The sequence below is a fragment of the Pocillopora verrucosa genome, chromosome 8 (genome assembly GCF_036669915.1).
Source record: "Pocillopora verrucosa isolate sample1 chromosome 8, ASM3666991v2, whole genome shotgun sequence".
NCBI lineage: Eukaryota > Metazoa > Cnidaria > Anthozoa > Scleractinia > Pocilloporidae > Pocillopora > Pocillopora verrucosa.
The window spans coordinates 7,692,158-7,835,290 of NC_089319.1; the positions used below are offsets into that span (position 1 = coordinate 7,692,158).

General features: G+C 38.5%; 7 protein-coding genes across 22 annotated transcripts in view; 3 read left to right on the top strand and 4 right to left on the bottom strand.

The window, feature by feature from the left end:
• Nucleotides 1-3,289: 3,289 nt before the first annotated feature.
• Nucleotides 3,290-39,105, top strand: LOC131793237 (atrial natriuretic peptide receptor 1). Of its 8 annotated transcripts, none has more exons than XM_066170913.1 (25): nucleotides 5,532-5,733; nucleotides 14,508-14,661; nucleotides 18,856-18,944; nucleotides 22,127-22,815; nucleotides 24,834-25,140; nucleotides 25,762-26,135; nucleotides 26,869-27,001; nucleotides 27,243-27,329; nucleotides 27,798-28,016; nucleotides 28,680-28,755; nucleotides 29,204-29,339; nucleotides 29,798-29,878; nucleotides 30,217-30,294; nucleotides 30,438-30,542; nucleotides 30,888-30,959; nucleotides 31,881-32,046; nucleotides 32,824-32,973; nucleotides 33,546-33,729; nucleotides 34,116-34,256; nucleotides 34,644-34,767; nucleotides 35,377-35,445; nucleotides 35,577-35,754; nucleotides 35,915-36,013; nucleotides 36,600-36,691; nucleotides 37,494-39,105. In XM_066170913.1, the coding sequence occupies exons 4-25, from the start codon at nucleotides 22,438-22,440 to the stop codon at nucleotides 37,761-37,763; spliced, it is 3,519 nt and encodes a 1,172-aa protein (XP_066027010.1). In that variant the 5' UTR covers nucleotides 5,532-5,733; nucleotides 14,508-14,661; nucleotides 18,856-18,944; nucleotides 22,127-22,437; the 3' UTR covers nucleotides 37,764-39,105. The 8 variants fall into 8 exon arrangements, with proteins under 8 accessions (XP_066027009.1, XP_066027014.1, XP_066027010.1 ...); XM_066170914.1 differs by lacking the exon at nucleotides 14,508-14,661 and adding an exon at nucleotides 17,428-17,487; XM_066170912.1 differs by lacking the exons at nucleotides 5,532-5,733; nucleotides 14,508-14,661 and adding an exon at nucleotides 3,290-3,541.
• On the bottom strand, nucleotides 38,960-56,799 carry LOC131793236 (speract receptor). Of its 3 annotated transcripts, none has more exons than XM_066170908.1 (23): nucleotides 56,621-56,799; nucleotides 52,595-53,062; nucleotides 51,680-52,037; nucleotides 50,801-51,144; nucleotides 50,207-50,351; nucleotides 49,509-49,613; nucleotides 48,792-49,019; nucleotides 48,249-48,318; nucleotides 47,790-47,895; nucleotides 47,436-47,507; nucleotides 47,124-47,201; nucleotides 46,140-46,241; nucleotides 45,659-45,730; nucleotides 44,777-44,933; nucleotides 44,417-44,602; nucleotides 43,981-44,164; nucleotides 43,453-43,593; nucleotides 43,021-43,144; nucleotides 42,160-42,228; nucleotides 41,590-41,767; nucleotides 41,348-41,446; nucleotides 40,605-40,696; nucleotides 38,960-40,147 (listed from the first exon to the last, which is right to left on the bottom strand). In XM_066170908.1, the coding sequence occupies exons 2-23, from the start codon at nucleotides 52,955-52,957 to the stop codon at nucleotides 39,869-39,871; spliced, it is 3,552 nt and encodes a 1,183-aa protein (XP_066027005.1). In that variant the 5' UTR covers nucleotides 52,958-53,062; nucleotides 56,621-56,799; the 3' UTR covers nucleotides 38,960-39,868. The 3 variants fall into 3 exon arrangements, with proteins under 3 accessions (XP_066027005.1, XP_066027006.1, XP_066027007.1); XM_066170909.1 differs by lacking the exon at nucleotides 56,621-56,799 and adding an exon at nucleotides 56,185-56,374; XM_066170910.1 differs by lacking the exon at nucleotides 56,621-56,799 and adding an exon at nucleotides 54,347-54,428.
• A 2,760-nt stretch (nucleotides 56,800-59,559) lies between these two features.
• On the bottom strand, nucleotides 59,560-100,551 carry LOC131793235 (atrial natriuretic peptide receptor 1). Of its 2 annotated transcripts, none has more exons than XM_066170907.1 (29): nucleotides 100,392-100,551; nucleotides 87,373-87,874; nucleotides 81,516-81,822; nucleotides 81,005-81,315; nucleotides 80,432-80,567; nucleotides 79,233-79,319; nucleotides 78,491-78,643; nucleotides 76,179-76,486; nucleotides 75,118-75,427; nucleotides 74,104-74,492; nucleotides 73,566-73,701; nucleotides 72,901-72,984; nucleotides 72,255-72,434; nucleotides 71,082-71,157; nucleotides 70,846-70,945; nucleotides 70,376-70,450; nucleotides 70,160-70,237; nucleotides 69,700-69,804; nucleotides 69,386-69,457; nucleotides 68,990-69,155; nucleotides 68,246-68,404; nucleotides 67,479-67,662; nucleotides 66,811-66,951; nucleotides 65,992-66,115; nucleotides 65,302-65,370; nucleotides 64,721-64,895; nucleotides 63,748-63,846; nucleotides 63,063-63,154; nucleotides 59,560-62,008 (listed from the first exon to the last, which is right to left on the bottom strand). In XM_066170907.1, the coding sequence occupies exons 2-29, from the start codon at nucleotides 87,781-87,783 to the stop codon at nucleotides 61,760-61,762; spliced, it is 4,776 nt and encodes a 1,591-aa protein (XP_066027004.1). In that variant the 5' UTR covers nucleotides 87,784-87,874; nucleotides 100,392-100,551; the 3' UTR covers nucleotides 59,560-61,759. The 2 variants fall into 2 exon arrangements, with proteins under 2 accessions (XP_066027004.1, XP_058966635.2); XM_059110652.2 differs by lacking the exon at nucleotides 100,392-100,551 and adding an exon at nucleotides 92,446-92,673.
• LOC131793184 (atrial natriuretic peptide receptor 1) lies at nucleotides 99,373-116,284 on the top strand. Of its 2 annotated transcripts, none has more exons than XM_066170920.1 (22): nucleotides 99,373-99,805; nucleotides 101,822-102,128; nucleotides 102,783-103,081; nucleotides 103,825-103,960; nucleotides 104,112-104,207; nucleotides 104,741-104,911; nucleotides 105,081-105,180; nucleotides 105,706-105,820; nucleotides 106,460-106,510; nucleotides 107,146-107,223; nucleotides 107,512-107,616; nucleotides 107,813-107,884; nucleotides 108,598-108,772; nucleotides 109,510-109,659; nucleotides 109,866-110,040; nucleotides 110,428-110,565; nucleotides 110,974-111,097; nucleotides 111,757-111,825; nucleotides 112,374-112,548; nucleotides 113,359-113,457; nucleotides 113,981-114,072; nucleotides 114,679-116,284. In XM_066170920.1, exons 1-22 carry the CDS (start codon nucleotides 99,419-99,421, stop codon nucleotides 114,856-114,858), a joined length of 3,294 nt encoding a protein of 1,097 aa, XP_066027017.1. In that variant the 5' UTR covers nucleotides 99,373-99,418; the 3' UTR covers nucleotides 114,859-116,284. The 2 variants fall into 2 exon arrangements, with proteins under 2 accessions (XP_066027017.1, XP_066027016.1); XM_066170919.1 differs by having other exon boundaries at nucleotides 105,703-105,820; nucleotides 114,679-116,282.
• Nucleotides 116,285-116,307: 23 nt separating this feature from the next.
• Nucleotides 116,308-117,783, bottom strand: LOC131793234 (galanin receptor type 1-like). Its single transcript, XM_059110651.2, has one exon. The coding sequence runs from the start codon at nucleotides 117,709-117,711 to the stop codon at nucleotides 116,656-116,658; it is 1,056 nt and encodes a 351-aa protein (XP_058966634.2). The 5' UTR covers nucleotides 117,712-117,783; the 3' UTR covers nucleotides 116,308-116,655.
• Nucleotides 117,784-122,575: 4,792 nt separating this feature from the next.
• On the top strand, nucleotides 122,576-140,474 carry LOC131793209 (netrin-1). 3 transcript variants are annotated; one of them, XM_059110621.2, is made up of 7 exons: nucleotides 122,576-122,694; nucleotides 127,462-128,781; nucleotides 131,589-131,777; nucleotides 137,484-137,633; nucleotides 138,297-138,338; nucleotides 138,748-138,807; nucleotides 139,561-140,474. In XM_059110621.2, the coding sequence occupies exons 2-7, from the start codon at nucleotides 127,809-127,811 to the stop codon at nucleotides 139,887-139,889; spliced, it is 1,743 nt and encodes a 580-aa protein (XP_058966604.1). In that variant the 5' UTR covers nucleotides 122,576-122,694; nucleotides 127,462-127,808; the 3' UTR covers nucleotides 139,890-140,474. The 3 variants fall into 3 exon arrangements, with proteins under 3 accessions (XP_058966604.1, XP_058966603.1, XP_058966605.1); XM_059110620.2 differs by lacking the exon at nucleotides 122,576-122,694 and adding an exon at nucleotides 126,755-127,035; XM_059110622.2 differs by lacking the exon at nucleotides 122,576-122,694 and adding an exon at nucleotides 127,130-127,193.
• A 456-nt stretch (nucleotides 140,475-140,930) lies between these two features.
• The window catches only part of LOC131793202 (syntaxin-8), a 7,421-nt gene continuing 5,218 nt past the window's right edge, over nucleotides 140,931-143,133 (bottom strand). For all 3 annotated transcript variants that reach the window (XM_059110611.2, XM_059110610.2, XM_059110612.2), the window contains exons 8-9: nucleotides 142,452-142,553; nucleotides 140,931-141,943 (exon numbers count right to left, since the gene is read on the bottom strand). In XM_059110611.2, coding sequence (XP_058966594.1) covers nucleotides 141,876-141,943; nucleotides 142,452-142,553 — 170 coding nt within the window. In that variant the 3' untranslated portion in view covers nucleotides 140,931-141,875. The remainder of the gene's footprint in view (nucleotides 141,944-142,451; nucleotides 142,554-143,133) is intronic.

The following is a 143,133-nucleotide window of genomic DNA, read 5'->3' on the forward strand; positions in this document are numbered from 1 at the left end:
TGACTCTAGTCTCAATATCTCAAGAACCCAATTACCCTCTGTGCTATTTCTTATTTGTGCCCACATGTATCAAACATACGGCAAGCACGTGCACGGTCAATGTTATTGACCTCTCTTGGTGAACGCAATTTTAATAATTGAAAACAATTGTTTTACTGCATGACGAAGAAATAACAAGAACTTTTCTTCGCAACAAAAGTGTTCCCGCCTTCCGTAGTCATTTTCTCCTCAAGCTCTTACAACGAGCAAGGGCGAACATTCACTATACGAGCTTATCAGAAGCTAGACTACAAGCAGTCCCTCCTTTTGGGCAAAGTCCGTCGCGCGAATTACTAAAAAAATGTGAAAAAAAATTGATGTTAGATGAGAATTAGATGAGTCGATGTTAAAAATCGATGATCAAACTCGCGTGATGATCTTCGCCGAAAAGGAGGTACTACTCGTAATGTGACGGGTAGCTGTCACCTGGTATTTCTTTGTAATGAGTAGACGAAACATTAGAAACTTCTAATAAAAGTTGCAGTCGTCATATCAAGGAAACAATTCGATGTGTTTTGGATTCTATTGCCTCGTATAATGATTCCTATTTTTTTACAAAATATCGGCTTATAGGTGTTGACCTACGCTGAGATTTGCTGTCTGTTGTTATTACAGATTTATCTCGAATGTTATTAAAAAGGAAAAATTAGATAGCGAGGGGGTCTTATCCCTTAAATTTTTTTTCCCTTTATTTTAACTTTGCCAGTAAGAGCATGGCAAGAGCTCACTTTCGCTTGCAAGACAATGAAATTTAAATTTTAGAATTGCTCCGACAGTGAGAGGCCTTGTTTCATTTTTAAAGTTAAACTGATTTTTGTAGTCCTGATGTGAGAATCGAAGCAAAGCTACTAACAAGTTGGCTCTCCCAGTTTACAATTATTACTTGGCATTCAAGAACCTAAGTTTGAAATTTTGAAAGTGTGATAATATTTTTTTGGATTGAGGATCTACGACTTGTAACATGAAGCCAACTGAACTTGATTCGAGAAGCGCTGTTACGGCGGTGGTAACAACAACTGTTTTAGTTTTCTACTCATTTATGGCCATCGTTGGAAATACATTGGTCTGTTTGGCCGCTTATCGGAAGAGAAGATCACTGGCAGTAACCAACATCTACATAGTCGCTTTGTCACTTTGGGATATTACTGTGTCAGTAACTGTGATTCCTTTTTCTATCGCTGCTTCATGTTTGCGAGAGTGGCCGTTCGGATACAATTTTGCGCAGTTTCAGGGGTTTATCATATATCTTTGGGCCGGTGTATCACTCTACATTTTTTCATTAACAGCCCTCAACCGGTACATCTGTGTTGTGAAACCTCAGCGCTATCCTCAGCTCTATACCAAAAAGAAAGCTGCATTCTCAACTTTGTTCGTACTTGTTTTTACGCTCGTAACAGGCGTCATTTCGATTCCTACAGCCTATGTTGTTTTCATATGGCAGCCTCAGTTTTTGTACTGTATGGCTTTTTGGCCGGATCATTCATCTATTATTTGGTTCTTTCTGTGGAGTCTTTACTTGATGTTACCGATTTTTCTTATCGTATATTGTTACGGAAAAGTTTTCTTAGTTGTAAGGCACCATAATATTGCTGTTATACCCTCATTACGACAGAATAATGCGACCACCACTCGCGCAGAAGAATTCCGCACCTGCAGAATTCTTTTTGCTTCAGTAATTGGCTTTTGCGTGTGCTGGCTTCCCTTAAGTGTCTTTGAAATATTAGTTCGGTGGGTTAATCAGCCGGCTCTGTCTGTGCCTTCGATGTTCGCCTATGCTAGTGCGTGGATTAATCCTTTGATATATGGCGCCATGAATAGATCAATGAGGAAGGAATTTCTGAAAATACTGCGGTGTCGAAAAGCTGATCAGGAATAAACATTATGATATCGCTGGCAGCGCCCGTGGGCAATATATATAGCGAGTCTTGATTGGCTACCCGAGCGGCAAAGATGGACCCATCTTGACAGAACGGAGTTGCCGAGCGGACTTACAAAGTTCATTATTCTCGGACAATGTCGGTGATGAAGACGCCAAAAACGGCAGATGAAAGTCAAAAAAAAAAAAACATGAAAGACATTCGTGATTCTGAATAAAGCTAAATCTTTTGGCTGCATGTATGATAAGTCCCTTATTGACCAGACTTGTTCAGTCAAGATGGCTGGATATTAGCGTTGTTCTCTTTTGCATTTTTATCGACCTCAACTTTGTCTCTGTCCTTAAAAACTTAAAAAGAAGAGAACTTGGCCAATATCCAGCCGTCTTGACCTCACGCTTGGTCAATAACGCATATTTATTAACCAGGCCCTCCCCGCTTAACTCCTCCCCCATCCCCTCCCCCCTTTGTTCTTCACTTAACAAACCCCTGAGTTCCATTTTAGCGGAAAAAAAGGAAATGAAAAAAAAAAAAACTAAGAAAGAAGGAAAAAATCGAAAAGAAAAAAATTAAAGGGGGAAGAAAAAGTAACTGAACAGAAAAAATAAAAGGCGAAGGAAAGAAAGTAGGAGAAAGAAAAGGAAGAGAAAGGAAAGGGAGGAGTGGGAAATAAAGGGAGGAGTGGGAAATAAACGGAAAAAAGGAAGAAAGGAAAGAAACGGCAAAAGAATTATCCGGGCCCCAATCAGTTTGAATAATGTCGCACCGACAAGATGAAAAACAGCTATTTGTTTTCTCCTTGTTGGTTTTACCAGGTATGTGGAGCATGGACTCAACCACTGAATCTTTAAATGAGGAAAGGATTTTTTATCCACTTTCGCTAAAAATTTGAGTTTCCTTTGTCTTAGTAGTGCACAACTACTTCTGCCCTTGAGTTGTCTTGTGATATTCCTCTAGTTCACAGAAACTAAATGAAATTAAACTTGTGTCAACCCAACAACTAAAGATACGTTTTTATCGAAGACGAGGTTCTGGCCGCGCGCTATCGTCTAAGATACCGCAAATCTCGAATGTATAAAACAAAATTTTACACAAACTCGGTCAATATCGTAAATGCCTTTCAAAAGCAAATTCAATGATTACTACTTTGAGCCGGTGAAATGAACAGAAAACCTCTCATAGAATCAAGGTATGAATTTACGCGGTGATCGAACAGTGTAATTGGCACAAAGAATGCGACGCCTTTTTTCACAATCACCTATGTTCACCACGATTGAAACAGACTGGCCTTAACAGGAAAGGGTTACAACAGAGTTTTGTTCCCATGAATCAGTGCAATTTCGGAACACGATTATATTTCATGTTGGACACTTGCTGTTAACAAGAAATTTTGGAAGTCTGCTTGATCTTCTAGCCTAATGTAATCCTCACTTCCCGTTTGTTACTTCAATTGAATAGTAGACTTCGATTTGGTGTGAGTTGATTAGTTCAAACCCATTTTCTTGTCCGAAGATTGTCACTGTTTTGGAGTTCCCACTCTGTTCAGCTTAAGAAGAGTCGTGTACATGTACAGTAATCGAAGATTGTAATTTCATCGCCGCAGATTCGATCAAGAATAGCCGTGTGAGGTAAGTAACCTAACGATAGAAAGTATAATTAGCAAAATCGTTTGTAAAGGTGCAACAAGGGACTTTCACACCAGGCAATAATAATTAAAACTTGTCACATCCGCGCTTTGTCTTTAATTCTAAGTGCAAAACTGTGTATCATCAATATAGCGTGAACCGATAGTATCGAAGATGTCGATGCGATATCAGGAAGATTAATTCCCTTCAGCGAACGGTGGCTTAGTAACAGTAACTCTGATAAATGGACACTCATTCATTATTAATATTATTGTAGTCGGTGTTTTCCGCAGACCGCTCGACTTTTCACGCGTAACATCGCTGCTCCTTCGAGAGTGCGCACAGGTTCAGTAAATTGTGAAATCATTCAATTGACATTACTGTTGTTATGGACTGATTTTATTGTTAAACAAATAGGTGAAGTTCTATTTGTTATGAACTTCGAAATCTTTCATAGTGGTAAGTCCTTTACTGTCTTTCTCTCGTTCATTATCATCTCGCCGTGTTGTTCTTGGCGAGGCTACGGCTAGTGTCTTTTTCTTGTTTATGGATCGTGATGAAAGTTTGTCGTCATTAAGCAAACAGTTTCCACATCAACGATTTTCAAAAGAGAAAGAAACGGAAAAAGTAAAATTTAAAATAACACATTACGTAAATATATAAATATTTTTCCAACATGGCTGCGTCTGTTGTCTGTGAAAAAAATTGTTATGCTTTCCTTGTACGTTTTTTGTCAACGGGAGGTGTGCTGAATTAATATTTTCCAGCTTTGAGCTTTTTATAATGATAAGCTCTTAAAAGCTAAATGCAGCGCCTAAACTAATTAATCGCCAGACACACGAAACCATACTTGCCAGATGTGGAATGACACGGATTTGTTAAAATCCCCTGTCATAATAAAATAAAAAAAGTGTCAAAAAATTCGCCCCTCAGACAATTCGCTCCGGGCAATTAGCCACCAATTTCTAGACAATTCGCCCCTGATGTGAAAACGCCAAAATTATTGTAGAAAACATAGTTTTTGTCACAAAGCAATTATTTCTTGAAAAAAGAAGAAAGCTCGACTACTCGAGTCGACCGAAACAAAATAGTTTATCGATAGTCAATCGCGTAAGCAGCGAAAGCGAAAACCTACAGTCGAGCGGTAATAATTTTTAAACCTCGACTACTGGGTTCAAATACTCACACGTTTCCTGGTTTATTGAAGTGTAAAACACGAAGCCTTTTCAACGTATAAAGGATTGCAGGTCACTGTAGTTAGCTCTTTTATTATAGATACAATTGTTCAGATACAAAATAGATAAATTCGACCGCAGATAATTTTGTGTCATCCACGATAGCTACGATCGACTCGGCTGACTGGCTAGCTAGAGTAGTGGAGCTTTCCTTTCCTTTGGTAAATCAATAACTTCGGTGTTTTCGCATTGGTGGCGATTGTCTACAAATTGGGGGCTAATTGCCCGAGGGGCGAATTGTCCGAATACCAAATGAAAATTGTCTGTAGTTAATTTAGTTAACTTGAATTTGGCAAACTAAAAGCAGAAAGTCTTTGCGGTTTAAGGCGGCTCCGACCAGAATGCCGAGTTGTCAATACATGCAAGAAAATATAGTTTGTGCTTTGATAGATCTGTTGATATTCGGTCTTCGGTCAAATTGATAAAAGGTCAGTCATTTGTCGCTGCAGCAAGAACCATTCTATGTATGCGTATTTAAAGAGAAGCGACAAACATATAAATTTATAATAGGATGTTACGTAGCACAACATAAATTACTTATTCGCATGGAACTTCCTGCCACTTACATCTTGACCTTTTCCCCCCTTCCCCCGCACAAGGAAAAAAGCGAGCAGGAATCTTCTCAGATCAAGGTTATCTCAATTCTTAATCCACGTACGATTGAATTGATTAGAGAACACAAGTCATATTTAAACAGGAATACACGGAGAAAAATGAGTTTAAGTGCGAGTGAAGTCGCTCGAAAAGTAAGCGAATTTTGGTGGATAAAACTGTAAGATATTCTAACATCGTTCCGGTTTGAGCATTCGTGACCAAGTCTCTACCGTGACCAATGCGTGTTCCCTCTTGGGGGTCTTCTACCAGTCGTTTCCGAAACAACGCAACACAGATTACAAAGGTTGCCTCTGTCAGTGCTTGTTGTGTGGATTGGAGACAGTTAAGGGTTTCCTTGCCGCTCAAGTAAGTTGCTACTCATATTCAGATGTGTCGTGTCGGAAGGAAAGAAAAAAATTAATGGAAATTCGGCTTGCGCCACCAGTAATACATTGTTATTGTTGCTGTTTTCTTGCAATTCATTGTGCCATGTGATATTGCTCGTTCACCTCAACAAACTCCATGATGAATTCGCTAGTGATTATATCTTGTGAACGGAAGCAAACAGTTGACGCAATTTTGGTTCTGTTTAAATTTGTGTTTGTCAGCGCCAATGTGACAAAACTGGTTAACGTTCAAGTTCGCTTGAAACCTCGTGTACGGTCCTTGATTCGTTTGAGGTCCATTGAATTCGTCGGCAAACGCCTTTATGTAAGGATTTTTGGTTTTCGATTGCATTTGCTATGTTTCCGCTCCGAAATTTGCCAGAAAATGGAAGATTTACAAAGGATTAAATATTTAAATTCCTACAAATATCAAGATCATCGAGAAAGTACATGTTATCCTAGTGACGGCCAACTGTGTAGCCTTTCAACTAGACCGAACTAAGATAACTGACGCTTGGATGGTTACCAGCCTTCGTTGAAATTCTGATGACGTTGAAGTACTTATGAAATACTTATGACGGCTGATTGTAGAGTCTTCGACTAGACTAGATCCAGATCAAATGAAACTGTGACGGTCGTTAGTATTCGTTCGGCACTGAGTCACCTCCCAGCAGGTGTTTGGTAGTTTTAAATTTTTCAATCTCTTTTTAAAAACAGCAAGATAACAAGACAAAGTATATGCAATTTCTTGCGGTCAAAGTCGATTCCTTCCACAACGCGCAAATTTACTAGTTTGAAACTTCTGCGTCCATATTCTTAAATCAACTCTAATATTTCGTTATATTGCTTTTCTTTGTTTACTTGGCGTTAATTTATAAATTCTTACGATCTGCTAAGTTTTAATCTCCGAATAACGACGTATTATTAGAAAGGAAGTCATTGAAATAATACACCGAAGATGTCCTCTCGTACAGCCAGATTTAGACAGGATAATCGCAAACCGTGAGCAAAACCTGTTTAAAATATCTCGGAAAATTGCCCTTCGGTCCTTAGATACCGCTTTATAACAATTTTTTTTTTTGTTTTTTTTTGGGGGGGGGGGGGGGCCTTCAATAGACCTAAGCAGTTCACGGATTTATAAGAGCAGTTTCGAAAAGAAAAATGATGAAAGTGCGACGTCCGTTTAACACGACCCAGAGAAGCTTTCACTTCGAAGTGAATGGACACTTGAGTAGAGGGAGGAGAATTCTAGTCGAGAGACAATTTACGGCGAAAAAGTCTCGACATACAAGGCTTTAAAAAATCTTAATAATTGAATTAAATAAATAGTAATTATGATTAAGAACTTGCTACATGAAATAAGCCGATGAATTGATCCAATAGTCAGCTAACAAACAATGATAATAGATATTGGTGGATCAGAAACGATTGAGATGGGTTCGATTAATGCAAGCGTAGTTTAAGATCGGTTTGCAGTTCGATCAAAATGATGGTAGAAGATTTGTTGAGTACGTGACAATCATAGACAGCCTAACGGGGTAGTGGGAACTCCAGGCAATTTGATCATCAGCTTAATTAAGAAAGGTGACGTGACGAGCGTTTGAGTCGAGAAGCTTTTAAACCCACAATTTCTTGTGCGAAAGGAAGTACATAACATAACAAAACACAGGCTCTCATTCGTAATGTTAGTTACACAGCGAGACATGTAAAATTTGCACATAACTATAGAAATGTAAGGGAACAAAAAAAAGGCATTTTTAAAGGGAAGATTGTTGTTTATGCCTCGGCGACAGCACTTCATCGAACCATATCACGATTCTTGCAACTTTATACACCAGCAGATTTAAATAACTTTTAGGTTCGTCAAATGCAATATGAGCCAGTCTTTCCTATCTTCAGCCATAGTCGTTTTGTGTCAATCATTCCTCTTATTCAGGTGTCTATCGTTAATATGAAAATGAAATTTTGTGGTTTTCCTCTTGTTGTGACTGAAGCATGGCAACGAGACCACTTTGTTTTGTTGCAACATCAGTTTTCTGTTCCTCCTGCAATACTGAAATTTTGTTTGAACTTCCGTTCAGCATAAGTGTTCCATGTTATCGTTAAAGTTAGTCATCCCTGTTAGCTATGAGTTCCACTACGGCTTTCAATTATTTAAATCACTGCCACTTGAGAAATATTGTCAATCAGGCTTAATGGATCGCATTGTGATCAAAAGTTTAAAATATAAAAGATAAGGTACTTGAGTAAACAACGTCTATTAGACACGAGCTCCAAATGACTGATGATTTGTAAATTAACTCGAAATATTTATCGCATTCCACATTAATCTTTCAAGGTTTTGTTTCATGTTGTGCGAATTCTTTTTGTTTATCCGCTCTTTTAAGCTGTGTTTTTTTTATTCCCATACGAATTTTAATGAATTAAAAATGTGTGTCACACAACATTTTTTTTATGCAGTTGAGAGCGAGTCACGATTTACGTAAGTGATGAAACTGAAGCATACGTTATATAATGTAATAAAAGATAGTTAATTTGTGTTTTTAAAGTGTTGGCGTGTCTTCACCTTTGACGCAATCGAACGTGACCGGATTCGTGAACTTTTGACTTGTACGCCTTCACATGGTGCGTTTTTCGGAAAGTTCGGCCCGAAGGAATAAAAGAAATTCATGTCAATTTGAGTCTTGGCCGCTTGCGCTTGACTAGTTTGACTTTGAATGCGCAAATCGCATTGTATTAACCATCAACAGCCTGAGATTCCCTAAAATTCCCTTCTTTTTACGAAAAAATGTCGTGGATAGTGGTTTCTAGATCTCTTGTTAAGAGAATAAAAACATTTGTGTCGTAACTCGTTGTTGACACAATCCTAATGTAAACAAAGGGGCTAAAACGCCGCCTACTTACGGTCAATTATGTCTGTATTTACTGTCTTTACGTCTCCAATATGACATTTTAAGACTTTCAACACTATAATAAGTAAATCCCATTTCGTTTCGCTCTTTTTCTTCCTCTTACGGTTAATTGTTTTAATAAACTCACTCTCAGGTGTCTGTAAAAATCTCAGACAGTCTTGCAAACAGGAAATGCCTAGCAAGTTTACCTCAGTAAACATTTCCACGGAGTAATTCTGTCTAAGATCGATTATAGACAGCAGAAAAAGCGTCAATTTTTCCTAATTTTCAGTGCTTTAATGAAGTTTGAAAGAAGAAGGCAAATAATTCGGAATGAAGAGAGGTTACAACCACGTTATCATGGATACGACACTGTATGTTGTTTCGTCAAATTTCATCCAAGACTGAGCCGGATAATTCAGTTGATGAACCTCGCACGAAGCCGCTTGAGAAAGTTCTGAACGTGCGATCGATTTACACATCTAAACCTGCTAATAGTAAATTTTGCATTCAATTCTACCAAAAAACTGAGAAATGGCTGCTCTACCATGTGTACAAATTCCTTCAATCATGTTTCAATAATTTTACGCTATTTCGTCAGCGGCTACGGTAGAAAAAGGAGCCGACCAAAGATGGCAGATTAGCCGGCGTTTTCGGTCAGCTAAGCGCAATACACGAGCGAAGGATGACCGAGACCTCGCCTAAAAAAAGAAAAAAAAGAAAATGAGGCCTGTTGTGCAGGCTAGTTCGCTTGTGTACAAGGCGCCGTCATTTCTTCAGACCTCGAACAAATACCAACACTTTGAAAAAAAACTTCCGACAGCTTTTTCTTATTTTTGCATACATTCTTAACATCGTCGTGCTATTAACAGGTAAATGCAGCTCCACTTACGGTCGGGTAACGACGCGTTTTCCAGCACATCAGCAGGTTATTAACTTAACCCGTTGTCAAGGAAACCTTACAACCAAATTTTTGTCGACACAAAAAGGTGATAAGAAGAGGGTGAAATATAAAAGAAGGGATATTGTTTGATCTTAGTTCAAATTTTATGAGGTGATATCAGAACGAGTATCCGGCAGAATCATGTCAGATCTTGGAGGGTTTCACCATATTTAGCCCAGTGAACCGGGATGATTCGGTTTCTTGTGTCCTATCTTACCTTATCCAAAAACAAACAATCGAATAAACAAAAATAATGTGTTCGAAAGAGAGGGCGGTTTGGCGCGACAAGGGTAGAAATTCTCCCAAATCAAGGCATCTAACTAAAAAATTTGGCGCAATTGTTCACTTCTGTGGCAGTGCTGAAATTTCCCATATGTTCCAAAAGAAGGAAAAATAAATACTGTCAAACTGGCAATATTGGTTAACTGTCTCGTATGATTAAGAAACAAGAGCACGCATTGAAAATACATATGCACGAACAGTAAACATTGATTCGTGCTCGCAAAGCATCTGTGTGAGCATCATGTTATAATGCCTTACGGCTTCTATGCAGGTTTTGAGCTCAACTTCCATCTAACTGCAAAATCAACTGGTCATATATCTTGATGGTAAAGCATTTAATCAATCACTCGGCTCCGATGTGTGATGAACAAACTTTTCTCGTGTTCTTCCAGCATCCCACGTGGGTAATTACGCCGGTAAACCAATAAAAAGAGAGGTCTACTGCATTTATAAAATGTGCTGAAAACAAAACACAGTTTCGCGTAGCAGGCGTAATTTTGGCGAGCGAGTGCTTAGGATTTTCTTCGTGAAAATTATGGTCGCCATCTTTTATTTTAAGACAGCGGAAGGCTGGGGAGAGAAAGAAATTTGTACCAAGCGGGGGGGGGGGTCCGACGGTCAAAAATAAGGCCGGTTGAATAAATGATTTGCGAACTCGCCCTTTCAAGACGCCTATGGTCTTACAAGTACAACGAGAGATAGGTTTTTTACCAATCAGAGCGGTCGTAGTATCTCACTTATTTTGTACTGATAGATATATCTCAACTGTTTACCGAGAGTCAGTTCTTTTAGGGTGAACTGGCGGTAATTTTACAGTTGCACAGTACGTTAAAGTTCCAATTAATGTAAGATACTTTTCCATTAAGAAAAAATTTTGAAGGTGAAAGATGACGCTTTCATTGCCGGGTGCATTCTTTTTTTAAAACATAAAAAAAAAAAAAATAGTTTTCTGCCCTGAAGCAATTTGTACTTAACAAGTAATGAGCTCCTGACCTAGATCAATTTAATGGCCCCGCTAGTGTTCACGAATCTTTCATATCTGAATGGGAGGGCATTAAAAGTACACATTGGAAGGTCATTTGTTCGATTTTCCCATCGGAGTTCTCAGAATTTTTTTTTGTTTTCCAGTAATATTTTTTGTCACTTTCATCATATCACTTTCATCATCGGGCTTAAAACTTTCTATCTTCTTTTCCGTCGTTTCAATATGTTTGCATTCGATCACTTAAGGACACTTTTCATAAACTTTTGGCACTTTTATGAAACCTTATACTTGCTTTGAAACCTCTCTGACGCCTTGCTATCACTCATAAATGGTGATTTCAGTTTTTTACAGAATTTATTAGCGCTCCTCACATTTCTTCTGGTCGAATATCTGCCACCTGCACTCAATCATTAATTGACGCTTAAGAAAAGCTTGGGAAAATCTACGATACCCCTTTTAATCTCTGATTTTTACTCCTTTCTCACATGCGTGGAGAATTTTCTTAAACAAAGTGGTAATCACAAAATAACGCGTGAATTCTTTTTTAATGTTTTAATGTTACCGTGTCATTTATTCACCATTGACATCACGTGATTTTTAATTCGAACACAGGTGCAAAGTTATGAATGAGTGGGTTTTACATGAAATCGTGTACATGCAAATTCATTTTACCGCAATTTGATGAGTTTCAAACACTCTTGGTTGAGCATGCACTAGAACCGTTCTAGTGCAATCTCTTGAATGCCAACAACCGCTCAAACTGTCAGGTTACTTGTCGATGAGTTCGTTTGACTAAATAGCTGTTTAAAGGGACTGAAAGAAAATGAGCTTCGCTTTTGCTACATCGACGCCAAGAACGTTGGTTTGGCATGATTTTTTTTACCTTTGGTTGTCAACTTAAAAGGGTAAGATGGTTTTTTTTTCAAGATTTGTAATTATGTGTGTGTGATCAACTAGACCGACGCTAGTGCACTACCGCGATCGGAGCACCTTTGATGTGAAACAAGACCTCTAGAACTCGGCTAGTCTTTCGCGGGATGCTTAAGCTAATTGAAAATAAAGCTATCAAGAAGCTTCACTTCCGAAACATGAGGCGTTTCTCTCTTCATGTTTTCCACGGATACAATTTTTCAGCAAGGAGCTCCATTGACGATAAGAATGATCTTTTACTGAAAGTAGTTAAATACGACCATCTGAGGGCTGTGAATATTTAGTCGTACTAAAGCGCCGAAGGTGACTGAACGACCCGTAGGTTCTTAAATTATGGAAAGTGACGGATTTTCTGTCGCTCTGGGAAACCCTGAAAAAAATAAAAAGTTCTCAAAATTTTTTTGGAGCTGGAGACACTGATGTCTGACAGGGGTCATATTTGCAAGAGTTTTTATTTTCTTCAAAAAGCTGTGATGTATTTTTACGATCGTCTGCGAAGTCTGAGTCAAGAACAAATTTCGTGGAAGTGTTATCTTTCTCATCAATAAATAGTTTACTAAATACGCAGATCTGAGCTTTTTTTTCCAAATTTTGTCCAATCCCAATTGCTATTAATCTTTAGAGGCAACAGACTTACGCGATAGGGTTTAAAACCGACTGTGAAAAAATAACCTGTGTTTGGGTCATTCATTGTTCGTTTTAAATTAATAAAACCTAAATATTGGTCAGATGGTTCGTTACTAAGTAAAAATGGTAATAATTAAATGCGGACAAAAACAAAGAGTCCTTAAGGTTTCATATCATATGTGTACTAAGCTGTTAGACGGGTTTTTGGCGGTCCGCTTTGAGTGTACTCAGCTTACACAAGATAATCGTATGTTTTTTTTAAAAGCAATACTATGCATTTCTATATGGAACATCTTTTACTAAAAAAACGGAAAGAAGTTGTCATATTTTTGGCAGTTTCACGAAACGTATGAAGTATACATTTTCGTTAATGTATTTTAGTCTCTTGATCTGCTGTTGAGAATATCTATACGTCTCGCCGAATCTAGCGACATTTCGGCGGGCGAGCGGGCTGCACTACAAGTTTTGAACCTTGGAAAATTGGAGGCATTTGAATCCCCTTGGATACATTACTGAAACTACAGAGGTCTGAAAACATCTTATTTTAGGTCGTAACTTCATTCAAGCGAAAATTGTGGGAATTTTATTTGCTTCACTGTAGTGGTAATTTGCTTTCAATCTCCTTGCTCTTTTGTGTAACTTTCGTAAGCGGTCTTGGTGAATTAGAAAGTGGAGGATGTAGTTAAGTCTCTTACCTTCCCAAGCAAGAAATCGTTTCCACAGTAAGTTTACATATGAGAGAAGCCAAGATAGATTTTCAATAGTAAGAGCAGGCGATATTACTGTCCGTCAATACGATGTTTATTTTTTTTTCTGTAAAATGATTTTTCTAGCCATTTATGAATTTATTTATTTTTTCAAGCTTCGTTTTAGTCACGCCGCTTAAAAACTGCAAACCATTACCAAGAGAACACGATATTCTCTTGTCGTTACTAGAAAGCTTCATTTCCCATCGTTCGATAGAAACGCCATACTTGCGAACTCTTCTTTACTTCTTTCCAGTTTCCCACGGTTCTACTAGGAAAGTTCAAATCGCTTTGGTTCGACTGACTTTCTAATCCACTCGTAAATTTTCACCGAGCGGCTCTTAGATGTAACTTTACGGTAAGCTTGGTCCATGTCCGGATACGCTGGTAATTGAGAACGAGTATGTAATTTCAGACTTAATTGCATGCTATTTAGCGGTAAGAATTTTAGTTCCGGTCAGGAAACTTGGCCTTTCATTGACACAATCGATAAAGAAGTCGAAATGCTCACGACTAATACTTAGGCTCATCCTTTTTCTAATCACTGCCCTTTTTATAACATCTTTTACCTTTCGATCGATTACTGCTATAATTGATCTATAGGGATGATGAAATAATCGAAGATAATTACTGAAAGGGAAACATATTGCCTGAATGTAAGAAGATGTCCAGGGATGGAAATTACCACAGTGGTGAGAACTAAATCTCGTTAAAATATTTCAACAACAGCATCGGTTTCATTCGTGGCCCTTTGACACCAAGGGGTGACCAAGGGTGAATTTCTCTTTACAAAGTTTATAAAATTTCCAGGCAGAGAAGGAATATCTTCTAATTCAGCGTCAAATTCTCAGAGTTTGAATTCCATAAAAGTACTGCAGAGACAGTGGAAAATTGTTATTTATATCGCAGGAGTGAAATTATTCACAAGTTTTTCACTCTCTCTAATTACACTGTGTACCAACAAAGTGGGATTATTGCATATTTTCGCTTGCACTCATTTATAAGGTTGTTGAATCGAGCCGAAGCTGGGACGTTAATTACTCAGGAGCAGCCTTGTCTTTCATTATACCGGAGACGAGAGAATATTTTAAATTAAAGCATTCCCTCACAATCTGGACAGAAAGTTGTTAAGTGTGGGAAATTATCAGGATTTTATAACCGCTTTTTTTAGTGTGCGTTGAACATGTTTTGCCATTTTCAAATCATTTTGGAAAATATCTCGCTTTCCTTTTCGTGCAAAGGATATCTTATTTATTTACTTTTAATTATTCCGTTCGAGTTCTTTTAATTTGCTTGTGGTTACATTTAGAAAAACCGGTGTTTTTCAACCTTTTTTTTTCGTTACCGCAGTCAGTGAGCCGAGACGAAGTTTTCCCTGTGTGTTTCCCAAGAGTTCGAATGTAAAGTGGATGACTGATTAAATTAGTTTTGTTGCTAAAGAAGAAAAGTGTGCAGTTCGGGAGCGGAAAAAATACTTATATTACCGTGAGTTGCAAATTATCTCGTAAGTATCCAAAAACTCCAAAATTTCTTTGTATTATGTCATGTGTAGTTCACCAGGGGGTATACATATCATTTCGTTATTTCTTACGTGATAATACTTTAAAATGATTTGCAACATTTGCTTGGAAGGTAGAATGTTTGTTAAAAGTTTCTTTTTTTTTCAATCCGCACATTACCAAAAGATGTCATCCATGCCAGATGGTTTTATGTAATAAATAAAGTGATGAGTTCTTGCGATCATACCATTTCACTAAAACAAAAGGGATTTGTTCGAAAATTCGGTAAGCAAGAGGTTTGGATTTGAATTTAGATTCAATCCAAATAATAACAATTATTATAACAATCATAAAATAGATGGTTAGTTTTCGCACCGAATATATTTCTTTTTTTTGCCCCTGCGAAAAGTTTGTTTGCTAGGAAAAAAAACTTAATTAACATGTTTCATATTCATTCAGGTAGAAATAACTCGATGTGCAATAAAATATAATTTCCTATAGACTTAACAAGGTGAAGGTGCGGTCATCACGTATTATATAGCTAACATTATCACCATATTAAAAACTAACGCTTAAAAATCGTCTTAAAACATGTCTGAAGACTGTGAGTACGTAACTGAACCTTTGTGAGTGGCAAACAAACCCTCCGAACACTCCCGATAAAACTTCGGATAAAAAGGGAGGCGGGACTTAAAAAGACAGAATCCTGCAGCGCGTTAACATGGTAATAATGATAAGTAACAATGACGATAATGTTGGTAAAATTCTAACAAGAGCACAAAGCTCCATTTCATTTCTCTTTCAAAACGACTCCTTTTTTTAGTATTATTTTATGTACTATTTCCGTCAAGCCAACACCGACCCGTGAACTAGCTTCATTGAATAAAAAAGTATTCTGATTTAAGCAAAAGAGTACTTTTCCCTTGTTTACATAGCCACGTCTAAACACGTTGAAAGAAATCGAGAAAGTTATGCAAATCTGAGAGGGTAAAGATTGAATTGAAGTTTAATTGAAATTACATTTAAAATTTAAGATAACTGCACGAGTTCATCCACTTGCACATACCTTACTAACAGTAATTGATGCAAGAAAAATAAGCAAAAGGAATAATATAAGCTTGGTTAATTTGAAGTGTTTTAAGAGCTCATTTTGGTGCGAAAAGGACGAAACGAACGAAACGAGAACCTTGATCCCGGAGTCGTGCCAAAAAATTTCTTTTTCCGTTTGAAAGCAGCACTTCGTAGCTCATAACGAGATAGAATCGCTCAATTCATAAGGCGTTTTACGAGAACAATTGATAAAATTGAATTTCCATACCAATAAAATTTTATCGTTCGTTTAAGGCAAGATAAAACAAAATAGATATCCTAACCATCAACACGAACAAATTCCAGGCATAAAGCGTTAGAGATGATGTTAAACATACATCAAATCTCCACCGAAAGACTCGTTGAAGTTCGCAGTAAATTAGTCATGTATTCAGTGAATGTTTGGTACTTTGTTGTAATGTTTGATTATTTTAACGACGTTACATTCAGTGACGTTCGTCTGTCTTTGTTTTGCGAATACTGATTAACGGCCATCTATGCAGATGAAAATTATCTGTGTTGTGTTGTCAGAAAGCTGTTTTACTTTCTGTTCCACCGGCTCAGTTTGTAGCGTTGCGTTATATAAATGTTGGAGGCTTTACATATAGCGGTTAAAGATTAATGGTAAGTCTGTTTATCCAGATCAAGCTTTTTTACGTGGATTATTTCTAATCTTTTTTATAGTAATAATGTGGTCGGTGCAATTCCGTATTCTCGATTTGTATGACATGAACTCTCTTCGCAAATAACCTTTTTAAAGCCGTTATTTGATTGCAATCAGTTGTTTGATAGCACATATAGTTATGTTAAGCCATATATTACCGAATATTACGGTAAAAGCTTCCTACATTTACTGTCTTCGTGAAAAACGACACTTGTTAAAATTTCTGCGTTAAAATGTAAATAGTGCCGAAGCATATTCCCACGGATACCCTTTTTTGTTTTAGTTGATTTTTCCCTCTTCAGGTTGATTAAAACAGATGAAGTAACTTTTGCTCGATTGTTTTCACGTTCTATGGTAGTCAAATATCAAGACCTGTTCGTGTGGAGACAATCTCTTGCTTATTTGCATATCGTTTTGACTTAGTATGGTTACCATGTAAATCATTGATAAATGTTGCCAAAGCGTCTTCCGAACAATCTGCGTACAAAGATCAAATGCTTAACCATAAAGTATTTTATCCTCACGCGTACAAGAGAAATAGATCGAAATCATTTAGAGACCTGACAGCGGTTCAAATCCTAAGTTTTTTTGATAATCTTGTTTTTATCTACCATTAATTAGCAACAGAAGCTAGACCTGTTTATGATATTTTAAGAGGTAATGAGCTTCAACGTGTTTATGATCCTCATTTGCAGAAAAGAGAAAAAAAATAGAAGCGGAGCTCTGTATACAAGAAGATATTCTATCCCAGTAAACCCTGATGGGGTTACCTGCGGAAGTTCCCACGCTAAACTGTTATTCACATTCGCGAAAAGCTGGAACATTTGGGCCTGGGTAAATCGATAAATAATCGAAGCGATAGAAATTTAATTTATATGCCATTGCATTTATTGCATCAGTTGGTAAACAGTCCACTATTAATTCGGAGTCGATAAGTGCAAGGAAATTTTAACTCTCGTAGTCTACAAATCAAACCACGTAAACATACTTGTAACCTTTAGATACGCTCTCTTCCCAGTATTTATGGAGCCTCATCTGAACTCTCGATGAAATGAAAGCACCGTCAACTGCGTCTCAGGTTTGCACAATCGTCTCGAATTCTACCAAATTCCCTGAGTTAAGAAAAATAAATCAATGTCTAATCGCTCTAATGCTGTGTAACAGCTTATATAACTTAAGAATTCCCTTTGTGGCCCCAAGAGATGCTCGCAGCCTTCTCGTGCGTTTTAGAAGAAACTTTTGCATGATTTTGTACAAGGCATATGAAAAGACGATCCGCATTTTAACTTTGATTAAAATGATTAAAGGCGAAATTCAAAGAGAAAGATTTTAAATGTTGCATTATGGGGAAGACACGGACAAGTCGCAATGAAAGTTCACCTCGTTTGTTATGGAAATTTTCCGGATAATCTTTGCCCTCGAGATACAGTTTTGTTACTGAAACAAGTCGCACAAATCTAATTGGTTTGCAAATGTGCAATGACCGCAGAATTAGAAACGGTGTCAGCGTCTTTCTGGCTAGGGTCATAAATTGAAGTTTTTGCCAGCCTGGAGTATTTTTAGTTACGGAAATATTAATTTAAACTCGTATACTTAATTATACAAACCCAACATGATTTCACTTTCAAATGGAAACATTGTATAACTTGAATTAAAAACCAACAATTAAACCCATCTTTTTTTAGTTATTTTGATTTATGGACAGTAAGATCCGCTGGGAGGCTTTAGTTTACTCAATATTCCCTAGGAATCACTTGTTTTTTCCGATGTTACATAAAAACAGTATGAAAATTCCATTTTCGTTGACTTCTAGTTTTCGTGTTGCTGGCTGTTACTGAATTGAATAGGGAGGATAAAAACTTCCAAATTCTCAGCTTGATATTGGTTTTTGGCGCCGACGATTGAAACTGAAAAAGCTGTCAATGATTAGTTGAGCGCTGATTCAATTTTTGCTGGAGCAGCTGTTTTCCAATGATTTGACCAGACTACTGTAAGGTTTTCTTTATCAATTGCAGAATGTCATTATTATTTTTCTCATATTGAAGTTGGTCTGAAGGTTTATAGAACCACGGCTTTCGTGAACTTCTTGTTGCATTAATTCGATGCATGTTAAAATGGATTCAATAGCGAGAAATGCTTTGTTGTATAGATTAAAAAAACCTCCCGGGCTTGGGCTTCTTGGGTTTCTTTAAAAGTTTATTTAAAAGTTTACAAAAAGCTCAAGTTTTCATTCATCTTTAACACAAAATTACCGTTACATAAAAAACCCGTCTAACAAATCCCTGTATGGGTGGTGGGTCGGTGAAAGTCATTTACTTGTAAAATTACCCCGAATGTTTTTATACCGCTCGCTCCTGCATAAATTATTGTAAATCCATTTCCCCAGATCACGCCGGTGCCATTTAACCCTCACGTTCTTTTGACACTTCCTCTTAAAACCTGACAGGTCTTCATCTCGATTTGTCGCAATCACAGGAAGTTGGGCAGGTGTACTTCACAAATCTGTAAAGTTCAAGGCAGAAGACTTCAGACTTGGTTAGTATTTGATGATTCCCTTGTTCAATTCACACAAAAAAAATTCACGACATTTTGATCTTTATGTGTGAGTACTCAGTAAGAGAGGAATGCTCCTCTTGTCAGATGACAGATTTTCAAAGAGACGGGCATGCTTAAAAACAGTCTGAGAAATGTCGTGTCTAGCTTTTATGATAAGCATAACGTGACTTACGCCTAGTGTTTGGTTTGGTTTTTGCTCCGCCAGTATATTGTTCAAGGTTTAGGACTTTAGAGACCGTAACCTTGGAAATTTGTTTCACTTTTGTTCTTCCTCTTGTGTATGTTTTGACTTTATTTACTATGTGTGAGGCGAACAAACATAGAAAGCAAAGGTTTGGTAATATTATCTGCGAATTAACGACAAGTGTTTCCTAGAAACATGAATGGATACGTACATTTTTACCAAAGGATTTTAATTTTATACTTGAACTCTCATCACAGACGTTTTACGGGAGTCATTTTGTTGTTCCGTAAAATTTTCCTTCCAATAATCATCAGTTGGATGATATATATGAATATGCGTTTATTTTCAATACGAAATTTTTTTTTGTTTGATTTGACGACTGGGAATTAATGTCTACAGATAGACTCATTTGCAAATTTTCCGTTTTTCATAGCATGCCTGTGTAAGATTTGAATATTTTAGTTGTAATGTCAAGTGTAGTTACAAAGGAGTGTCGTTTTTAAGATGCAATTTCTTTAACTTTATCACAACAAGGAATCTTTCTTGTATAGAGCCTTTTAGAATTCCTTTCGGTTGTCAAATGCTACTTAAAAACGCCTGCTATATCACACAGAAGCGCGGTCTTTTTAGCTGACGATTATTTTGCTCGTCGCCAAAGTTTCTGCTTCCTTCAAGGGAAGGTCACTTGGGCAATTTTGATGCGCTAGTTTTCATTTAGAGACCTCCATAAACACGAAGACGAGGAAGGTACTAGCCTAGTATATCTTTTCTATCGCGCTTTAAAGGAAGCAAAAACCGTATGAAGGCAAAGGCAAACGTTACCAGCAACGCAGACTTTTTTAATCAACAGCGTAAACAATAAAAGAGCGTTTGGCATAGGAAGCAATTCAAGAATTAAACTTTGGAAGAAGGATAGTAATCGCCGAGATTAGAGTCGAGGTAAGAGTTTTACTTGAGAGTGGAGATAATTTTTCGCTCTGAAATCCACACAACATTTGTCAACGCACTATTCGGTAAAGGATGATTGAGATTGACCGGAACTATCACAGAATTTCAGTCAGTAGCTTTTGCGTTCGAGGAAAATCCTTCTAATAATGGTTTGAAATTTGGTAAGTTTCCCAGGACGCGGGACGGTCCATGAAACTGGCCAATCGCAAGAGCAGTTAAAAAGGTGACGAGAATGAGCACAAATATCTATTAGGAAAGTGTTAAGTCCTGAGTAAAGGAAACGTCTGAAGGAGGAAGGAGGAAGTAGTGCTAGATATTAAGTTTGTTTTTCTTTTCCATCGTTTATTATTGCTTTCGTATTTATTGATATGAAGTTTTCCTGGATGCTATCCTTGAGCCTATCCTTCGACCAAATTCAATTTTCCATGATCTATTTATCTTCGTTTAATGCAAACACGAAGACAGTACTACTTCCTTTAATTACAGTTTTCTAAAGAAATCCCTTTTTGGTTTGTCCTTTTTAGTGTAAAATTTCGATTTGAGAAAGATCCCGTACAATCTTCACCGGTAGGCGGCGTTGTGGGGGTTCCTATCAGTTGGAATCGTTAATTAAAAGGAGGCTTAATCCTCGCAAAGGGCTCTTTATCAATGACAATCAGCTAACAAATTCTTAATGAAATATAAGGATTAAGTTGTCTGCAAACGTTTGCTAAAGGCTACCATACTATTGAAATAATCGAAAGATGTTCAACATTCATTTTGTCTCGAGCGCGAGGAAAAAGATCTTTGAGTCCGTCGCAGGATACGAACCAGGTCTGATTTTGCAGTCGGCTTCTCGTGATTGAGCCACAGGGTTCCTACTAGCGAGCTTGGCTATGCACTACAGCAGATTCACATGTGTAAATTGCTTTCCAGTTTTTGTTTATTTTCTGCGAATGATTCACTTGTATCCAGCATAAAGCAACTGTTGAGGGTGTGAGGTTGTCAATCACCTTGGCAACAGATCTAACTTGGATATCCTGATCTCCCCTCTTTTCGTTTGTTTGATTTTTGCTTTTTGTTTGCGTTTGTTGGACTTATTTCAGTATTTGGTTTCTGTTAGCGTACTTGTTTGTTTTTGTTTTTGTTTCGTTTAATAGATCCTCACAAGGAGATTGTAGTGTAAGTGATTATATGAAGTAAATCTTCAAAAAAAAAATGTAGTCTTCGAAGCGGCTCCTTGACACCTTTAGCAATAGAACCTATCGGAAAAACGATTTCTCTAATATTTTATTTTAAATATACTTTGAGGTTAAGTGCTACATTGAAATAACGAATTTTGTTACAGAAAACTTTTTGGCCCCAACATGTGGCTTTTTAGCTCAGTAAGAAGAAACACCCAAACAATACCTGGCATGAGGCATGGATAAATTCTTTGTGCAAGTTTTACTTCTTAATTGTGGTTTTATTTTCCGCGATTGCATTTTTCAACCTTCTTGTTAGGATAAATTTGTCATTTATCATTCAGAAGTCAAGTAGATGACTTACTTCATATATTATTGATGACGTTTACGTCGATAGAATTACTATGGCTTCTCGGTGACGGTGACTTTATCTCCTTTTGGAAGCAATTGTCTGAAACTGCAATTCGTGTGTTTAATGCAGTCTCATGTGTCATGCATTTGGAGGGTGATATAAAACATCTCCTAATTACGCCTGTGGGAATCAGTTTAACGTGCTCTGTCGGTAAGATAAGTTTAAATAAACCAAATTTTAAAGCTTTCTTTAATTTGTAAGTGCGTATTTTACCGCGTAATTGCATAGCTCTAAAAACCTGAAACGTAACAAATCTCGGAAGAGATTTTGGCTGTATGCATAAACAGGAACACTACATTGTTATTCACTGCGATCATAGTATCTTTTCCTGTCCACGAGGCTGATAAATGCAGTATAATCGATCGTGGTGGAGAATAGGTGTTTCATGATGCAATTAGTGTAATTCAATTTTTTTTTTTAGACTTGTCTCACTGTATTTTTTCTCCCTTTTCAGAAGGTCCTGAAAATTAACGCGTCGCCTGAAGAAATACTCAGCGATGGCCCAAAGAGCGGTAAAATAAACACCGGATGCATTTGATAATTCAAACTGCTTTATTGTAGCAAGAAAACCGGATAACTTGTATTTGCGACCTAGCCTTGTTTTCTGCGGAATTGAAGACGTTTTTGCAAGCATCATCGACAGATACATTAGCAGACACGTTATCATCTCTTGAATGAAGCAAATTTAACCGACGCATATCTAGTAAACCGCACTTGATTCGAAAGCCTGAAACACTTCTGCCTGTCAGAGATACGAGAACAATCATGACACGAAAACGAACTACACTCGCGCATAAGATTTCCCTAGTCTTACTACTGATGCTTGTGTCTAGAGCTGAAGCAAACTATACTCTGGGCTTGCTTATTCCTATGACTGATGCGGATTACCCAGAGAATGGGCAATATTATGCTTCCGCGATGAGTATTGCGGTGGATGCTGTAAACAGACAGCAGAACCTCTTACCAGATCATAACATTTCTTTTATTTGGAACGACACTGCGTGCTGGAAGGAAGATACGACCATTCGTGGGTTGTTGCACCAGATGTACGAAGCTAACGTTGCAGCGATTATTGGACCGGCTTGTTTGTGTAATACTTCTGCCCGCATTGCGGCTTCCTTTGACCTTCCCATGATTTCTTACGTAAGTACACATTTTGAGTTTATTCGTTTAGACAAGTGTATGAATAGGCACGGTCCTTTATTGTTTGCCTTTCTCAAGCTTTGTATTTTCAACCAATGTGGGTTTTTATCAAGGAAAATCAACTGAAACAGTTTCATTTTTCTCACCTATGTTTGTAACACCTTTTCCGTAATGAAATTCTTCTTAGTTAATTTATCGTTTTCATATTAGCATTTTCAAGGAAAATCGTAAGAGGTTTACATCCCGCGGTAAATTTAGACCGCAACACCTGGTTTTAATCAGTGAAGAAACTCCTAAATTTTTTAATAACGGAAATCTCTTCTCCTTTTCTATCCTTGAGCCATAACCCTGAATGCACTGAACTCTTGGTTCAATCGAATTTTTCTCGCAGATGGCCTCGCCTTTTTTCCTTGGTACTTTATTTTATTTTTTATTCGGTTTCCTCGACATTTGATAATATTCTTACTATTTTGGCCCTCATCGTTGGGTATCTCTTCAGGGTGCCAATAAGCCAAAGCTCTCACGCCTTTTGAAAGGCTTGCCACAAACTCCAAAGGTTACATTGTCTGTGTTTTTAGGCTCAGCATGTTGCGTTTGATTAGTTTTTCTCCAGTTGGCATAACCGCAACTGTTCGTTAGGTACATAAAATTAATCAATCTAGCTTAAATTGATATAACCACTGTATCGAAAACACTGTTTAACTGTAACCCGAAAAGAGAGGAAATTTTCGGTTTCCGCCAATGCTGATTGGGAAAACTGAAAAAGGAAACCTAGGGGGCATCGATTGTGAAATTTTTAAATGAAATAAAGTTGAGAATTTATGAAAGCGCATCAGGTGAGGGGAGAAATACAAAAGCTCTCCGACTGTCCAGTAGAAAGAACGTATGAATAGTGGTTAGATGTGACTTAATATTTTTTCTCTGCCATAAATATTAACATTGCATTGTCTTTGATTTCGTATTCATACTGCAAATGAAAGTCGGCCCATTTCAAACTTTATTTCCGTTCACCCCATAACTTTTCCTTCTTTCGTGACTTCAACATAATTAAAGCTGAATTTTATTTCGGGACGGATTCATGTTTTTGTCATTGTGCACATATTTTTCCGGCTCTCTCTATGGAAGATACAAAGAGAGGTTTATGGTGATGTTTAATTCAAGTTTGGGCAGAAAGGAGTCTAGCCTCCTGCAGCGATCACGGGGAAGAGTTATGAATAATATTATTAATGTGAAGTTCATCAAAACAAGTTGTTTGTCATCATGTTTCAACCATCTGCTCCTTTTAAAGAAAAGAAAAATTTTTGTTACACTCTATTTCAAACATAGCGACATCAGTACATTGTTATTACTCATTATTGCCTCAATGAGTGAAGATTTAAGTTATCGGGTGCTCCTCGAGATTCAATTGGAATCGTGGCCACTAAATTAATGCTTCAATTATCTTTCTGAAAGGTGAAATTGGAATTCGTTTCATCAGTTAAAATGAAAGGGCCTGCATAAGAATTTTGACGCTGCCCTGAACGATTATCAGCAAGTGATTACATGTCTTTAAAAATCTAGTACAACTAATTTTTTTTTTTTGGGGGGAGCTCCTTTCCTAAACTTGGACCTTCCAACTGTCCTCAGAAACTTAAGACGGTAAAGAAAGACATCGCGTCAGGCTTCCCTCACACGGGGTGAGGGAGGGGGTGGGGAAGGTTTTCTTATCTCGAAATCGTTGGAGTGTATAATTAGCCCTCTCTAGGGTCCGTTATCTTGAGATGCAGTCGGATAGTTCTAGAAAAAGGTAATCGGGACAGTCTGCGTGTGCAGAGTGGCTTATGGACTTTGTACAGGGGGTGAGTGTCCGATAGCAGACCTACAAAGGAGTACTTTTTCCTTTCTCGTGGTTTGTGATGTAAAGACTTGTTCCTTCCAAAAAAAAGGGAGTGAAAGAAAGAAAAGAAAAACCTGTTCAGGCCACCGTGTTTACAAATCATTTCATCCAATCATGACTATTTTCTTCTTGATTACCTCAGTTATGTAGCAGTCCGGAACTTTTAAACAAGGAGCTTTACTCTACGTTTGTAAGAACGTACACCCAAACTACTAAACTTGCCGAGAGCGTTTGGTTGTTACTTAAGGAGTTCAATTGGTACAAAGTGGGTATTGCGTTCGAGCGACTTCCTCCTTGGAGTAACAGAAAGGACGATATTGTAAAGTTTCTTAAGATGAGAGGGGTTGAGATCCGAATTGAGAGAGAGATTCCAGATGAGGTTCAAGAACGTGAGAATCAACGGGCTAAAATCAGACAGCTCATGGAAGAAATGAAACCGCAAGCGCGCAGTAAGTGTTTTTGGTTACGAGGTAGATTTAACAAACGCATCGGGAGATGATTGGTTGTTACTAATTGTGTGCCGAGAGTTGAGGGGTGGGGATTGCAGGTTTTGGATACCTGGTCATTTAGAGCTTGTTTTCAGTCAAAAGGGGCCTCATGGAAGAGGTCCTCTCAGCTCAGAATTGTTTCCTTTGTTCCACGCTTGTGATAAGGCCAAAAGACATATTTGTACAAACAGAAACTCGGGAATTATGACGTTATCTATGCATCTGTCCTCCGATAGACCAAAAATAAGAACCAATCATAATGCGTGGGTAATTCAGCTTATTATATAAATATTACATAAATATTTAACAATTATTCCTTGAGCGCGCGTTGGTTATAACCAACTTCGTATCCTACAAGCGCGAATGGAATAATTTTTTTATTGATTTCATGAAAATCTCGAACGTCTGGATATTTTGCGCTTCTTTTCAGCTCCGCAACAGTTGGCGCGATGCATTTCCATACAAGGTGATTAAGAATATGAGTGAACCAGTATGAGTGAACCAATCAGAACACTAGATATGCATTATTTGCCGTTGGAAATTTAATTAAAGTAGATATTCATATTATTCCTTTTTTTGTAGTAATTATCATTGCTGCTAATTTCTACACTGCCCGTGAGATGATTCTTCCTGCTTCCGAGCTCGGGTTCACCAATGGTGACTATGCGTTTATCACGTTCGAACTGGATTACAATGCAGTCTTACGCGGACAGGCTTCCCCTCATTCATGGTTCCTCGTCCCTTCGGATGGGACCGATAGGTTCCGATGCAAGTTTCAGGAAGGGTTTGAATCCGTGCTAACGCTTGCACTGGACGTCGACGAAAGCAGAGGAGCCTTCGACATATTTCAGACCGACGTCAAGAAACGTTCGCCTGAAGTGCCTTTTCCTAATAGTACCGCCTACCAAGGATATATTTTTGACAACCCCTCCCTTTCACCACTTAATACAACCACTGTAAGTATCCAATTTCTATTTCTAACAGACAGAGCTGAAAAGCGTCTGCGTTTGTGATGGAATTCGTCTGGTTTCAGAAGTTTTTTGTGCTATTGTTTGCACTTGAAGTACTACCTGGCCGATGTTTGTGTTTTACGATAAACGTCTCCAAAAGATATCTTATAACCTAGTCCACTGACTGTCTGTGAAGAAAGCTTCAGGCATAATTCATCCGCGTACGTCTTCACCGCAGCTTACCCGAAGCAAAAAAATATCGCCGTATGCAATTTTTCTGAGACTCTGGCATTTTCCTATATTGTTTCTAGTCTCCCTACTTGTTTCCGTAAAAATTTAGGGTAAGCGCTGACGTATTTCAGCCGTCTCTTTCTTCGAACCTCTTTCTGTAGTTCATCCAGATTTCCTCCCTCCTTTTCAAAAATAGCATTCCAAATATCATTGCGACCTGGAAATTGTGTTCAAGGGAAGCTTTCTTGTAGAGTGTCAACTGTTGAAAACAAATTTTTTCCGATTTAGTTGTTTATAAAATGTTTATTTAGCATGGAAAGGAGGTAATTCCTCTCGCGAACGCGAATGTTAACTCTTAATTTCATAAGGTTATTAATCTACCTCATAAGCTGTCCCTCAGCAGAACTATTTTACTCTTACTTGAAAATCGTCATTAGCCTTTTTTCACTCCATTGTGTAATCTGACTGAAACAGTTTTGGGATTAATGCCTTCAATTTCAATCTGCAGCCACCAATGTATGCAGCCTTCCTTTACGATGCAGTCTACCAGTATGCCATTGCATTGAACGAGACAATAGCTCGGAACGAGAAACCAAACGGGAAAAACATCATTTCCAAGCTACTGAACAGGGAATACGACAGTAAGTAGTGTGAAGCTACTCCACATTGCATGAAAAGCTGGAAGGGTTTAGATCATATGTATCTTAGAACCTCTCCACCATTTAGATAAGTCCTTGATCGTGAAACAGAACAATTTTTTTTATTTTTCACTGACCACACTTTAAAGTTGAACAGTGCTAACCATAAGCTTCGCTAAATCCTCAGCTCGACTTTCTATTCTCGTTACTCGCCGTAAAGATCTTTTTTCTACTCCTTTGGCAGGTATCCGTGGTCAGCGAGTTTTCATTGACAAAAATGGAGCTGCTGAAGTTGACCTGGTCCTTTTGGACATGCGCTGGGAATTCACAAGTACGTTGATATTAGACTTATTTCATAATCGACTGAAGCAGGTTGTTTAAACGTACGAGAGAAGTCATGCATCATTGAAGTAGTTATATGGTATTTCTGATTAAAAGTTTTATCTTATCTTCGCTCTCATGCTATTTCAACTCATGTCCTCTTGTTTTGAGATCCTGTTAAGAGTCCTGAACTTAACCGTATGAACAAAATATGGGAAAATTTCGAATACTAATTTAGAGAAGTGCCCGTTACATTTGATTCAGCATAGTCGCACTCTTCTTCATTGCACATCTTGGCGATCAGTTTATACATTGAGAAATTACGCAAACACAAAAAAGGTTGCTCTTAAGAATCTCGAAACGTTGTCAGTTTCATTATTTTTCAGTTTTGGTTATTTTCAAAAAAATTAATCCGCCGACGATTGCTTCGTTTCTTGAGACAATGAGTGATTCATGCAGATTTTCTCGGCTATCACAGGAGAAAATTGCCCAAAGAATGCCTCTAACACTGCAACCATGGTACCGGTCGGACACTTTAAGGTCACCTATACCAACAGCAGCGAAGTCAGCTTTTCCTTCAAGCTCTCACAGGATGAAAAGATCGAATGGCCAGGAGGTTCTCCGCCTGAGGATAGCCCAAAGTGCGGTTTTGATAATGATAAATGTAACCCCCCGGATTCTCCTGTTGGTGAAAGTGGTATGACAATTTATTACATGACTGGCTTTGCGATTCCAATCTTTCCCACTTGGGAGAGACGTGTGGAACACGGAAATATGAATCGATACAAATAATGTTACCTTTTAGCCTTAGGATAAAATATTTTTGTCCGAGCTGAGCTAGATATTGATATCGCTTTTTGTTACGTGTCGTAAAACTCCTCTTCGTCTTGGCCCCTGATACGAGGCGACCTCACGCTGGGTGGTTGGTCCTTAAACACTCGGATGCCTTGGGATCGATTTATACCTTCCCTAAAAATGAAAAAAAAAGAATGTCATCCGGCATCGATCCGTTTTTAAAGGTGGATTGAAAATGTGTTTTGATGCATTATGGTTGAGATAACCAAACTTTTCTCAATGAGTTTGAAACGCCGTTATCCGGGTGGTAGTACGCTGAACTCCGGTTCGAGAAGTCCGCAGTGCTGTTCCGACTGAAGTGAATTGGTATGACGCGTCACTCGTCGAGCGCCCCTCTTTACCCAGGATTAATGCATGCAGATAGCAGCCATGTGCGTTACCTTACAATGCTAGAGGAATTCATGGTACCTTCATGCTGTTAACATCGAGATATAAAGAATTTACCGAAGTTAAGTAGGACTTGTTCGTTTATCTCGTATTTCTAATTTTTTATTTGTTCCTTTAGTGAAAATGGCGATCATCGCTGGAATATCTGGCTTTGCTGGTCTTCTCATTCTCCTGTTTGGCGTCAGCAGGATAAGGTTGGTTTCGCTTGTTATTAAATGTTTTTCACCTTGTGATAAGGTTAAAACAACCATGTCTCTATACTGCAAAACGAAAATTATTTCCAAATGTGCGGAACACTCGACTATTGACATCGCAGTTTTGGATCTTGCTCAGCAGCCTGGCCTCACATCTCTGACGTAAGGAAGTTTCAATCCTCTCCATCTTCCAATTAGGAGCTACGCTAATCGACATTACTGATAATGACGATTTTTCTTTTCGATCTTGCGAAAAACAGAGCAGTAGTTTGCAATCCGCGTAAAAAGTTTTTACGCGTGGTGCAATTCGTCGAGTTGTTTTCAATTGGTGGCGTTTAAATATGATGTATTTGAGAACAATTTTAACCGCGGTCTGGTTACTTGCTGTGCACCAGTTAGGTTCTCTTTAAGATGATTCTGGTATTCTTATGTGATTTATTTTCCTCAGACAAATTAGGTTGGAGAAAGAGTTAAAGAGTTTACTTTGGAAAATAAATTATGAGGAAATTGCCCTTAAAAGATCACATACAGGTCCAGCTGCGTTTACAGATGATGAACACTTTGATTTACCCAAAGACCCGGAGGTACATGCGTTTTTTTAATTTTTATAATGGTGATGACCGCTTAGACGAAGATGTTCACGATGGTACTAATAACAAAAACTGACAATGGGAATGATGATTACCATGGCTATAACGATGACACTGATCATGACGAAGGGGATTATGATGTCATGAGAGCACAGGACAGGTCGTGATATATCGCCGGGGGGAGGAGTCGGGGAATTTTGGTTCCGTCACAATAATATTTACCTGGTCCCCCTTAAGGCTCTGCAATATTCTCATGATTTCCGCTCACTGGCAGTTAATTGGCAGTCAAGTTGACTTAAATTTTAAACAAGCGATGAGGTATAGGAATTAATGTGACTTACTCTTAAAATGGTCAAGGGCTCATTTTAAAACCTTTTTTTTTTTTTTAGGAATACACATCAATTGATCCATAGTACTGTTGACTCATAATTTTCGTTCTGACTCTGTTACAGGAAACGGAAGCACCATTGCTGATGGATTCATTCATGAATGGTGACATTATTGGCGACTCCACCCGTTTTGGATTTTTTAAGGTTAGGTTTTAGAAGTAGTCAGGTGCTTTACCTGTAGATAAAGTCATGTCATATTTTTTTCTAATGTTCTCTGCCTTAAACGAATATGGAAGCGATCCTCGCAGTTATGAATACTTCTTGGGTAGTCGTGAAAATAAGGTTCGTACGGGATTTGAACCCATGACCTCTGCGATACCCGTGCAGCGCTCTACCAACTGAGCTAACAAGCCAACTGGGAGCTGGTCATTAGGTTAGTTCCAAATAAACCCTCGAAGTGGAGAAGAAATGACTGTAAATATTAGAAAATCATATATATGAACTGCGGTTGAAGAAACTATGCCTAACTTTTTTCGTACCAGGGAACCTCAGTTGTTGTTAAGCGAGTTGGGACAAAACATGTTGACTTGACACGTTCAGTGCTCCTAGAAATGAAACAGGTAAATTGAGTTTCTATTGATACCACTGCCCACTTATTTGTCATTCGCTTGTTGTGTTATTCAAATATTTATCATAAGTAGTCGATTATTAGTGTTATAGTCTCTTATGAATTTTATTCCCTTTTTTTTTTTTTTGCACGCAGATGCTTGATATCCGTCACGATAACCTTTCGCACTTTATTGGTGCTACCGCTGATCCTCCGAATATTTGCATCGTGTCTGAATTCTACTCTCGTGGGAGTCTTCAGGTAAGTGTCCAATATCGGACGGTTGCCTTTAGCTCACTCAGTGATAACATCTTGGGCTTGCCAATCTGGTTCTTTGTATAGTTTAGCAGTTGAAAAGGTTATTGTGAAGGTCTCACATGATCCTAAATTGCTACTATTTTTGTGGGAGTATTGAGATTTTACTGTGCCATAAATATATTATGATTATTAATATTATTACTATCACCAAATTTTAAGCTTTAATCAAATAGATACGAATTGGTCAAAAGAAAACCGCAAATCGTATTTCTCCGTAGTCTTGCTTGCTTCTATGATGTTATTGTGCTTCTTCGAGTTTGATGTCTTCTTACGCTTTATTTCTGCTAGGAAATCCTGGAAAATAAAGATGTAAAATTGGATCACATGTTCATCTGTTCACTTGTTAATGACATCGCGAAGGTAATCAAGATCGATAACTTAGTGTTTGCTCTGTAACCACAACTACGAAAATCGCGGAAACCTGTTTCGAAGAACTACTGGCACTGGACAATAATTTCCGAAGATAGCCGAATGTTACGCACTAAAACTAAAACTTGCCTACTTACACCACCATGACAAAGCCCATAACCCTTTAAACCTCAGAAGTGATTATACATGTATCTTCTCTCCGTAATCTCCACACATTATCCAGCCAACATGTAATGAGAATACTCAAACTTATCAGGTAGAAGTTAGTAGTCTTCATTTAACACCAAATTCTCGTGACTTGTTTAGAAGGAAATGTGTAGTAGCTAGAGGGGAGAATTAACAATCAGATCTTGGGAGTTAAAGGGTTATGAGACTATAGCCGCACAAAAATGAAATATTAAAGAATTTTGTCGGTAAACTCGATTACTGGTTGTGTGATCCTCTCAAAAAGAAATTTCGTCGGTGGCTCCCGCTGATGTTTTGACAAACTGATGGGAAGTCATCGTTAGTAAACGATTATTCCACGGGCGCACGTTGGGTATGCGGAACGATAGACGGGCCGAGTTGGTTATAATTATCCTATATCCAACAAGCGCGATTGGCATAATTGTTTTATTAAAAATGCCCCAAATATTCATAAATCTCCCCCACTTTATTTTGTAAATTTTATTTGTTTGACGCGCACAAGTACCATATTTGTAGAGAATAGTATAATAGCTCATAACCAATGATGGCTAAGCCGATGGAAACTCTTGAATTGGATCATCTAATGAACCAATTTTAAATAAAATGAAAAATCACCAATCCATCGACCTGTTAGCGACTTTTGCCCCCAATCGTCTTTCGCTGCTGCTGACAACATCTCGTATTATAAAACCATGAACGATAACATTTGGCTCTTGTTTTTTGTAGGGAATGGGTCATCTTCATTGCACGGACATCAAGTCGCATGGAAGTCTCAAGTCTTCCAATTGTTTAGTGGATAGCCGTTGGGTACTAAAAATTGCAGACTACGGACTTCCGACCTTTCGTTCGAAACTAACGAAAACTTTTAAATATAATGAATCTTATTACGAAGGTAGGTAGGAATCTCAGCTTTTTAAGCTGGAATTTGCGAAGTTAGTTTATGTGCGTTGTGACTCATGTAAGTATACAGAGGTACAAAGATACGTTGGAGTGTTCTTGGTGGTTCTCTGACTTCTTAGGAGACCAGTCATTATTTATCGCGGGGGGAGGGGGTGGGGGGGTGGTTAGAAAAATTTTTTCTTTGGAGGGGGAAATTGAATTTGTCAAAGGGAAACGGAGGGGGGGGAGGTGTTAGTCGCCGCCAACAGAGTATGAAGTGGAAATAATAACAAAATGGCTGCCAATTAACTGCCAACTGCGGGGGATCTTGCCTACTACCCCACCCTGGCGAGAAGTAATGACCGGTTCCGCATGAGCCATTATAACGAGGACAACTGGAATATTTTCGCCTCGGTACGCCCGAGTTTCATAAGTGAAAAAAAATAATGATAAAAAACCTCAGGGTAAGGATAAGTTAAGTTCTTGATACAAAGCCAACTTGCAGTCGGAGTTAACTCTCTAACTCTCAAGATCTGGTTGTTAATTCTCCCTTCCAGCTGCTACACATTTCCTCAGGAAATAGTTAGGAGAATTTAGTGTTAGATCAAGATAACAACTTCTACCTGATAATGTTGAGTCTTCTTATAACCTGTTTGCCCTATAATGTAAAAATAATATAGGGAGAAGTTACATGTTTATCACTTCTGAGAGTTAATCCATAGTGAATTCACCACACATCATGCATTTACACAGCGAATGAACTAATGATTTCATTTACCTCGTGTTTCAGATTTGTTATGGACGGCTCCTGAAATTCTTAGACTAAGCAGTCGTCCTGTAAATGGAACACAGGAAGGAGACGTGTACAGTTTTGCCATCATCTTGCAAGAATTCCACACACGAGAAGGGCCTTACAGTGCAAACTACATGCAACCAGAGGGTGAGACAATTCGTTATGAGAAAAGTAGTTTGAAATTTCTTTATGTGACAACTAAGGTAATTCTTACAAGCCAGGCATGAGACTTTCTCTTAGTAACTCTTACAAGTTCAGTAGCTATACGAAGGAGTGACGCTTTGTCAGTTGGAAAGAAGTTTTTACTGAAATGACATTTTGCAAATTTAAAAAAAAGAAAATAAAAAATCACGAGTCAGTCAATTAGTGTAAATCAATCAATTGATCGATCAACCAGTCAGTCATTAGGTCTGTCAGTTGTTCAGATATTTAATCACTCAGTCCGTTAGTTAATCGATCTGTCAGTCAGTTTGTTAGTCTTTAAGTCAGTCAGTCAGTCAGGTAGCTAGTCTGTCATGGTCATATGTCAGCCAGTTAGGTAAGCCAGGTTACCAAGTGAAAAAAAACAACCACCAAATCAAAACTCTCGTTCAAATCTTTCTGGAGTCGTGTTAGTTTTTCAAACCTTTGTAAGACCTCTGATCAAACAGTCAGGCAGTGATCAATAACATGCCAATACGTCAATAAAAGAGTGACTTTCTATTCACTTTCATTCCTAGAAATTGTAAAGAGAGTTACAGAGGCCGAAATACCGCCCTTTCGCCCCACGGTCGTGAACCTTATCACTGGAGTGGAAGAGCTCAGAGAATTAATGAAATTATGCTGGGAGGAAAAGCCTGAAGCTCGCCCAGATTTTCATGATATAAAGAAGACTATGCACAGAATTGTTAGTAACAGTGGCATGTAAGTGATTTATCTCATGTCCTTTAGGGTCATTTTGAGAAAGTTTTTTTATCGCTGTGGAGCACCAGCGGGACCAAGAAATTTTAATGAATGTCATGTTTTTAAGTAAGGTTTATAAGAACTGATTTAGAAGCGGTGTACCGAGTTTTCTTGCGTGACTTCAGGCTATGTTTTTCGGTTTGAATTAAGCATTTTATAGGTAGCGATTACATAGCAAAGCCTTTCGTTTTTTGGAAAGGGAGGCTAAGGTTGACCTGAAAATGTTGACCACTCTGAAAGCGTTAGGATTCATGTAAACATGCCTATTTAATTATACCTCTTTCCATTCCCTTCGAATTTTCTTTTTAGTGATTGTGCTAACCAGGTAGATCCTTTTCGAACCTTAGGAAAACAAATATTTTCGACAATGTGGTGTATATGATGGAGAAATACGCGGACAATCTTGAAGATCTTGTAAGCGAAAGAACTGTACAGCTAATGGAGGAAAAGAAAAAGACAGACGCCCTGCTGGACAGAATATTACCACGGTGAGTTTCCTTTTAAATTTTCCTGCGTACTAAAAACTTGAAAATAGAGAATAAAGCCAAAATGGTGAATCCTCCACAAAAGCCGTTTTCCAAACGAAATCCGTGTCGTGCTATTTCTAGACTCACTATTTCTCACCGTCGATGTCTTTGCAAGCCATAGGCTGCGTATTTTTGGGAATTTCACACACGAGATTGATCGATTTAATAATAACTAGGACTGAGAGGGACTGTGACCTGTAGAAAGAGTCAGTCTCCCTTTGATGCTCTCTTTCAAACTAAGGACATTACATTGCTTGTCTGAAGCAGTGCAGCTGTTGAAACGTCGCGAGCTATAGCTTGACTCGACGGTTGATAGTAACACGTTATTTCGCATGTTTTCTCTTCTAGTCCCGTGGCTGAGCAGCTTAAAAGGGGCAAAGCAGTGGAAGCGGAGAGTTTTCATGAAGTGTCGATCTACTTTAGCGATATTGTGGGATTTACACAGCTTTCATCAGACAGTACACCAATGCAGGTAAATACAAAACACTCCAAGACACCTAAGTGCACATCTTCTTGTGCAACTGGAGGAGTTGCTTTGAAGCCCGCTGAACTGTTTATTGTGCGTAACTCGAATTGCTCAAACTTGCCTTTCATCGTTGACTACAGATGATGTCCACACCGAATGCACACATAAGCGTTTACGCAAGTTAAAACAGCTTGGATGCAAGCACAGTCATAAGCTCAAGTTTGCCAATATTAAGAATATCTGCTGGACGCAGAGAGATAGGACGAGTGTATCGGTGTCGCTAGTGAATATCTAGCTCAACTGACTGATTTACCAAACAACAGACTGACTGACTGACAGAGTATTGCCAGGCTGACTGATTGGCCGGCAGGTCGTCAGGCTGGTTAGCTAGCTGCCTGGCTGACCAATGGGTTGACTGACCGACTGGCAGAGTACATGACTGAATGAGTAGTAGGCTGGCTGACTGACCAAGGGACTGACTCACTGACTGATCGTCTGATTACAGACGTGCTTACACACGAACAAGCCATCTGTTGATTAATTGACTTTCCTTCTATCGCTCATCAACTGACGTCTTGTACAAGCTCAAGATGTTCTTTTTTTACCTCTTGATAGGTTGTGACGTTTTTGAATGCCCTGTATACATTGTTCGATGACATCATAAGGGAGTTTGATGTTTATAAGGTAAATTCTCCTTTTCCCATATTCGCTTATAAAGTTTTGCAATCGATGCATCAATTAACCGATGTTTAATTGATCACTCAGTTTAACCCCTAGGCCCTATAAATTCAATCTTTCTTTTCTCGTTTTCTCAGGTGGAGACAATTGGTGACGCGTACATGGTTGTATCAGGTCTACCAATCAGAAATGGCGATAGTCATGCTGCTGAAATTGCAGGCATGGCTCTTCATCTGATCGCTGGAGTGAAGCAGGACTTTGTGGTGCCTCATAGGCCTGATCATAAAATTGAACTGCGTGTTGGTATACATAGTGGTGAGTTTAAAACTTCTTGTATGCACTTAAATGTTATTATATCCGTTCTAGTTTCCTTGCATATTTTGGTCCAAACGACCATACTATACGTGAGACAACTGACTATACTCCATATATAATTGTACACACCGCCATGACTTAACGATATTTTCCTCTTTAGGTCCAGTTGTTGCAGGAGTAGTGGGAAGTACTATGCCTCGTTACTGTTTATTTGGTGATACAGTGAACACTGCGTCTAGGATGGAGTCAACTGGAGAAGGTTGGGATTAAATATGCTTGCCAAAATGTGATACCTCATTTTCTTTTCTTTTTTTCTCTCATCTTGCTCATTCAGTCACTGTTTGGCTAAAGTTATCTATAGTGAAGCCGTTTGGTGGAGTTTTTTGCCTATTATTTTCGAGACTTGTTTGTAACTGCTCACGAATAGGCAACAAAGCTTTTTTTCTTCAGTCCCGAGGTTGTGATAAATTAAGAATCTTTCTGTGTTTACATTATTTGGTCATCTCTGAAAATTTGATAACTTGTTTTTAATCAACTGAGTTGGTAATGTAAATTGGTCACCGTAAAGAGTTTCTAAAACGTCAGCTTTTCAACTCTTTACAGTGGCAAATTTACATAATCAACTCAATTGATAAAAGCAAATTATCCTGTTATACTCTTCCACCGACGCAGTACCACAGTTTCTTTGAAAACGTACCCACTTCATCTCTGAAAATCGGTTGATTTGATGGATCCGCAGCATAATCTAATTGAGAGTATTTTTCATTCTTTGTTGTAACCACTTTTCTGTTTTTGGGATTCTTAAATTGATTATTTCATTTTCCCTGCTTTATTCATATCTTCAGGTTTAAAAATTCACATAAGTGAGGCCACAAAGAAACTCCTTGAAAAATTAGGAGGTTTTAGAATCGAGGAAAGAGGAGATGTGTTCTTAAAGGTGAGGTATCCGTTGTAACTTTTTAAAAGTGATTTTAGAATGACGTCTCCTTAGGGTTGCGTCCTACCATTACAAGCATTGCCTATAAGTTTACTTGGCTTACAGCCCTCAACGATTAAATTGACAACATATTCGTTGTCCCTTATACTCCAACTGTTTAAATTCAAATCAAATCTATATCAAATTCCTTTATCTTCCGTTCAAGTAAGTTTGGTTAATTTACTGCTGGATCGACCTGTGAATAGTCCTTTGGATACTCCCTTGACCCCGAAGAGATCATATCTAAATCAAACATCAAGGTAACGAGAATATAGGAAATGATCACCAACTGGAGAAGCCCTTGATTATGAAACATGTCAAATTCTCCTCTTCATCAACTATAGAAATCTCGAATTCGTGATGTTACTGTTACAATTGATTTTGACACTCAGTCCTCACTCGTACTTTTGTGTGTTGTTTACCAAACCACCCTATGCTCTTCCCTATTTAAACCTTAAACGCTACTCTTACAGTGTCTTAGTAAGTGTAACCTCCTTGTTCGTACATTCTACACCAAAATGTATTTATCTATTCACTTAACCCTTTACACCCAAATATCAGTATGGATATTCTCCATACTGTTCTCTATACATTTCCCAAGTTGCTGACAAGGAGAATTTGTTTAACAATCAAGAGAATATTTCGTTGGTGATCATTTCCTTCATTCTCGTGACCTTATTGTGTGATGCAGGGGTTACACTTTTGGGAGAAATTAGATGATAGTCAATCTCATGGGTTAAAAGGTTAATTCTCCTTCCCTTAGGGCAAAGGAACGGTAAAAAGTTATTGGCTTGTGGATTTCGCGAAAAAGACACCACGCTTTAGTCGGCGTTCATTTAAGAGAGTTAAAGAACACCTTGACCAATCCTCGGGCTTACTTGGAATATTGGAAGCCCCGCCATCTCCCTGCAGGGTATCTCGGACGTCTTCTCTCAGAAGAACTATGAAATCTATGCAGCCTGAACCTCAAGTAGCGAAAGGAAAACACGTAGTTGACGCAAACGATAAATCGGACGATTTCTCGTCTGTTTGACATCGAACTATTGAGTCATCATACACGAAGTACAAGGCTTGGAGATTACATCTGACGGAATTGTCGCTGACTACAAGATATATTCTATTATACGCTTAGATGCTGGAAGAATTTTTGTTGTGACGCACACCTCAGTGTGCTTTTGAATACGTCCAATCTAGTTTGCTACCTTAGTTTGCTTTCGGTTGTTTTCTAAAGTCTGGTCACAACGAGCTAAATACAGAGTTCCAGTCTCAAAGCAGAAACCTATTTAGGAGAATCGCCATCGACACAAAGATATGTACATCATTCCCATGTGCTCAGTTATTCAATCATTCAAATAATCTTGTGTGGCCAACAGTTTAAAACGAATGTCATAGTTATGCAATGCGGAGCTATATTTTTGAGGATGTAGAAATAGGATTTAGAATTACTTATGATGAGGAAACAACGCGCAAAGAAATTTATGCAATATATAATGCATGTCCCGCTGTAGATGAAAAGCTAGTAATTTTATTAGAGCAGGTAAATGCTAAGACATTGTTGCTAATGCGTAATCAAATAATGAACCGAAATGAACTTAACCGGTGCTATTGCGTTTGTAGCACAAATGTTCATGGAAGTGTAGAAATCCTTTTTATCTGTTTATAGCGACTAAGAAAAGCTTTTTTAGAAGGCTTTTTATTTTTTGTTGCAAAAGGAGCCAAGGCGAACTTTCAAGCAAGCCTTTCTTCCCAAAATTTATCATGAAAATGTTTATCGTAATATTAACGTGACTTTGCATAAACCGTACACGGACGGTCTTTGAACAAAACATGGCCTCCGAGAACTTTCGCTGAAATTAAATTTAATTCAATTCTTTCGTGGTCGATTTGCTCCACCGAAGGTTGAATTGGTATGTTACAGCCAGTTTATTATCCCATAGTTAAATGTTCTATCTCCCTATGTCGGAATCCCCAACCCATCTTGATAGCTTTGCTAACAGTAAACCAAAGACAAACCAAGCTGTACTACCATTTTCGCCCCAATACCCAGTTCGTTACTGCCACGTACCTTTCCAGCCACAGTCAAATCCCAAAAGTGTTTCATACTTGTGTTTCTTTTCAATTTAAAGTTTCCTATAGTGTTTACACCGTCAAAATTTGGAATAAGAAAATAATCACAACAATAAGATTTACCGTAAATGAATAAATACATTATTCAAGGAAAGACAAAAATGGACAAAGATTTTTTTTTAATCAAAGATTTTGCATATTTACACCAAAGGAACAATGTAGATATTGTAACTATACAATATACTAGGAATAAAGAGCTGGTAACCTTGTCCCTCGAAGGGAAAAAAGTAAAGACCTGAGAAATTCCAGGTTGTGTCAGTTTCTGTGTTACATATAACGGAGTAAAACTGATGGATTTAAAATCCTTTTTTATTTGAATGTTTTTTGAAAACGTAATGGTTTTTTGGGAAAATGGAAACACGGGAGCGTTCGGGAGATGCACAAATCCCTAAAGGAATCATTTTTATCAAGGTTAACACGTACAAAGAAATTTTTCTCAACTGAAAAAAAAGCAGTTGGATTCTCTGCGCTCAGTGACTTGTAAGCCAGTGGCGCATGTTCACTTCTTTCCACTGGAGAGTGGGTGAGCATAAGTTTATCTAGTGAATTGCGGCTTGTAACGCAATCCTTTCTCACAACGGCAGGGTAACAAGCTTCACAGCTATTAAAGAAGATTTAGAGACTTGTATAAAATCAAACAAAGTAATGTCCTAAACTACACGTGGTTGCCTTGTTATGCCTTTTGTGAGCGCAAGGGGAAAGCCCCTCCTGTCATGTTTTGAAGAGTTTGTTGCGTTTGACAGAATCCTGTATTCTCAGAAACCATCAGTAGCAGTATCACGTAAATTCTTTTGGCGCAGACCAGCACCTCTTGATGGCGTATTTCAATTATAAAGCTGATCTCAGGCTCCTCCAAGTCACATGCTTAGGCCACTCGAGTGAACTGGGTATGCACCATGAAATACAGACAAAAAGAAATCTCTTAACCGGATAGTTACCAACAATTTCTGACTTGAAAGTTGGGGCAACACTGATCACACGTGCAGACACACGAATACCTTCCCAGATGCCTTAAACACTTGTGATAGAGTGCGTACTTTCTTTCCTTTTTTCCCGATTATTACCGTTACCAACAACAACCTGAATTGGAATTTTTGTCATTGGGTTTTCAGACGCACATTTGAGTGACCTTCGTAACGACGACGAGCGCGTAATACAGGAAGGTTTCAATCCTCCGCCATCGTTGGTACTATTGAAAAAATGTCTCTTTGGACGCGGTCTTTTTGGAGAGACTGGCTGTCTTGTATGCTTATGTTCCATCAACCAGTATGTTGTGACCTCTCCTTTTCCCTTTCACAAGAAAAACAACAAAAAGCAAAGTCAACTTGGACGGGCAAAACTAGAGTGAGGGTCTCAACGGAGTGATGGCTTTTACGGCTAACGGTCAAAATTTTGGCAATTCTACGGCTAACGATTTTACAGCTAACTTCCTTCATTCGTGATTGAAAGAAAAAATGTTACGGTTAACTTTTTTTTACGACTTACGGTTAAAATTGATCAGTTTTTAAGCCTGACGGCATTTTTTTTGGCCGTTTAACGGCTAAAAGTTAACCCTATTGAGACTTTCTAGAGTGCATCTTGACGGCTTAGTAGTTAGTAGTAGCCTCTAACTAGTTTCTGAGAAGCATTCGGTTCGAATTCCGTTGAGGCCTGAATTTGTTTATACAGGCTTCTTATCTGTATCCGCCTAAATTTTAGCTCACTTACTTAGATCATACATCACTTCTTTATTTGAATAAATGTGTACCTTCAAGAGCACTTCTCCTCTGCGCTTGATCGTAAATCCTCCAAGAATTTCAAGAATATTCTTTGTTGCTTCGCTGATATGTATCATTCCGGCTAAACAAGAAAGGGAACAACACTATTAGTCTAGCGGGTCTATCGTTAGTAACCTATAACGTCCAGAGCATTAAAAAATTCAATATAAAATAAAAAATTTATCACACACAGACTGGATTTTGGCAACAGAACGCCCACGTGGTGAATCTCCATCCAATATTTTCAGAACGAATCGGAAATATTAGGAGAAAAACCAAATAACCAAAAGGAAAACAACGCTCGAACCCAGATCTTTTTGATCCATAGTTAAAGCGTGTCCCAGGTCGCAACAATTTTTTCTCATTTTTTCTTCCCACTTGGTGAGTAGGGTCACTTTGTTAACCCACATCCCATCCCACTCTTTCCCTCCTCACCACAGATTTTTTCATTTTATCCTTCCGCTTGATGGGTTGGGGCTCTTTGTCAACCCAGACCCCACCCAACCCTTTCCCCTCTCGCCACAGACTTTTTCTTCACTTACCCTCCCGCTTAGTGAGTAAGAGCACTTTGTTAACCGCGACCCCACCCCAATGTTTCCCATCTCGCCACAGATTTGTTTTCCTTTTTTTCCCGCTGGGTGAATAAGAGCTCTTAATTAACCCCAATCCCACCCCGGTCTTTCCCCTCGCGCGCGGCAACCAGAGGTACTGGTACTACTACTATTGCCTTAACCTTCTCCATAGGACTCCATTCTGGATGCAGTGTTCACCGTGTCGCCAAAGAGACAGTAACGAGGCATAGCGCTTCCAACCACTCCAGCAACAACAGGACCTGTGGACATGAAGTGGATATAAGTTACAAAATGGAGAACTTAGGTCGTTGAAATGTAACAGAAAAAAAGAAATCAGTGATAGGCGTATGTAATAGCGCATATAAGGTAGAATGAACAGAATAAGGAAATCCTTGTCACTCACCACTGTGAATACCAATACGAAGCTGTAGTTTGTACCCAGGCTTATGACGGACGACGAACTCTTCCTTGACTGAGTCCAATAGGTGCAAAGCCATCCGGGATATTTCACCCGCATGATCGTGCCCATTTTTTATCGGAAGACCGGAAACCACCATGTAAGCGTCACCGATGGTCTCAACCTAAAAAAAAGGAAAGGACAAAATCACATAGTTAATTCTTTAAATTTTGAGTCAACTATAAGATTAATCAGGAACACTCAGTCAGGCTACCCTTGTAGCGAATCAGCTGCAATACTAAAATCAATCCTAACTCGGTCTCTTGCCTTTTCCCGCGCTGAAAGGTAGTTTGTTTGTGTTTACCTTGACTTCTTATTGGCTCGTTGCGATATTTTCCGAAAATATGATTGGCCGTCCTGATATTTGGTTTGGGTCTTTAATGAACTCAATCGAGGAAACAACGAATAAAATAATTAAGAGCCTACAAGTGTACGATGAAGTTTCCAGGTGCTATTTTACATTAGCATGGATGGTTTCTATATGCTTCCGGATTTTCAATCAAGTACTAAGCTTACCTTATATACACGGTATTCGCTTATAATGTCATCAAATAATGTGTAGAGATCATTAAGAAGAGTAACGACCTGAAAAAGAATAACGATGAACTCCAGTACCATAAATGAAATTGGGCAAGTTACGTTAATTTGTCAGCAGAGTGCCCTCCATCATTCTCTCTCAAGTTCCGCATCGGAACGTAAAATTATGTCTATGGCAAACAGCAATTGGTAAATTTCGAAATTTCTCCGGCTGCTGAAATCAGCATCACTTTGGCTTCGTGTTGTCGCCGTTACGTCGAGCAAAAAGAAAAAAGAGAATTAACACTTTATCATAATTGCCTCGATGATTATAGAGATGCACGTGCTCTGATTGGTCGAGGTTTGCGTCATGTCTCCCCATAATAACCCCGCGCGCGCTGCTTAAAAGAATAGGTGATAACAAGTGACAACAGAATTCGAAAGCCCCTACGTTAAAACAATTACTCGCCTCAGGCTTAGGGAGTATTTGTGAAAAATCCCCTTGGGGATTATTCACCAAAGTTTAATAATAATAATAACATATAATAAACAATAATAATAACATTTAATAAACAATAATAATAAGAGTAATAAAAAATATAAAAACAAACTAATAGTTCGGATAATACTGAACGCTATGTACGAGATTGATGGAGACACCCTCAGTACAAGCTGTAACATCTCTCTGGCTCCTTTAGCATCAGATTTTTCATGTAACATTATCATTCAGCGCGCGCATCTCGATTTGATCTTCTCAAAATCCACCTTTGTATCAGGCTCACCTATCTTGATAAGTGCTGTTAGCAAATAGGTGAATCAAACGCTGTCATCAAACAGGTGAATCAAACGCTGTCAGCATACCTGCATTGGCGAACTCTCAGAAGAGAGGCTTGTAAATCCTACGATGTCACTGAAATAAATGGACACTTCGTCAAAGTTTTCGGCCTCGACTTGTTTTCCCTTAATGAGTTGTTCTGCAACTGGTCTGGAAGAAAAACATCATCATGACATCCTCAGTGCGATCAGGAGGAAATAAGTGAAGAGGGAAGGGGGGCGGGGTGAGGGGGGCTCTTGGTCCAAGCTTCGGAATCAAATGCAGTTAGGATATGGACAGATAGTCCTCAGAACTGAGGCGTATTGTCTGAGGCGTCCGCATGACATAGAACGTGCTGAGTGAAAGCAATGTTGTAGGAGACGAAGTGAACCTCACTTTGTTGAGACGACGAGGTGACTGGTAATTTGAAGGAGACGACTGCGCGCGTCAAGCTCACAAACAATCAAATTAAACAATACCTTGGAAATATTTTGTAAAGAAGTTCTTCTGTTTCTCTCTTTGCCTCTATTAATTGACTTGTTCTTTCAGTCACAATATCCTCAAGATTGTTGGCATAGTTCTCCATCATGTAAATCATGCTGTCGAAAATGTTAGTTTTACTGCAAAAAAAAGGAAAGAATTCTTCGTACTGTCGGCTGAATATTTCCGACAATGTTAGTTCCGAGAAATCAGTATCAATCAAATTAAACAGTATCAGGTCCTATGGTAATGTTTTTCGTGTTCTCATTAACCTTTTTTATTCATAAGGAGTAAGTTCCTGCTTAATGGTATTCCCTTGGAGTTTTGAAGAGGTGAAATTTGAAGGCTCTGACAAGAAAATTCGTGTTTAAAGAGTCTGTTTTAGTTTCGACCAGACTGAAGCATTGAAGTTAAAAGTTTTCTAGTAATGTGAACACATTTTAATGGAATTTGTCAGCTTTCTCAACATTAATATTATACCGATTCCTACTAGTGCGATCTGCCTTCATTAATTTTGATCCACTCACATTCCTTTATTGACCAGAATCCTGTTTATTCTTTTCTTGATCTCGGTGAAGTCTGGTCTGCTATCAGGATCTTCCTCCCAACAGTTTTTCATCAGATCCCTGAGTTCGTCCAATTCTTCAATAAAATTAAGCACAGTAGGGCGAAATATGGGAACTTCGGGTTCTGTGATTCTCCCTACAATTTCTTAATAAGACAGACAAAAGGTTTTTTACCATCCTCGTCATACATGTAACTGTCAAAGATTTGGAGATTAAAAAAAAAAAACACTGATACGCAAACCAAAATAACTTAATTTTTCCTGTCTAATGCGCCTGTCTTGCATGCACGTCTGTTCTCTTCACGCACGGTCTACCGGTACGTTCTTCACGAGTGCTTGGTAAATAGGGTCTAAGATCCCTGATTTTCACAAGTTTCTATGTTTTGTTAGCTGTCTACCTTTCGCGCAGAGGTTCCTGTTATTGCTAAATGGTCCTTTCCTGGTGTGAAACTCTTGAAGAATAATAGCAAAGCTGTACACATCGGCCTTCTGAATATTGACATATTTCCTGTTTCTCTTATGAGAAGCACTGTTAGGAAAACTGAAACGTTTACGGAGTAGCTCCGGTGCTGTCCAAAGTAAATCTAGATGGAATAGATAAGAATAAAAAATTACGATTTCGTTGTCAAAGTGTTAATCATAGTAGTTAATGAAACGTTTGGAGTAATTTTATTTCTTTTGTTGTTGTTGTTGTTGTTGTTTTGGGTTGTTTGGTCTACTTTTCAACATTGAAATCGCGATTGTTTAGTTTAGTTTACCTTCGCTGCTCGTCTTTGCACTTAAATTACACTTTGATCTCAACATAGTAAGGCCATAATCAGAAATTTTCAGCGTCCACCGACTGTCTATCAGGCAGTTGGAAGATTTTAGGTTACCATGGTACTTGAGATCTGACGAATGAAGATAGGCCATACCCTGACGAGAGAAACATAAAAAAAATACCGTCAAGGTAAATAAATTATAAATTATGACACAATTCTAAAGCTATCCAAGTTTGGTCTGCAACTAAGCATCGGGGCCAAGCATTAACCGTTGTTATTGTGAGGATCAAACTTCGCAACATGCTGATATGCAATCCTTCGATTTTGTTCAATTTTTCTCCCCTTTCACATTAAACGCCGCTTGAAATCACCAAAATGATGCTTTTGAATCCCAGCGTAAGAATGACTTGACTTTTTCGCATGAGGTTGGCTAGCGCGCCGTCAAGTGGGTATGCCAATCTTTGCCACACAGCTTTTTACACCATTGCACAAGTTCTTCCATTATTTAACGCGAAGGAGTCTTTTCAGCAAAATTTTCAACGGCCTTAGACGCAGGATCGGCCCTCTATTCATGATCAGTTCCTTGAACCCAGCACACTGCTGAACAGAAGAACATCCATGAAAACGCTTTTCGTTCCCTCCACTGCTCACGTTCGAATCAGAATTTCAGATGAAATTTTTAAATAAAGAGAAGAAAAGAGCAAACGAACTAACACCAAACTAAGCCCACATGTGACGCCAAGTCAAAGAATCCCATGAAACCTGACCTGTCAGTGGGAAGGTTCAAGGAAATTCACACAACCGTTAATGTTATCTTTAATCATTAGCTACTAAAAAACCGCGCCATTTTGCCAAAGGATCCGCATTTTGATCACCCACCTTAACAATGTCTGTGACTAAAGACGAAATAAATGTTTTATCCAGCTTCACGTCTGAACAAGCCAGAAAATCCTATGGTTGGAAAAAGAAGATAACATGATATAAAGAAAATGCGATAATTCAAAAGAAAGGGGGGTCAATCTATCTCGAAGCGAATAACTTACAAAATCATCGATTCTATCAATGACCCGCTTAAGCAACACTTCTTTCTCCGTTGAAAACACTTGGTCCAAAAAACACAATTTTGTTCATTTCTCGTGAAATAATCTCTCCCTTTAGATATACCCTCACGCATGTCATACCTAATTTGGTTTCATAACCAGCTTCATCCTAAAAATGATTTCAACTGAATTAACGTATTTTAATTGTGATATACTGCTGAGAAAAAACAGTTTCACGCCCTTGGTTTCAAGTCCTAAAACGTTTTCCTTAAGAAGTTCTTCATTGATTGTCGGATCATCTTATCGAACAAGACTGTTACCTTAAGGGTTCTGGGAAGGAAGGCAAAAACAATGCAGATGTAAGGTGAATCAACAGTGGCTCCATAAAACTGGGCGAAATTTTCGTGACGAAAGTCGCGCATCTGAAAAAGGCAAAATTGTTCATCAGAATTCATTTAATTGTTCAAGTTCATAGATTCATTGGTTCGGACTCTCACATATTCACCTAATTCTCTTGTTTGTTCGTTGGTTTTTTCATTATTTTGATTATCACTCGTTCATTCCTCACTTCTTTTCTTCCACACCTCTTTTGAAACGATATCGTCACCAGCCTCCATCATGCAATTCTCGTTTTAGCTTCAACAGTTCGAGTACGACAAGCCTCGTTTGCTCGAATGGTACTTAACCCTTTACACCGTGACATAAATATTCATATGTTTCACACTGTTCTCTCTACATTTCATGTGGTAATGACAAAGAGAATTTATTTAACAGTCACGTGATTGTTAAACTGATGATCACTCCCTCTATTGTCATGGCCTTTATATTTGACTCAGTCGAGAGTGATACCGAGAGGAGCATGGAAAACAGGAAAAACAGTTCAGGAAAACACTTATAACGTGACAACTCACGCTGGTTAATCGTTGAAAAAGTTTTAGGGAAAACAGACTAACCAGAGGAGTTTCCAGGCTCTGGCAAACCAGCTATGAACGCCATGTTTTTTTCTTATGTTTGCTTACAGTGTATACCGAATATGCCGAGCGTTCTCCGCAATAGGAAAACGAAATTTGAACGTTAAGACATTTTCCTTGAATTCACCATTGGGTAAAATTGTAGGCGAAAAAGGAAATTTTTTGCCGTGGAAGTTTGAAGCCAGTCACTCTTAGGGTTTAAGGGTAAAACCAGCTAAACCCAGTAAAGCTAAAACTAATCTCATGTTTTTTAACACTCATCCATTATATGGTGATTTACGACTTTCATAAAGATCGTAATGCAATTTTCATTTAGCACTCTGTCTTTGTTACCTGTTTCAGTTCTAAGAGAATAGATTTTGTTAAATCAATCGTCTTGGTTCCAATCTGCTTCACGGTCACTTTATTTTCCTACAAACAAAATGAGATTTTCTTTTAAGTTATATGCTTGTAAGGAGTATACATCCTTCTATCTCAAACATTCTTCTTGCAAGCCATTTTTCGACTGTCTTTTTAGTTTTGGTCCAATTGTCAATTACATAGCATCATCCTCTCCTCAGAAACATCATTCAGTATGGTTACCAAGCTATGTACTCATTTCACGTTACACATCTACCGTCTTTAGTTCATAAGACACTCGCTCACCTTATAAAATCCAAAGTTCGTAAAAGTATATTGGTTGCTTGTTCTACGAGACATTGAAAGCGAATTTTCTTCCTGTAATGAACAAAGCACAAGCTTTACATTGTTTAAGCAGTTTCAAACTCAAAGTTGTAAACAAATTTGAATCTGCTGTGAAGTTCACCCCTTGGCAAACAGTAAATAAAACAACTTCAGCACGTAGGCCAAGTGACTTACAAGGCCAGAACTGGTCTCGATATCTGTAGTTTACAATAGCATAGTTAAAATACTGATAATAATAATATTTATCCAGGGCCTGCAAAAGATCTCGGTTGAAGCATCGAGACGAGTTTCAAGGAGATTTAATTTCACACTTACTTCAGCCATGTCAGAACTAACGCTGGAAGACGTCTGCACCCAACGAATGTCTTTGTAATTCATTTTCCACAATAAACTGTCCATCTCTTTTTTTAACATGTATTGTCTGTGGAATGAAAAAAGCAACCGGATATTGTTGCTTAAACATATCGGAAAATCACTGTCTTAGGATTCCTAACATCATGGGAAAACAAAAGAGGTTGTACCCTAACCTTGTTATGATCTTACTAGCATTTAAGGTATACTAGGATGTTTCACTCTTATAAAATTAACGAGATGCAGCAGTGTGGTTTCATGTCAAAACACACGTGTGTGACGTAACATTGTCTGCTGTCTTATCAACCGAAGCTCTCAACAAATAAGCGGCTATTTAGCTTCACGTTTAAAACCGCTCATGATACCTTGAACTCCAACGAAAAAAAAAAACGGAAGAAGCGAGCAAAAAAAGAATGCCTTTACCTGATGACATTGAAGAGGAGTATGATACAAGTGATGCCTGCAAACGCTGAAACTCCTCCAATAATAGCACCTAAAATAAAACATACGACGAATTACTCACACACCGAAAGCTCGAGTGTCAGCGAATTTCAAATGGTGACAGTTTCTTCATGAACACCAAATGGCGTAAATAAAGAGATTCAAAATTGAAACTGTCTCCTGAGGAGACAAATATATACTTAATCAAACACTCGACACCAAATCTTAAAGGTTCATTGCTATTGGGAGGATCAAAGTCTCAATGGCTAACATGGCCTGAACTACTCAGATGCCAGTTCAGAGCAGATCACCTCAACAGAGCGGTCAAACTTCTGCACATGTGTGAACGTTGTAATGACTAGGTGGCGTAATTTCAGCCTGTCAGAACCAAGTTGTCTCACATGAGTTACAAAAGAACATACAAGCCAATAAGTCACGGTGTTTAAAAAGCTTCCGAAATTTTTAATATGAAGAAAAAGAACGTTACAAAAACAAGATACTTTCCACCTTCAGCGCAAAACTTACCAATTTTTCCATCATCTTGGCGATCTTCTTTCGCTGTGTTAAATGTAGAAGGTGTAGAAGTAACACATAACAGACCATCAAACCCACACTTTGGTTTTGACAGAGGTATTTTTCCACCATTTGGCCACTGAAAATCTTCCGTGCTCACATTGATTTGAGTGTTCTCTTGATCAAATGTTATTAGTCCTAATTGCGTTGCACTGGGGCCATCACTGCCAGAGAGGCAGTCTGTGTAGTAAAACAAAAAAGTATAGTAATTTATATCCATCAATATCCACCAGTTCAGAAGCTCCGAAAGGAATTTTGGCCAAATAAGCGCCCGCGATGTCTACTTACTGAAGAAGGCCGAACTGGTCTGCTAAAAAGGCAATTCCGACCGTTACTGATTTAGAAATAGATGTAAGTAGGGATGAGAAGCTCGTTATAGTTTCTCGGAATATGAAACCTTCATAACGATCACTCAACACTGGTGCAGACAAAGTTGAATGATTTTGGACTTTCAATTATTAATTAGTCAAAAGTGAGTGACGATGACCATGACAGGTCAATTTTTTTGTGATCAAGAAATTATCCAGAAAACCAGCCAGTCCCTTGTCTTCTTCCCATCTGAGGATGTCGACATATTAGGACCAGATCTCTAGGGAGATCTATCATCGATATCAAATATGTTGTGCCACCATATGCTTTCGGTTACGTTAAAAAATGATAGACACTTACTATTTGCGTGAGCAACAGATTTTTTCCAACGAATATCCACAATGCGGAGATTTACAACGTCGGCTGATCCATTCTCGTTAATGAACACGCTGGGACCTAACTTGCCTGTTTCGTTAAAGAAAAAATTCAATCAATGCTTGGGACCCTTGTCTATCCGTGAAGATTGAGGAAAAGTCAGCTTCCCCGCCATAAGGCTGAAAAGCTCCGGCATACTCCCAGCAAATGAAGCGAATGGGAGTTTGGCTTATACGGCTTAGCCCCCCTCTTCCCCCCCCCCCCCCCCCTTCCGCCTCTACATTTTAACAGGTTTCCCCAACAAAAATCGGAAAGTATGAAGTGGATAGGAGTTTGGCTTATCCCCCAAGGGTAGGATATTAGTCCCCTTCCCCCTCCCTCTGCCTCTACATTGCGACAGGTTTCCGGTTTCCCTTAACAAAAAGCGTACAGTACGAAGCGAGTGGCAGTTTTTCTTATCCTATACCCCCTCTTCCCTGCCTCTACATTGCGACAGGTTTCCCCAACAAAAGGCAAAAATTATGAGAGGGAGTTTTGCTTATCCGCTAACGGGATACTGGTCCACGAAGAGATTCCCCGCGCATTTCACCTCTACGTTGCGACCGGCTCGTATATGTCATGAGGTGCGTTTTTGCAATAGAGATTTCCCACAGCAGGTTAAAAAATAAACCAAGCATACTCACTCTCGTAAGTAGAGTTTAGTAGGTTGCGTATGACATTTCGTCCTGTTCCATTCTTGCCCCTTGCCAAAGTTTTATTCAATGCTTTGGCATATTGATAAACAGCGTCATACAAATAATAGGCGTAAAATGACAGCGGTGCTTCTATCTGTAAACACAAAATGTTACAAGAAGCAGTGAATGCAATCGAACTCCTTGGAGCGCGGAGTTTGCCAAATGACCGCCCAAAATAAGCCACCAAATTATTGATTGGCATCACATTGTGTCTTTTTCCCACTCACCGTGAAGATCAGAACAGTCGCAGTTTGGAGGGTTGAGCTGCCATGCACAAAAATATCCGGCTAAATGAAATCAATGATAAAAACACTCCCTCCACATCCTAACGCGCAGAAGTATACGATTAAGTGTGTAAAGTCTGTACACGAAGTAAGCGACCCATCTACTGGGATGTATCCCACTTTCTGTCCCAGGAGACCCAAAGACCAGTGTACCTACAACCAAACATATTCTTTGACCCATAAAATTATGCTAAATACAATTCTCTCCCCCCATGTCCCCTACCCCCACGCCCCCTAGTTCATTGACTATAAAACTTACCTTAAACCCTGCCTCCTCGATGCTCGCTGTTAAGTTTGTCTTGAAACTATCATATTTTTCTTTGACTTTCTTTTCAAACGCATCATACGACTTCTTCTCATCTGGTAATTTACTCTGAACCTCCACCAATACCACCGACTCCAGGGCTTGATAATAATCACATGTTTTGTCTTGATCCAAATTCAAAAGCAGATGTATTTGTCCTGGCTTGTCCATGTTACGCTTGAACTGTTCAAGGTCAAGTTGTAGCATGACGAATGCATAGTCGCCTTGTGTCATACCCTGATTATACGCATACTCAAGCGTCTGACGGGCCACTAAATATTCACTTAAATAAAGTACAACTGAAAGAGAAAGAAAATCAATAGAAACCGAGAAAAACTCAGAAAACCAGCCAAGTGGATCATGCTTCTCTAACATTTCGCCTGGCCTCCCCTGACAGTTCCTCGATACCATTTTATAGTGGGGGGGGGGGGGTTTGCGGGTTGCAGGTTGCGGGTTGCGGGGGGGAGGAGCAAAGAAAATTAATTACAAAATAATTACCAGCCTTTTTGGAGATCAGGTAAATTTTATCGTAGTAAAACCAAAATTCTTCCACCAACCCCATCCCTCCCCCCGCCCCCGTGATAAATATTGACGGGTCCTTAACCATTACCCTCCCAAGATCTCATCAGTAATTCTCGCTATAGTCTGCCATACAATTCTTATGATATTAGTTTGGAGAACTTGGTATTCGATCAACTAAAAATCCCCTAAATTATATTTTTCTTTATTCTCATCACTTGTGTACTTGATATTGTAAGGATATTGTGAAGAGAAATTTTGTCTTGGTCATTCATGAGTGTTAAGAGGTTAAAGCGAAAGATACTGTATAAATACCTCTACATTTTTCCTTTAGTTCTTTGAACATATTTCCCATGTAATCGCTTACATTCGTCACCGATGTGGGCGGATCACAATAATGTGTAAGGTTGCTCTTCACAAGACCGTAGCATCGATAAGCGAGAAGTTCTCTATCCATAAGCACTTTAATATTGTTAGACTTGAACTCGCGCTCCACGACTTCTTTCATCCTGATATAACTGGTAATATTTTCATACAATATGGCCACTTCTGACCAGTTGAACTTTTGGAACATTTTAATGAGGCCTCTCGATAGTTTATGCACCTCCACCTGGATAAACGTCTCTGCAAATGTTGCGTAATCTTCCTTTTTAGTCAGCGGATCTCTGCACATCTGCCCGGGAGCAAGGTTACATAGTTAACTTACCCCTCCACTCCCAAAATGTGAAAGCTAAGTTTTCGAACTTTCTTGACTAATCATTTCATGTGACAAAGTTTCCCTACAGTTTCCCTTAATGATGTAAGTTAATCGATTGTCATTACATTTCTGCTTGACAGTATATTAAGACTGAAAGAAGAATTTTCTCACTAATTATCTCAATTCTAAAAGCTTGCTGTTTGTATACTTCTATACTATTCTCCCCGATCTCAACATTTCGCCAATTCTTTAAGGACCCTACAAAAAGCTCAAAGTGTAAAGTGGCACGTTTCTCGAAAGTCCCAGTAACTTTGCGGACCCGAAGCCAAATTTTAAAGTCAAAATTTACAGCAAAAGAGCAGCTGATTCTGTTACCCTAACAAGTAAAATTTGTTCCTTTAGCCGATGGTTAATTTGTTGAATTTCAAAACTTTTGAAACCGCTATCTTGAATAAAAACAAAATAGCTTTACGGGCCCGTTAAGTTACCGGGCCCTTCGAACAACGAGCCCCAAGCCACTTAACAAGACTCACGTATGATATCATTGCGACGTCCAGTATGCTGGCATATCTCGCTTCATATTGGCAAGTACATCCAGGACCTATAATGGCGGACACCTTCCTCTCGTGAATCTGATGAGCCATTGCTTGCAGAGACTTATCTTCGTTGCACTCGGTATCATTCCAGATATAAGACAGATGGTGGCCGGAGAGAAGATCAGAAGAGTTATTGATGTCATCCACGGCGGTTACAATGGCGGGAGCGAACAGTTTTGCCGAGGCTCGTAATCCATCAAAGGGTACAAGCAAACCCAGGGTAAAATTATCTCCACATACCGGAGATGTGACGGCAAGAGTGAAAAGAAACAGGTGAAAACATCGAAATAATATCTTCATGGTAATCTGCGGCCTGTTTCTTCGTTGAACCTTTGCTCCAGACGATAGTATCAGATCAGTTCCTGACGTTCAGTTAAAGTTTCTTTCACGCATGTGTGAGGATATCTTGATGGGAAAGCAGACAGTAGCACACCAGTTACACAATTATACAATCCAAAACATAAGTTATAATTTTACATACACAAAAAAAACAAAAACTCCTACGTCGGTATCATTGGTAGCATTGTCGACTTCGAAAAATTCATGAGCTAAACGAAATTAAATTTGTGTTTATATGCAAAGGATGCATTTCTTTGTCAAACACGAAACCGCAAAATAGCAACAAAATAAACATACGTAAGCCTTAGAAGTATTACTTTGGGTGAACTAAGTCATCATTTATCAACGGAGTCAGGCAAGAACAGTCAACAGTGGATGTTATACGATTATTTTTCAAGGGCATGTTCTATTTGCGAAACGAAACGAAACGACTAGAAACACAACGAGAAGGTAGGAATGTCACACTATTCTTTCTACAAACACAGAAAGTGACATTTGAATGATAACAAGGCTGTTTCTTAATAAGTCTGATAACGACGGATCATTTTCATTTTTTTCGCAAGCAAAACAAAATATATATTTCACCTTTCTCTATCAACGCAATCGTTCTTAGTCGCAAAAATACTAAAAATATAAAGGATCCTTGTTTTCCCAAGATCTAGGCGATGTCGTATCCCATTAACCGTGTAAAAAGTCATTTCAAAAGCTGGCAACAGAAGCATAAGCTGTGTGTAGCACGCTTTAAGTGTCAGTCACTAAGGACCTGTCATCAGCCTAGTGATGGTCATTTTAATGACTTGCTAACAAAATGAGATACTTGAGAAACAGGAGCAGCTGGGAAAACAAACGTGCGCAAAGAAATGGTGACAAAAACAGATTACTTCTCCAGCGTTTCGTAATCGATGTAAGATGTTTTTCCGGCTTTTTCTACCAAGTGCAATCGACAAGATTATTAGGATTAGCTCTTTCGGGAAGAGCGAATAAGTCCAACGGCTATGGTTCGAACACAGAACTTCACATGACCCGCATCGCATGACTTACACGTTACTTTTGCAAGACTGCACATTTAAACCGGCGTCTGAATCTGTCTGAAGAGTATGGCAGATGCTCGAGCCAATTTTTTTTTCTCTTTTCTCTTATCAGAATCGCCTCGGCACGCTTTAGATCTCGTCGAGTTCCGCTATGCTCTGCAGACGGGCGTCTGAATCAAGGCTTTGTCAAACGTAATTCGAGTTGACCAGCCCTCGCATTCAATATCTCACATGAAGAGTACGCTGGGTGTACTAAATCTTCCACTCACGAGAAATTGAAAGAAAAATAAGAACAATTCAGGAGGGAAACTTTCTATACCTCTTCCGCCCCCCGCATTTGTCACCTCTTCCTTTTCCACTCCGCAAGATCAAAAAATTCCCAAAGCAGTGACTTTTTCAGTCCCGAAAATTTAGATAAGTTTACCTACGTTCAAGAAAAATAAAATTAGAGTCTGTCTCATTTCTCCACACAAGATTAATCCTCAGGATCAGAAAAAACAGGATTAAATTTTGAGTTTTTATTTTGATGACTTAGAGTTGTGTTGGAATTTTTCTAACACCAAGCGTAGGCGATTTCCGCCCACTATTCCGGTAAAATATTCACTGTCGAGTAATCACGTTTTGGTTTTCTTGAAACTTTCGCGAGACTTAAGCAATGAATAGTAACCTCTGTCTTTTGAAAGATTATTATCGTCGCTGATCTGTGAAATCCGTTGATCAGAAGTACTGCAAAGTACAAAGGCAGCCCGGCCCCGCCGGTGTATATTCACTATTTTGACAAAAACAAAAGCAAAATTAAATATTAAATTTAGCAAAAGCTTCACCAGATCTCTCTATAATAAGTCTTTTTTTTTTCAAGTTTTCAAGTAAGCAGCTGCTGCTGAGGGGAGACGAGTTGGATATAAAGTTTTGCTGTCGATCTAAATGTACATCATCCTTGTTGTAATATCTTGAGTCGATATATAATGAAATAAGTAGTGGCAAATCCTTCCTGAATGACACCAGAACCCTTATGGACACATCTAACACTCAGCTGAACCATTCACAGCTAAATGTAAATAAATTTATTTATTGACTTGCGTTCTCGACAAAGCTGAGGATATGGTGGCTTATCAGAAATGCCCAAAAGAGTTTTTACAGCGTTAAGTGTTACCATTTAAATAATTTTTTTATGTAGAAAGCGCCTGAATATATTGCGTCATAATCAACCATTTGACCCTGAAAATACAATGTTTTTATGATAACATTTAGTCGAGGTAAAAGTTAAGGGTTTCGATACCGTGAAGGTGTCATCAATAACCGTCCGTATGCTGAATTGATTTAACTTCTTAAAAATTCACTGGAATAAAATACGTGATGGTTTATACACTTTCGAAAGTTCACCTTCTCCGTAAACCGATTCTTCATAGGCACAGATAATCAAAACACCTATTTAGACAGCGGAAGTTGTAAATATGTTCTCCGTCACTTTTCGTGTCGAGAATATAAATGATAATATTTAACTTTCGCATTTAATTTCTACTCAACCAAAAAGTCATTTTCACGGTCAAGTTCACAACAAACTTTGTCTGTTTGTCATGAAATCGTCCCGTTTTATTTCTCCACTGAGAAAAAACAACATGTAATAACTTTGTGCCTTCAAATTTGTTCCTAGCGTATTTATAAATATGACAAAAAAATTTAATAAGGTTACAGGAAGCGGCCAGCTTCAATAGCGTCCTTTTAGACAAATTGTAAGTGATGAATTCCAGCTCATTGAAACACGTTGGCAAAGAGGAAAAAATAAAATACTTGTGAATACATATTTAACTACTTCAAATTCGTTGTAAAATGCTATGAAACCGATCTAAATTTGTCAGGATTGATACAAATATGTTCGAGTGACCGTCGGCGTCGCAAGGATCATAAATTACTTATGTTATTTTCTACGTTTTCGATGTCAAGGTGCGTATTTCAGTTTCGAGCGGCGGTCAGGAGATTGTATAAAGATAAACGCGAACAAATTTACGCTTAGGCTGATGTCACTAATTTCTGTGAAATCCGATTGGAAAAGTTGAAATAATTTACAGAAGAAACCAGTTTGTAACATCGATCAGTCAGATTAAACTGTGCATGAAAGTTAATATGCACGTATGTGAAACTATAAATAAGACTCACAATGACGGATGTTTTTAGTTGCGAGAACAACCCGCATGGACATCGCTCTGGAGAATAGTCCTCTGTCCTTAGGCTATTATCAATCGAAATCTTATCGTATAGGTGAGCTGGAACGACCGCGTTGATTAAAGAAACCACTAGCAGGATAAATCTTCGATGAGACTTAGCACATTTTAACTTCTCTTGAATCACATCTCGTTACTCGCTTACAAAAACCTGTTTTCAAAGGGAGGTAATAACATTTTATAAAAATATAGCTGATTTGTCGCCAAGAAAGCGAAATAAATAAAAACAACGCTCAAGAAAACAAAACAAAGTTATTCCGTTCTGCAAATTGGCCAATATTGACCGCTAGCGGCGAATACTATGAAGAATGTTGCGTTAGGGTACAAGAAACGCAAAATTTCATTCACAGATAAACATGTCTTAAACTTACCTTCATTCTAGAAGCCTTCCATTTGTTTGAGATGAAACGCTTCCCTGTTAAAGCAACTTTCAAGGGGATAATAGCAAATTAGGGGTGCACATGTTTAACAATCGATTTGCGTTTGCTCTCACGGACCCTGCCGTTCCTACGCATGCAATCGAGGCTGTCACAATCGTGACCTGAACCGTGAACTGAAGGGTGCAGTATAAAATTACGCGATTTAAGTGACAATTATTGGTGTGTCCAAGAGCATATCACGCAATGCGTGGGCTACAATACGGTTTCAATCGAGGGTCAGTCACTCGAGGGGAAGTTTTGTTTGTTTAAATACTAAAAATAAAACTGACAGCATGCACAAATACGTGAAAAATGCGCTTTCAAAATGAATTTCAAGGGAGTTTTTCCAAATTAATTTCCGAGCAAATCGCTAACATTATAAGTAACATTATATAAGAAATTACAAAAAGGTACGATATATTGAAAAAGAACAGAGAATCATACAAAAATGAAAATAAATTTTGGATAAGTGTGCTTTCGCTTTCAAGTCAAAAGTCTTTAAAAAAATAATGACCTCAAAATAATTGAAAGTTCGTGTTCTTAAAAGATATCTTAAACCAGAAAACGTTTTTATCGTGAAATTGAACTTGAACCAAGGGCCCATTACTTGAACCTTGGATTGTTCTTCCATTTGTCAGGAAACAAAGATGGTCAGAAGTAAAAGACCGCCAAGGAATTGCGTCTTAACTTGAAAGAAAAAAAAAAAAAAAAAAACATTGTTGTACCTGGAAAGAATCCTGATCTTTCCGGAGTTTAGCTATTCTTGTGATAATGTTTTTTGTTTTGTTTGTTTTGTTTTATTTTAAGCATGCGCTAATGTATTGCACAATCCGACAACACCAAAATGTGTCGGAGTACCCAAGGACCGGTCGCTATTTATCCCCTGGGGAGGCGGGAGGGGGCGGTTGAAGTATTTTCCTTCCGTCACGATACAATTTACCCAAGCTCTGAAAAAGGATCTGTAATGTTCCTATAATCCTTCTTTTGATCTTCTCAATTCAAGGTGCTTTAAGAAAATTCTCTTCACAAACCTAACCAAAAATGCATTTGCATGACCATGAAAAACAGCGAAAATGTTTTTTACTCAATATTAGCATATCAATGAGCGTTGAACCTTCATGCACAATAATTTATGCAAACATGTTTTAACATTGCGAAGTCGAAACTTGATTCTGTCAACACGAATTAAACAGTTTTATTGAAGATCGCGTGAAAATTTTATGTTCTAACACTGCGAAGTCGACATTTGATTCTATCAACACGAATTAGACAGTTTGAAGATCGCGTGAAAATTCTATACCAGGGTGACAGTACAAGTTGCACGACGCAAAAAAGTTTTGTCATGATGATTGATTGAGTCTGAAAAACAATTTTATTTTTTTAACCCTAATGTGACAGGCCTCTGTGCCTTTCTGTCAAGTCATAACTTTAACTTGAAATTCAAGGAGAAGACTCAACAACTGCCATCCCTTTTTGGCTGCTTTCTTAATTTCTCTAGCATTCACGCTTCTGGCCCCCGCTCTGACTGTTTCGTCAATCGAGCGAAAAAAAAAGTTTTAAGTCATTTAAAAGAGACAGGGAAAGAGTGAAGGAGTGAACCTGCCAGCATCAAAAATATTGTTTCTGAAATGGAACACTGCTGCAGACTGGATACCGTTTTATGTGAAGCATCAATTAAAATACCCTTTGAATAAAGCAAAAAAACTTGAAATTATTATTTTGTGGCGTAGTCAAACCTCGACAAGCTAATGATAATAATCCGAAAAGGAACCAATATGGCGAGAGATGACAAACATTAACACGGATTTCAAAGGACGCAATCCAAACAAGGACAGAGTTTGTCGGAAAAAGCGTCATGTAGGTTTTTAAAAAATTGATCGGGGTTTGGAGAAACAGAGCAGAAGGGCAGGAAACCGCAGATTGATTCTCAATGATACGAAAATAGAGTATCTGATCAATCGGTTAAATTTAAAGTCGAGGACACTCGACTCAGTAATTTCCTCAATTTCGTGGTTTGGCCGCGATTGAATTCTCATCTAATGTTGAAACCACAAAATGTACTTGATGAATGCAAGTTCCTCGTATTGACCAGTCACGTACTCAGAATGAAGATTGTGCTCCTCGCAGTGCAATAATTCGTCAAAGCACAGGAGTAAAAGAAAACCGGACGAGAAAACAAGTCTGAATTTAATTCCTGTGACACAGCTTTAGCATTACTGGCACAAAGCCAAACCATCAGCAAACAGGAACTGTCAGTGTCTAGCCTGATTATAAAATTGATTCTAATTTGGACCCAGTTCCGTGAGCCTTCGGCTGAACCGGTTGGCTGAGCTGATCGTTTTTCCTGCATTAACGTTTGTGAATCTGTAAAAATTTTAACTTAAACTTTTCAGTTTGTTATTTGAAATATCTGTAAACCTTTTTCCAAACCCAGTTATCTTTGTCCCTTTCACTATTGTTCACTATTAAACAAGATTATGATTAGGATTGTGAGGTAAGATCCTTCGTGTTGAAGGAAATTATGCAGGCCAAACGATTTTTGTTTTTACACATTTTCAAGTTACTTCTTACAGAGCTATCACTAAAACAGCTTCCCTCGATTTACCGAGACCTCAGAAACTATAGTTGCGGGCCACACAACCTTGCGATTACATGACAAACAAAAGACCCAAGCCGGATGGAATCGGGAACGCAGAATAGCTATACAGCGACCTGGTCAACCAAACAAGTCCGTTTTTCATGCAACTGAGGCCGCCGAACAACTTGTTTTCCCCAACCAACCGAGCTCTATAACAGAACCCTCAAGAGATCGTAAATTGTTCCATCTCTCCATTCAGGATCAGTTATTCACAGCCAAATTTCGCCAGCTCGTTCGCTCTATCGTCTCCATTTCTTTTGCTGACTTCTCTTGGCAAAACATTTGCGGCCTAATTTTCAGTGTACCTCTTTTCCCCCTTTCTTCCCCTTTGAAATCCCGTGCTGATTATTTAAGCCTTGCAATTTCATAATTTACCTGAATTAATTTCTTTCTCTCGGTTGCTATGTTGGGCAGTTAGCTCGATAGCACGGAACCCGCCAGTCAAATGCATCTACAAATACCTCGAGCTTACAGTCCAATCGTGAAGTACATCTCACATATAACTCGTGGAACACGGATCAATCGTGAACATACAATACAACACATCAGTAAACTTGAAATATGCGTGTGGTAAAAAATATCAGTGCCTCCTTTAATTACAATTTATACAAATACTGGATGTTTCATAACTTATGACAAGCTAATTTTCTTTCTTAATAAATACAAGATTGTATGCAACGTGTTTCATCATTTAAAATACCGCAAACACTTAGCTCTTACTAATGGTTCTGATGTGAGCATATGCACAACTAATTATGTAAGTCGTTTAAAATTACCGGAGCGTGAACAGTAAAAAAAGTAATCATGTTCGCTGTGCGATAGTCTGAAAACAACTTTGTAGTAATCATGCAGGATTTTGTGAAGTTTTTGGGAATTAAGTGTAAAACTCCCTTTTTTAACTATTTCTGAAGGTAACTCTTACTTTAAAAAAGTATAGTCGATAAAAGAGCTAAATTAGGATTGTTAAAAACACCAGAGACGAACAGACTGCAAACAACGAAATTTTAAGTAGTAAAAAAAAATTAATACAACGGATGTAACTCTACTGTGGTCGCTCAGTTGAAATATTAACGATTTAAAAGGTGCTAAGGTCATAATAACTGATAGCAATTATTCCACAGAGATAAGGAAGCGTCATTTAAATGAGTTGTGGCTTTATGTGCGAACCCAAGGCGCCAATGTATTTCCCCAGCTATCAATTTCTGATAAGATTCCACCGAGAAAGTTGGCAGTTATTATTTCATTTACCACTTAAATTTCTTTCATTCTATTCATTTTGTTTCGCGTTAAATTCCGCCTGGATTTTAAAATAAAACAAAACGCAACGTTTGATTTAAAGTAGGAAGAAAAACAACATTAAAGCTTAGGAAATTTATTGTAAGACATCTAGAAAAAAAATAAGCAAGATATGATATATCATCGAGAAAAATTCAAGGGAAAGAAAATCGAAAGCATTGGCATAATGGAATTTCGGTTTACACAATATGTTCCTAGTTAAATAAAATATCTCTCATTCTCGACCCTGATACATTAAAAGCTTATTTTTTCCCATATCAAACATAACTGTAATAGAGCGATTCAAAAGAATTTTGCCTTGCCGCGGCGGTTTGCGACAGTATGGAATTCGAGTGCGACCAGTTTTAACTTAAATTGTGATCAATCACTTACCAAATCCTTCTTTTTCCTTAGATCTATAGCAGCTTAAACGTGATTAGTAGTGGAACCAAACCTATACCAAACGTTCCCTTTGAAAAATGTTAATTAGCTTACTGTCACAGCTGTTCACCTTTTCCATAAATTTGAATTGACTAAGAGAAAAAAGGTATCTTAAACATATCTTTTAATATGTTTTTTTTATGCGTGTATCGACGAGACTCTGATGAACGGTAAACATTAGCCGATCCTTGATGACTGAGTATGATAAGAATTTTCTCGAATGGTATAAGGATCCCGAAGAGAAAAAAAACACACAGAGCATTTTGAATTTTTCCCAGTTGTTTCCGTCGTTTGATGTGTAGCATGAAGCATACAGCAGTCACCCTCATGCCTAGAGTAATCTCGATTATTTTCAAATATCAGTTTACCACTATTTCATTTTCATGGTAGCAATCTTAAGTGTATATGTCATGTCCGTGACATCTGAGCCGAATAAAGTACATGTCGGCTTTTTACATGTTGATTGTTTTCAAGGAAATTGTCAGTTGTAATAAATATTTCTCTCTTTCGCAAATGGCCATGTGTAGCGCCATTTAGAGATACATGAATTAGTCCATTCCAGCATCGCTTCCAGACATACTGAGTCGCCTACCAAACAAATATATATCATCTTACTTACTAAGTTCCGCCTTGAACATCCTTTAAATATAATTAATGAACTGACAAGCAGAGGACTGCGTCGGCAAATCGTTGCAAAGACCGTGAGAGACTATCTGCAAATTGTCGTTGATGAAAGCTCATGATGTTATTGGCGGCAGCTGGGCGCAACGCTTGGGCAAAGGAGACGGTTCGATAGAGGGGAGTGTTCCGTTTTTAGACTGCTTTGCAAGTTTTGGCAGTAAATGCTTCACTAATTTCCAGCCGTTTTTTTCATCCTGTTTGTGTACCAGCGGCGCCGTATGCTTTTCTTTATTCAGTCCATGATGATGCGTTCTCAATGGCGTAGCAGATCCTTCGAGCCAGAATGTTGTCCACGTACCTTTACCCTAAAAGGATAAGGAATCATTTGTGAAGGGTTCCCATGAAACCACAGGAGCCTCACAGAGTGGAGTGACTGTTTGAATGGTACGTTTTTAAGTTGTGAAAAAAAAAGGAACGAGAATGAAAAGATAAAAAACCTAGAGGACCCTTCGTTTTAGTTCCCAGCTTCCCTCCATACTGATAAGATTTCTTTGATCTGTGACGAAAACCATCTAGTCCTATTCACATATTAATGATTTAAGTGCAATTCGTATTCTCGCCAGTTTTCGGGAAAATAGCGTACAGAAGTATTGTTAATCTTAATTTTTTCGTGATTCTTTCACCATTTCCTTAAGAAGTAGCCTTAAGATCACATAGCTATTTCGACGATGACAAATTTTTTCCTTCTTCCGTAACAAACTTCCTCCCGTAAAAACTGGAAAGCCATTTTTGGGCGAGGAGATGGTCAAGACATAAATTGTAATATTTTTCCGACTACTACGTCAAACAAATAATGAAGGACACACACTCAAACTCATTTGCATCAACCCCGCATAGGTTGCTTAGAAACTGCTCAACCCCTCATCTGACCCTAGCCCTGTTGCACGCAAAAAGAATCATTCAGTAACACAATAACTAAAAAAAAGTGTTTTCGAACATCGCATGACTAAGCGCGCGAAGTGATGTGAATGAAAAGAGGTAAAATCATTTGCAGGAATTGAATTCAGAAAACACAGGAACACATCAAACAGATTAACCTGAGGGACATCACAGGAAAAATTGTACAGCCGGAAAGATTAAGGCAACTATAAAAAGACACGACGTATCGGGGGAAGAGGAAGAGGGTAAAAAGAACTGAAGGAACTGCAAAACCTACCGCCCACCACAATACATGTATTTACACTAAGGAAGACGTATTACTATGAATTATGAAATTAATATTTAGAACATGACCCAGCGGAAGTGACTAATTAAGGGGAAGGCCCTCATTCAGAGAAATTCGGTATTTAGAGAGGCCTTGTATTGTAACTGTTTGTTAGAGTCACATTAGATTTTGCGAGAAGATTTACGTATAGCTACCTTTAAAAATACTTCTCCTCTCCTTTCAATGTGATAACCACCAAGAGATTCCAGAAGATTCTTGGCGTCCGGACTGATATGAATCTTAAGAGCTGAAAGCAAATTGTTTTCATATTACTAAGTAAACCTAAAAGATACCCGAGCCATCAGGTCAGGCCATGAGGCATTCAAATTACAAACAAAAGCTGGCAAACCGCGAGATCAAAATAAGGGCAAACACGCCGCTAGTAGCGGAATGCGAGGAGCCTGAAACCAGAGAGGAGGGCTACAAACCTTAAGAAGTGCAAAACGTATTGAAAAAAACTGAATTGAAAGGCCTGCATCCAGTAAAAATCACGGATTTCGACATGAAAGTTTGGTTAGATAGTCTGGGTCTGACTTCATGCGACTTCCAGACTATATTCAAAATTCTAGCTTCTCCCCTAAATTCTCACCAGAAACGCCTTTTTGCAGTATGATACATGGGACTTCCAGAAAACGGCAATTGAAAAAGACGAGTTTTTCGTTCCACAATATTGCTCCAGAAAAGGTTACCTGTCGCCTTGATTCCGTGTGCTCGACTCTCCTTCCTTACGTCCAGACAAATAAATAGATAAGGCATTGACAAAGCCAACAAAATTATTCCTGCATGGACTAAGCGTTACAGGACTTCATTTACCATCCCTAAAATGATGAATATACCCACCTTCTCCATTGGATTCCATTCTAGAGGCAGTGTTTACTGTATCACCAAACAAACAGTAACGAGGCATAGTGTTACCGACCACACCCGCAACAACAGGTCCTGATCAGAAAAATTGATGGTTCAGACTTACGATTATCTACCGTTTGTAATATTATTATTCGAATTAACGGGATTAATAAACTTGGATAGCGTTATTTTTTAATTCTGCTGTTGCTGAGCTAGTGAAAAGCTAAAAGTATAAAATACGTCCAATGGCATCTTCAAGTTTAACCCATTCACTCCCAAGATCTCATCAGTAATTCTCCTTACTCTCAGCCACACAATTCTTATCATGTTAGTTTGGAGAATTTGGTATTGGATCAACTTGTAGTCCTCTGATTGAGTTTTCTTCTTTATTCTCCTCACTTGTCTGTTTGATATTGCATTGACATTGTAAGAAGAATTTCTCTCTTCGTCATGGGAGCTAAAGGGTTAACTTTCTTTTTTTTCAAATTAAGCGAAAACCAGCAAGGGTCCTTTGGTTGGTCAAAAGGAGGGATAATTTATAACTTCAGTTTTAAAAATTCGCCTAGGTAGTTCATTTAACTGTAAGTTGAATATTCATGACTTTTGCTCTGAGTCATGGGTTTCGCCCAAGTGTTTGGCATTGAAGAGGTTTTCTTTATTCACTCCGCCCAAAGCAGGTTAATTTTGTTTTCCACTAGGAATTCTTTTTGACTTGTGTGCGTCTGGGTCCAGTTTGTTCAAAGTGCGGATATCCATCGGATAAATCGCTATCCAGTGGATAAGTGTTAACAAAACATACTGCGCTATCCACTGGATAGAGATTTATCCAGTGGATAGCACAGTATCCACTCTTCGATCAACCGGTGCACTAAGTTCTGTTGAAATCGCGATAGAGAGGTAAGTTCTTAAAGCAAAGTGTTTTTTTAAGAACAAACTTTAATTCAAAATTTGACGGATTTTCTCTTACCACTGTGAATTCCTATCCTGAGCTTTAACTGTTCACGAGGCCTGTGATGTATTTTAAAATTATATATCTCTTTACGCATGTGCAGAGCCATGCTTGCTATTTCCCCGGCGTGTTGATGATCATTCCGGATTGGCAGTCCTGAAACTACCATATAAGCGTCACCAATTGTCTCCACCTGAGCATGAATGAGAAAAGAAGACGAATGCAAGATTAACGTGGCATATTTGGAGCAGCTGAGCTTAGTTCATTTCCAATTTTAACTGCCGCCCGAAGCGTTGTTCCCATAGTATCGTCATAAGAATACTAACGTAGCTGATAAAAAGAAAGATATTCAACGTCTTTTCATCTTGGAGAACTATGGCGAAGTTTATCAAGTTCGCCCGTTCTCTCAATTCTTGATCATTCTAAATCCATCTCAGTGCCCTTTTATCTCGTAAATGATGTTGCTTTTTTCCACGTTAATATCGGTAGGTACAGCCGGTTTTGAACAGCTTGGTCCTCTTTTTTTTTAGCAAATGGGCAGTACTCGATAATCAAGAACCAATGAAAATCATGTAATACGAAGCTTATTTTATACCCACCTTATATACGTCGTAATTACTGATGATGTCATCAAACAAAGTATACAAATCATTTAAAAGTTCCACAACCTGAAAAATGATCAAAAAGAGACGAAATGAAATCATTTCGGCAAATTTCAAGAAATCAGCTTTAAGCAATATTTGTGTCAATGAAACAATTTAGACTGGCTTTCAAAATCATTAGAAAGGCAAATTCACAACGGGAAACCAAATCTGCCATTATGCGCTACATAAGCGCCTTATTATAGATATATAAATCAAACCAAGTGTAATGGAGGAAACGAAGTCACCTGTGTTGCTGGCCCTCACTTGATTCGAACGTACACCAGAATAGCAAGGAAAAGGTTGTATTATTATGGAACAGAAATACACCGAAGGGACGGGCATCTTAATACAACCTTATTCTTTTCAAATGGGCCTGCCGATCATTACAGTTATTTCCTAAGATAATGGCTCCGCTGCAGATCCGCTATTACTGAGGAGATCTGCCTATATAGCTGAATCCTAATTTTTTTTTTGTTTTTTTTTGCATCATTCTAAACATCATCGTAAATCGTGGTCGCTGTATACATAATGTAAGGAAAAGTTGAACCATGAGCGCATGAAACTTGCTCTGAACATGCTCATAAAATCCTAATACAATCATAATAACTACGTATATAAACATAAAAAGCATTTCTATTGCCATACCTGAAAAGGGGTGCTCTCCGAAGATAACGACGTAAAACCGACGATATCGCTAAAGAAAATCGATACTTCATCGAATTTTTCCGGCACTATGGTCTTTCCATTAACAAGGTCACGTGCGACAGGTCTACAAATAAAAGTTGTTAAAAGTTGGCTGAAAGAAACTTTTAAGTTATAGAATTACAGATAGATAGAATAAACTGCCTATGGACACTCGCTTTGAAACTAAGAATTGAACATCTCGGTCGAAAGCCAGAAATTTTTTGTTATTATGGTCCTATTAAAGTGTAGTAATGAAAGGGTGTTTTATTGTTCAGTATAATCTACATAGGGTCAAGGACTCCTTTACAGATCTTCCACATGGACTGTTTTATCTTATCATTTATCTTTATTCTTTACTATTGTATAGCAGTTAGTAGCCATTAAATCGTAATAAAAATAAAAAAAATTCAAAATAGCTTATCATGGATGACGACACGACTGAACGTATCACTACTTCCTTTCCCTACAAAAACTCCATCACCAACCAAAGCGTATTTTGAGCAACCCCCGGCTCCTTGAGTGAAAGTCACAGTTTAGGAACACAAAGAGGAATAGCTAATCCTGCCTAAGACGTAAAAACGAAGAACACGGCAGATAGAAGATGAGCGGTTCCTTTCAATCCTAAGGCCGCCTAAATAACTCAATACACCTCTATTATCTGGAATTATTATAAAGAGATGACTTCTCTTCGCAGACGCGGTGTCCGGTTGCAACCTTGTACTGGCTGCTTGTTATTTTCATCATCTATCGAGAATTTATACCTGTTACGTGGATACTTACGGAGGAAGCATTCTGTGCAGGAGATTCTCAGTTTTTCGTTTTTCATCGGCCAGCTGCGATGTTCTTTCCTCCACTAAGCTTTCCAAGTTGTTTGCATATTTTTCCAACATGTTTACCATGTTATCCATTATGTTTGTTTGCCTAAAACGATTTCAATTTATTATATTTAATATAAAATGTTACTTATAGTAAGATCCTACATAATTAGACCATTTTTCATTCTGGAGCCTAAAGTGGCCTTAAAAGCCGTTCTATGGAATGCTACACGGCAATTCCCCTTACAATTCCTTAGAAGCCGTTCTATGGAATGCTACACGGCAATTCCCCTTACAATTCCTTAGAAGCCGTTCTATGGAATGCTACACGGCAATTCCCCTTACAATTCCCTAGAAGCCGTTCTATGGAATGCTACACGGCAATTGCCCCAAAAGAAGTCTTGTGTGACGTCCCAAAGTACGCCCGCGATCGAGACAAACATTTTTCCAAGTTCGACGCACTAAATATGTGATACTATAGGTATAGACATAAATTGTTAAAAAAAAAAAGGGAGCAACGCCAAGACATTATAAACAGTCTATAATCTCTTGATAACACTAAGCCTCCAATCACAATTATAAAGAGACCTTGGGAAAATCAAATTCTACGACACTGGCTGAGGCTGAACATACCTTCCAACAGACATTTTTCGGATTTGTCTCTTCAAATCTTCAAATTCAGGTCTGGCTTCGGGTTGTTCGTTCCAGCATTTTTCCGTCATTTGTATCAAACCAGGGACTTCGCATTCCTTCCCAATGTTACTGAGCTTCGGACGAAAAGGTGGGTTCTCATGTATCGTGACTCTCTGAATAATTTCTGGGAATCAGAAAAACATATTTCTTGCAAACTGATAAATGAGACTATCCGTTGCGCTTTCGCAGTGCTTCATGATGTTTAATCAACAGTTCAGCAACGCGAACTCTATAGTAAGCATGCTAATCAGTGTCGTTAAGCGCAAGTAACACGGTAGTCCGTCTCAGACTATCGTTTCTTAAAGTGAGCGAAAATCAGCAGGGTCTTGGAAAGAAGTGATGTTGCTCTTTCCCCGTTCTCCGACATTTATCCTCTTGATCTTTTCCCTACTCGCTCGTTCCGACAAAATAGGTTCCCACAAGAATCTATTTCATGTAAAATTATTTCTTTTCAGAAATTAAGTACTCTTGTATCAGTTATTCCACAGAAATTTGACAAAGTCTGTTTAAAAATCGCTAACTTTGAAATTATCTACTGAAATCTCGTAGACAGTTATTTCCAGCGTTTACCCCCGATTGGCAACGTTTATCATGGGAAAATAGAAAACACGGAGACGAAAGCTTCCTAGTTCTAACAAATCAGTATAAAGCAAATTCTAATAAGGGAAAGAGGACGAAGTTAATCAAACAAGGCAAGAGTTGATTACCTTTTGGTTCAATGTGATAATAAGACATATCAAAAGGCCCTGAACGAGTCAGCAGCTCCTGACAAATGATAGCGAAGCTGTACACATCTCCTTTTTGAGTGCCTCTACCGTGTTGACCTTTGCCCGCGCGCAGAAGTTCAGGTGCAGTCCACATCAAACCTAAAGGAGCAACAGTACGTTGGGCTGATGAGAATCTGCTAAGAGTAGCTCACCTTGTTTACTTCGCATTGAAAATTTGAAATCGAAAGGTCCTAGTTCGAAAAATGGCGGGAACAATGTCTTGTGTACAAGGACAAAGACACTTTTCTCTCGCAGTGTCCCTCTGACCTTGGAGCGTAAAAGAGCACATTTACCAACACATTGTCAGGTTTTTCATATTTGAAAAAACATGCTCCAGACCCAACCACCAAAGTCGGTGAGAATGTTCGCCCAATGGCAACTTTCGACCGCGTTGGCCTGAGAAGAATTGAAAGTTTTTGAGTGATATTCGCTCAGGCGAGGAAATTAACCTCACACGAATAACGACTCTGCCAGATACTCGGGCTAAACGAAGGACATCATCTCTTATTCTATTTACAAACATTTCTTAACCCTCCTGAAATTGGGGGAAGAACATTCTTTCCATTGACATGATACTAGTTCAGTATTATCTGAGTGTTGGTTATCGGCCTCGAAGATGCAACAAGCCTCAGGCGAAGGAATGCATGAATTAGCCTTAAGAGTTAACAGAAACAATAAACGTACGGTAGAACTTTGCGTAATCTCCTTCATCTCGTTTAGCTTGATTTGCCTTGAACTTTGTGAGCCCATAATCAGTAATCTTCAGGACCCAGCGGCCATCCACTACACAGTTTGACGACTTCAGATCCCCGTGTGATTTTATGTCTGTGCTGTGCAAATAAGCCATTCCCTATGACAAGAAACAGGTCGTTTAGATGAAGGAACCTCTGACAAATATTTAAAAGATTTGACGAAGTTTTTCCTTTGGAAGAAGCGTTAATTTCTAACCCGTAGATTTATTCTTTCATTTTCAGTCTGCAAACGATGGAGTTTGTTTACCCTGGAAAAGTTTCTAACTCGCGAAACCTACTCAAAACTTCATGGCAGTACTCCTATAACCACGTGACCAGATATGATTACCTTCACAACGTCTGTCACCAATGACGTCACAAACATGGTGTCCAGTTTCACGTCTTCGTTTTCAAGAATGTCCTAAAAGAAATTTATAGCTATTAAAACCCTCTTTTTTAGTACAATACAACAGTTATACGGATCTCTGTTTCTATCCTGAAGCTATATTAGTTATATAAAGAACGTCTCTACGCTCTCGAGAGCTCCGAGTTATAACTTTCAACAGATAAGCGCACCCTCCAGGAGGAGGGAAACTTGGATGAACAGCAGAAATATTTATACACTAACGTTCGTTTAAGTTAAACAAGGCTACCGTAGTTTACCTGTAAGCTTCCTTTTGGTCCATACTGGAACAAGATGCAGATGTTGGGGGTGTCTACGCATGCGCCCATGAACTGTGCCAAATTGTCATGATGGACATCGCGCATCTGCAATATGATTAGTTTGATATAACAGTTGCGTCTCTCCTAAGAACTACTGATAATGTCAAACTGAGTGAAGGGGTCAAAAAGAATTGTGTTAAATTCAATCCGGGATTGAAATTATCTCACGTTCATTTGCTTAGCTTGTGATTGCCCTTGAGACTCAACCAATGCAATGCAAAACTAAAGAAACGCACTCTGAATGCAAATGCGTGATATGAACATCCAGAAAATGCCTAGCAATTTGTAAAGACTTACGTGTGTCTAGAGCACAGTCCAAGTTGTCAAAATTGATTAAACAATTGTGCTCTAAATGTTTGAGATACTCAAACCTTTTTGGTTACTTCTCTCTAACTCTCACCTGCTTGAGCTCCATTCTGATCTCCCTGTTCAGTTCCAAGTTTTTCTTGCTGACTTTCTTTATAGCGACTGTATTACCCTGATGATAAAAATACTTTGTCGAGTTGTTTACAGCATTAGAACTTTCTTCGAATTACTCTTAACTAACAAAGATGTCTTTCTACCCTTGTGCGCTGGTCAAAAATTTGAACTACCAATCTACAGAGTAATAACTCACCCTCCAAGAGCCGACGAGTGTGAAGAGTTGGCGTTGATTGAGGTTATCAAAGCTCTCAGTGGAAACCAAGCTAACCTAGAAATATTTGAAGTTCAGGAAACGAGTCAGTTGGGCACATGAAAGCCTGTCTGTCTGACCAACTGACTGACTGACTGACCGAAGTGACTCACTCACTCACTCATTGACAGGCTGACTGACTGACTGACTGATTCAGTGACTGACGGACTGACTGAGCGACTGGCTGACTGACGGACTGACTGACTGAGGGACTGACTGACTAGCTAATCTGACTGACTGGCGACTGATTGAATGACTCTGTTGACTGAATATGACTGACCACTCACAACTTATTGGCTGACTGACGGACAGTGACTCACTCACTCACTCACTCACTAATCGACATAAGATCGACCGAGCGACCTGTTTATGATCGGCTGACTGGTCTACCGACCGCTAGACCTGTGTTTTACCTGGCTGCGTAGAGATCCTGGTTGTCTCGTCCTTAGAGAAATTTCCTGATAGCTCACTCGCCAAGAATTGCTCGCGAGTTCTTTCTCAAGTTTCTGTTTTCTGTGAGACAAATAATTATAAAATCAAAATGTTTTCATTCGTTCCATCACAGAACCTCAATAAAAATCAACCACAAAAAAATTAATGCACCTACCGAGTATGATTACAAAATGATAAAGAAACAACCTTACTATACCTGTAAATGATGGCTCCAGCAATCAGAATGACTACCACTATGACACCAAGACAAATGGAAACTATCTCCGCCACCGCTGTAAAAAAATAAAAATTTACTTTATTATGAACTCTCTTGAACTTGCAAAATAAAAATACTCACAGCAAGGAAGGCAAGAGGTACGTTCGTACAAGGGTACGTTCAACATTTAACAAATAGATTCCGTGTTACAGTGTGTATGTTCAGTAATAGATCACAGATGACGTCAAACTGTGGTAAGAACAACAAAGGGACCAACGAGGCGCAGCCGAGTGTGTCACTGATGTTCTCACCACGTTTTGACGTCTTTTGTGATTTATTGCTAAACAGACCCACGGCAACATGGAATCTATTTGTTTCATGTGATAAATAGAGAATAATATATGAACGCGCCTAGGTATGGAATTTCTCTTCGAGTTGAATACAAGATTAGAAATTTCATATCTACAAACAACCATGTATTATTTTGTTTATCATATAGGCCCAAAGCATTTTACCGACGAGAAAAGTCGACTTTATTAATGAATGAAAACGAAAGGATCGACATTCCGAATAAAGCGCGTTTGCGCGCTCAAGATGGACATATGCGTTGAATCACGACAAATATGAACAATGGGCCTAATTTTCAATGTACAAAATTCTCAGTTATTGACTCATTCCTTCTCGACCAGAGAAATCTTTCACGTACACGTCAACATCCGCCTGTGGCAAATATAATTCCAGTTGTCGATTTTCGTTCTCAGTGGCGAGAAATACCATTACCAAGGTCTTTCGGTTTTTCTTTTCGTATTTTGGTTTTCTTCTACTTCTAGGAAAAGTTTGAACGTCACTGTCTGTAATTAAGCGATACGGATTTTTTAATGTTTTAGCAGCCATAATCTGAAAAAAGACAAACGACCTTGGATTGAGAATGGTGAAGGCTTTGCCGTTCGTTCATTAACTTGACTGAGTGTCGTGGGTGAGGTGTCAGCAGCTGATTGGCGGTATCAAACACACGTGAAAAAATACCGTATTTTTTCAAGTGTGTAGTTACGGCTTTTCTCAGGGCTGGAAATCCTTGTATAACACCGTAGTTTATATGATAAAAATATACAGTTTTGTTAATGGTAAAGCCATCTATGCGTTTTATTTCTCTGCATAATAGTTGTAACTTACATAGCTTTTTTTTCACCTCCACGGGACATTTCTCATTTTCAAAACCACATTCTGGAGCATCAACAGGAGCTTTGTCATTGATCCACGAAATGGTGGCGTTCGGATACAGGTCGAAAGAAATTGTGTTGTTTTTATCATCCTCTACTTTAAACATTCCTCTGTTTTCAAATCTTGGCTCTTCTAAATAATAAAAGAAACAACACGTCCACAAGTAAAATACAGTTAAAGACAAAAGCTCGTCTTGGTTCCAGACGATTTTGCCAAATACTTAAACCGAAGCAAATAATCCAGCAGCTTTCCTATAATTTCTCCATTTACTTCTTCGAACGATTGAGGTTTCTATGAATTGAAACCGTCGACACTCGAGCCTCTAATAAGAGGTTAAGGATCGAAATTCTTCTTTCGTTTTTCTGTTTGCAGTGTGTAAAATGTGTATCTCAAGGTAGACGTTTCTTCATGATTGCAATCTTTGGGCAAACTTGCTCCACTTTTGGCCAATCAACGAAACGCAAGAGAGCGCCAGCATCATGCGAAAGAGATGGTTGGCTTAAGCGCCCTGACTTTTTCAGCGAAATGGAAGGAGTGAAATAGTTCGGACATATTTCATGGAAGCTGAAAAGTTTAAGTAAAAGAGGGTCTATCATACCGTAGTTTTCATTGAAGTCCATTACTGTGAGATTGTGTTGCACATCTCCGTTTTTGTCGAGAAATATATCATAGCCAAGAATGCCTGGAAGGAAAAAACGCTTGTGCGTGAACTTGTGAAACAGTTAGCGAATAATTGTGAGCTGGTAACGTTGAGATTGGAGTAGTTAAAATTGATTGAAAAGGTTAACTGATTTTGAAGAAATGTAAAGGGTTATAGAGGTCCTATGCATGTCAACGTCTCGTGGTCAAAACATTGAATGTTGGGCTCTAGTTTGTCCTAATTGTCGTCGTCTGAGAAAACGTCGTAATCGTGTTAGCTGCTGGAGTTGTCGTCGTCGCAATTTTCTTCATTAAGGTCTTTGTATCTTTTGCCCTCGAAACTCTTTGTCGCTCGAGTCGTCGTTGTTGTATTAGTCGTAATCAGTATAGCCGACGTCGTAGTATCTGTCCTCGTTGCAATCCATATGGTTGTCGCGCAAATCTTCGTTTTGGTATTTGTCTTTGTCGTTTACATCGTTCGCCGTAATGTTCGCCGAAGTTCGTCACATTTGTAAATCCATGCAGCTAGCTGCAGGAAGGTTCAACGTAGCCCGACCGACCAAAGATGGTTGGTTGCACGGCAGTCCAAAACAAATCTAGTCATTTCTGCTTGGTCCTACTTACTGGAATATGATTTGCCATATAGAACACTCATCACTGCTCTACCATCAGTAGCGTTCTTTCCTTCAGAAATTGTCTTATTAACTCCAATAGCATACAGATACGTCGCGTCGTAAAGGTAAGCCGTCTGGATAGGGGCCTGATAAATGGAAAACAACAGATAGATTAGAGACGTGTCACTGTAAAAGTCCTCTTTACGATTAACTAAAGAATTTACTCTGGTTTATTGATCTGTCCTGAGAAGCTTGAGATTTGGTTTATGATCATCAGATAGTAAATGCAAAACGCTTGGACTGTCAAGCGCAGCCAGACAATAGAGTGCTGTAATGGATGAAAAAAAAATAAAGGTTTAATTCGCGCCCAGTGGTGGATCTAATAATTTTGGACAGGCTTTTTCACGCTGAAAACACAAATCCTTTAACACTGTACCTTAAATAATTGGAACTGTTCAACTGCTCACTTATTGACATTATGACTGACTAACTCTCCCCTCCTCTTAATAATAGTGATAGTAAAATCTGCATTTCCAGAATACTTATACCTGTCTGTTAAAATTTGGATACTTGACAGTTCCTCCAAGCAGTTGATATCCCTTATAAACATCACTACAGAATGGTGGCTCAGATATCCGATGTTTCATTTCAATTGTAAAATTCTCATACTCCTCAATCTTCAGAGTGTTAAAAACCATGAGTAACATCGATTTGTACGCGTCGTAAAACTCCTTTTTCTCTTGCTCGGAGAGAGACTCCGTCGACGTTGACGTATACTTGCCATCAAACAAAAGAGCTGGTTTTGCTGCATATCTTTGAACCAGGACAGGATCCAATAAAAAAGAAATGAAGGCGTAATCTCCATTGTTCATTCCCAGTTTAGAGGCATAGTACATTGCCTCTCTCACAAGTCTTTGTTCCATGGCAAGTATAATGACTGAAAAACAGAGAAAAAATTCTCAAAAGTGAACCAAACCTAAAAAAGGAAAGAATTCATAGGATCTTAGAAAGGGTCTGCTCAAAAGTCACAGGACCCTTTCTACCCTTAAAGCGACCTGAAGCGACTAACAGTCTTGCGTCTCATCCCTTGATTCGATACCAGTCCACCGCATCATTTCGTCAGATTTCACAAGACAGTTCTCGTACTCTCCTGGGTGGAGAGAGGCACTGTGAGTGTTGAGTATCTTGTCCCAAAACACAACACAATGACTCAGCCTGGGCTCGAAGCCGGACCACATGATCTGGAAACCACCGCACTAAACACCACTGAGTCCTCATTTTTAATACCAACAGTCAATTCATAATTTCATTCACCCGTTACTAAACTGATGTGGTTCCTCCAGAGTTTCATCTCATGATCTTGAAGTGGATCAAGTTACATGGGTGTCTTCTATTTCATTAGTTATACTCTTCGCAGCCGCCCATTTCATGGTATTTTATTGAGTGATTTGAACGCTTCAAAAACGTCTGCGCAGTTTTGGCATGCACGCGCCTCGCTCTTCGCGTTCTGACCCAAACCTGTTTTAACAAAACGTAAGCGAATTGAAAGATTTTACACTTACTTCTGGCTTTGTTTTTGCTTTGACTTAAAACTTCTTTGAATTGTTCGCCATGTTCTTTTGCTCTATACAAACGATAATACGGTACTCTACTGTGCATCGTGACTGTTTTTCCAACAGAACCCAAAAAAGACTCTAAGAAATCTGCCCTTCGTTTCCAGTCGTGCTCCTCCTCGCTGATTATTCCGACCAGGTTCCACTTAAAATAGTTCATGATCGCCGACACCGACGGACCAATGCTATTGTCGCCGAAGATGGTTCGTGCGAAGGTCGGATAAAGCTGTTTATCGGAAACCGCGTTTGATGTGCACAGCTTGAAAAGGAAGATAAAAAAATCGGTAAATTTTAGGCTACTAGTTTCAGTTTTTTCCGATTTTGTAGATAGCCTTTGATCTGAAAATTAAGTTCCCGCTGTCAAAATTCCGCGGCGAAAAAAAAAGGCTGAAAACTTCACTATTCAGAGTCAAAAGAAAAAATCTTTACGCAGGCCATATGTCAAATTGTACTCCTTGAGAACTTACTACTGAAAATATCCATATACGAATCATTTACCACGTATTTCCCTCACATCTTACAAAAAAGCTAAGTTGGTGCGTTTTTCTCTGCATTTACGTTATAAAGATAATTGCTAAAACTATTCACCTGCAAAAAAATTTTGTCGTGTCAAACCGCAAAAGTTTGCACCCGCTAAAAATTTACCAATGCTAAATAAACCTCTCGCAAAATTTTCCACGCAACGCGGTAGTTTCTGATTTATGTTTACAAAGTAAGCACATAACGCACTTTAAAACATACAGTAAAATGGAATTAAGGTGAATGATACTTATACAAATTAAACAAATAAAAAAATAATCCGTGACTGAAGTAGGATTTCTAAGCAAATAAAGGCAGGTAACTTACTCCTTTCAAAAAATTGATCATGAATTCAGGAATAAGTGTTGAGTTTCAATGAACCGCTGCACTATCCTTATATTCTTTGATTTCGCAAATATATGGGTCTGAAAATTTCTAAAAAATAAATTCGTTGTTTACCAAAGCAGGAATAGAAAGGAATAAATACTTACATGCGAGATAACAGGCAAATTTAGCGCCGCCGCCATTCTTGCTTGTGTGTGACAATCGCAACCGAATCCAATGAAAGCGTCCACTTTCCTCTCGAATTGACTGATAAGTGCATTTATTGACTTCTCTTCCGAGCATTCTGAGTCATCCCATACGAATCTGAGGCGAATTCCAGGCAGAAGGTTGGGATCCTTATTGATGTTGTCTACAGCGATAGTGATAGCAGAAGCGTAGAATTTCCCGTAGAGGGCGCGACTGCCACCAGGTGATGCAGAGTAAGGAAGAATCAGGCCGATCGTTAAATTTCCTTCTGTAGATGGACCAGGACAGGAAGACCCAATTAGAAATTTTGAAACGAAAGAAAGAAGCAAATGTGCTTTGAAATTCAATAAACTGTTCATATTCGAAGAGGGATTTTGCAAAACCACTTCAATTAGGTGAACAATGAAGTTATAGAGTGAGTGTAAGGTCATTACCAGCCACACAAAATTCAATTCCTATTGCACGGAATTTGATTATGACATCTCTTGCTTCGGTTTGAAAGGATTCTGCCCTCTGTGTTATAGGTAATATTTTTACTTCAAAACCATTTGAAAGAAAAACACCTGTAATATTCACTTATCGTGACCGGGGGGTCTGGGGGGGCGGCTTAGTAAAAGCGAAATTCGTGCTGATATACAATTATCACCAGGCCGGAACATTATGACTTTGAATAAAGGAGCTATCCTGTGAAAACATCGGGTAATTTTTTTCTTCACAGCGGTAATGATTACCATTACGTGAACAAAATTGATCATTACCAGTAGAAGTAACGGATAAGAATTTGGGGCATATTAAATACTTTTCATGCTAGTTGTGGAAAAAACCTAAAATTATTCCATAAATGGCAAGGCTTTCTTTATCTTCAGCTGAATGTCTCCCTCGGGAGATAATTTCTTGAGAGGGCAAAACACTTCATTGTCATTGAAACTGAGAGATGCCATGTTGATTAAGTAATATAATATAGAATCTGTTGTGAAGTTTCAAGTTTTGCAAATTGAATTTTTTCCGAAACAATATGCAATCAACAGAATTGTCGTTACGCGCGATTATAATCTAAAACGGTATTTTATCCGCGACGAAATTTAATCAGTGATTCTGTAGACCCTCTGCATGATTTCCAAATTTTTTTTAAAATTGCAAACGATAGATACCATAATGATATGCAATATTATTTTTAGAATTCATCATTTCAAAATTAAGCTGTAAACAATACTGAACTAGACATGAACTACGTATCGACTTCAAACCAAAAACATAAAATAACGAAATGTACTGATGAATTAAATCTCATTTAAATTGGGCACCAAAACAGATCTCGACGGAGCATAAATAATCTGACTGTAAAAAAAATAACCGAAAACGAATAAAACACTATTAAGGCCTGAAAATGAAATTAAGCAAATCAAGATTTTCATAAAGCAAGCAAATAAAAACACGTTTTAATGTTAAAATTTATAAGCACCTATGTTGCTTAAACAATCCAAAAAAAAACCTGTAAATGATGTAGAAAGGAATTTATTTAACCAATTATCAAGACAGAAACTTTTTTTAAAGCCTATATTTACAATTTGAATTATCTGGGCCCAGTCTTTCAAAGGGTGGATAACGCTATCCAACGGGTAAACCGCTACTCTGACGATAAAAAGTGACAAATAGTAATGCGCTATTCAATGGAAGGAGATTTATCCAGTGGATAGCGTTATCCACCTTCGAACAACCGTGGAGTTGACTGAGCAGGTTGTCAAGCCCATGGGGCCGATTGATTCCCGAAACATTTGGGGATAAAAGCCGTCTAAGTGGGACGTCGGCCCAAGGCGCTAAAAACATCGGCGATGCAGAGGTTTCGACGGATTTTTAGATGAATGGATGGTTAGATAAGGGGAGGAAAGGATGGAAGAAATTATAGATATTAGCGAGCAGAACATTGCGAAAAGCAACAAACACATAGAGAAGGACGACTCATAAACAGAAAACACACTGACAGCCTGTCACCCAGATGACTCGCAGGAAGGGGGCACTAATGTATGGCTGAACACTTCTTAATCACATTAAAAGAAAAATCAACTTTTAGAGTACAAAGTTTGAAAGTGTTATGCTGAAATTAATCAAACCAGAACTGTTTCAATAGGTCATTTCCGAGATCTAAACAACCTCATCTTTAAGTTGAGGCAGACTGTTCAACCTCAAACTGAAGAACATCACTCTTATCCACGTTTTAAGAGAGAGTTTTTGGTTGTTTTGGAAACGGCTCATGAACAACTGTAAGCCTTACCGTTATAGCACCTGGCGTCACATGACCTGCACTGCAGTACATCAGAGGAAGGGGCGGAACTATTATTTGGCCAAATAATCGAGTCATTGCTCAAGAGAAGCTTGTACTTTCCTGTCTTGTCAACAACAAACTCTCCAACCTGCTGGAACATTCCTGAACAGTAAAAAAAACGCTTAGATAAGTATTCAATAAATATTTTGATATTCTTTTCTTCTTTAATGCTGTATTAAACGGGGGCTGTTCTGTTGGAAAAATACAAGCAAAAGGAAGGGATGTTGTGGTTGATCATTTTAGTTTCAGTGAGGTCGATACAACCTATTTCTGACCCTTACTCCTTAAAGGGCAAACGGTAAATATTTCACTTTTTGTTATCTGCTTTCTGTCGTTTGTGTGCCAAAATGAAATATTTTCATAACCTGTGTAGATTACATTGTTCATTCCCTTTCTCTATAGCGGTTACTAACATACTTAAACTCACAATCAAGACAACATTTGGTGCCTTTTGCCCGTTTCGTTAAGATTGTTTGACGGAAAATTTAGCGGTATAAGAACTTCCTCAGTAATCTCAGGGCGACCCTTTTCATCGTGTTTAGAGTAAAAAGGAGGTTAACAAACTAGACAGCGAGTGATCAAGGAGTGATTTCTCCCAAAACTGACCATTCCCACCCACCCCGAATCTAAATCGTAATTCCCCCCCCATCTGATCTCCCCTAACAGTTAGGCATTCTCCTCTGATGCTTACCATTATTGTTTTCTCGATAATCCATTAGCACCACGCTGAAATCTGCATCGCCGTTTTTGTTGATATATCGGTCATAGCCAAGAATACCTCGAAGATATGACAATGATTTGGAGGTTAATCAATATTTAGTTTATGCATGTATGATTGAAAATAAAAGATTTCCACCGAGAAACAGAGATAAAGTATGATTATCTTTCCTCGAAAAGGGGAAAGAAAAGGAAGCGTCTGTCGTCCAAGTTCGTGAAACCGCTCATAATTAATGCCACTGAAGTTATTTTAAGATTGTTTCCCATAAAACCTCGGAGGACCAAGAAACAATTTGACCCCTTAACTCCAATGAGTGACCAAGACAGATTTTCTCCTCAAAATATCAATGCAATATCATACAGACATGCAAGTGATGAGAACAAAGAAGTAATCAATTAGGGGATTATTGGTTGATCCAAAACCAAATTCTCCGAACTAAAATCATAAGCATTGTATGGCAGACAGGAAGGAGAATTACTAATGAGATCTTAGGAGTGAAAGGGTTAACCGGAGCTTGCTCGTGTGGAGAGCCCGTGCAACTTCTGTTCCTTCTCCTCGAAAGGTGCAAGAAAAGCCGCGGAAGTCTGGAGACAAATTAAAAGGGATTACCTTTGAAACTAGACTAATTAAGGGACTGGTAATTATTGATCGTCTGGGGAGAAAGGGGGATGGAGTTCGGAGGATTTTGTTTGTGTCACGACAAAATTTACTTGGTCCTCCGTGCGGCTCTGTAATACTCTAAAGATTCCCCCCCCTCCCCCCCTTCATAATGGTTAATTTTCTGTAGTAGTCCCCCCTTAACCCTTTACCTCCCATGAGTGACCAAGAGAGAATCTCAATACAATATCAAGCATAGAAGTGATGAGAATAAAGTAAAATATCAAGTAGGGGATTATTAGTTGATCTAATACCAAATTCTCCAAATTGACACCATAAGAATTGTATGGCAGACAGTAAAGAGAATTACTAATGAGATCTCAGGAGTTAAAGGGTTAATACTCTGTTGACAACGGCTAGTCCCCCGAGCGATGAAAAATTATCGGTCCCTCATGATTACGTATTAAGCATCCTAGCTTATGGAACACTTATCGCACAGCTACAATACGTCTCTTCAGTTTCATGTCTATGTCAAACTCTCTTTGGTCTTTAAGATGTTTCCCTGGTGTACTTACTTCCAAATTGTTGTCCAAGCATCTCCTTTATAATTTTCTGGCCATCTGAAATTTTTCCTCCATTGGTTAAAGTTTTATTCAAGGCAACGGCGTACTGAAAAACCGCGTCATACAGGTAGGCTGCTTGTATAGGAGGCTGTAAATGAAGTTAAAAGGATGTTGAAAGAAATTTTTGTGAAAGGACGGTCTAGTGTTGTCAGAAAACGAGATATAGTATTACATTGCAATTATGATTTATTTTGAAAGTCGACGCATGTTATCCGATAGTTATAAGATTGTGGCTCCCAGATAAACTGCCTCGACGGTAATTGGCCACTAAGCTCGTAACTAACCTGTAAGAGAAATACTTGTAACAGATGTTGCTGTTCTGTAGATTAATTTATATGTTCTGTCTATTGCCAATTGGTTATGGTTGTTTTGTAAAAGTAAATATGGCTGTAAGTGTATAACTGAGCTAATACTAAAGCAATCCTGAAATCATAGTAATCCTGATCGCCTTGAATCATAACTTGATTAAGTGAATGAATGAATGAGCGAGAGAGTAAATAACAAAATTGAACATCCTACTCTCACCATGTTCCCTGAAGACGCAGGGCTGTCAAATGGGAATTTTGAACTTTTCTTTTTCACATCGTCTGCGAAGGCCAAGTATTCCTTGCTTACGTTGTTGTTCAAAGAGATTAACAGAGCTGATTCAAAGACTGTCCCAGTTGTGTTTTTTGAATCACTTTCCCATGATTTTGACAAATTACCCGTCTTGTTCCCAGTAAGGTCTAAATCCAGCTCAAACATGATGAATGCAAAGCGACCGTCATTTAAACCAATTTTTCCGGCGTAATTCAGAGCTTGGCGGGCATAGGCGTAATCCATAGCTAAAATGATGACTGTGGGGTGAAAAAGGACGTGATTATAAGCTAGCAGTCAGATAATGAATTTAAGTCAAAGAACCTTTTATAGAAGCTTATAAGGGTTGACTCAAGTTCATGTTTAATTGCGAATATTTTGTTGCTAAATGGTCTAGAGGAGGTCAAAATACTTCAATAACAACGGCACTTTTCTTCCTATCTGTACAAGTAAAGCTTACTTCGAGACTGTTTCGCCACTGTCACAAAAAGTTCTTCAAATTCGGGTAACAAACTGGAGACGTTGAAATGGACACCCATCGTCAGGGTCAGATTGATGCCCACTGCCAAGCCCCCGTTTCTCAGGTCGCTCTCCAACGCTTTCCAATGAGACCATCGGTGATTGGTTTGAGCGATTATTCCAACGCGAGTCCATCTAAAATGCTCCATTAGTGCGAGTAGCGGCGGAGAAAGTCTGCTAATTGGCGGAACTGTCCGAGCGAATGTTGGAAAAAGTACTTTATCAGAGAGATTTTCGTCAATGCACATCTGTTAAGAAGAAAAAACGGTACAAATGTTTAAAAAATTAAAATACAGCAAATGAATTATTCTCCTGGCTGAGTTCGTTTTTCGGTATACGCCTGAGGGTTCGCAAGCGCGTTGGATACAAAATCGGTCCGGGTTCAGTTCGAATTTTGACAAGCATTGCTCATGCGTTGTGCTCCAACTTCGGTTACTCTTTCCATTCAGCAGTATTAAATAAATAGCAGCAAATTGTTAGGGAAACCTATAGGATGCTAGAAGGGGAGGGAGAGGGGGAGGGGGAGAGGGAGGGGGTGAGGGGGAGAGGGAGAGGGGGAGGGGGGGGAGGGCGGAAGGGCGGTAGCCTTCGATGAACTAGCACCCCATCCCAATGGAGTTGCACTAGACCTAGTCGCTATATGCAATTGAAACATGGATAACTTCCGAGAGTGTAGGACGTTATGCGCATGCGGTGTAAAGAACGCCAACGTCTCCAAAGTTTTACTGTTTTGCAGCAAATTTCCTTTCACCGGAACGATTGGTCTGAATTGATTGGTTACTTTCCTGAGCCGGTGCTAACAGACCCATGAGCGACAGCTGCTGAGAAAGAGACTATAATAGCTGCCACTGAATAGTCACCTCCAGGAGTTTATCGCGTATTAAGTAACATGAAGACACCACTGGGATCAGCGTTCCAGCTCTTAGATCAAAATGTTTAGAGGTGTTTACCTATCTAATCTTCGCTAATATAATTTTTCTCTGATGAATTACAGAAATAAATTATTTTTTCTCAAGAACACAACTCCGCTACTTGCCATTCACTAACCAAGACAACTGGATTGTTTGACGCGCTGACAAATCGACCACTAAATCGCCCACTGCAAAATATTTACGTAGGCGAGGTTTAAAAAACTGTCGACCGATAATCTACTACGCGCTTTTCTTTCACAACACAAGAGATGTGTCGGGAATCATTTGAATTCGGTTTTCAAATTTCCGCTTAAACTAAGCTAAATCTAATCTAAACGTTCTGTAATTGGCATTTCAACTCAAGCTGTGTAATTTCCCGTTCATGCTGTTATTTCAAACATAATTCTCTTCTTCGCAAACGTTGCCTGTTCGTTACATTCGAAATCCATTAACTCACAAACGTTTTTAGTGAATGTAATTTATGATCTCAATTAGGTCCTACGTGACTTTCTAAGGTCATCCATTAGAGACAATAAAGCGATCATAATCCCTAAGACTTCGCCGTCGCCGCGTTTAAACGAAAGGATTAGCGGCACCATGTTCATATTTAAACTTTGAGGAACTGAATAGCACCGCTCATTATAATTCAATATAAGGCTCACACTCAGTCCTAACTTCAACTGAAACACGCCTTATAACCCGCCACTACACTTCCAGACAAATCCAGCACACTGTAAACAAACAAGGTAATGGGTTTTAGTCGAGTATAAGAATATCTCCCGTTCATATAGCGTTCAACATTGGCTCGTCAACTTGCTTCGAAACACAAATTTGATTGATCCAGAAGTACACTGTCAATTATTCGCGAAAGACATTGACAACATTTGACTAATAATGCATAAGTGGAAAATTGAAAACAAAAAAGGAATTATGGCCAGAGAGATCACTAATAGGCTCGACGCCCTTAAGGTTTTCTTAAGATAGCAATCTCAGCGTGGGCCGTCTCTAAAATCAATTCTCTAATAAAAATTCCATTCACGCAAAGTCGAAATCATCGGCTAAAAGGTTGTGACACAATCAAAAATGCGATTCAAGGTCTTTTTTCCAAGGGACTTTCTCACTAAAATAGATGGTCTTCTCGAGGATTCTCGTCTTAAATCATATTCACCTCTTTTATCAAATAGAAATATCTTGAATTTTTTTGGTTTGCGAATATGATATGGACAATGGGGTTATTTCCACAAGTTACGGTCTTTAAGACGGAAAATATACCATCGAACGCTAAAAATCCTTAATCAGAGACTTAGCTGTGAAAAAGACTTTACGATATAATTTAAAAGTAAGAATGTTCACAATTTAATTCAAGCAAAATATGTCTGTTGGTTTGTTTTTCCTTTTCTTTGGAAAAATACTGGAAAAAAATTGGAGCGACCTGTCGTTATTTATCTCGATGACTATGAAATTTCACTCCTACTTCCTCTTTAAGTTTACCATTGCTAGTTTACTGAGATGCTTAGCACCGCCATCAAACATCAATCAACCTTCTGTTTTGAAAGAGATCCTTAGTTATTGCCCAGTAAAGACAAATATATTTGTCAATCACTGGGCGATTAAGAGATCATAAAATTGTGGAAAATGTTTACTTTCCAATGAACTTTCCATTCAAAATTTAAAATTCGAGAATATAATTATTCCTTCAACAATCATGAAAGTAATATTAACGCGCAATATTTTCATAGATGGTCTTTTTCCATGATGTTATAACAACATTAAACCGGTCAATATCGGCCATTCATTAGCAAACAGCGGGAAAATAAACAGGAAATGAAGGGCATTATCTTCGAACTCTTTACCAAACAGGAGAGGAAAAAGACAAAAACAAAACAAAAAGCAGTTTGATAATAATGGCCTTTCGTTGATAACACTGTCCATAACTACACCAAAATCTTTACAGAAACCCACAGAAATTTATCATATTGATCGTAACGCTTGTAAAATTGTGCAGGTTTATAGAAATCTTTACAAGGGCTGCTTTAAAAATACGGAGTGAAATTTCTGGACATGAAAAGTAAATTCATATCAGTCAGCAAAGCCTTTTGTTCTTTTGTGTAGACCTGTTTTTAAATATATTCATAAACGTCGGAAAACGATTTCGGCAAAGTATGAACAACAAACGTATTCAAAATTCCAAGTTCTTTACTAATATTATACCAAATAACCGGATGTGTCAAAATTTTTAAAACAAGAATTGTCGGAGATGAATCATTACCGCCGAAAAATGCCAACTGTTTCGGACTTTCCAACCGAGAGTGCAGACAGTACGCAATTTGTAAACTTAACGTCAATTTCGTTGAACACCTCTCCTAGCAAATGAAATATAAAATTTCTTTCAGTGTGGCCTGACTGTCATTTGCACGCAAAATGAATGCGATGCCACCGCTTTGGAAAAGATTTTTGATATACAGTACACATTACGTGAGGTTCAGTCGTCTCACGTGCAGTTTGACACTCAAACTTTAAAAAAGATTATTTCATATAATTACAGAAACGATTTAATTCGACTTTGCGCAGTTTGCTGTCATTAGATGGAAAGTTTAATTTGTAAAATAAATGGCTGTTACTCCTAAAAAATGAAATATCTCTTAAACTAGAGCGGGTTCTAGCTGAGAATGAAACTCAAGAAAATTGATAATTTGAAAGACATTCACAATTATTATGTCTGACATTTTTGTGAGTATCAAGCCGCTAGATGAATACTAGGCAATTTTCCCTTTGAAGTTGCAATGAGGCACAAAAAGCGTGATAGGCATCAATCTGTCATCGACGCGTCCATCTGTGAAACTGTTAGAAAATCTTTATATTTCTGATAGTTGTATCTCGATGATCAGAAACTGTTTTTGAAATCTTCAGTTTAGGTTGTTCAGTTATTCTTTGGGTTTTTATATATATATATTTTTTATTAGTTTGAATCAGTGCTCCGGTCTCCATGGGTAATAACATGATCCAGTCTATAGCAGCCGACCCAGTTCACAATACCATTCGTTTCTAATCAAAAACTGCTCCGGAAATATTACAGCTTAGTGAAATTTATGGTTCTTTTCCCTTGACTCGTTTCAAGCCGTTTCTGAGTAATAACTCAAAAATAATCTTAGCAGTCAATCTATTTCTTTGCAATGTGTGTTTCTCGCAAAAATAATTCATCTTTTCTCTTTCAGCCAAACATAGCATTCTGTTTCACCTTTTCGCGGTATAGAATTACTCAAACTGCTTTTACGAGAGGCTTTTTATTCAAATAACAATTTGAAAAAAACGAAGAGTTTGTGTTCGGTAGCACAAGGAAAAAACGTTAAAATGATCAATATTTTCATCTAAAATTGATAGATAAAGCCTAATTTTAAACATGGCTCTTAAAAAAAATTTATTCAGGCGAGAATGGATTACTCATTTCTGTCACTCTCTCTTCGGCAAGCCGTCGATGTGAGTGTCAGAATACTGTTTTTAATATAGATAAGAGATATTTTAACGTGCCAACAAGTATAATAGTGTGAACAGATAGGCACGTAGCACAAATATCAAGAGTGACCTACACTGAAAATGTTGTTCTTCAGATATGCGGACAGTTCAATTTCTGGTTTCTTGGCAAAATTTCAATTAAATATATTCCGAGTCATCGAAATATTACCGAAGTGTATTTTTGCGAAGAAGTTAAAATTTGCATGCCAGTTTAGTGTGATTTTCAAACATTGAGTCGAAACGTGAAAAAAGCGAAATAAAGCACATCAATTTAAAATGGTATTATCTATTAATTGCTGCACAGGAAGGAAGGCAGCAGTAGATCGCGGTTTTTCGGCGGTTAATGTTTCGCTAAACGGTTTCCAAATCGCGACGAATTTTCGGGTAAATAATGAAGATGATAATGAAAAAGATTTACCTACAAAATGTATGCATTTAAACCTACTGACAAAGCAATGTTTGTAAGCTTTGTTATTGCAGCGTTTCATTAATATCATTTTAAGGTTCTAGTCCTCTAATTTCTCTTAACAGTCCAGATCAAACTTTTCTTAAATCAGAAAGCCGTCGTGCCGTCAAGAAAATGCAAATGTAAGACAAAGTTTGCAAACCCTAAACAATTTAGTCACAGTTCTTGCCAAATTCTAAGCTCACCTTTTGTTTACACAAATCTACACGACAAAAACCAACCTCCGTGTCTCATTTGGCGTACACTATTTACTGCCACCAACGCCTTGACAAAGGCACAATAAGTTCTATGAAAATGGATGAAAATTCCAAGTTTGATCAGCGTTTGTTATAAACGGACAGACCGCCCAAAAGCTTTCCTCAAAACAAAGAATTTCTCAGAGCATGAAATGTACACAATTCATGAGTATGTTTGTCCGTATTCTGTGCGACCTTGCGGTCAAAAACAATATTCCCAAAAGACCACTTTTCCTATTAAAGACAACGGCTCCGTTACAACCCCCTTAGGGGTCTATTCCGGTCAAGAACACAGAAGTAATCCTGTATGTTATTGCGAAAAACAAAAACTTGATTATTTCATTGTGAGAGGATTCACAGCCCTCAAGAAGGTGAAGAATACTTCATTGTTAAGAAGCTGCTGTGTTAAGATTGTCCCAAATAAAAAGTATATCCCGCGGTCAACTCTGACACTTGAGATCGTGAATCATCCGGATATCATGAACGAAAGGTACTCGTTGGGATTAAATTTTGCCTCACAATTCTTGCCAATAAAATTGATCATATCGACATATGGAGCTTATTCGCAAAGTTGCTGGGTGACAGCCGCTGTTTGTAGCCGAGATTGAGTATCAACTATGTTAGCAACATCAAGCTAAGTAACTATATTTCATCAGTGTCTGTTGTACTTACGTACGAAACCATAGGAACATTCGCGGCTGCTGCTAACTTCGCCTCTGTCGCACAGGTACATCCAGGTCCTATGATAACCTGAACACCTCTCTCCAACTGATAGAGCATGGTCTTGATTGAAATATCATCGTTGCACTGAGTATAGTTCAAAACAAAGGTTACTCGATTCCCGGGTAGCAATGATGAATCATTGACTGCTTCCACAGCCAGCAGAAACGCAGAAGCGAAGTCTTTTGCTGATGTAAGCGCCACCGCGGCAGAATTATTCGTCGGAACATTAAATGGCAGTAAAAACCCCAGAGTGATTTCACCGGTTTCTGATCTTGTAGTTAGTAAGAACAAAATAAACAAAGCCTGAAGCCATAGGTTGTTGTAGTTGCTATACCGTTCTTTCAATGCTCTGAATGGCATCTTCCCGGCCCGCACTGGGCTTTCTTTTGCTACCTCAAAGAGTCTAACTCGGGGTACCTCACGACGTCCATATCTGCGTCATCAATGTATTCTGAAAACAAAGTCGCAACAATACTAGGTAATCAACTCCACACCATTTTAGCGCGTGAATGAATAATTTATAAATAATGTAATCCCTGCAAATGCAATTCATTTGGTAAGTAAACGGTGTCCAAGGCGACCAATAGGAGGACCTCTTTGGAGATTCCGTTCAAGTGAAGTATCAAACTTCAAGTTGATCTTTTCATTGTCTTGTTCGCTGTCCATTATGTTCAAAAAACCAAAGAAGAGCAAAGCGTTTTGACGTCGATTAAGAACGTTTTCAAACATCTGGGCTTATTAAATAGATCGAATGTCACTTGTTGGCGAAAATTAGCCGGAAAGGCCAGAGGACTGTGGAATGGACTTCTAGCTTTCGCAAAAGGATTTTTCCCTCGTCCCACAACTGCGTCATCGTCATTGGATGATTTTAAACTCGCTTTTGAGAACACAAGAGACAAGAACTACCTCTCATTTTGATTATTTTTCTTATATTCCTTAACTAAAAGCAACAGATATATTCGTAGAATAATATTGTAGAATAATATGAATCACCGGAGCATATTAATGTCTAATTAATCCCACTAAAGCTTAAAAAAGGATTGACATTAATCGCTAAGTTTCCTACTCTCGCTAATATATCAAAAAGTAAAAAATTAAAAAAATTAAAAAAATGAAAATATATATATATATATATAGGAAGTCTGTGTTTCGATTTTCCGCAGTACAGTGCTCAATACGTAGAAGTAGAGCGCGATATATATTGAGAGAGAGAAAAAACAAAGAGACTACTTTCATCCATACAAGCCTGTTACGTGATCACTCACTCATCAGGGGATATTTATAAAATCCCCTGATGAGTGAGTGATCACGAAACAGGCTTGTAGGGATGAAAGTAGTCTCTTTGTTTTTTCTCTCTCTCAATATATACATATAAATATATATACATATACATGCATATTCACCCATTTTCGAAAAAGTCGCAACTCAAAAACATATATAAAATGTATATATCTTTTCCTTTATCGTCAAAAATTGTCTTCATATATATATATATATATATATATATATATATATATATATTGTGCGCAAATATATTTTTACGCTCTCAGCATCCTGATGAATTTAGATGTTAAACTTAAGAAATTTGAAGCGATCCACGAAATCTTGGTAAAGTAAAGATTATTTGTCTTTCTTTATTCAGTTCATTCTTCACTAAATCTTCTTTGGAAAACCAGATGTTTGCGAGAGTCTTGGAGCAGACTATTAGCCATCCCAGCTAGTTCGTTGTCCACTGTCAGTATAATAAACAAGGTTTTAGAGTTTCTAATCAGGAGCATGATGAAATAACTTGCATTCGGTCATGCGCGTGGTTAGCCTTGGATGGACCTCTGTCGCACTTTGTAATAATCTACCCACTTTGTTATAACACTTGTTGCACTTTTGTAATGAAAAAGCATTCGCACTTTGTGATAAACATGGTATAGATCGTCGGAAGGCAAGAAGACTCAATAACAACCAACATGTTCAACGTTTCAAGGGGGTTAAGTTTCTACAGAAACTGTGGTGCTGCGTCGGTGGGAGAGTATAACAGGGTAATTTAGTATTATCAACCGAGTAACCTAATTTGGCCACCGTTTAGAGTTTTAAAGCTAACGTTTCGAGCGTTAGCCCTTCGTCAGAGCAAAGATAATTTGGTATCACCAACTGAGTCGATAACGTAAACTGGCCGCGTTTCGAGCGGTAGCCCTTCGTCATTCACGCTGACGGAGGGGTAACGCTCGAAACTTCAGCTTTGAAACTCGTAAAGGTGGCCTAGTTACGTATCAACTCAGTTGAAAATACTAAATTACCTTGTTCAATGTTTCGTTGACGTCCATCCCTTCCAGTCCCGTTTCAAGACCATTTCAAAGTGGACGATCACATTGCATGATTGACTGTCACTCCCGGTTCAAACCATTTATTGAATGATCCACAGGAGAAATTACCTTTTGGTCACCTCCGGGAGTGAGGGGGTCCTTGCAAGTTTTACATTTAGTTTAATGGCTCTGGGGAGGAGTTTTTTGATCAAGTTTGCAGTTTTACAGTATTTCCTAGAGTTCAGCCTTACAAGAAGGGAAAAATTCACGAGATGTTAGCCCTAAAAGTATTTCTCTATCATGAAGAGAAATAAAAAACCAACTTTAAGTCTTAATGGACTAGCATCGACCGCCTTTCAAACAACCCGTATACTAGTACATCGGAGAAAAGCAAATGCTGTGTTGGCAGTCCATTCCATTCCTGATTTTATAAAACTGTTATGCTTAAGGTAAACGTTGCATTGGGTGTTTTTCAATGACGTCACCCTGACATGCGTAACAAGAATAATTGAAAGCTGCCACCAAGAAGTTCAACTGTCACTTAAAAACGTGCTTTTAAGTGCCTATCAAAAATCTTGGACTGCTTCTAAGCCCTAGCGGACTCGATGGAACCTCTTGGGCGCCTCGATGGTGAGTTTTATTTACGAGACAAGTTCCTGTCACGCTATGTTTTGATCCTTCTGTTGAACATATTTGACCCTCAGGCCTCTCCTTATGTGAAAGCGCTAAATATAGATCGTTTGGATTAACGACCAGAAAAACAGCTAAATAACCTTTTCACCTGAGCAAAAACAGTAAATATGGTGGAATTAATAGACTAAAAGCAGGCCGGAACAAGTGCGGCATCTTCTGATTACACGTAGGAGGTTTATGAACGAAAATGTTTCACGTTTGTTCTTCTCATATGTTTGTTGCTGTCCAAAATAAAATATCACAGTCTGCACAATCTATATCGCCACTCTTCTGAATTTAACCTTTAGATTGCAAAACCACGGTATTGGAAGCACATGATTATCACATGATGAACTGCTAACACAAGTATGATCAAGTATGCATGATCTGTCGAGAAAATTAGAGTCTCTCTGTACGCAAAAACTTGAATCGTGCGACTGTATAAAGTGCACCTTTAAGTGATTGTAAGCATACTCCACTATTTCGTCATATTGGGTGTAATTTAAGCAAGCACTACCTTTTACAAAATTCTATGGATTCACAAACAAGGATCCTTGGAAAGTACAAAAATGGAAGACGGCAGGAACCCATGATGAAAATTTCTGATCATTAAGCCTGGTTTTCGTACCAAGTATTTCCTCCAGTGCCGGAGAGCTGCTGAATTTAACTGATGTTAGTTTTCAGAGATGAGATAATCATTTAATGAGTTTTAGCGTCGCCATTATGTCAAATTTTGAGGACTTTTTGGCGCGATCGAAACTAGTCTAGTGACCTTTGGCAATTTTGCTGAGACAACCAACTGAAATTTAGAGCATTTGATTTTGTGAAATTTTTTCAGGTCATAAATCATTTTATTTTCAAAAATAATTTTTATTGCCTATGGGTAACCAAAGGCAATAAAAAGTTTTCAAAACCGTAAGCATGAATAATTAGTGCTCATAAGACAATGTGAAAGAAATGGCAAAACTTTGCCGCGAAAAGACGATCAAACAATTTGCGAAAACCTTCAGTACAGGAAAATTCATGCATTGAAAACTTTACAAACCAGCTAAAGGATCAAACTGGAAAAATCTAAGTTGCTCACCTGCGCTGAAATCCACCCACTAGAAATTATACTTTTTCTCGTTACACAGTCGTCTTTATTTCTTCGCCCAGACTTCATGTCTGACGAGCAGGAAACTAGTTAAGGTCTATAATTCACAGAAATAATAACCTTTTTTTGTGATATTCCGGGGAAATAAAAACAAGTCGCCGAACTAGGGGAAATTAGAAATATGTTACTCGAGCAACCCGATACGTTTGATAATAAAACTTTAAGTTAGAGCAGTGGATCAAGGTATATCTTGAAAGCTTTCTCAGTTGTTCAACAATTTTCTGCATGAATAAATAATTTCTGAAGTTTACATGTAGAGCGGTGTTGTTTTAGTTATCGAAATCAGCTTTGACGACTAACTTGTTTAAAAAACATGGAATAATCTTGCAATATTTTTTTGATATAAAATCATTACTGTTGATTCATGCGTACCTCGACCAACGAGGTATTCGTGCATCTGCTAAGAAGAGTGGGAATGAATCAGCTCACTCCTCTCTGAGTTCAATGCTCGATTTCCATGCTGTCTATTAACTCAGCATTACTTGTTTGTCCGTTTTTTTTTTAAGTATAAACAAGAAAGCGATGAATGCACGGAGAAAAAACTTTGTCGGAAGCATTGTCAGTACGCGAACATTCAGAACATCGTTGAAACTCGAACCAAGTAACTACCACAATTTTCAGGTGGAGATAAATCAAGATGGACGATTCATCTATTCTACAATCTGTTATTCTCGTGGTCGATATAAAAGGATCTGTATCACCCAAATTTAAGGCTTTTTTTCAGCCGGCGTTAAAGGGAATAATCTTTGATTAAAGCGAATCTGGATATAATCAACTCACTGGTGATGACTACTGGTGAAACCTCTGGCAAAAACGGTCAAGTGGTTCCATCGTCCTAAGTAATGAATAACACTGCTTGCGTACAGAGAAAACTTAACTTACGATAAAAATAAAACTCACTTGAAGACCTTCGGAGCGTGATATCAAATCACTTCAAGGTGTAGATACGTGCTGAGACATCATGATTCCCCCAGAGAGTGCACAAAGTCTGGTAAATTACGAAGAGATATATGTAGTTGCAATTTCGCAGCAGCTTAAAAATTTATACGTATACCCCGCGCTGTGCCGGATTTGACGTCAAACATAGCCTACGTTATGATGTTTAATTTGCGGTTCATTTAGCCTTAAGAGTAAGGCTAAATCGATGAATAGACTCTTAACTTTGATAAATTATTGATGGAGAAAGTGCGATCCTCTGCTGACACAGATCGTGGTATGAGTAATTTGAAGAACTTTATAGAATGTAAACAATAAAGGTCGATGTGTTGTTACGGATGATCTACGTTTATAGTCACTAATTATAATTTTTAGAAATGAATTAAGCGCCATATAGGCGGACAACACTGTTAGATCAGAAGAAAGAAATCTGTCATGACCTTTTTTGTGCTTGTAAGGATATTTAGGCCTCGAAGATGAGCAAAGAAATGTATTTCTCCTTGAATTTCCATCGACTTTCTCACTTAAGAGAGGTCTAGTTTTTACAAAAAATATATTTCTGTCAAAAATTCAAAAATTGGCCGTCTCAACTTGAACTGATTATAATTGTCACTGACTAATTTCCTTGCCATACCTTGCACATCTCAATTTCCTTCAGAAATAAACTCATGCTGCGATGAAGGAGATTGGTAATTTCAGAAGAAAGTTTTACCAGCACAATGCAAAGTAAGAAAAAAGGATTTTACATTTCTACTGTACTCTTACTTTGAAAAATATGTGTAAAGCGAAGGTTTTTTCTTTTATCTTCCCATTTATTTTTTCTCTGTTTGCAATAATTTAACCATCTACTTCCGTAATCCATGACCTACTCCTAAATTAAAGAAAATATTATCATATAGTTTAAAATGTTTTACTGATAATTTTAAAAAATTTTGGCGAATCAAAAGTTTTACTTGTATTCAATTTGTACGTCACAGTTAAGCTTCCAGTTTAATTTTTATACATATCAGGTCGGACATAAAATAAAGCTCAGGATATTTAACAAGCTTTTTGTTTCCCTTCCTATCTGATTCATACCTCCAAGATAAAAGCATTGCCGACGGTCGTTCGGATTGGAGAAAACAAATTAAAGCGAAACCGTATGAAACATTGAGACCTCGGAAATTAAGCCCCGGACCAATTTAAGATCAGAGCACAATACAACACTGCGATAAAGTGGTTACGGAGTCAAGGGAAAGACATCAAGTGATATGAAAAAAAAATTAGAACTTTCAAAAAGAACCATTTCGTTCCCATTAAGATTGCTCAAGGTTTTGTAGGCACCCAATGGCGAGACCTCTTCAATTCAGCCCGTTGTTTTTAATAATAATGAAGATGTTTTGTTTTTTTCAGTTCAGCTGTTTTTAACAAATATCACTTCTTGTAATGATCTTATGAAACACTGATGGATCACAGACCTCATAAGAAAGTTGCTCGCGTGAAGTAAGACAAGAGATGACTTTTTTAATTTCTCGACGAATGATTTTGTACAAAGGGCTTTTTTTGGCCAGATAATAATGATATGGGAATTCTGGGCGAAGTAGTAAAACATTGTTTTCCAAGTTTGTATACATGCTACTTTATACATAAGAGATAATAATAAAATAATAGCAAAAGCATAAGAAAAGCTGCTAAATCTTGGTTGTCTTCAGCATGGGATGATTCACAAACCCTGAACACCTTAACATCAGTGAGGATATTCACCAAACTTTTTTTGTAGATATTCTAAGGTGCAGATATGGAGAATTTGTTTAATAATAAAAAACTTCTTTCAAATGTGATCAGTTCCTTTATTCTTGCGACCTTAATGTGTGATCCAGGGCTGGTATTGTAAGGAGAATTTAAATGCTTATCACTTTCAGGGTTCAAAGCGCTGATATGATTCCCTTATCGCAGTCACGCGGGACGCCAGGCACTTGAGAATCAAAGCTTTTCTACTGGGTAAACGGAATTACTTAGGAGCTACACCACGTTCTAATTTCATCATAATGTGATTCTAAACACTGGCAGGATCAGCGAAATATGGTGAAAAATTATTTTTCTTGAAACTCCTCGATCACACATATTTCCTTACTCCTCAAATTTGGTTGGTTAATCATGCCACTTGTTGCGATCGTCCACCTTTTGACATGACGAGCTTCTGTCGAAGGATTCGTTCAGCTTCTTTTCGTCAATAAATCGGTGGAATTTCATTCGCCAATCGTTTGCCGTTTATTACCATATCATTGATAATTGGTCTGCGCAAGTTAAAATCAACCAACATTTCAACAATAGTGACATTTTGGAGGGTCTCAATGAGGTTAAACGTTAACTGAAAAACAGCCAAAAAATTTAGCCGTTATGCGTAAAATATTGACAAATTTTAACTGCTAGTCATAAAAATAGGTGAACTGTAAACGCGACCACAAAATATATTTACCGTTGGCCGTGATTTGACCAAAATTTACATCGTCGGCCTCAAAAGCCATCACCTCATTGGGTCCCTCATCAGTGTTGTAAGTGAATTGAATTGGTTGACGCAAGTTGACGATGAGATCTTAGGAGTGACAGAGTTAATCCGGTCGATTCAAAATGTTACTTTGTTACTAAGCTCCTCTGATTTGATCGTTGCAGCTTTTTTTTGTTTTTTTTTTTTACCTTACCAAAGGTTTGAGTAGAAGGGATAAATTCTATGCAAATAACACTGTTATACACACAAAAATCGTTCATAAACCAATTTACCGGGGAGAAAGTAAAACATTACATCTACTAGCCAAAGTCGGTCCGTCTGCGCAAAAAAAATCGTGCTCTCCGTCTTTAGCGTGGATCGAAGGGTAATTCAATGAGGGACAAAGGTTAAATTGAGTCAATCTACGTATGAAATCAATCTGCTTTCGATTCCCATTTTGACTACCCTGACAATTCTTGATTTTTGGTGAGCTGACCTATTTTTGATAAATAGAATGTACTCAAATTAACATCTGCCATTTTGACATAAAACAGTTTACATTGTAAAATGTGTGTACGTTAGGAAAAAACCGACCAGTTTACATTTGCAAGTTTAACCTGAATTATTGACTCCAAATTCATGGTCTAGGTACGCGTACAATTCAGCCTTGAAACCCTTTTAAGAGATATTAATTAATAATCGAACTCTAAAATCAGTGAAAAAAATAAGAATCAAAGAAACTACCTGAAACAGATTCCTCTTGGCTTCAGTAACACGTTAAAGAAAGTGTAGAAGTTACGTGACTCTCTAGTCTCACAAACGTCACCTGGAGACTAAGGCCCGATATTCGTCTTTATGAGCAAAGTTTTAAGCGTGCTGGAAAGCGTTGCGGCTTTCGTCAAAGCAATTTGACTTTAATGTTTCCAATGAAAAGCCTTAAATGAGTAATTTGCATGGGAAATGTAGGTAATGGTGCGATCGTTTCGGCGCTGTTCTCCAAAAGCTAATGGTAAGTTGAAAGCTTGGAGAAAGATTTTTTCATCTAATTGGTCAGTCTTTTCTGAAAATGGTAAATACTGACGTGTTAGCGATAAAAAAGTTTCGTTAGGCTTACACTGATAAATTTAATCCAAGCAAAATCGTTTAAGTAGTACTTTATCCTTTGGCGGTAGATCTTTAACTTCATGAATTGATCAGCTCGACTTGATTCGAAGGCCGGTGGGAGAGAAGGTTGTGTCGCCCTCTGCGTTAGTGCAAAAGCTGAATGAAATGAACTACATGTCCTGAATGGTTTGGCAAGACACATTTAAGAGGAAGCAGCGGCTAAAATGTTTCTGAAAGCGAGCTTGATGAGTTGATGTTTAAACTCTTCATGAGTTGATGTTAAAACCCGTCATGAAAATAATTTGCTATGGCAATTTGAGCATTGTCGTATACTTTTTTGTGTTTGTTTGAGTGTTTGTTTGTTTCTTCCAGTTTGCAAATATGTCTTCCATCAAAGTTTATAGCCCTCTACACCTTAAAAAGAGGTGGGAATGTGTCTCAGCCGGTGAGATAATTTATGCCATGGTCGTAAGTTTGCCTTTAGAGAAGCGCTTTTTTGGTATTTACTCTCCAAATGAAGGAAAATTTAAAAGTCATTGAATTATTATATAATAATACTACTAAGATCAAAACAAAACTGACCAGAATCTTTTTTCCTTCCAATGTTGGTTCCCTAGGTAGTTAAAATGCCTTGCCGCGGGTCTGTGAAGACAGCTAACCGTAACCGCTTTCTGTTCGTTTTCTAACAATCTCGATCCGACTGCGTACTTAAAATATTAGCTGCTAATGTTCAAACCTAAGCGAATTTGATCCCTCTTAACTACAGGGAAAGTTCGATTCGCTACGTTCCGCAGGTGCCATTCATTAACTTAAGCTTCTCATGGCTTTGTTAAAAGCTTATTCACACCAAATGCATCCTCAGTAGTCGATGAATCACTCCTTGGTATCCTAAACCTCTTGCTAGGAATTCCGATTGTCATATGAAATGTCAGATTCCTGACAAACTTGGCGAAAACGAAATCAACTTGTTATTGTGTAACTCAAATATGAATCGACGGCACAGTCGGCATAAGAAGGTATTGCGATAAATCGCTGTATGATAATACGTTACTGACTCGGGGCTTTTAAAAAAATACAAACCGATAAATATGAATTATGTTGACATTTGAAGTATCAAAACATAACGTTTTATTTTCAGTTTTTTCTCACCTTTTTGAAAAGATATCGCAAACTTCGATCACGAAAAAATATATTTGTATCAACCTTTTAGATTGCATGAGACCTGAGATCCTGATATATTGGTTGCGTAGCAAATTCAATACATTGTTGAAATAAATATAACTCCAGATTGAAATCTTCTAAAGGAGATAAACTCGAAGATAACAATATGTCTATTTGCAATTATAAAGCAATTCAGTGTGAAACACACAGGTGATAAAAGTGAATGATATCCGATGTTTTATTTACCGACCGATTGCTTTCCTAGAATTTGAAAAATATACTTAGGTATACGTCATTAACATAAGCAAAACAAGGAGAAAAAGCAGCAGCTTTGATGGAAAAGAATTAGACGTGTAGAGTCTGAGTTTCATTTGAAAATAGTTGAAATGGTTGCTAATGAGCGCGCGAAGAGATATTTTGAGTTTGCAGTGTTGATGAAAACTTCGATAGGTTTGTTTTAAAAATATTTAAATGTAATTACTGTTATTTACACTGAAATGGCGAATGGGTTACTTGATTTCGAAATTAGAATTGGTTTAAAAAAAAACAATATTTAGATATGACGCGACTGATTAAAGACAAAATATTAAAATACGCACTTCGACTAATGATGTATAACGAGAGGATGTGAATAGTCGACTTAACGTTCACAGCGTGTTAAGGGATCCGAATAGCTTCTTGCATCCTATCCGCGTTTGCTGAAATAAAAGACTACTTCATTCCCGTTTCTAGGAGTCATGCAGCTTGACCAAAGAAGCTAGAAGCTTTTTGTTTGCATTAAAGCCTTGCAAAAACTGAATCAATAGCTAAATGACATTTGAATGGCACGGCTCGAGAGAACATCTCGAGAATCGTCGAAGCAATGACTACGGAAGCGACATGTAGCTTTGTAATGGCTGCCATTTTGATGGCAAGTACCGACTTCACGATTTTGGATTAATTTAACGTTACAACAGCCGTCAAACCAGGAGCATATGCTTCTAATTAAATAGAGAGTTGAAGCCTAACATAACGATTTGTTTAAGAAAACAAACAAGAGAGAAGCAAAGGTAAACCGCGGATTAGTAACCGGGGCTACCTATAGATGCCGAGCATAAAACGGATAGCAAATGACGAGAAAATCTGATGAAGTTTTTCAAGATTCAACAAGCATGACACAATACTGACCCTGAAGCCTCATAAAACAATTGTCAAGGGCAATAATCGCGGTTTACAAAATATATTCAGTTTGATGAGATATTTTCCTCTGTCAGGCACACGAATTTCCTTAACGCGTTCTCTTTCAGAGAATTTCATACGTGATTCCCGGCGTAAGCTGCTTGAACTGATCATCATCCAAAATCATCAAGGCAATAATACCTAACAGAATACTAAAGAAAATAAATAAACTTATCGGCTGAGCCAGTTGCTTACACATATTACCGGATTCTATAATCCTATTTGCAGTCCACTGAAACAAAAAAATTAATAAGATTTTTAGGCTAAAGGCAGGGTGTGGTACTGAAAACTTTTAACATCTCGGACCTTGATTAACATTTTTGGAATCGAAGGTTATACGAAATAGTGATATAAGATACTTTTGAATTACGGAATGACTATCACTTAAATAAACTCATCGAAATTTGCATTTACTCGACTTCCGTAAAGAACTGAACTGTTAGCTTTGGATTTTCAAGTCTCAAGTTGATTGGGTGCTGGAACTTTTTTTTTTCGTCGTTTATCGAGTACCAAATGATTCCTGCTGGTTATCAATCATGGGATATTCGTTCCCTTAAGAGGTACATTGACTTCTGTATAAAAGAGTAAACAAATGTAAATATTTCTTGAAGTCCAAACAAGCAACTGAGTATTCAGAGCAATTATGAATTACCATTCAATGAAAATGTCAAGAGTGGATCTCTTGACCAATGGCGTTAAGATGAAGTTCGACAGTTTGACAAAGTTGTCGGTTCACTTGTGGGTAATGAAAGCTTCACGGATCACCCCTAATTTGAACGTCTAATGGAGCTGCACGTTGAAATATCGCGTTTCGATGGTAAACATTGCGCTTGATGGCTGAATTGTTTCCTTCATGATGACGAGGATCACTTGTCAGACTAATGTAGAAGTGCTATGAAGTTTCTTTTATCAGTATTTACTCAAGAGAACTCAGAAAAGAAAGGAGACATTTACTAAGCGGAGGTGATCACTACAAAGCAAACTAGTATGGCAACTTGGCAGATCAGTAACTTTTTCTCTCTCATGGTTCTTCTGCCCATGACTGCAATTCAGTCGAACAGTCAACCCAACAAGGAAACTGTCACGGTGGTACTACTTTACCCTTTGTCGTCCTGTGAGCAGCTGATTACCACCGATAACCAATTCGCTTCCGCTTTCCATGTGGCCATCGAGACCATAAACAACAGCAGCACCTTCAACTTTAAGTTATCGTATCATCTGAATGATACGCGATGCAGTGAGCTGGTTGGTATCCAGGCCATGACCGAGCACAGGAATCGCGGAGTTCAAGTTTTTATCGGGCCGGGAAACGAGACCTACTGTGCAACTTCAGCCCGTGTCGCTGCAGCCTGGAATCTTCCCATAATCTCATACGTAAGTTTCATGCTATATCAAGTCTGAGAGGGTGCAATAATTTCCAAGGCGTCCATACAAGTCTTTAAGGGGCTAAAATAAGTTATTTCGCTGCGTTTTTAAAGCTATTCAAATTTTTCATCAAATCACAGAAGCAAAGAGACATGTCCCAATGGCTTGGGAAAGAAATACAAAAAGATTGTGATATACAAGAAACTACGACGATAAATAAAGGAGATAATGCGTATTTCGATGAAATTAATTAATTTAAGTTAAATTATTCAAGATGTACTGACGGGGAGGATCCTCTTTAAAACTTTGGTTAAGTATCTAAATTATGGGCAAACCCTAATAATTCAAATTAGCTACCTTTTCTTCAGTGGCGGAAAGAACACAACTACTCTTCGTTCACATCGGTTTTAGGTAGGGTCGGATTTCCCCTGCGTTTAGTGAAACGTCCTCTATGTATTTGCAGCAAGAGTAATGTCACAGTATAATGTGTTGTGTTCCTTTTATACAAATACGGGTCCCACAAACTGCCGCTGTCTTGAATAACCTTTCACTTCAAAATATAATAAGACATTTGCGAAGATAGGCAATTACTTACCTTTAAGATACACCGTCAGCTCTCAGCCGGAATCAACCAATAAGCCAAACAGACCGCGAAAGACGCAAAGCGATGTTTTGTCAGAAAAGACGTGTTGCTCATCCAACAAGATTTGCTCACTATAGAGTAATGCGATCGGATCTCAGAAATTCTTTTATACACTGCATTTAAATTAGCCCTAGTAAGCTGATCGTAACAGCTCAAACTTATGCCAGAAGTCAGACAAAGGGGATTAATTTCTCATTCTGCCGCAGCGAGCCAGTGTATAATGCCACCTGCAATACTTCTCTTTCTGTCAATTCACTATTTACTGAGCCGAAAATTTATCCTAATCTACGTTGTAAAGCTTTCCAAACATTGCATAACCTTAATTTTTACACAGGTGTTGAGTAATTTTACTCGTTGACAGCCTTCGATTTTTTTTTTTTTTTGGCTAGAAAAAGGCTTTTTTTTGCACGAGATCTTATTTTCACGATATTTCATTTCATGCCGCCTTTTAAGTTCATTCCCCTTCTAATTAAATGTATTGCATGAACAGGTCAAGGTGAAGGTAATCGCACAACATGTCATGTTGTTAGTTTAAACAAATAATAGGATAAGTCTATTTGAAGTTTTCGGCAGTGGAGTTAAAATTTTATGGAGTATTAACATGAGCTTATCAGGAGCAACTATGACAACCTCAGCTTTATTTGACGGTACTGTTGTGATTTCCATGACGATAGTGTTTTTCTTGGCTGAATAATGACTGATGAATATAGTATTTTGATACCGAATTGAGTAATGTGAATACTTTCTCCGAATACTTTCTCCGCATAACAACTTTTAAATAAAGGAGGTAAGTTTGGAAAGAAACTGAGGTGCTGCGTCGATGGGTAAGTATTACTAGATATACTTGGTTTTATCAGCTGAGTTGACGATGTAAATTGGCCACCATAAAGAGGACTAAAGCTAACGTTTCGAGCGTCAGCACACCTCGGCCTTCGCAGCAAGATTTCAAATTGTAAGCTAGTCCCTGATACAACTTTAAGTAAAATAATTGGGCCAACCAGCATTGTCTCTGCTTCCCCTAAGATGGAATGCTACATAATGATTCTTTCCAGGTTTAAAATTTACCCCAATATTGAGCGCATTTAATCGATTTCAGAAATCAGATAAACGAAAACTGATAAACTTGAGCAGATAAACCCCTTAGGCTTCGAGTATCGTGCTCTAACCCTCTAGAAACCGATAACTTTAATGAAATAAAAGCATTATCGAAACTCACTGAAGTGCTTTGTTGCATGACTGATATGCTATCATCAACAACTTGATTGCAAGTCAATATTTAGCGCTTAGGATAAGGTTATTGCAACTCGTATTTCGAAAATGATATTTTACAGATAAATGACTAATTCTTCCGCTGACTGCTGATGACTGATTTTCCATTTTAGTTCTGTAATGAAGACGTTGTCTCCGATAAATCTCTTTACCCAACCTTCGCTCGAACAAGGCCTCCCAACTCGCAGCTAAGCAAGAGTGTATTGGCTGTGTTGAGGAAATTTTCTTGGACACGTGTAGCCATCATATATTGTGATGGTAGTTGCTTTAGTCAGCAGCGATGGGAGAAGACGAAAGAAGACATGAAAATATATTTTGAAGAAAATGGCATCGAGGTCACTTACGAGGCTCAAATGCCACAAGAGCACCAGCAGGAAAGGTTTGACCTAATCCTGGAGGAGATCAAAGTAAAGGCTCGGAGTAAGTATACCTCGTACTTTTATTTCAGCTAAAATAGTCTAACATGTTGATCTCCATCACAGTAGCTGCGTTCTGTTGTCACGCAATGCTTTTTCTAATCCTCTGATCGGTTAGCAAGTACAGCAAGCAGATCCAATGATAACTAGAAATAGCGTTGAAATGAGAGGTGGAGAGGGGAGTTAATGATAAATTAGTGTTGTTGTTGGCGAAGTAATAACTACAGCTATATGGTACGATAAGAACTAGTTTTTAATTCAAGATTAGAGAATAGGGGCCAACGTCATAATCGTTTTCCCCAAGCACAGTCAGAAGCAGGTCATAAATTTGTCTTTGAAAAGCTCTTTTCGCGAGCTTGTACAAGTCAGGATGTAAACAGAGGGAAGAGAGACCTCGAAATGGTTTTTCATTTATTTCTTTGCTGAAACACCATGTCGAGACCATTGACCTTGATGAGCACTTCTCAGTCCTGATCGTGACGAAAAGTTTGACTGCCTCATTTAAAAAATGTTCTGCGCGCGAAAACGAAACTCAACAACAAACAGACACCATTCCAAACTATAAAGGCATGTCGAGGGCTAGGCAACATTTCACTTTCCCTTTTAGAAAATGTATTGCCAACAGTTTTACTTTATTGAGGTTTAAAATTTCTTCCAGTTGTGATAATCGCTGCAAATCCTGAATATGCACCACCATTCATGGTCCGCGCTCGAAGTAAAGGGATGACAAATGGTGATTACGTGTACATCATCAGCACAGCTAACTCTGTGATTGGCCAACAGCATCAGGATGCGGAGTATTGGTTGACAGGAATCAGTGGAAAGATCAACAAGGTCGAAGCCGAGAGAGCCTGGCACTCAGTACTTACACTAGTTCCCAGACCTTTCAACGCTACCAAGTACAAAAAGTTCCAGCAGCGTGTGTTAAAAAAGGCGAACGACGAAACGCAAGACCAAGTGAGTTTGAAAAGGTGTCACAAAATTCACACGTTGCTCGTTGCAAGATCTCGTCTTTTCTCATAACAGAGTTATCTAAGAGACAAAAGCTCATCAAGACTCGTGTTTTCTTTTCAAATGCTTGAAGAAGGGGGAATATAAAACCGTAAGAAATTACACTGTTAAATGTCATGTTAGTAACTCAAAACGTTACCTAGAGATTTGTAAAGGAAAGGACACCAAAGTTTCGAATGTATGGGAATTTGTGATGATCCAGAAATGTAAACAGAGTTTTAGAAAATCAGGCCAAAAAGACCCCTGAGGTTCAAGTTTTGATTTTACAGTATGGCTTTGGTGCTAGAAAAAAAGGGTTTTGAAACCCATCTGAGATGTACAAGGATTGCCCTTACAACAATCATAAAACCATGATATTGATTAGATACTACAGAGAACGGCAAAATTAGTTGGCACCCCTTCCTCTCGGTAGAAGGTCGACCACCCTTCACTCAGCATAACAAACGGAAATCGTGTAATTCGTATGTAATAAGCTTCTTGAAAGACCCCACATTCCCCCCAAACAATGTAACCCAGTGGCATTAAAATGAAGAAGAAAAAACATTCAGAAATGACAAGAGCGTGCGAGACTTTAGCCAGTTACTGTAGGTATTTGACTGCCAAGTTGAGCTGAATCAATTTTGTTCATTTCAAGAGAGCTCTTTCTGTGCGTCTATTACTCTTTTGATTAATTTCTTTTTCAATCAAAGGTGGTTCATTATGCGGCGTATTTGTATGACGCCGTGTATTTGTACGCGTTGGCACTGAATAAGACGATTTCCAACGGACAGAGCCCAAAGGACGGAGTTGCCGTGTTTAAGAATATCAAAAGGACAAATTTTGAAAGTAAGATTTTGCTCTTTGTGTCTAAACTTTATTTTAAGCGCGATTGCAGACCGGCTAAGGCCCTATAATCGACATCAGCTTTTTTCATGAATTCCATTGGTCTCTGTGATTAAAGGAAAAATAAGTTTTTTACTCCTCGTTATTTCGCCAGGTATCACAGGATTTCAATTACATGTGGATGAGAATGGAGACGTTGAATTTAACATGACGCTTCTTGAATATTTCAAGAATGCTGGTGGTGGACATGGTAAGAAAAATTAAAAGTAATTAATAAAGTTATATATTAAATTCGTTTTTCTCGAAACCATATTCTTTACTGATTGTGGCCTATTTGTGCCCACAATGGAAAAATCACAGAGCACATTCTCTTCACCCATTTTGAAAAACCATGAGCGGTAACGCACTGACGAGTTCATTTCAGTTTGGTCAGGTTTGTGAAATTCGGCTCTCTGACTGGTCAAAATCCAAACGGACATACTCTATCACCTTGTAGCCCTTATTTTCCATTACTTGAAAATTCATTTGTTGGTCGAAATTGCATGAAACAAGGTCACTGGATGGTTTTAATCACGGAAAGGTTGATAAACGACTTAAGCTATGATTGCGGTTTATGTTTTTCCCTAGCAGAAGTCTATTTTAGCAAAATTGTCAGCTTCAGGTGTATTGAATAACTTTCTCCGCTGACGATCTATCACATTTTAAAGAACCTTGTTCAAAAGTTGTAAATTTGCAGTAATAACACCATATTTTGTTGGTTTCTATTTGTATTTTTGACGGCAGAAATGAAGACTGTTGGCGAGTTTAAGCTGAACGAAACGAGCGGAAACCAAGTCCTTGAGCTATTTTCCGGGATTAATATCAGCTGGTCCGAGTATGGTCAGCGAACTTCCCCTCCAGTAGACAGGCCTCCATGCGGATTCACTGGTGAGCTCTGTCCAACACCTTCACCAAGTAAGTGCCTTGTTTGACTTTTTTGATCCGTTTGACTCGTCTGACTCGTTTGACCTGTTTTTTTCCTTTTTAAATGTTAGAATTTTTTTTTTGTTTCATCCAGTAACTTTTGCAGCTTTTTTTATTCATTTCATCTGGCTAAGCTTTTCCACTTTTTGCCCTCTGAAAGGTCCTTCAAAGCCAATTATCTACAAAGCAGGTGTCATAGCTGCTGCTGTAGTTTCGTCTCTTATCGTAGCTGGTACGGTGCTGTTACTCTTCTATATCAGGTAAAAAAAAAAACTCAGCCGACAAAGTTGTTAGGAGTTAAGAACACGTTTAACGTCTCTCCCGGCTTAAGTCTTGTCAGTCTTTATAATAGTATCTTTTTAGCACCCTAACATCAGTGTGCATATTCTCTATACATTTCTTAGGGTGCTGACAAAGAGAATTTGTTTAACAATCAAAAGCTTCTTTACTTGGTGATCATCTCTTTAATTCTCATGACCTTAATGTGTGATTCAAGGGTGATATTGTGAGGAGAAATAAGATGTTAGTCACTCTTAAGGGTCAGATGTCAAACGTCTCTTGTGCCACTTTTTATGAGCCGCGCTAAACAGCTTTTAAACAGACATTCGTCTTAACGATGCGTAACGAACGAGGATATTATCCAATAACACCGCGGATAACTATAGACATTGATCCCAGCTTTCTCCCAAGAGTTTTCTCATTTATTTCCACTTTTATACTTCCACTTATGCTCTGGTTGTGATATTTGTACGTCTAATATTCACTCTTTAAATTCATCCTAGTAGGAAACACGCCTTTGAAAAAGAGCTGGCCAGTCAAATATGGAAGGTGAAATACGAAGACATCGTGATTTGTCCTGCTATGGGTATCAGTGTCTCAAGGATATCAACCATTAGCGAGGTGTGAAACTGTTAAAGTTCTTGTTCAGGTTATGTCAGTAGTAAAAACTAAAAATTAAACTTTCCCATTTTTCGCCTCTTCGCCCATTGGCGTCCATCCTATTTTTCCATTTCTCTTAATCTCTTCTCTGCTCTTCGGATTAACTTTATCATCTCGTTTCTTCATTTTCGTTTCCTGTTACCTCCTTTCCTCGATCATCCTTCCTCGAACGTTTTCCTCCTAATGTTTCCTTTGTGTGATTCTCCCTCCTTCCTCTGGAGTTGATATTCCAAGGTTACTTTGACTATCATCTTAATGCCATATTGATTTTCCTCAGGAAGAGTTTTGTTGTGTTACGACATAATTTAACTGATCCCTCCCTGAGGCTTTGGAATATTCTTATAATCCCCCCCCTGGTTGACAGTTAAATAGCAGTCAATTTTCCATAGTACTCCCCCCCCCACCCATATACTCTGTAGGTGACGACTAATCCCCACTTCGTTCCCTCTGAAAACCATTTGTTCACCTCAAGATTTCTTCATCCCCCAACCCTCCCTCCCTTCCCCTTTATCACTCTCAATTTAAATAACCAGGGATCTATTGATCACTAACTACGAAACAAACTGTATATGCTACACACTTACATCTATTTTCTTTCAGATATCAACGGCAAACAGACCTCGGTGCGGCATCACACTGGGGATATATAAGGTGTTTACAAAAAAAAATTAGGCATCTGACCGCCATACTAGAATTTACTTTACTAATTTTTAATTAAAGGAGCGTCACCCCATCTAGTTTATCTTTTCGAAGGGTAAGGGGCGGCTGCATACAGGCTGTCGTTAGGTGGCCTATCCCAGGCTTTCAGCTGGTAAAACGGTACGAAATCCGAGCGAAATAGTGAATCGCTCGACCCAAGCATTTTTTCACTCCTCGGCAACTGAACGTTTGGAATAAGTTAGATCAAGGAGGAGATGCAGCATCACGAAATATTTGTGGTCAAGCAAGCGTTAATCATTTACCCTTTTGCTCCAAGATCTCACTAGTAATTCGCCTTACCTTTCGCTGTACAATTCTTATGGAGTCAAACAGTCGGAGAATTTGGTATTAGATCGACTTGTAAACCCCTATTTGATATTTTATCTATTCTCATCTCTTGTCTGCTTGATAGTGTATTGATGTTGTAAGGAGAAATTCTATCCTGGTCACTCATGGAAGTTAAAGAGTTAATTTGTGGAGAGATTATTATCTATTTTTTGGGGGGTGAAAATAACAACAAAACCAGTCTACTTGTTGTAAATGTTGTATTTGAAAGTAAAATGGCCGTCTCAACACTTCCCTCGCAGGGACATCCAGTGGTCGTAAAACGCATTGAGAAAAATCATGTTGACTTAACAAGAACTGTGCTCCTTGAACTAAAACAGGTCAGTACACCTAATCGATACAATCTCCCATGATGATTTTCGGCAGTCTACAAAGCTGGTTATAATGTACTATATGAGATTAGAGTAGCAACGCCGCAAACGGAATGGCAAGTAGAAAGTTAAGGAACAGTGGCACCTCCGCTCTGCGTATTTACGGCCAGGCCGTTTCGTTTTCATCGAGCGCGGATGAAAATGTGCTGGCTGCATAATCTAACATTTTAATTAAAGGTTAAGTTGGTGAAAAAACTTACCACTTAAAAATTATAATTATTCATAATCTCACGACAGATTCGTGAGGTACATCACCCGAATTTGACCAGGTTTTTTGGCGCATGCGTGGATGCTCCCAACATCTGTATTCTCACAGAATACTGCTCAAGAGGAACTTTACAGGTAACAAATAATCAATTCAATTGCTTTCGTCGCCGCCAATTTGATAGTTCCTTTTCGAAGCCGTCCTTTGGTACACAATTTTTAGAAATTGCGCATGCGTTGCATGACATCACAAACCACATACAAGCTCGCCACGGTTACTATACGTTGTGTAGTTGAAAATTTATTGAAATATTTCATTGCTGTTTTATCATAGGAGGTCAATTTGAACGAGGACATAAAGTTAGACAGCATATTTATTCATAGTTTTATCCTGGAAATTGCAACGGTAAGATAAACAATTTCAGTTTCAAACTAAAAGCTATATTTTCTCTAAGGACTGAGAAGCTATTTGATTCTTATTTAACTGTGTGTATGGTGTTATATTCGGGGGTACTAATGATGTTTTAAACCGTACAAGACCCAGAGCCAACCTGGCTTACGCACAGTCCCTCAGTATTAGTGCTTCAGCACGAGACCTGCACACGAAAGAAAGTCTCGTAGCGGCCTGAGACCCAGAGCCGGGGGAGCCCGCGAAAGGTTTGCAAGGGGTCTAATACCAATAAATTTTACTGCCAGACCGGTGAGCCTTTCCCTGACTCGCCTCAAATCTTCCCGCGGGGGGAGAAACGCGCGTCTTGCAGCACTAAAAGTGAGGGTCTGCTCTAAAGCTAGAACATACATTCCATGTGTGCTGTCTCACATGCGACGAAGACAAAACAGCTGAGCATCGTCTACACCTGGAACTACGTTCTTTGTTCATTCTCTTAGCTTTTATCTATGGTCATTTTAGAGGAGAGGAAGCAGAATCAATGTTAAAAAAGAGTCTTGTGAGCCTTCCCCTCAAATTATGCCTCTTATTAGTGTTTTTAAATATGTTTGTTTTTGTATCGTTGCAATTATTGGCTGATTGGTTCACTACGTTGCTGACTGTATTATGATTAGTACAATTATCATTTTTATTATTGTTATAGTTATTATTATACCATTACTGTTCCCCAGGGCATGGACTATCTTCACAGTGTTGACGTCAAGTTTCATGGACGCCTCACCTCATCTAACTGCGTGGTAGATAGTCGCTGGATTTTAAAGATCACAGACCACGGGCTCAGGGAGTTCAAGGCGCACAACAAACGCCTCAGCGTGAGAAGTTGCGGTTATGTCCAAGACTACTCTAGTACGGTTTGACAACACATCTACTTACTTCGTTGATTTTCGTGTGTGGTATCACTTTGAAAAGATTTGACTACAAAGAAAGCAATGTCAAACATTAAAGCTGAACCTGTAAAGGCCAGATATTTTAGTATAAGTACATACAGCGAGTACAGACATTTTTTACTTTTCTTCTTTTGTCAAGAATAATAAGAGAAGATAACACTCCTCAAGAATGATGTAAAATTACAAATAAAACTGATAGGTTTGAAATACTGTTTCTTTTACACATGACTTTTAACGGTCAGTGTGTAATATTACAGGGATTAATGCCTACTCAAAAATGTAAAAACAAAATAAATACAAAACCCATTGGGTGAATTCTATAGTCGCGAGCCCTAACTGTTTCAAATATTTCGTTATCTTTATCATAGGGGTATCTCCCCAGGCAAAGCAATGTAATGCTGCGTTTACCCTGGGTATCTACGACCTACGATCATGTTTTTTTTTTTGTTTTTGTTTTTTTTGTTTTTTTGGTTTTTTTTTTTAATTTATTTATTCGTTTTCGTAATCACAGAGTAAAAAAAGATATATCGTGATTCCTTGTCAATCCTGGTAAGGAGTATTAAAATGACTAGATCTACTACAGATATAGCCCCCAGTCCTTCTTTGATTTCCCTTTACGGGAATGTGCCCATTGAGAATGTAGGTTGCCCATAGCAACGAGAAGTGGCTAAAAGAAATTGACTCATTATTTCACAGAGCTGTTGTGGACTGCTCCTGAACTTTTACGTCAGAAACAAAACCCATGCAGGGGTACACCAAAAGGAGACGTTTATAGCTTTGGAATCATAGTACATGAACTGGAGACTAGGCATCTACCATATCATGACTGCCACCTTGAGGCAAAGGGTAAGTAAAGGGAATCGTCTGGAATACCACATGGCAGATTTCCGTAAATTTTCAATAAAGATTACAGTGAATGAGCAATATCCCCTACCGCCGCAGCACCAAAATTTGTCTAAAAACGTACCCTTGTACGTGTTAGGTTAGTTTAGGTAGAATAGAACAAACAGAATTATATTGAGACATCGTATGTACCACTGTGTTCGTGACAGAAATTGTCGGTCGCGTGTCGACCCGTACCAATCCTCCTTTTCGCCCTCCACTCACGGCCAATGTGGCAAGAGAAGATCTTCACCTCTTGATGAAAATGTGCTGGAATGAGAATCCGGATGAAAGACCTGAATTTTGGGAGATAAGAAAGCTATTAAAGAAACTCCACGGAAGAAAGTAAGGTCCAATGTTTTTCTTCTTTTTAACAACTGTTTACAGCTAACGATAGATATAACGTGACATGCAAAACCACATTATGCATCCAGTTAAAGAATTGTAGTCAGATTCCTTTACGGAAAAAGATGAACCTTTTAAAAGTTTGCCTCGCTTCCAACGTGTGGCACCACAGTTGTACGAGTAGTAGTACTCAAGTAATATCAGGGAGGCCTGGGTTCGAATTTTTTTCCCAGCGCCTTTTCTGCAATTACATAAATTGCAGTCCACAAACAGTCATTTCTTTATTTGCATTTTACAGTGTCATGATTGATTAATCCATAACAAACTTGTCTCACCGTTTTGAGGTTTAGATCCATTTAGATGATCGTGAATTTTGTTTGCGTTCAGGAACAACCTCGTCGATAAGATAATTTACATGCTGGAAGAACATTCACTCAATCTGGAAAAACTCGTTGAAAAACGAACTGAACAGTGGATTGAAGAAAAGAAGAGGACAGATGAACTGCTTCACAGCATGCTCCCAAAGTAAATATCATCTTTTCTATCTATATTTAGACCATTCTTTGAACTCTTCTCTCATGTGGCTGGCGCGCAAATATTTAGGGAGATGTTAAGTTCTCAATTTAGCAAAAAATTAGGGAGTGTGTACAGATTAAATTTTGTAAATGTATCGATAGTAGGAAGGTATATTTGCTATTTGTCACCCTTCGTAAGTAACATTTGGGGAAAAGGTAAAAGTAGATGGCAAGAACGGCAAGTTTTTGGACGGGTCCCCGTAGGGAAAGTGTTAGTTTAACAACCACTTTAACTGGGTGTTGAGAGGAATTTGCGACGACTCGATTGGTTCTTTTTCACCCGACTCAGATGCACCACCCAAATTATAGATATCATTGAAATTTAATGATGTTTGCTATCATTTGAATTTTTCAAAAGGAGTGTAGCTGATCAGTTGAAAAGAGGAAGACCAGTGGAGGCTGAAAGTTTTGACGAAGTAACATTATTCTTTAGCGACATCGTAGGATTTACTGCTCTGTCCTCAGAGAGTACTCCATTGCAGGTTAACTCCACAATAGCCCTGTTAACCTTTGGAAATCCTCCTCATAGTTTTACTCCTTATAACTTTTTAACTGGAGAAACCTCATTGATACTTAACAAACATTTTTTCGCATATCGCTTGAGACAAAACCCTCACTCTGCCTCCTATCAAATATATATCACGCTCTGAGGATTTTCAAATGAGGATTCCGAATCAATCTCATTATCTGAGAAACTACACACCTACCCCTCCCTTCACCCAGAAGCAACCCAAACTTGATATCAGTCGACTGTTCTCGGGTCAGGGGAGGGGTAAGTGTGAAGTTGCACAGATGCTGAAATTGATCCAGGGTTTCTATCTCGTACGCAACTCATTTTAGGATACGATCTAGATTTATTGTGTGGCGATGAATCAGCTTTAGTTTTGAACATTTTTGCCCAAATAACATTATTCTAATCTTTGAGTTTTTGAGAATGGAAACAGGAATGAGAATTTAGAGGTGGACATTCCACGAGGTGGTTCCTCTTGTCCACTGGTTCCAGGTAGAATTAGAATTTGGAGTCAACGTGGTATTCATACTTGTGACTGACACTTACACGAAGCACTATGCATATTCGACTACTGAAGCCGCCAGCTGATTTCCCTCTTGTCATTTTTTTTTTCTTTTTTTTTGCTGATAGATTGTGACCTTGCTAAATGACTTGTATACTACATTTGATGCGATAATCCATGGATATGATGTCTATAAGGTACAAAATTAAATGGAACATTTATAAGTTTATCTGAACTTCAACTAAAGTGAGCAACATCTTGGCCTTCAAAGAGTGAAAAATGGTTTTTCTCTTAAGTTTGTTTTCCACAATTTATTTCCAATAATTACACAACTATCGCATTTTCCACGACTGACAAATGCCACTGGAGTGGCTTAAGCGTCCTTTGACTAATTTTTCAAAATTAAGCTACACCTCTTAGAAATTTAAACATGGTACAAGTGTAATTAACACAGAGTAATAAGCCAAAAGACGTTTGCCAACAATTCTTAATCTACTTTTAGCAAAATGTAGGGAATGTAGTAGACTACGTAAGCCATTCCCATTCCCCCGAGGCTTCTGTTTCACTTTGGGGGGGGGGAGGGTACGACTACACGTAGGCTGGGAATGTATCTCCCAGTGTTGTGGTCTGGCCTTATAGTTGTTTATACAGGCTTCGTCCAAATATCGCAGTTATATACAATAAATACATACATACAGGTCAAATTTTCAACCCACCGTTAATTTATGATCTGCTTTTTCTTCAGGTGGAGACTATTGGTGACGCTTATATGGTTGTCTCTGGTCTGCCAATAAGAAACGGCCATCAACACGCCCTGGAGATAGCTGACATGGCGCTTCATCTCCTACAGTCTGTGCAAACTTTTGAAATAAAGCACCGTCCAGAAGAGAAACTTAAGCTGAGAATTGGCATCCACAGTGGTATGGAATTAAAAAGAGGAAGTAAAAGATTTTGGGAAGATCACATGGTTTTTCAGGGGGAACGGAAGAGTAAACAGCCACCAACAGAGTATGAAGGGGTGGGGGCGACTATAGACAACTGACTGCCAATTAACTGCCAATGAGGGGGGGGGGGGGAGGGGGGGTCATAAGGACATTACAGAGCTTTATGGGAGGATCAGGTAAATTTGTTTGTGACACAACCAAAATTCTTCGACTCCCACCCCCACCGGTGATAAATTATGAGTGGTCCCTAAATGAATATGTAATATGGGCTGAGCGTATGTTTCCAGGTCAAATAATTGGTTCTTGGAGTCTCTCTTGGGGGAAAAAGAGTTAGCCCTGGTTATTAGGTTATTCCACAAATATTTAATACCTTGCTTTACAAGTACACAGTTGACCAACAAGGCGGGGTTAAAAATATTTTTTTACATCTCGACTGTTGGGTTTTGGGAAATAATTTGAAATCACGTGGATCGGCGTCAAAGGACGGACGCACGTCTTAGGCAAGACGAGTAAAAGTGAAATCTTCGTTCAGTCTTTAGTATGTTTTAACACTCAATTTCGAGACAAAGGATAGTTTGAACCCAGTGACTGAGAGAAATAATGACTACGATTACGGGCCTCGCATCTGCAGCGTCATATACCTATCAAATAATTTGCCGGGATCAATCTCAGTAGCTGAGCAGCCGCGCACCAACTCCTTTTAAGCGTCCCGTTCGCCTGTTTTACGAGTTTTATTTAGTTGAAAGATAACAGGAGATATCACATTTCAATAATTTCGTATTTTAGGTCCTGTTTGTGCAGGCGTTGTTGGCTTGAAAATGCCTCGTTATTGTCTGTTTGGCGATACAGTAAACACTGCCTCCAGAATGGAATCAAGTGGAGAAGGTGCGTGATCAATCTATGTTTTCTCACGAGATATCAATACATTTTCAAATGGACGGGCAATGAGAACGTGTCAAAAATATCACAGAGCAATGTCTTCAAACTTCTAATATAAACTTCCTTCACGGGATCTGCAAAATTGACTTTCTTTTCCAGAGTTGAAATTAAAATGAAATGTTCTTTGCACATGTAACGAAAGAGCGTTGCGTTGCGTTGCGTGGATTGCACTAGCTTGTCTTTACTTCTCGCTCTGATTGGTCAAGAAAATTCTCTCAACCAATCTAATGCACGACTAACACCGATCGCAAATGATTGGTCACTCGTGTTTACCCGCGCTTTACGCCGGTTGCACCACGTATCTATTTTGAGCTTAACCACTTTGACCCCTTGCGATGATTTTCTTCGTTCTGATTAGCTGACGTGATTACTTAGGTTTTAGTGTCACGACACTCGGTCGAATTGCACTTCGATTCAGAGTCTGGTTCCTCGGTACTAATTTCGTAATTTGATTTTGTGTACATATTAGCTTTAAAAATCCACATCAGCGCAGCCACCAAGGTGTTCTTAGAGACATGTGGAGGTTATAACATGAGAGAACGAGGATCGATTGAAGTCAAGGTTTGCGGGCTCAATTCATTATTTTACTGAGATCAAACTGTGAAATTTATTACTCCGTGAAGTGAAGACATGTTATTCTATTTGGTGCCTCTAATTACTCACGAGGGTCTATGATACATCAACTTTGTATGTGAGCGTCTCACCAGAACCCTTGAATCTGAAACAAGGATTATAATTATAAACTTAGGTAGGAAGTAGGTTCTATAGAATAAGATTTTTATTGTCTCTATTTATCTCTGAAAAGGCTCCCTGGTAAATTTGATCTGAAATACTGAGGTGATGGATAACTTTTGATTCGTGTAGTACGCTGTGGCTATTAAAAATCATATTTTTCTGGGCTAGATAAAAGTTAGGAATCTGAGCAATGGTCTTCCCCATCTCCCTGCGTTTTGGGTGAATATCCCCCCCTCTATGAGAGAGAGAATGTATTTACCAGTCGTTAGTGCTATGCTTCAACTGCATTCAACTTATTTCATGGCTTATATCATTTGCGACCCGTCATCCGAGAAAAGTATTCCTGATTGACGTGTGAAATTATCAATGTTCCCTCTTTAATACCTGCTCGAATTCCGTTCTTTTCTCGGTGTATTATCTTCTTATCTGTAGGGTAAAGGAAAATTGGTGACATATTGGTTAAACGGAAGAGTCAGTCACGCGCCTTCATCAGAAGTTGTTTCAAGATCACGATCAAGAACTGGTGCATTCTCTTCTTCTGCAATAGAAGTGGAGCTGACCGAACACCTGACTCGTGAAAAGTTGGGTCTGATACGTGAAGGTCTTAATTAGAATATGCAACGCGCTAATGAAGTTAACTCTGCTTAGCGATAACTTTATCAAACAAAGAAAAAAGCTTGAATGCCTCTCTCTTCATTTGCAAGTTCCACAAGATCAATGCAACTGGAAAAACTTCGAGTGTAATGCAACAACTAGTTTGGGACACTATAACAGCCCATTGCTATTCCAGGTGCATGGAATACTGGGTCACGTATTTCACTTGTCCTTTTACACAGCCCTCATGAACGACATCGAGCCGACAAAAATAGATTTGCTGCTTTTTTAAATTACCTATATTACCTCATCCGCCTTAGCTAAGTTTCCACAATCTGAATTTTTTGATTTACATAAAAAAAACATTTCAACCTTTCCAGTTGGGATTTTGAGCTCATTTTACTCTAATTAGGTTCCAACAACAGCGAAAACTGAAATACATTTTTTTTCGCAAATTTTTGATTTAACCTCAAACTCTCCTAAGTAAGTCACAAGGCCTGTATAACATTTAAAAGGAGAAAAATGCAATTTAGACTAATCAGGTCTTAGGACTTTAAAGGCTAACTACGTATTTTCACTTACCAATTCAAGGCAAAGGGGGGTTTTCAATTGAGTGTCGAAAAAACCAAAAACAAAGTTAATTACAATTACCATTCAGAAAAAAAAAGGTTAACATCATCATTGACCGATGAGAACTTAAATTAAAAACTTCGCAGCCTGCTGAAAGCGCGGGAAAACGCGACTGACCAAGTTGGAATTTGAATTTTTTGTTTGAATTTGATTGGTTGAGATGGTGGCACGAGTTTTCTTGACCAATCATAGAGCGAAGTAAAGCAAAACCGAAGGAACCCCGGATCACTCTCTATTTATATACAGCAAAGCAACTCATCAAAAAAAGTTCATTTTTCCTCTGTAAGTATATTTATGTTATGCCTTTGATACCTAAGAACCCAAATATAAGTTGTTACTTAACGCTACCTTTTAAGGTTAATTAAAATGTAATATAATGTACCGTATTATTCAAGTTATGTTAGCCACTTTAATGCATCTGCTTCCATATTAGAGTTGTCATTAGCTTAACGTGAAACTTTTCAAGCATCAATTTCCCCATTTATTTACCTAAACTTCCAGAAGTTTGATGTTTTTTATACATATATAAATATATATAAATCGGCTAATAGACTTTGGTTTTTGACAAATGCAATATAGAGGTCTACCAAACACTGACATAAACATAATAAACATTGAACCACTAGTTTAGGTCAGTGTGAGTTTTTGTTACCTGTTATCCTCAAATGTAAGACGATCTAAAGATCTTTCTGTGCTATCCTTTCGTTATTCTTACTATTTCCTACAGAAAAATTTTGATCCGAAGGACGCATTGCTCTCCTCTGTTTCGTAAATTTATATACAGAGATTAAACTGAGATTTCGAAATTTATCTTTGTCTTAGGATGTGTCTCTTGGAAAATCTATTTACACTCATTTTTATTTAATGTTAATACATGATTTATAAAGCGCTTTCATTAGATTATCAGATGTCCCAGAGAGCTTTTTATAAGGACTGGGATTTTAAGCAAAGTTAAAGGAAAGAATTCTATGGACATTGAAATTAGTGAAAAACCTCTTTTCTTTTTTAATTTTTTCAAGAGATGGCAAATTACTACGCAACCGAGACATAAAAATAGAAAAATTGGCGATTGCCATGAATGCGAAGGTTTTATATTTTTTTTTTTTAGGAAAAGATTCATCAGCTATCGTTATCTAAAAAATCAGAATCGGCTTTGAATAAACTTTCATTTCAGTAATCTTTTTTTCACGATTCTTTATGAAATAAATTTTTTATTCCCCTGCGAAAGTCCCTACTTGCAATTGAATAGATAACAGGATTGGCCGCAGAGTTCAGCATAACAAACACCGATATTGCGTACAGCAGGTTTTGATAATAATCTTGTTTCCCCATTGCAGGCCAAAACACAATGGTTAGTCTGAAGACGTTGAGAGGAAGCATTGTAACTGCAAACACCAAAACCATCGGTGTGAGAATTTTCTTTGCCCTCCTGTTTTGACGCAGGCGCACATTTTTTGTTGAAGAGACACAGCACCTGTCTTCCAATGCTCCATTACCATGTGTTATATTTTTGATAAATGCATTACTTCGTTGAATTATACGCGAGATCGCCAAATAAGTCCATGAAATCACAGCTAGAGGTAACAAATATGAGAAAACTGTCAGCAAAATCATGTACGCTTGTGCAAACAACCGCTGTGGCCAGCGAGGACCACACCATGTCCCGGTTGTTCTCTGATATTCCACGACAAAGTAAAGTGGTAAAGAAGGTGCCAGAAAAGAAACAATCCATACACAGGCAACAACATACTTGGCCCTCTTCAGCAAAGTCCTGCGTTTGTTGGGACTATAAATCCGCGGTGTTATTATCTGTCGATATCGGTCGAAGGCAATAACAGCAATACACCAAACCGATGCCCCGTGAAAAATTTCGGGAATGGGATATAGATAAAGGCAAGCAAACTTCCCAAAAGGCCAGTTATACGGCAATCTTTCTTTGATAGCCATGAGCGGAGTTGACAGCAAGAAGATTCCAAGGTCTGCAATAGAAAGATTTTGTACAAATATATCCGTTGTTGACTTTTTCCTTTTCATTTCTCGAATGACGGTGAAAACCAATACATTACCGAAAGTTCCCAGCAAACCAACGACCAGCTGAAAACCTATTTGTAACTTTGTGATGAAAGGTGAACTCAAATCTTCATCCGAGTCATTGGAACTGGATGAGTTCCATAACCATGTTGAGTTGTCGCAACTTCCGATATTTATCGTGCAGTTTTCTTTAAACTCATCAACTGGCATTTCTAGGTCTCTTTGTTTTTTTAACTAAAGTTCTTTCTTCGATGTATCGTTCTTCACGCGTGCGTTTGACCTCTGTCTATTTCTTGTTACCAAGAAAGCGATAAAGCCAATGGCAAGTTTCGCAATTTTCAATTAGGAAGTCCGCGGTTTCACCTAATAAATTCAGCACGATATCGACAGATCTCATAGGATTAAGACTTCTTACGACCTCAAAACCTCCTTAATACCACTCCGACGTTTCCTACCGTTTTACTGTTTCAACTTTCCTTTTAATGACTTTCTTGATTCAAACCCCTGCTGTGCATGCGATAAACAGACGGAGTGAAATGTAACTTTAGGCCTTAATTTAAAATCATCTCAAAACTGAAAACCGCTCAAAGCTCTTGGTACCATTCAATTCCAATATTTTAGTGTAAGTGTTCGCCCACCACTATACAAACAATGAGCATGCATTGAAGTGTCGAAAAATAATAACGGCTGATGCTGACATACACCCTACTTTGTAGCTCTGTCAGTTTGTTGATTTAAAGCCGTTCTTTCTACATTATAAAATTAATTGTAAGTTTGTTTGAAAGAAATAATAAAAGGCTCATTTTTTTTAGGAAAGACAAGCCTTAAAATCCAGTTTGTGTAATTCATCGGCTTCTTGTCAATGACTAAAAAAAATCGTTTAAATGAAATATTCACGTAAACAATCCTATGAAAGAGTAGATCGGTCACACTTTTTTCACAATTCCCTTCATCAATACTGGATCATTTAGTCTGCTCTGTTTGTATTAAGATATTTGACAAACTCAACAACATGAAATAAACTGCACCTTAGTTGTACTATCCGAAAAAAAAATCTCTGATTTCTCTTCGCATTCTGAATAATCATCTTGAACACGAGCTTGTAAAAGCTGATTGAAGCTTGACCATGAAAACACTAAATACAATACCCAAAAATTTTTCGATTTTTGACCGCACTTGAAAGAATGGCGGTTAAAAATACAGATAGATGAGAGTCACTAAACGTTTAAAATACACCAAACAATTATTAAGGCATCATCTCTTGAAAATGGCCTGTCTTTATTTGGTTTTTGCCTGCGTGTGGGTGTTTCATCACGTGTTGTTTCACCAGGGGAAAAAGTAAATAAAGTTAGAAAACGAAAAAAAGACATTTCAATGGTTTATTTGCAAATTCAAACGTCTGGATGAAGGTAAATACTTCCAGACCCTTATTCCTGCCGTGATATTTTAAGTCGTGCAAGGTTTGTGTACTCGAAGAATATTTCCTTCTTTAACGAATTTTCAAATTTTCGGTCTTCAGTGTGGAAAAGCGCCCGGTAATAGTCAAGACAATAGTCTCTCAGCTTTCATCTAAATGAAAGCCTGAGAAACTGACAGCTGAGCTCATGCCACGCATAAGTTTATAACCCAAAATGTCCACTTTCATATTTTAGTCCTGAGAAAATTGAACGGCGCTTTCACAAGATAGTTAATTATTGCAACGCATCGTCCCCCGCTAAAAAAGGCTGTTTCTGATGTCGTTCCTGCGGGGAGAATTCGTGACAAATCCCCGAGAAAGGTTTTTGTCGTTAAAATTATTCAAAAGAATCCTGTGAATATGTTAGAAGCCCATGCTGTTTGACTTCCAAAATATACAAACTAATTGGCACTTGTCAAAAGTCTTATTTCAGTTTTTAACTCTATTTATTTCGCGGGAAACTTCGCTTGTGAAAGCGCATTTCGACAAACCCAATATGGAATGCGAAGGCTCCGAGTAAATCTTCATTTATTTGTGACGGCAGTATGTTGTGCATATAGACGACAGATATTCAGTGAAAATAAAGCTTGTCTAACTGATGGAGAATTCTTTTCCTCACTTTTATATTTAATTTACGCTATTTAAAAAATGATCAAACATTTGATTTACATATGCCTCTCGTACAGTAGTCAAACTCGTGATGTCAATAATTGATGATTATAAATATATTTCGGCAATTATTTGTTTAGCAAAAATTTCTTTGACTCACGCCATTCAAACTAGAAGTATGTAGTAGTACTGCCTTCAAAGCAATGTGATAATTAGAAATACAGAGAGGGCCGGCCTTTCACTTCTGCGCGGTGTAAGTCCTGCTGGGAAACTCGCCAAGGGATGACTACTTCGGGCAATGCGGGGGTGATTGATTCTTTTTATTATTTTTTACCATTCACGATGTAATTAAATTGAGTTAATGAAATACTCTCGAGGTATTCATGCTGTACAACAAATTCTTGTTTACGTTTCTTTCACTCTGAGTGTGGCTGACTCTTGAAGACAGTTACAAAGTCGTGTGATATTGAAACTGTGAATCGACTCACTCAACAACTAACCGCGTACTGTGACTTTCAAGTCGACGAAAAAGAACCTTTCAAAAAGGTATGGAAATCGCTATAAACAATTTTTTTGTAACATCTGAGGTTGAAGAGGATGAATGTTCCACTGATATTTTTATTAGTTCAAGGAGGAATCCATCGCCTAGAATAGCTGCACTTTCACGCATATCAATAAGATGTTCAAAAAAATAATCCACACTTTTTTAGTGAACATTACACTTTACAACTAGAATTCACCAAGAGAAAAATTCCCGTTATTTTCTATTGAATTCATTAGTGCGTAGCGTCTAATTTGAAAAAAATTTTCATTGAAAACTTCTTAAAGCTAAGGGTTGTCGTGATACTTTGATTCAGAGAGAAATATCTTTTAAATAGAATAAAACCCCTGAATTATCGAAACAATCACCAAAAAGATTAGAATACCGACTCGTCCCCAGTCTTCACTAATTTTCCTACCCGGTCGTGTGAGCGCGAAAGGGAAGCTTTACTAAGCTGAAGCGCTCATTTTTTCACGTGGACAACTCTTTCGCGCTTCCCTCGTTAATACTTTAAAGTAGAGAGACGACTGCGAAGGAATCAGTTAGGCATACAACTCGAACAAGAATGGTTAAGAATGGAAAAGACTAACTCGGACTGCAAATAACGAACTTGAAATCCGCCCAACAAAGCCTCTTTTGATTTAAAAATCTTGAATCAAGGGCAGGGATTTTTTTTAGAAAGGAATGATATCACACCTAAAAAAAAAAGGAAGAGAGGGGGGATGGGAGGCTGAGGATTCTTGTTTTAAAAAGCCTATGAATCCCTGTGTGGGCCATCTCATTGTGTGGGCCATCTCATTGTGAAGGCCGGTTGTGATCCTAGGTTACAACTGGTAACTAATCTCATCTAACGTCTTCTTTTGTGTAAAAGGAATTTTAATAGTACTTTCAAGAAGTTTGAAGATATTCAACTGACTAAAACAAGAGTCCCTCTAATATATGGCATCTTCAGCACCAAACCAGGGAATTCTGAGAACAGAGCTTTATTTCTAAGGTTAGGCCCACTATCCACATTAAAACAGCCTGATTGAGCTGCTTCCCAAAACGCCGACGTCACCCCTTTTTTTTTCGTTACTACGAGATCCTATCAAGTGTTTCTAACACGGGTGACTGTTGCCTTTCTAGAGTTATTCAGCGTACGTTCTGTAAACGCGAAACATGTTAAAGGCGGGTAGGAAACGAGAGTTGCGTTCATAGTAAACAGTCCGTTTTGAAATCTTGCTTGCTGTCATAATGAAAACGAAATGATGGACAGAGAAAGGGTGTCTGGATAGCATTGCATGAGGTGGAATAGCGTGCAATTTTAATCCTGTTATGTTCTAAATTTGATCCGAAGACCAAGGCAATATTTGGAATGTTCGTGTCTGGATAAGACTGCAGTACCTTGCTCATTGTTTTTAAAAATATCATCTTTCTCAAAGACCAACATCAAGTAAGTAAGTTCCCTGGTTCAGTATTAAATATGTGTTTATTCAAGAGCACTCGCGATACTCGCATCAAACATCATATGGTTCTCCCTATTTGCAATAGTATCTAAAATATTTATACCAGTGTTGTTCATGAAGGAGCTGAGCTCATTTTAGTCCCATAATTTCCAACATTTTATGATCGAACCGTTTGATTTCACCCTGATGTCTTCAGAATAGGCATACGGTTAAAAGCACTTTTTCATCCTTTTAATCCTCTGATTCAGTTAAAATCAAATTTGTGGGAAATTAGACGATGGGGGTCGTGTATAGTGTTCGTAAACAAGCCCCTCAAAAGCTCAACCTCTGCCCAAACAAATATCATGAAGAATCGCAACAACTGTCTATTTGATCTTAACTGTCATCACGCTACAATTGCACTGTTTAAGTTAAACCCTGCATAAATTCAGTGTAGGACATTAAACGCATCTCCGACCGTGCGAAGAATAACAGATGAAAAGCTAAACAGCGAGGGCGTGCAAGGTTGGTAATATATTCGGTAGTGACCTTAGAAAGGTATGCCTACTTGAGTAATTATTGATCAACGTGCTTGTAACGAGAAAAAAAATCACCTTCAACTTTCTGAGGTGGTCGTAAGCTATCTGTGTCAGTTCTCTCTCTCTCTCTCTCTCTGACTTCTTCACCATTCTTGCGATTTATTCAAGTATTTTTCTCACTTTAGTCATTTTTGATGTTTCCAAATTAATATTTGTAGCCTCCTTTTCTCTAAGGGTATCTCTTAGTATTAGAAAAGACGATTACTGGCTCTGTTTGATATTAAAAAATAATGAGAGAGAAAGGGACACCTGAATTGGTGGCAGGAGTTGTTGCGGATGAAAACTTTATGTTCGTACGATCATGTGGCATGCGAGTTAGTTTGTGTTGTCGAAAAATAACGTAGCGTGAAATATCACAACGAATTCTACACTTTAAGTGGCATAGGAATAGAAAAATTCAAATAAGATATAAGACACGATTCAATTTAAATATCGTCAAAAATATTTTTCTCAACATTTCTTTGAGTAGCCTCAGCTTACGGTTTTCTACTCTACTCATTAGTGCCACCAAACTGTGAAATTACATAAAAGCCTCAGTGAAGGAGAGAAGCGTTGTTTCACTTGGTAAGCGGGTCAACTGTTTTTGTTTTTTTGTTTTTTTTGTATTTTTTTCACCCGTTATTTCACTAACTAGCTCAATATTAGCTTGATATTAACCCCTTCATACCCGGAAGTGATCAATATGAAATTCCCGTACTCTCTAACCTCCACAAGACAGCCATCTTAGGGACAGAGGGAAGTGGTGGTTGAAGAGAGGCGGCTATCACTGGTAAGTACAGGGGCGAAATAAGGGTGGAAAGGGGGAGTAAAGTGGCCTATACCGCTGCTCTTCCGTGTGTATCAGCGGGCACAAATTTACGCGGAGAGAAGGAGCAGCAAATGGCGTACAGTAGCACTGGAAAAGATCTATGCCGGCAGACTCTTCGGACTTCTGCCTTGTTGTGGACTTGAAAAAGATTGTCACTCCTAGACTTCCCCCCTCCTAGCTTCACCCTTGGGGTAATAGTAGTATACTATCCAGACCTTTCACTGCCAAGCGGTTGTAAGGTTCATTTTAAAGTTACACGGTAGGGTCTGTGTACGAGATTGGGGTGAGGATGATAGGGCGAACATTTTTAACGAGTAAACCCGCATAAAGATAGATTTGACGATCAAAATACAGGAAATCATTTCATGTGGAAATGATCAATCCAACAAAACGTGTAAGGTAAGATAAAAAAATCAGTTTGTGCAACGATCACTTCTAAGCGGACGATGAATAGTTTTCTCCTTACTGAAATAGCTTAAAGCTGTCACTGGTTGTCTGCTTGAGTGAGTGATCGCGTATTTTATCACACCGTTCATTGGTCGATAATGATCTGACTGTTGTCTTGAGTTTGAAGCACTGATTGGGACTCGTTTTTGAGGCTATAGCTTTTGTCAACCGTCATAGAAAGCATCGCTGAGAGAAAAGAAGTGGCTGATGCAATAAAAGTCCAAGAAAATTGACTCTAAGATCTTGGAGCAAGGGGGTTTACCTTTTTTTTTTGTATCTCTTTTTCGACAACAACTATTTAGGGTGCAAAATTATCCGGCCAGTGACGATAAAAGGAATAGATTTAAGTCATGGCGTTATCATGGTCATCATCACATTATATTGTGATGTACGGAAGAGATGAGAGACCTTCTTCATAAAAAATTAATCACATCACAAGATTAAATTGATTTATGAATCAATCTACATATGTTGAACACATACCCAAACATTTCACATATAATAAAGTTGTTGCAGCGCTGGAGTTCTTCAACGCCAAAGACCTTCAAAATCTTGTCAAAGTTCTTTCAAAAACAGTTGCTTTTTGCGTTTTACAATCGTGAGGACGGATGTGGGCCGGCTGCCCCAATAAAAAAAACGCTGATCTCTTTAATTTCTCAGACATCCCTAAGCATTTGACAAATTTACCAGAATTTAGAGTGTAGGTTGCATACCTAAACCACAAAATAGCAGGCAGAAATCACGTAGAAACCCAATATATTTCCAAGTGTATTTGTTTAAACGTGTGAACACTGTACATGCACACGTTTACCGTGATCTCTTACTTATACACTTGCATGCCACAGTTGTTAATAATGATCGAGAATCAAATCTTTTAAAGTAAAATGAAAATGACGGAAACCAGACTGAATTAAGCCCTGGAAATGAAGCAACAAACATTGTTAAAACAACTCAGTATAGCTCAAAAATGATGTTTTACGTAGTTCACCTGTATACAGAGGCCATAAAAGCGTAAGACCAATGAATTTATAAATTAACTGGATAATTTTAACCAAAGCTTTGCTTACTAGTTGTAAATTCAGAGACCACTGTTCAAAATGTTTCCTAGGCTTTATGATGTAGTGTGTTATGCAATGTTTACAAAACACTAGTCAGGCAAGAACCTTAGATCAGTTTTGTTTAATGGAATCATTTCTAGACACAATGCTTAAACTGAAATGATTTAGCAGGTTTTATGACCGATACATCTGCGATTTGAATACACCGGAAAGAACATGCTGATTCTGTTATTCTACTCGATTTAAAAATATTGCAAATCTTTAGCTCGATCGTCGAATAGAGACAGATGATTTCACTTTATCGTAGCCGTCAGCGCTCCTTTTTGTCTTTGCATAACCTCAGCCAACGTTTCTTGTTTTAACATATTATTCCTAAAACAACAGGGAAAAGGAGGCTTAATCCTCCACTTCCAACACCCCATTGCTAATTTTCCTCACTGTCCACCACACAATTCTGATCTCAGTTCTGAGAATTTGGTATTCGATCAACTAAGAATCCGACAGTTCATATTTTCCTTTACTCTCGTTACTTGTCTGCTTGGCGTTGTATTGATATCGTAAAGAGAAATTCTGTCTTGGTCACTCATGGGATTTGAATGGTCAACAACTCTCCAGGCTGCTATCGGAAAAACAGTTTGTTTCAGTAGCTTCTGATTTTAACTTAGCCCTTAAACTTCAAGGAGATAAAGATGTTCAACCGGCGTAACTCTAAAAACGAAAAAAACCAGAGGCCAGTGCATATCGAATTTATTGTCAGAGGCCGTGCGAAACAGACCATGTCATTAACCTCAGCACAGACTGACAGAAAGTTGCTCCAACATATGAAACGCGTTTTCGAACGGTGAAGTTTTTTAGTTTCAATCAGAGGTGTGTGATGAGTGAAAACACTATAACTTGTAAACGGAGACAGAAACACCAATATTTGTCTGTTTCCTTCAGGAAATGTAGAAACTGATAAGGAAACACAGCCAAGAAATTTCATTGGATTGGAGGTAGCGAGGCGAGAAAATGTCGGCCAAGAGCCCTTGATGTTTACCCGGCGCCTTCCGCGGACTACACCACTTCTTCCCGCGGAACAGAACTTGACCTCCCAAAAAATTTAAATCCGTAAATGCATGTCAATACTTAAAAAAAAGCCATGACGCTTTCAGCAGAGAAGCTGGCATTTAGAAAAAATCGCTAAAGCAGTTAGTATGCACGACAGGGGAGCAATTACTAAATCAACACCTTGGTGTAATGACAGATGAACCGCGAAGTGAAAAGGTCTCTATTCTTAGCGTCATGGCATAAAACTATCCGAAGCGCTGCTTCGATGATTGACGGAAATCATAAAGAAACTGTGGATAATACTTCCTCGAGGCGAAAAACCAAAACGATATTTGTTTTGAAGAAATTAATTCCATTACGGTGGAAACTTTTCCATATGTTAGGTTGTGTTCGCGAATCAAACGCCATTGCTTAAAGATCTTGTTGGTGAACCCTTTATCACAAAACCAGTTCCTACGATCGCGGTTTTGTTGTGTAAAACATTTCCTGTTCACTTTGAAAAAACAAAAGGAGAATAATATCTGGCTTAATTACAAATTTTCTGTCGATAAACTAATTACCCGCAGCTTTTTGTGCAAACGCGGGCAAAGTGATTTACGCATTTCTTTTTCATTTTCTCTGCTAACAAAGAAGGTACGAAAGAATTTTGTACATGGATCATTGCGACGACCTCTAAAATTGATTTCCTTGAATTATCCGGATCCCTGTTGGATCTTGTTACATCATAATTATTTGCAATAATCAGGACACGAAAGTATCTCGCACCTTTTTATAGGAAAAGCTGTACGCATATAGCACAGTAATAAGCCCTCTTGTCTGCCGACTTACTGTCTGATTTAAGAGGGCAAGATGACAAGAGATAAAACATGGGTAAAAATTTCGATACAGATGTGTGACGAGTCATTAGACTCTTCAACAATTGCTTTATGCTTTCACAACGGTCCCAAACCAACATTGAATAAAAGATTAAAAAGCGCTTGTAAATTACTTGTTATTGGGAATTACTTACCTTTGTTTCTAGCAATGAAAAGTGCATATGGAATTCAGTTACATGTGTACAAAGCAAAAACGCGCTTTGAGTGACATATCTCTCGACCACCCGTGGGGGGGTTGTTTGATCCTAGCTCTCAGGAGTAACATTTCGGGCGCTTCTGTCATTCTGTCATACTAATTTGACAAATACCCGCATTTTGACGACTATCTGCTCATCAAATCGACACGTTCCCAAAGAACTTGCGCTGAAGGTGGCGTGTGAGTGTTTAAAGGCGTCGAAACTCCGCGCTTTTGAACTTTATTATTAGAACTGGTTTGTTTGGGCAGAACTTTCCAAAAAAAGCGAGTGAGAAGAGCTATCATCGACCGATCAGGGGTCATAGAATTTTCATACAACGTTTCAGATCAATAACAGCGAAGATGGTGGTTTATACTCGAGAGGCAGGCGGTTAATTTCCCAACCACGAGAGTCCCGCCCTGCGTTCATCATTTCTAACTTTCAGTTTAAATTAGGAAACAAAGCATTTGGCTTCTTTGTGCTTCGATCATCAGGTGTGCTGTGACTTTAAAAAACCCTTATGTAAATACCGGCTGTGGAATTCACTTGTGGAAAAATCACTTTCAGCGGCAGTTTATCTGAGCCCAGTAAAAACTCTATCGTTGTTTACGCGTGCCAACGCAAAGTAATTTCGAAGATTCCAAATTCTAATGTACGTCGCTTATTGTGTTTATCTAGTTAGTCTTTATGTTTATGTCCACCTCAAACATGGCCCTTTTGCCATTTAGAAAAAAACAAGAAAAAAAAGCCGCGATTGCATTGAGCATCCAAACTTGAGTTCAGGTGAAAGAGAGAAAAAAAAATGTAGTTTACCATTACTCTCTTAAACCCAAATTATAATATGAATGGAGTGCAATAAGTGATTAATTGTGTGTTTTGACATCATCTGCATAACTGTGAATCTTTTCTTTGATTAACAGCGCAAACTGTTCCATAACACCGCTGGGTCACAAAGCGGGCCTATGATTGATTAGCTGACGGAGACAAGATTGAGTAGCAACTGGTGATAATATGCGCGTTTGGAGCGAACGTACGATTCTGACACGATCTTGGGGAATCAACACAAGTGGATAAATTAGAGATTAGACAACCAAGTCTATAAACCAAATCTCCTTTGATTGTTTGTCGTAATATTATCAACTTCGAGTACTAGACATCCAACAACAATTCCATTGCCGTCATTTCCGTTTATTGAATTTGCACTCAAAGGACGTCAAGTTCAGGGAGAAGAATTTGAGCACATGCAAATGATCTGATTAGCACAGCTATGGAATCAACGTATTTTGTATCCTTCAAAATTTTTATTATTTCAGTTATGGTGATTCCCAATTCTTATTATCAAGGTTCTTCGACAGTGACAGCGTCATTCCCTTTGACAAACTTGTGTTACGACAACTACGGTAGGCCTCAAAGATGTTTACCAGAATTTCACAACTTGGCGTATGGGAAGAAGATCAATGCAAGCCAGACTTGTGGCAGGCCTCCGCGAAAATTTTGCAAATGGGAGCTGCGCGGATATACATGCGATGTATGCGATAATAGATTTCCAAGCAAGACTCACTCGGTCAAATATCTCACTGATTTGCACAACCAAAATAATGTGACTTGCTGGCTAGCGGATCCTAAGCAGTCCCGCCAGAACGTATCATTGACACTCTCGCTTGGTAAAACATACGACATCACCTATATTAGCCTACAATTCTGTGGCCCAAAGCCGGACTCTATGGCCATATACAAATCAGTGGATTTCGGCAAGAGATGGCAGCCGTATCAGTTTTACTCTAGCTCATGCAGTCAGATGTATGGAAGGCCTGAGAAATCTTTCTCCAGCCAAGAAAATGAACAAGAAGCACTGTGCACGGATGCACACCTCAAAAAGCCTCTTCAAGGAAGTCGGATAGCGTTCAGCACGCTAGAGGGACGGCCCTCAGCTAATAATTTTGAATCCAGCCAAGTCCTTCAAGAGTGGGTTAGCGCGACAAACATCAGGATTGTATTCGACCGCACTAGCGCGTCCAAAAGGAAACAGGATTATTATTATTACGCCGTGTCAGACTTTGCGGTGGGTGGACGGTGCCGCTGTAACGGACATGCCGCTCGGTGCCCCATCGGTCGTGACGGACAGCCAGTTTGTGAATGCAGGCACCACACGACTGGTAGCAACTGCGAGCAATGTAAAGCATTTTTCAACGACCGACCGTGGAGGCCTGCAACCGAGTCCTCTGCAAACGAATGTGTAGGTGAGCGACAAAAATTGGTTTTTTTTTCCTGTTAAATTTTTCGGTCAATGGATTATTATTTGTCTACCATCATCGATTGAGACGGTTTACGTGATCTTGTATTGTTTCTGTGAGAATGTTTGCGTTCGCTAATTTGCCCTCTTATCAGGCTAACTTATAATGACTGTCGTCGATACTTATTTAGTCGCATTTAAGTCTAATTAGCGTGTACAAATTGTCGCGAAAAACACTATCTAGAGTTGCGAAAACGCCTCTCAAATTTGACTCTTGTCTTTGATTCAGCATTTGTTACTCCAACTTAATGAGAGCTACCATTTTGAGATTTCAGCTCTTAATGCCCCAAAGTTGCGGCATTCCTACAAAGACACAAAGGAACAAATCGAGGTCCCTGAATGTCTGATGTCGATTTAGTGGACAATAAATGAGGTGTTACCTCCTAAAGACAGCTATTTTCTCTGTACATTAACAAGGGGCGTTGATGTGTCATGATTCGTTTCTTGCCGCACACAATGACACGTAAAAAAATAATCGTCTCACTCAGCTCAAATCTTGGACAACTATCGCCTAAATTTTGAAACTTTACTCAAACGTGCACGATAAATTGAAACGATCAAGTCAATGTTTTTTTTAATCATTTTTTTTTTTCGTTCTAACCACTCGTGAAATCTCAACTACGCGGTTCGTTAGAATTAAGAGACATCGCAAGTAAATTCACTTTTAATATTGAAATATGTTTCGAAATGAGTGAGTGCCGACCATCTTGAAATACCTCTTATACACTGTAATGAATTTAAAACAACCCTATGGCGATTTCCGATTTAAAGATATTGGCATCAATCGCGACAAAATAACGAATAGGGGCAAAACTTTATTCATATACACATATAGATTCTAGCCTTGCAGCCTTATCTTCTTCTTTTAAGCCCCCTTCACTGCATAGAGACAGTTCTTTATTTATCTTTGAAGAATTTAACAAAATCCGGATAGAATTAAAAGAATTTATCGCGTTTCCGCGAACTCAAATCGATATTACAAAGTGAACGTTATTAAAAAAAGATATTGTTTGCATGCGCTTTCGTTGCGACATGAAAATCGCGCTTACAAAAACCCGAAACAAAAAAGCAATTAAAGGAGAGAATATTTATACAATCATAGCTTAGGAGGCTTCTTTAATGAAGTCGGTGAAATACATTATGTGATTTTGCTTAATTGAATCAAGTTAGTATCATTGTTCGAAACCGTGAAGCGGAGTTTATATTTTAACCACAGGTAGTATGACGCATTTCTTCTCGTAGTATCCAGAGATCAAGATTTTGAGATTGCCAAAATTGAAAATATATAGCAGCATGAGTCCTATTTTAAATTTTGGGATTTCAGTCTCTGGAGTAATCAATAGAATATGAGATGATTAATCTTACTTCTGAAAAAAATCTTAAAAGGGGTTAAAAAGTCGTTCGAAAATTTAGGGTTTTTCAGGAAGTTATTATGTACTTTTTAACAGTCTGTCATTTGCAGCTGTTGTGGACAACGGAACGGACCAAATGCTAACATCACGTAGTCTCATAACAATGATATTTCCGCTTTTGTTTAATGATTTGATAACACGAAAGAACATTGTTTTTCTTGATAAACAGCAGGGTATATTTTTTTGTAAGGCAAATTACTTGAAAGACAATTCATGTTATGAAACCCTCTGTTTACCAAACCAGTCGATTAAGGGAATATTAGACATGTTTAATGTTCCATTTAAGAGCTATTTAAGCGCTTGTTAGAAACCACAAAGAAAAGATGACTGATTTTACATTTTCAATTTACAACAACGATGTGACTATCGCCAGAAATTTCCTCCTTTTAGTTACCAACTGAGTCGTATTGTACTATACTTCAAAGCGACGGACACGGAACTTTACAGATGTTCACGTATTAACTTTTAAGCTTCTGCAATTTCCGCTGATTTTGACAAGCGCTCATCACGCTCAATACCCGCACTTGATTTGCGGCTTCGCCTGTCTTCCAAACGGATCCAACGCGATTGTGATGCGACTTTGTCGGTCCGCCACAAGGATGAAGCAGTCTCCAAAGTGTGCAGTGATTAATGAAGTGTTATTTAATGATCTGCTGTCATTGACAACCTAGGATTGTCGTTTCATGCAGGGTAGAAACCATAAATCATAACATATGGACAGAAAATTCGTCTAGAGGCAATGCCTGTAACCTGTTTGTCTGTTAATCTCCAATGTTTATATTGCGATTCGGTGTGAAGTTGTAGAACAAAAGAAAAACTCCTCCATTCTATAGATGACCATAAATTTCGGTGATAACATAAACTTGCTTGATTCTTCTTGTTATTGCAAAGGTCGTTCACTGATAATATTGACAAATAAACATTCACGACGGGGACAGCAATAAATCACCGAAACAGTGACATTTCGATCCATTCCTATATTCGTGGGGTAAATGCATATGACGCCCAATTTAAACTGAAATAAAGCATCATAGCGATCTATGAAACTCGTGACTTTTGTGTTAACCCGAAGGTTTAAGCGGCTCTCAAGTGAAAACAAATCTAAACAAATCTAAAAGTAAAAGGGATCACTTCCAAATGAAAACCTAGAGAGATTGACTAGTTACATCACCCATCATCGCCAAAGGGTGTCTTCTTGATGGAGCACTGAACTCTCTAAACCAGCTCACAAGAAAGTGTATAGCATCTAGATGGGAGAACTAAAAGTCGAATCTTCAGAGTTAACATATATGTAGATGTATTTTCTCACACATTTTTATTTATTTGTTTTGTTTTCTTTTAGCCTGCAATTGTAACTTGCACGCCAAAGCGTGTGAGTTTAACAAGGAGTTGTTCAAGTTGTCTGGTGGCCACAGTGGAGGGGTGTGTATCCACTGCAGACACAATACGGCTGGAAGGTTTTGCCATTACTGCAAAGAGGGCTACTACAAGGACTCTTCAAAGGATATCACAGACAGAAGAGTCTGCAGACGTAAGTGAATTTTGAAAATCGTTTTGTATCGACGTTGTGAAAGTTAGGAGATACGCATCCTTGTTAACGTGTTCCAAGTTCTCAGTCGGAAAAGACGAGTGAAAGAGCGACAGTGAGAATAGGCACAAACCAGCGGGTGTCCCCCAAACCCTTTTTCAGACTTCGCAACAGTTCCGAAGTCAAGAATTGGAAAAATTCATCCGAAATGTGGCCCGAATTACGAACCAACATAATGACAAGCTCCCAGTTAGCTTGTTGGCTCAATTGGAAGAGCACTGCACCGATAACGCATTATCTCCCTTCCCCCACACGGGGCCCTTGTGGAAAACCAACCGAACCAGCTTATAATGAACGATGATTAAGCTAAAACAAACTTGTGTCCCGATTGCGACATATCTCGAACGTCGTTAAGAGGACAGCGGAAAACATATATTTTTGTATTCTTTTTTTTTCGTTTTTGCAAGCGAAAAACCGATTATTGAATTCCAAGAGATTTGTGATTCTAGTTAAGATCATGGTAGCATTAATATGCACTCGGAAACCTCTTGAATCTGTAAACAGCTCTTTTCTCTTCATAACTATCATGATTTAAAAGCCGATTACAATTTTGTTTTTGAAGAGGTAGACGCATGAGATCACTAAGCTCCATGAAGGATTTTGAAATATTTTTTCGTTCTGCTCTGTTCAGACATCGCCGCCGTTTAGAATTTCACGAGAGACAGTAGACAATGTCACTTTGGAAAGACCAAGTCTAACGCCCGAACTTTAAAACAGCTCTGAAACCTGTTCAGATATATTTTTTTCAGCTCTGCAGAGTGTTGTATCTTGATTTGCTTATTACGATTGAAAAAAAAAACAGAACAAAGCGAAATATATATATATGTAAAAACAAACGAATGAAAAGGTGTTATATCTAACTCGTTTAAGAGTTGTCAAGCCAAAATTAAGGGTGTAAAGGGCTAAATTGTTGCTGTGGTGATTAGCTACGTCGAAAGGACGACGAAAGGAGGACCGTTTAACAGTCGATCACCTAGCTTTGCATGTTGGAATGGCCACTAAATTCTTTCCCTTCGAGAAGCTGTGATGTCTGACACTAATTCCCTCTTCTTAGGTGTGATAAATTCATACTCAAACCTCTTAGCCAAATCTTGAAAATCGGATTGCTGATGAAAGCGAGAAAACCAAAAAAAAAAAATCATCGAAGGTTTTATAGTTCAAGAGGTTTCTTAGTGCAGGCCGATGAAACGGTGATAAGATCTCGACAAGAACAAGAGACCTCTTCGAATGTTTGCATTCTTACCAATTAAGCTTAAATATTTCAAGTGAGGCATTTACATTCCGTCTTAAGTCCTTCCATTCTAGGCCATTCTCTTTTATTTTTGGTTCATCTCAGTCATTTTTTTTTTTTGTTTATTACGAGAAGCTAATTCTTTTTAGAGCCCTCATCAATGAAAAATGTTGACGCTGAAAAACAAAGTCAGAGCATCATACAAAAAGGGAAACGTTTTTCTTTGGCTGGCTGTTTGCAATATTTAGGCTTTCCTCTACATTATTTCTGCAAATTTTTAGCCGTCATTGAGTTGTTTCTTTAACCACAGGAATAGTTTGCCCGTGCCTAAAATCATGTGTTGATACTAGCGTTCCCATATGAAATCCGTTCAAATTTTTATGAAGTGCAGCAGTGTAAATCTTGACTGTTTCTTTTTTTACTACAATCAAGATTTCCAAGATCCTTGTCATTTCAAAAGGAGGTTCTTCTAGACATCTGCCAGAGCTTTGAAATATTTGACATAACTGGTGAAACTGACTTGTCAAGGTCATTACCACAGCTTAATGAATTGCTGTGATCGAGACAAAGGCTATATTCACCGCATTTCGTCGTTTGCAAAGAGACTATAAAAAAATTCTAGCTTAAAATTACGATTCTAACCAGACAGTACGATATATGACGCACTAATTAAAGGCCTTGGAAAGAGAGCATGAAGACTTGTTTTTGGAAAGGTTCCTATTCCTCTCTGCGTGAAAGGCCGTCAATTCCAGAAAAGTTTAATGTGATGGTGGTTGAAGTAAACTTGGATAGGTATCTACTCGCTACAACTCTTTCTTCACGTGGAATTTAAAGTCTCAAAATATTAAGTCAAGAACTAAATTTAGTCATTCCTTCAATTACTCCATTCAAGCCGGAAAACTCATTTCATTTAATTTGTTTTAATTGATGGGAAGGACATAAAACAAATAAAGCTAAAGAGATGAGGATCTTAAATCCCTGTTTAGCTAATAACGTATAAAGTTACAGCTAATTTTGTTGTTCTTTCTTGATGAAAAGCTGTCTATCCCACGTTAATTTGACTCGGAGTAACTTAAGTTACGTACGTTTGCGCTAAACTAGGAACAAACAGGCTTGAAGGAAAAATATTAGAAAAACATGTTTACCACAACGGTAAACAAAGTAGTTTACCTCCATACAACAAGATTCATGATATTCACGCCCTCTTTTAAAAATTAGTAACCTGTAACCATTAACAAGATCAACTGCGAAGGCAAAATGCCCTTAACAAAGCTATTAGTGCAGTGAAAAATGTCAGGAAATGACTAAGAATTCCACTTTTCATTCTTAACTTTTCCATCGAGATATTCTCGTTTTGTTTGAAGGCTATGATGAAAGTGACTTTATGCAAACAGTCACAGGCTAGATCATACTCCAGTCCCGGGTGAGGACAAAAGTAATCTACGGTGAAAAAGAAACGAATCCATTTTTAGTCTTGGCTAACGCGCATTATCCAGCTCAGATCACGAAGGTTATTCGCAGATTAAGTTATGCAAACATATAAATTGGATAAGAATACTCACGGCGACCTGCCAGGTCAACAGGATTAGTCTGCGTGCGAGAATACAACGGTTTTAACCTCACGTGGTATACTGTGGGCAGACCATGCACGAGTTGTCTCATTTGATGACATGAAGGTGTAATGAACTTGGTTCAGTTTCTAAGGTTGATTTCTATCTAGGTTTTTGCCCACACGAAGCCTAAAAGGATTAAAACAGTTTCAATATCTATTTTAAAGACACATTTCGCAATAGAAGCACGAGAGAAGCAGAATCATCCGCTGCTAAAGCAAGGAAACTTCCTTTTCACGCCAGTTCGACGCGCATCAAGATTTGACCACATAGTGAAACGGGCTGAAAAATCTTAGCTCCTCTTTTCCTGTTTTAGTCAAACATCGAACCTGATAGGCATGTTTACCTGCATTTAGGAAAAGACCTTTGCATCAAAAGGTCAGCCAGTGATAAATTGGATTTGTATGGTTTTGAAAAGGAAAATTCCCATCCATTTCTGATCTCCAAAGTTTTGGCAACCTGTTGGGGACAGTCCAAAGTTGAGAGTAGCTGGCTCATTAAGACATGAGCTTTAACTGACATGAACTTTAACATGAGCAGTAACTGTTGTCACAGAGAACTAAATTGTTCTGAACTGTACTTTATTGTAATACAAAGTATTTCTAAAGCCATAAATTACCAGGCTGGAATCAAAGGGGCTTTAATTGAAAGGTACATATATAGCCCTAAATACAACACAATGAAAAGGTTGTCCTTACAAAAGACTTGTCCTTAAAAATAGACACTCGGTTTGCTCTTCAGAGGGAGACCAGTGACCTGGTGATCACGAGAGCTTAGAGCTCGACCGGCGCGTGTCTGCACTCGGCCGGGTCATCGTGCTCTGTCCTTGAAAGTAACATTTAACTCTCACCGAGTTACTCTAAGCCCAGGAGTTTTCATAGAGAGCATAAAACTGCTAAAAAAAAACACGTTTTAATTCTTGAAGAACGAGAGGGGGGAGGGGGGGAGGAGGGAACTGATCTAAGTTCCGGCGCTGTTGGCCACTTTGCTGCGTGCGAAACTAAGCGCTGTAGTTTTATCTTCGGCCAGTTTAATTTTCTGTTTTCAAATTGGCGGTGCCCTCAGTCAAATTTTGAGCACATTTGACGACAATTTTCCCACGATGGCACCACTCTTTCGAGTCTCAGTACGCGGTAACCAGTAAAGTTTGATTCCTACTTCTCTTTGGATAATATTCAAATCTGTTTTCCTGAGCATTCTTCTCCTATTAACGGTCTTAATTTAGAGATGAATTCATAGTTAAAATTCTCCGATGTCTCTTTTGACATGTGAGGTCTTTCTTAGAATAGCCAGTCGCCTTGTTTCTACTCCCTTCAACTTACAGGGGTATGGTTTCTCCATTTCTCTATGCGCATGCTGAGTCATGCTGCGGCCGCTGTTCGGTCGTCTTGTCCATTCTGTGGCACGAGAGATTTTTTCTGAACTTCATCACTAAACAACAACATATTTCATTTGTAAAGGAGCTGAAAAGAAAGGTAGAAAAGTCACACAAGGGCTTTGATGCCGTCCGACGGCCTTTGTTAATTATTATTAATCTATTAAATCCCTGCTTCACTCAAGTAGCGCAGACATCGTGATGAAAGGAGCATAAGTAAAAAAAGTGGCGTTCGTGAGGTGAAAGGTGTCGTAAAGGCAATAGTTTTTTTCAAGTTACTCTCATGTCATCACCTTTATAATATCAGTTCAGCAAGAGATGTTACTTTCAGTGATAAGTTCAAAGTCCGAAATAGTAATAATCTTCCCCAGTCATTAATCAAAGCATAAGATTTTGTTAAGTTCCTCGTAGATTGGGGTAGGAGCAACCCACACGCAAAGTTTGCGACAAAATTAAGCTAAATTAGTATTCAAATTAGTTTAATTGAATTATTATGCGATCCTTCCTTTCCAGAATTTCAGGATTATCGAAATAAGATCTTCCTTTTTCGTGGACTACAAAATGGCCACAAAAACTATTTATTTCAGATTCCAAAGTCGCCTTCGTGAGCGGTTCAGGTCTGTGAAACCCTTTGATCATGTGCTGGGATAAAATTCCAGCGCCACTAATCGATAAGTGACCCTGTGGTGGTGGTCCGTGTTAGTGGGCGTCTTAGAACTTAGAAAATTACTGAAGTTAGTCCCTCTAGGGCATGATTTTAAGGGCAGAGGCTAATATTGTGGTTTCGTGCTGACCGTGAAAACTTATTTGATTTAATATGTCTGACCCGGTTCACCTTTTACAAATTTTTTTTACGATTCAAGACATATATCTCATGTATTTGTCACGATTTTCATGTATTTATGATTTTTTCTATCCGGTAGCTGATGATAAGCCCTGTTCTTTGACATTATCTCTTATAAAGTGAAGTAGTCGCTCATTGAAAGGCAACTGCAGAGTAATCGGAGCTTACTTGTAAAGCCTCTGATAATGAATGCGTTGCAATGCAACTCAACAAGTAATTAATGTTTAAAATATCTTGTTTCCTTTCTTGCTGAATGTTCTGCTGCTTGTGCTGAAAACTGATCACAAAACTTAGTTCCCAGCGGAAATTTCAGTCATCACGGATCGAAAAATTTTGTTCTCGCAAAATATTTAAGACCACCTATGAACTTTACAACATTAGAGGAACGAGCTTATCGTAGTCAGATCATAAAAGAAAAAAAAACTTCTTTGAATATGTTTGTTCAGTTTGTTAGAGACATGTCTATCCTGCGTAGCAGGTGGTTTTTGGGGCGCTCGACAAAAATGAATGTGGCGTGAAAATGAGCAGCGGTACTTCCCCCCCTAAACAACCAGGCGTGCAGGCTGATATTAGTCATTTGTTCTTGTAGCATGTTCCTGCCACCCGCGAGGATCGATGGGAAAAGTTTGCGACCAGAGCACAGGTCAGTGTCCGTGCAAGGAAGGAGTGACTGGAAGAGAGTGCGACAAATGTGCAGAGGGTTATAAAACTACAAAGAGCGCCATAGCACCTTGTATCAGTGAGTATTCTTTGGAATTAAAACTCTCCACGTTTGTTTTTCATTGGAAAATGAGGAAACTGTTTTCTGAATGTGCTAATCTCAAACTGCTCGTGATATTCTCATCAATAATATAACATTTCCCCTCTAAACATACGGATTCTTCGCCAGGACACTTCCGAGACTCTCACATAATATCTCCCCCTCCGGGTTACACAAATGGTTACACCGTTTTTGAAATCAAGGCAACCTGACTGAAGATAAGGCAAGGTGGGGGGAGGGGTCTGACGAAACCGCCATGAGTAGCATAATGAACCTTTAGGTTTGCAGACAAAGATTTTACTTTACATGGGAAGTAGGCTCAATTTTCGCCGTTCTTTTGAGTCTGGTCCTACATGAACACGGGCTTATTTCCCAAACAGAGGCAACTGGTCGAGTCTAATTGTTATTTTCATATTTAAATGTCATCCTTGATATCAGTGAGCTGATTCGTTCTCAGAGACGAGTAAAGTAAAAAATAAGGGACCAGTAAGAGAATATAAACTGTTTAAATTCTCTTGGGGGTTCAGTCTTTATTCAACCTCCCCCCCCCCCTTCGGTTCCCCCTGAAAAACATTTGATACCCCCCCCCGCCCCGCCCCCAAATCTTCGACTTCTCATTTCTTTGTATGCGTTCGTTTCCAGAACCACCATACCCGGTGATGTCGATTCAGCCCGATGGATCATGTAAGTTTGCGATTTTTGTGTATAACTCGTAACTGAAGATTCTCCACAAACAAACCGCATTAACCATGTTTGCTCTGACAGAGGGCTCACGCTCGAAACATCATTTTAGAAACTATTTACGGTGGCAATCTACATTATCAACTCTGTTGATAAAAACGAATTATCTTGTGACCCTCCAACAAACAGAGCACCACAGTTTCTTTAGAATCTTACCGCCTAATCGGTTGACGGATCTGGAAGCCCATGTGGAATGTTTGAGAACACAAATTACGAAGTTAACGATACGAGCCAACACTAATTTGAATCGAGATAGGATGACATGAGTAAATTCTTTAGTAAACTCTTTAGTGTGAATCAAAACCGAGTCAATAGAAATATCATTTGAAAATGTTTTTCCAATCTATCGCAGCCTGCTTCCAGTGCAAGGGAGCCGGTCTTTCAGGAAGGAAATTCTGTCGAAAAGATTTTGGTAAGTTTTCTCAGAGAAAAACCACAAGGTGTCCTTGAACTGACGGAGTGGGGGGGAGGGGGGGGGGGGAAGGAAGAAGGGGTGGGGCTCGATCGTTAGAAAGGAGCGGCCAGGATGAATGACACTTTTCTTCTTCCGAACCGTCGCCCAGTTTTGATAGATACCATTTACAATAAGGTTTTTATTTCTCTGGTTGTAAAAACAGGCGATAGTTAAACGATGTTGATTTAGCAGAAACGCAATCTTATTTTGTACTAGAACATAACTCATCCCAAATGACTCTGGCCTTCTGCGTAGCTTTATCATTCTTCTTAGTGTCTATGGTAAAGCTCTTGTCTAAGGAATAAGAGGAGAGGTTATTTAAGACAGGCGGCTTGGAAACATAGAGTTCTGAACGAGAGACTTGTACTTGAGGGGATTTATTCCATTTTAATAGAGAAGGAAGATTGTAAGAGAGGAAGGTATAAAACAGAGGGAAGCAGGGAGGGGACCCTTGTGACATGACAATGTTTCCCTTCACTGTCGATGTTAGATATGACACGTTCTTCTCCTCCATCGAAAGTCGTTTGTCCAAGTTCTGCATATTGTCGTGAGTCGCCAAACATCTAGCCTTTTATTTTTGTCCAGATAGGGTATACTGTCTTTAAGGTCTCAGCAACTGATCACAGCACCATAAATAATCCTGTTTAACAAATCTGTAACCGTCCTATCTAAGCACTGTTATGATTTTTGCTTGTTTGTTTGTTTTATCAGCAATGAAAGTCGCTGTTCTTGGGTTGGACAGAACATTGCAGGGAGAATGGGTCCGAGTGACCGTCAACGTCATGACACGTTACAAGCGTTCATTGGTCCGTTTGAAATTAGGAAATGAATTTCTTTGGATTCCGAAACGAGACCACAAATGCAAATGCCCCAAGCTCCGTCCTGGCCGGCATTACTTGATAGCTGGCTCAATTAAATCCTCTCGTCAGAGAAGGAAAATTGTTGTGAACAACCGCAGCATGGTAGTCACGTGGAATAAGAGCATGGAGAGAAGAGTGGAACGAATGAAGAAGAGGTGTCAAAAACAAACACGGCTTTGAATATCGATGTAATGAAAGCTAGCGTTCGGAAATGTAATTAGAAACCAGGAAAACGAGGATTGGAAAGAACTAATCCAGAAGAGGTGTCAGAACGAAACACGATTTTGAACTACGTCGCAATGCACAGCAAATCTCGAAAATTTTAGTAGACACAAGCAAAACTGGTGTGGTAAAAGAAACAGTTGATATTGTTCAGTCTGGGGTACTTGTGAAGAAAGCGAGAATATGAACAGAGGGGGAAGAAAGGAAAAGTCTACCGGTATATCGGTAGAATGTGTTTCCTATCTTTAGGATGTCTTGAAGCAGCCGACTTTTCTCTTTCTCTTTTAGAGGCCCTCAAACAAAAAATTGGAAAACCACTAAATTCTTCCGTTTTTATCATCTGAACACGTGAAAAACCACCTCGCCAAACAACGCGTCGATCCACGACGAGGCTCTCATAGTTTTTGAAGATCTTTTGTATTTTTTCAAATATTTTTCCCTCAAAAAAACTCCAAGATCGTGAGTAATAACAGAGCACAATATTCATTTTCTATGATTTCCGATTGAGATTATATAAAATCATAGTTAATATGTAACCCCAAATCGTTGTGAAATGTTTCAGGAAATTAACCTGAAATTTAAATAATATATGATTGTATAATTCCTCCTTATTGATGACGTCAATCACTTTTGTGTTTGCTTCCTTTGCTCAATTCGTATGCAAGTAATTATCAACAGAAAAAAATGCACATCGTTTTAAGAACCCAGTCTACACCGCTGAGTGCGCATGTACCCTCGATTACTGCGCTCAAGTCCCAAGTCTTCAGACGGCCTTAAGATCTCGCCATAATTTCAACTTCACAGCAACCTAGCGCTCTTAACCTGTCGCGACTCGCACTCCCGTTCTTAATTCAGCGCGACTTTCACTGCGTTTACTTTTAAGTTCTTCACAAGCTGCATAAAAAAAAGTGGTCCTCATATGTTATCCTTCTGGTGAGCCGGGTATAGTTAAGAATCCACCATTAGACTGTACTTGGGTGATACGGAAATGAGCAAGTGTCCTGGACATTTTTTTATTTTTTAATCAAAATACAACTTGCTCGCTTTATAAAATTTGTCTCCTAATTACATTCAATTTCACGAATAACTCTTCTCCGAAAACAAAATCTCCAACCGTATTCGGTTTCACGGGACTTTCACTTCTCCTGCTACAACATTGGTTAATAGTCACTTCGCCATCACTCAAATCAACCGACACCATAAGTCAACTCGTGAACACACCTGGTCAACTCGCCGGCAACATCGTGAGTACTATCGTCGACGCCGTAAAGTAGTTTGGAGAAGTGACCGTGGATGTCGGCGAGTTGGCCAAAGGTTTCGGTGAGTAGACTAAGTGTGTCCGTGAGTTTACATGTTGGCGAGTGGACCAGGTATCATAGCATTATAATCTGTTGGTCTTCCCCGTAGATTCCCTGCGCGAACTACTAAGTTCAAGGTTCTGGGCATTTCATAACTGCATTTACAGTTCTGAGTCTCTCTAATAGCACTTTGATTGTAATTACAGTAATTTTAGAGACGTGGTTTCCTATCATTCTTCTACGTTTTAAATTCTGACGGTAAATCACTTTTATATCATGTCCTTTGCACAATTTTTTCAACTTAGAAAAATGTCAAAGTTGATCACTGCGTTATAATTAACTTGTAAAAATACATATACACAATTCTTGCACTCTACATTCCTGTCTGTGGTATGATTCAAAATCAAGTGAGGTGATAAGCAAGTAGGAACGCATTACAAATTCCCCTCCTCCCCTCCACCATTGTGTATTTTCAAGCATTTTTTCCCACCCTACTTTTCATTGTCCCTCCCCACCCTAGCATCACTTCCTCTTTATCCAAGAGGGAAATTTTGGGGAAAGGGGGTGGACAAGGGAAGAAAGGTTCTTTCCATTTTCAAATTAATTCAAATGAATAACCATCAATTATTTGGAAAGACACAGATAATCAGTGAGTTGGAACAACTGCCACAACAATAATAGCAATAATTAGCAGGACTATAACCACCAGCATTCCTGAAAGAAAAGCACAGACATCTTATCACTACAACACACCAAATATTTTTGCTGGTGTGTGATTGGTTCAAAAGCATCTCAAGATCAAACATGCCCCAGCTAAAACTGAGGAATATCTATTGTTAGAATCATTCAATTATTTTTGCTTGCACACAATTGACTTGAATGCATAACATGACCAAATATTCCCCAACTAAACTGAACAATATCCGAGGATATACCCCATGTGATATTCCCCAGTTTTGAAACATTACATCCACTACAATAAGTCTTCATTTAAAATTTAATTCAAGAAGAGAGCATGCATTTTAAGGTTGATACAGAGGAGATAAAGTCACACCAGAGAACGTACCAGAGTAGGCATGTGTTTTAAACAAAGAAATGTCTTTCAAACGTCATTTTTGCATATTGTCTTATAAGTTGCAAAGTAACTGTTAAAATTAAGATTGAAATGTTAGTGATCAAGGATAGTTCATTAATGCAGGTCACATGTAGTTTTAATACGCACCACAAGTTGAAGATTTTGCCGTCACTCTCCGCACATGGGCTGTCTCTCGGATAAGGCGCTGGTTGGTTTGATCCATGCCGGCGTCAATGTCATCAATGATTTCTGCAGCACATCAAAAGATCAACCCTTATAATCTATATACATCAATACCAAGGCTCCAAGCTGTGGCCACTACATCAAGTAAAAATTTTGGCAACTAAATTTGCCAACCCCATTTGGCAACCTGAGTTCTGGGATAACGATAATGTAGCATATACACTTGTAACAGGTTTGTGACTTTGATTAATGGCCCAAGGCCCCTCCCAACCCAACATCAACCCAAAATTGTTATCAGTTGACTGTTGTTGGGGTTAGGGGAGGGGTAGGTGTGCAGTTTGGATACTGACACTGATCCAACATTTTCATAAAATGTTACTCATGCTCTGTCGTTTTCTTCTTTAAAAATTTGTTTTTCTCCTTGAGGCTTGAGAATTAAGCCCTGAAGTGATTGAAGAATCCCCAAAAATGAGTGTGATCTACACTCCAGACTCCAAAGAGAATAAGCATAACCAGAAGTTTAGGATAATAACCACCTAAATGCACAAGCTGTGACCAATGAATCATAATAACTAGCCTATCATGGAGCCAGCAAACCCATGGAATAACAAAGGTTTCATTGAGGAAGAGAAAAAGAGTCAAATAT

Coding starts and splice junctions, on each gene's coding strand:
- LOC131793184 (XM_066170919.1), top strand. CDS start 99,419: ATGGCAACTTGGCAGATCAGTAACTTTTTCTCTCTCATGGTTCTTCTG. Junction 104,912..105,080: donor CTGTCCAACACCTTCACCAA/GTAAGTGCCTTG, acceptor GCCCTCTGAAAG/GTCCTTCAAAGCCAATTATC. Junction 107,617..107,812: donor GCTCAAGAGGAACTTTACAG/GTAACAAATAAT, acceptor GTTTTATCATAG/GAGGTCAATTTGAACGAGGA.
- LOC131793236 (XM_066170908.1), bottom strand. CDS start 52,957: ATGAAGATATTATTTCGATGTTTTCACCTGTTTCTTTTCACTCTTGCC. Junction 44,934..45,658: donor TAGTCACAGACATTGTTAAG/GTGGGTGATCAA, acceptor TTCTCTCGTCAG/GGTATGGCCTATCTTCATTC. Junction 44,165..44,416: donor CAGGAACCTCTGCGCGAAAG/GTAGACAGCTAA, acceptor TGTCTTATTAAG/AAATTGTAGGGAGAATCACA.
- LOC131793235 (XM_066170907.1), bottom strand. CDS start 87,783: ATGCCATTCAGAGCATTGAAAGAACGGTATAGCAACTACAACAACCTA. Junction 63,847..64,720: donor CAGGATAGGAATTCACAGTG/GTAAGAGAAAAT, acceptor TTTTCTGATCAG/GACCTGTTGTTGCGGGTGTG. Junction 62,009..63,062: donor GAGGAGAAGTATTTTTAAAG/GTAGCTATACGT, acceptor TTATCCTTTTAG/GGTAAAGGTACGTGGACAAC.
- LOC131793237 (XM_066170912.1), top strand. CDS start 22,438: ATGACACGAAAACGAACTACACTCGCGCATAAGATTTCCCTAGTCTTA. Junction 22,816..24,833: donor ACCTTCCCATGATTTCTTAC/GTAAGTACACAT, acceptor TGATTACCTCAG/TTATGTAGCAGTCCGGAACT. Junction 27,330..27,797: donor CATGCGCTGGGAATTCACAA/GTACGTTGATAT, acceptor CGGCTATCACAG/GAGAAAATTGCCCAAAGAAT.
- LOC131793234 (XM_059110651.2), bottom strand. CDS start 117,711: ATGCCAGTTGATGAGTTTAAAGAAAACTGCACGATAAATATCGGAAGT.
- LOC131793209 (XM_059110621.2), top strand. CDS start 127,809: ATGGAATCAACGTATTTTGTATCCTTCAAAATTTTTATTATTTCAGTT. Junction 128,782..131,588: donor CTCTGCAAACGAATGTGTAG/GTGAGCGACAAA, acceptor GTTTTCTTTTAG/CCTGCAATTGTAACTTGCAC. Junction 131,778..137,483: donor AGACAGAAGAGTCTGCAGAC/GTAAGTGAATTT, acceptor TTGTTCTTGTAG/CATGTTCCTGCCACCCGCGA.